The sequence below is a fragment of the Aegilops tauschii genome, chromosome 5, assembly GCF_002575655.3.
Source record: "Aegilops tauschii subsp. strangulata cultivar AL8/78 chromosome 5, Aet v6.0, whole genome shotgun sequence".
Classification (NCBI taxonomy): Eukaryota; Viridiplantae; Streptophyta; class Magnoliopsida; order Poales; family Poaceae; genus Aegilops; species Aegilops tauschii.
In genome coordinates this window covers 468,051,606-468,195,784 of record NC_053039.3, presented here as the reverse complement: position 1 = coordinate 468,195,784, position 144,179 = coordinate 468,051,606, and the positions used below count along the sequence as shown (strand labels likewise).

At 45.1% G+C, this 144,179-nt stretch overlaps 5 protein-coding genes across 5 annotated transcripts; 2 read left to right on the top strand and 3 right to left on the bottom strand.

Annotated features, from left to right (window-relative positions):
- The first annotated feature begins 45,573 nt into the window (after nt 1-45,573).
- Nucleotides 45,574-47,483, top strand: LOC109785356 (uncharacterized). The gene is made up of 2 exons (XM_020343954.4): nt 45,574-46,437; nt 46,543-47,483. The coding sequence occupies exons 1-2, from the start codon at nt 45,820-45,822 to the stop codon at nt 47,293-47,295; spliced, it is 1,371 nt and encodes a 456-aa protein (XP_020199543.1). The 5' UTR covers nt 45,574-45,819; the 3' UTR covers nt 47,296-47,483.
- A 4,945-nt stretch (nt 47,484-52,428) lies between these two features.
- On the top strand, nt 52,429-55,475 carry LOC109785352 (expansin-B12). Its single transcript, XM_020343949.4, has 5 exons — nt 52,429-52,690; nt 54,023-54,236; nt 54,342-54,454; nt 54,542-54,765; nt 54,881-55,475. The coding sequence occupies exons 2-5, from the start codon at nt 54,077-54,079 to the stop codon at nt 55,308-55,310; spliced, it is 927 nt and encodes a 308-aa protein (XP_020199538.1). The 5' UTR covers nt 52,429-52,690; nt 54,023-54,076; the 3' UTR covers nt 55,311-55,475.
- Nucleotides 55,476-55,588: 113 nt separating this feature from the next.
- On the bottom strand, nt 55,589-58,877 carry LOC109785355 (pyruvate dehydrogenase E1 component subunit beta-3, chloroplastic). Its single transcript, XM_020343953.4, has 4 exons — nt 58,540-58,877; nt 58,372-58,451; nt 58,212-58,258; nt 55,589-56,797 (listed from the first exon to the last, which is right to left on the bottom strand). The coding sequence occupies exons 1-4, from the start codon at nt 58,619-58,621 to the stop codon at nt 55,825-55,827; spliced, it is 1,182 nt and encodes a 393-aa protein (XP_020199542.1). The 5' UTR covers nt 58,622-58,877; the 3' UTR covers nt 55,589-55,824.
- A 1,957-nt stretch (nt 58,878-60,834) lies between these two features.
- On the bottom strand, nt 60,835-68,479 carry LOC109785354 (uncharacterized). The gene is made up of 7 exons (XM_020343952.4): nt 67,995-68,479; nt 66,415-66,555; nt 65,784-66,151; nt 64,164-64,908; nt 63,986-64,082; nt 63,847-63,901; nt 60,835-61,091 (listed from the first exon to the last, which is right to left on the bottom strand). The coding sequence occupies exons 1-7, from the start codon at nt 68,365-68,367 to the stop codon at nt 61,029-61,031; spliced, it is 1,842 nt and encodes a 613-aa protein (XP_020199541.1). The 5' UTR covers nt 68,368-68,479; the 3' UTR covers nt 60,835-61,028.
- A 22,853-nt stretch (nt 68,480-91,332) lies between these two features.
- LOC109785353 (DNA-directed RNA polymerase II subunit RPB2) lies at nt 91,333-99,552 on the bottom strand. Its single transcript, XM_020343950.4, has 25 exons — nt 99,067-99,552; nt 97,562-97,783; nt 97,189-97,479; nt 96,838-97,035; nt 96,563-96,627; nt 96,414-96,500; nt 96,186-96,306; nt 96,046-96,090; nt 95,827-95,964; nt 95,645-95,717; nt 95,483-95,559; nt 95,297-95,404; nt 95,055-95,171; nt 94,548-94,703; nt 94,340-94,441; nt 94,024-94,149; nt 93,870-93,947; nt 93,695-93,790; nt 93,472-93,587; nt 93,307-93,376; nt 93,175-93,228; nt 92,941-93,084; nt 92,547-92,846; nt 91,956-92,378; nt 91,333-91,758 (listed from the first exon to the last, which is right to left on the bottom strand). Exons 1-25 carry the CDS (start codon nt 99,412-99,414, stop codon nt 91,648-91,650), a joined length of 3,666 nt encoding a protein of 1,221 aa, XP_020199539.1. The 5' UTR covers nt 99,415-99,552; the 3' UTR covers nt 91,333-91,647.
- Nucleotides 99,553-144,179: the final 44,627 nt, after the last annotated feature.

The following is a 144,179-nucleotide window of genomic DNA, read 5'->3' as shown; positions in this document are numbered from 1 at the left end:
CAATGTTTTGGAAACCCGACATCTTGATCCAAAAGCTTTTAAAATGGAAGGACTTTGGGCGCTTGGAGCAAAACCTCGTTGGCAAGCAAGAGAGGGTAATGGTACGATAGGGAGTACGACAGAGCATGAAGAATGTGGGTGGGAGATTCGATGTCCCAATCCTCGTTGCAAAAGAAGCTATTCGTCGTCGGATTATTTTGCTCATTGCTCCAAATGAATCTTCTATTCTGGATGTGGATCTCTTTTAGCTCGCAAGAATTCAACGCATTCCGAAATCTGACAAGCCTACTTTGGTCAACATTAGCACGATTCTTGTCTCTTGCACTATTGATTTGGTTGAAGTTGCTGGTAACAAGCCATTTGGTGCCCAAGGAGGGCTTTTCAAAGGTCAGTGCGTTGAAGAGGGCATCCTTGAGGTTTCCACGAGTGGGACCATAAACCATTGTAGTGAAGGAGGAATCGTTGTTCTCGCATCTAAGGTCAACATCTGCCGAAAGGGTGGTCTAACATAAGGAACATTGCCATGCATCTTTGGAACATGAGCAAACATCTTTTAAGTGGTTGACATGGTGATACAAAGATAGCACACAGCAAGCAACAACAGAGACCATAATCGAATAGAACATATGCTAAATTCAGGCATCGCCAAGGCTTCAGGAAGCAGCAGCAAACAGGCGTAGGAGTAGCAACAGAGGAACAACTATGGATTTTGTAGCTAACGTGGCAACCAAAGTACTACTGAACTGGACAGCTCAGCACGATCAGGCCATCTCAGCACGATCATGACATAATTAATATGCGTGTGTGTTTGAGATCTAGCACGCCAACAACTACGATTCTCCTAAATACAAACATATATATATTCTCAAGCCCTTAATATTATAATTTTTCCTTGTCGTAATCCATAGTTGTCTTGACATGGTTATGTCAATATGGCAATTTTCACAGTTTGAATTGTCAGAGCTCATAAAAGAAAACCGGTGATGAAAGATAAAAAACGAACAGTCCATCGAGGAAATTTTGCGGGTACGTATGACACAACACAACAAACATATTTTGTCTTTTCATCAGAAAAGATTAGATCTATTATTTGTGTCTCTACGGCGAGGTTGAAAAGTTGATATGGTAATGTATTACTAACTACTACTCCCTTCGTTTCATAATTTTTGTCGTGGTTTTAGTTTAAATTAAAACGAAAACCACAACAAGAGTTGGAAATGAAGGGAATACTAAAACTATGAGTTAAGCGTCGGCTATTGCTTCGTTTCACTTATGCCCTTTTTATTTGGGTTTTTGCTTCTGCTTTTGCAGCTTTTTCACTTTGCCAAAAAAACCACAAAAGCTTGTAAATAGGGCATTTTTGTTTCGGTTTTTGGCTTATGAATCAATATTGTTATATGATGGTACTCCCTCTGTCCCAGAATATAAGAACGTTTTTGACACTATGCTAGTGTTAAAAATGTTCTTATATTTTGGGACGGAGGGAGTACAAGCCAAGAGCCGAAGAAAAAAACACTAATTTAGTAGTTTTTTGTCAAAGTAAAAAAGCTACAAAAGTAGAAGTAAAAGTCCAAACAAACTGGATTAGTCTTCCAAGAAACTGTAAAGAGAATGAACTCATGCTTGTGGCACGTGTATGCAACGGTGTAGGTAGTGTCATGAGATGAGTTTATCCTTGTAACTTTCTCACGGCTAGGTGGCGCTGGAGTTAATTGCATCTGGCCATTCTCTGGTGAAAGCTACCTGCCTACCCAAATTGTGATTGCCAACTCCATCAACCTATCCTAATACTGATCCCTACGCCTTTTACCAAAGCTAGTTTCAACTGGCAAGTCTCCTCACCACAAGTGGAAAACTACCGCACACCTATTTACAGGTCCATGATTAAGGGTTTGACACTCTCGTACAAACAATCAAAGGTTCGACGACCATATTAACACGGGTCGCCACTAAGTAGAGTAGTTACCAAACCTTAAATCTTAAGCATGCATTCGAATCGAAAATGACGGGATGGGAACTTGTAAAAGGGAACTGATGGTGGCATATACAGCAGTACGACTCTGATGCTTTATCATTCTAGAACGGCGACAGAACAAGACGTGCTTAATTAGAGATTGTTGAGGGCATGTGAACGCGATAGAGTTAACCTCCTGCCGCTGTCAGTCTCATCTGAGCGACGTGCTTAATTAGATAAGCACGATTGTTGAGGGTGGAGCTTTGCAAAGTTGATGGATCGATTGGTCCAGGCTATCTAGCTAGCTACGTCAATCCCAGCTGGCAAGGCATGCGCATACGTGGCGTCGACCCTCGGCGGTGGAGCCGCCACCTGGATTTCGCTTGCCCCGCGTACCTAGTGCGTTTGAGAGTGTCGTGATTATGCCGGGGACTAGCAAAATAGCTCAACCGTTGCCCCATGTAAGCGTTTGCGTCAGCATGATTAGTGCAATTTTTAGGCCAACTCCAGCGGAAGACCCCAAACGGACGTTCGGTTTGTCCGGATTCTGTCCGTTTGGGGTGACAATGGGTGGCAAAACGGACATGCATGTCCGGATAGAGTTGGAGGCGTCCAACGCATCAAACGACCCTAAAATGTCCGTCTCGGCCGCACGCCTCACCCGCCCGTGAGCTCGCGCTCTCGCTCCGCCGGTGCAGCCGCCGCTGCCAAGCTCGTCCGCCCTCGCGCCCGCTCGTTGTCGCCACCCCGCTTGCGCCCTGCCTGCGTCGCGCCCGGGCCGAGCCCGCGTCCCAGCCGCTCCGCACTCGCGCCACGCCCGCGCCCGCGCAGCCGGCCGGCGCGCGCCGGCACCGCGCCCGCCCCGCACCTGCACGCCCCGCGCCCGCGGCTCGCGGCCTGCTCCGCGCGCGCCCGCGCCCTCCGCCTAGCATCGCCCGCCATGCTGCGCCTGCGCCCTTCGCGTCGCGCCCTCCGCGCTCGCCCGGCACTCCGCTTGACGCCCGCGCTCCCCCCCCCCCACCCCGCGCGCGCCGCGTCTGCGCTCGCCCGGCGCTCCGCCCCGCGCCCTCCTTTCCCGCGCGCTCCGCCCAGCGCCCTCCGCCCCGCGCCCTCCGCCCCGCGCGCGCCCGCCGCCATGCCCGCAGCAACTCACCGCCGCGCCGCTCGCGCGCCTTGCTGCCCCGCTCCAGCCGCACCTTTGCTGCCCCTGCCTGCGCCTGCTCGCCGGCCGCGGCGGCGGGGCCTCAACGACGGCGAGGCGAGGCCGGCCGGCCGGCTGGAGCGCTGCATGCTCTCGGCGCCCGCGGCTGTCCTGCCTCTTGGTGATGTGGGTGCCTGGTGGGCCAGGGAGAGTAAAGGAGGAGAGAGAGAGGAGTGGGTGGGTGGGTGCGTGGGTCAATGACAGGCGGGCCAGGGTCGCATGCAAAAGGACACTCCCCGGACGAGGACGACGCAGAGAGCGCCCGCTCGTGTCCGTTTCAGACCCAAAGCCAGCCCAACTTTGCTCCCGGGATGGGGCGAAGCGGACACAAAACGGACTTTTTTTAGGACGGGGTCGCGCGCTGGGCCGTCTGATATGTTCGTTTTACCTCAAACGGACACACCCGGACAGGATAGGGGTGGAGTTGGCCTTATGTGTTGTTGTGCTAGCTCAGGCATTTACAATCGGATTTAGCAAGTTTGGCCTCTCAAACGTCCGCGAGCGTGTCATGTGAGTCAGTCTCCGGACATGTGCCTTTTGAGTCCCTGTTTCTCCGTGCGTGTAGTCATGCTTCCTGTTTTCTCCCTTATATGTTCTGTCACATCACATGTATGTGATTGTTGGAGGTGAAAAGAGAGGGGGGAAGATGGTTCGGGTTGGGCCACATCCTACATGACGGACTGACGGGCACGTCCGCGGGTCCTCATATTTTTTCCATATGTGCGTGAATATAAAGGTTTACGGATAATCCGAACGTACTGAGAAGTAATGAGGGGTTCAGTTGATTCAATTTTTCCTTCCATCCAGTCCAGACGCTAACTAGGCGCATCTACAAATATTTGAAGAGGATTTGAGGAGACAGTTTGTAGATGCTCTACATGTTTCGGTCAGACACGAGACTAGAAGTCGCCGCGCGCATTGTCGCGCCGTTTTTGTCAATGGATGCAGCTTTCTTTTCGATGGTTGTATTATGGATCGTTGCTGGATTGTGGGCTTTAGTTATACTTGACTTAAAATTTTCCTTCCGGTACGTTGTTGAAGGCAGGATTTAGAGGAAAAACATATTTGACGCTCTCTACCTCAAACAGTCGGGAGAACGCACATGCACAATTTTTTTTTCGCTTTTGACTGATTTTCTGGTTTCTTCTATTTTTTCGTAGTTCTGTTTTTGTTTTGTTTATTTTTTGTTTATATTTAATTTTAAAGTTTTTATTTTTCAAATATTTTTTATTTTTGAAAATATACAGAAATTTAAAAATAAAATTGTTCTTCAGAAATGTTTAATATTCAAAAAAATTGAGTTCTCACTTTTTGTTCATAAATTCCAAAATTGATTGGATTTTTGGAAACACATTCATGATTTTCAAGAATTTTTTTGGGTTTTTCTAATTTTGGTATTAAACGAAAAAATTGTTCAGGTTTTTCAAAAACAATTCATGTCCTTTCAAAATTTGTTCGGTTTTCCGAAAAAACTGTGTTTCTAAAAAATTGTTAAGAATGTCAAAAAAAATTACCGTTACAAACTTTTCTCACAAGCTCAAAACTGAAAAAAAAAATGAACCGCCAAATATTTTTTTAAAATGTATAACTTTTAGAAAATGGAAACAATTTGAAATTTCAAAATATTTTCCGAAATGTTTTGAACTTTTTTTTAAATCTAAACAATTTTTATTTCCCCAACTTTTTTGAAAATGCAAACAGCCTACTGAGAAAATGAACAAAAAGTGAAAATCCGAACAACCTTTTGAAATTCCTTTTTTAATGCTAATAAATTTTGAAATTTCTGTATCAAAAAATATAGAAGAAAAGGAAAAGGAAAATCAATAAAGAAATAAACAGAAAACATTCGCATTTGAAAATCCAAAACAGTGTTTTTTTATATGTAGTGGCTGATAGTTCTCATGACCCGTATTCCCTTATTATACATCGGAGCTCATAAGCTCGTCTGCGAGCGACGAGCGCCCACTAGTTGGAGGTGCAGGTTTCGTCCCTTCGGACGACACATTCGTTTTTTGGTGATTTTTCACTGTTTCAGGAACGGCCCTGTCGGGGGTTGTTCATGTGCGGCGCGCAACATGCGGCGTATATAAGCTCCTGGATTTAGACTCGAAGGGTAAGATGGTGTTAGTTAGGGTCCGTTTGGATTGTGATTGCAGTCACCTTGCCAACCCATTATATGCTATTATTTTGGCGCCTCGCCATATAATTGGATGCATTATAAGGTACTCGCTCCCGGACAATTGCATGATTTTAGGATTTAGGTCTATCGATTTTTAACCAATTAACTGAACCAAAACATGTTTCAGTCAAATTTACTATTGTAGCACAACTTAAGCCTCTTTTTCCATACAAAACCAACTGAAGCCTGCAACACATCTTCGGCCAACGCAAAACAACATCCCTTTGATGTACAAAGAAAAAAGAAAAAAAATTCTAATTGAGAATGAATTTGTTAGTGCACAAAGTAATGAAAAAATACACACATTTTACACAAAATTGTGCATTTGTACAATATGCAAAACAAGCATATAGGAGTGGAATTTGTGCAAAAAGGAAGTTTTCTAAGAAAGCATGAGTAAGTGGAATTGGTATTTCCCTTTAAGAAGAAATAAAATAAAAAACTAACACAAATAATGACAAAATTTGCACACAATTTATACTTAAAATGTATTATTACAATATGCAAAAGAGCATAAAATAGTGAAGTTTCCGCAAAAAATTCTTTCTTAAAAGTACTGGATTAGTGACATTAGTATTATCCTTACAAAAAAAAGAAAATGAAAACTAAAATAAACCAAAAATAATAAAAATAGAACTTAAATAAAATATGAAGTCTTTTATGAAAGATTCCATGACATTGGTATTATCCTTTCAGAAGAAATAAAATTAAAAACTAAAACAAAATCAAAATAGTGAAGTTTTCTATGAAAGAATGAAACACTTTAAGAAGAAATAAAATAAAATAAATTTAAAAACTTGCTACAACTTTGCACTGAAATCGCATTGTTTGAAATATGTAAATAATAAGCATATAATAGTGCATTTTTTGCATTCTACTACAATTTACGCACAAAACAAAATAAAGAAGTGTGTTTTATAAGAAGGAATGAATTAGTGTCATTTGTATTATCCTTTAAGAAGAAAGAAAACGAAAACAATAAAATAAAATAATGATAATTTTTGCACACAATTTCCATAAAATTGAGTTTTTTAGTTAATATGCCAGAATAAACATATAATTACAAAATTTCGCAAAAAAGATGTTTACTAAGAAGTAACTAATTAGTAACATTGGTATTACCCTTTAACAAGAACAAAATCTAAAAAAACTAAAAAATATTTAAATTTGCTAAGCAAGAATGAATTAGTGAAATTGTATTACCATTTAAGAAGATAGGAAAATGTGTGGGAAATCTAAAACAAAAGGTGACAAAATTCAGACAAAATATACGAAAAAATTGCACTTTTTCGAAAGATGCAAGAGTAAGCATATAAAGGTGGATTTTTCACACAAGAGAAATCTAAGAACAAATAAATTAGTGGCATTGGTATTACCCTTAAAGTAGAATGCAAATGAAATAATAACTAAAACATATCAAAATAATGAAGTATTCTAAAAAAGAATGAATTAGTGCAGTTGGTATTTTCCTTTAAGAAAAAAAATCTTACACACTAGTTTGCACTGAAATTACACTTTTATTAACATGCAAAGAATAATTATATAATAGTGAAATTTTGGCAGATCTTATATAGTATTTGTATATATAGTATTTTGGCACTGAAATTGGCAGTGACCCAACGTTCCAAAACTACCCATAAAAGAAAAAATAATATAGAAAATAAAAAAGAAAGAAGGCATAAAAACAGAAAAATAAAACAAAGAAGAAAGAGGATCGCACTGGAATGGGGCATCCACTCGTTAAAGAATTGACTGGCCCAAATATATGGGCAGTAAAAAAAACAACCCAAAACAACAAATAGACTAGCCCTGAAAAAAGGTACACGAATATAAAAGTAGAAATCAACGGTCCAAAAATTGAATGATTCCAAATAGATTGTCAGACCACTTTTTTGTTTTTTTTCATTATTTTTAATTTTCAAACCATTTACATATAGCTAAAGTGGCATTATAAATGGGAAAGACCAATGGGGCTAGGGTAAGCCAAATAATTGGATCTAAACTAAAGGGGCACCATCCCTCCGATCAACCATCAACGACCAAATATTTAGTCAGCCACGTCAGGACTACGATCTAAACATGCTCTTACATAAACTGTGTGACTTAAAGGAAACTCACACGCATGGGCCATAGAGGCAATTAACCACACCCCCGATAACTCAGGATGTACCAACGTCGGAGGCGAAATTACTATTCAAGGGTTACCCTTTGCAAAGGTCACTCTCACCTTCTAAGGCACTGTCAAATGAGTGAATGACGCACTGCATATGCGCCACTTGTCGCAACCTGAGAGTTTTTTTTATTCATTTATTCAAGACATTTTATCTCTTGAATTATGCGTCTAAATCCAGAACCGTTTCGTTGTTTGTTTCTCGCTTTGAGATCTTCGGAACTAGATCCTGTGTTAATAGGTTAGATGAACTTTTTTTCATAAAAAATCAGAAAAAAACAAGGACCAGAAAACCCAAAAAGATAAAAAAGGGATAAAAGCCAAAAAAAAGACAACCGGAAAAAAAATGGGATGACAAAAAAAAAGAGAAAATGAGCCGGAAGCACGGCCTTTTTTCACATCATTTCCCATTTCGAGGGGCTCAATCGGCTGTCCGACATGGACACGGTCGGAACAATAAGAACGGTCGCCGGCGAAAATTTAGTCTAGTTTTACGTTGCATGTAGTTGTTTGGATTTAAGGTTTCGTCATTGATGTAATCAGTTGTGAAAGAGAAAATTTAAGGTGTGACCGATAGGTGTCCGCGGACGTTACATTGGTTGGGTTTGCCAAGTGGGGCCGCAGACGCTCTTAGCTGTACTAGAGTGTATCACACAGCTTATTTCAGACACACACACAGGGGCAGACGCACGTCCTTTTCCGCGAGGCTCGGGCCGACCGAGGCGCGCGTCGTGTTGCTACTCCAAAGTCGAAGCATGAAATGAAAAGCCTTCCCTTCCGGCCCACCAACGTGTGTCCAGCAGTTCTTCCAGGTCTCGCCGCACGCGCCGGCCAATCCAATTAACTTCGCTTCGCTGCCGCGGCAGCCGCTGGGTAGGGCAGGGCAGGGCAGGCAGCCACCCCGTGCCCCGCCGCTCGCTGATGCACGGGCCACGACGACGGAGGCCGCGCGCCCAGCTCCACCGCCCCTGGCAGCCCGTGGCCGGCGCCTGCGACGGCGCCAGAGTTACTCGCGAGACGCAACCGCGCTCGGCGTAGCACTGTCGGTGTGCCCTGGCTGGAGCCCGCCCTCGCTAGCATGCATGCCTGCTCTGCTACTGCTTGCCACCCACTACCTTTATTTTTATTTTTGAGAGCGAACAGCCACTAGCTGGTGGTTCAGGCGCTGCAGGCTCCTGTGGCGACTGTTGCTGGGCTTCCGTCTTTTCACGCTCACCGATCTTTGACCATCGCGGACAAGACCACGAGAGGGAGGGAGAGAGAGAGAGAGCGCTCGTCCGTGCGTGATTACTGAAGCGCCACAGTTTACGTGGTCTGGAGCCCTGCCCCAGGGCTGCATGCAGCACGCGCCAGGACGACCAGCGCCTCTCCAGTACATGTGCAACCCCCCAATGGGGCCATCGCGCACGAGCAACTGCGTCGCGCCCGTACTTCGCCGCCTGCTCACCGTCATCCACGTCTCGTCATCCAGTAATTAACAACTCAAGCAACCATTAGAGTTATTGTACTATACGTATTGGGTATAGAGTAGTACTCTACACCAAGACGTATCCTCTTTGTATACGCCACCACGAGGGCTTTTCCCGTATATGTAAACACGTAGCCGGCTATTAGAGTTATTGTACAATATGTATTGGGTATAGAGTAGTACTTTACCCCAATACGTATCCTCTTTGTATACGCCACTACAGGGGCTCTTCCCGTATATATAAACACGTAACCGGCTATCCCAAAAGGTACGTCCGTTCACCCCAAAATCAACAGCAACAAGAGGTAAATTGCATGCAACGCGACGTGTCAAGGGCAGTGAGTGAAAGGGGCCCAACTTTTCCTTGCACACAACTGCTCGTCCACACTGTAGTAGTGCTATCAGATTAGTGAGCCTCCACCAAACCCAACTGGTAGCAGCATACACACGCACGTACCCCCTGGCTGGCGCCTTGTGCGGCATCTTTTACCCCGCTACTCGCATTGAATACGACTTAGGTCCTGTTTGGTTCATAAGTCCTAGAATTTTTTTTAGTCCCAACTTATAAGTTATAAGTCCCTAAAAAGTCTCTACCTATTTGGTTCCTGGGACTTAACATGGACTAGAAGACCATATTACAACTATAAGTCCCTCCTTGAGATTCTTATTTCATAAGTCCCAAATGCTCACTTTAAGTCCCTATAAGTCCCTCCTGTTTGGTTTAGATGGGACTTATAGGGACTTTTTAAAGTCCCTACACCAATAAGTCCCTGTAACCAAACACCCTCTTAACCACAGCCGTCTGATGCCCCCCCCCCGATACATGCACTGCTTTTGTCTCTGTACATGTGCTCTACGGCTCTCTTTTTTTTAGAACCGCCCTACTGGCAATTTATTCATTCAAGCGGGTCATATCTGATTGAACAGGCTCAGTCAGAAACTCAGGGATTACATCAAAAGGACACTGATTAACAGCTAAAGGAAGGGAATGTCTAGCACAGCTGTGAGCGACCACATTAGCGTCCCTGCGTGTGTAGTCAAGTTTGAATCCCTGAAAACTCGAGAGATAATACCGAAATCTCTCTAAAGACATGACCTCCTATGGACATGTCATCTCCTTGCATCCACATGTTGCAAAGGTTTTGACAATCAGACTCAATAATTACATGAGAAAATGACTTCTCCAGAGCAAGTCTCGTAGCATCACGGCAAGCCAATAGTTTCGCAGTAAAAGGATCAATGGCCATATGTTTTGAGCATCTGGCAACAAGAAAAGACCCCGTGGAGTCCCGCTCAAGAATACATGTGTGAATAAATAGACAAAACAGAGTGTCCCTAGTATGCCTCTACTTGACTAGCTTGTTTATCAAAGATAGTTATGTTTCCTGACCATAGACATGTGTTGTAATTTGATGAATGGGATCACATCATTAGGAGAATGATGTGATGGACAAGACCCATCGGTTAGCTTAGCATAATGATCGTTTAGTTGTATTGCTATTGCTTTCTTCATGACTTATACATGTTCCTCTGGCTATGAGATTATGCAACTCCCGAATACCGGAGGAACACTTTGTGTGCTATCAAACGTCACAACATAACTGGGTGATTATAAAGATGCTCTACAGGTGTCTCCAAAGGTGTTTGTTGAGTTGGCATAGATCAAGATTAGGATTTGTCACTCCGTGTATCGGAGAGGTATCTCTGGGCCCTCTCGGTAATGCACATCACTATAAGCCTTGCAAGCAATGTGACTAATGAGTTAGTTACGAGATGATGCATTGCGGAACGAGTAAAGAGACTTGCCGGTAACGAGATTGAACTAGGTATGATGATACCGACGATCGAATCTCGGGCAAATAACATACCGATGACAAAGGGAACAACGTATGTTGTTATGCGGTTTGACCGATAAAGATCTTCGTAGAATATGTAGGAGCCAATATGAGCATCCAGGTTTCGCTATTGGTTATTGACCGGAGATATGTATCGGTCATGTCTACATAGTTCTCGAACCCGTAGGGTCCGCACGCTTAACGTTCGATGACAATTTGTATTATGAGTTATGTGATTTGATGACCGAAGTTTGTTCTGAGTCCCGGATGAGATCACGGACATGACGAGGAGCCTCGAAATGGTCGAGAGGTAAAGATTGATACATTGGAAGGTTATATTCGGACACCGAGTGGTTCCGGAGTGATTCAGGTATTTTTCGGAGTACCGGGTGGTTACCGGAACCCCCCGAGGAAGTATTGGGCCTTAGTTGGCTTTAGTGGAGAAGAGGAGGCAGGCCAAGGGGAGGAGGCGCCCCCCCCCATGGAGTCCGAATTGGACTAGGGAAGGGGGCGGCGCCCCCCTTGCCCTTTCCTACTCCCTCTCTCTTTCCCTCTTTCCCTCTCTCCTACTTCAAAAAGGAAAAGGGAATCCTACTAGGACTTGGGAGTCCTAGTAGGACTCCCCACACTTGGCGCGCCCCTAGGGGGCCGGCCTCTCTCCCTCTCTCCTTTATATACGGAGGCGGGGGGCACCCCAAAGCACAACAGACAATCTCTTAGCCGTGTGCGGTGCCCCCCTCCACAGTTTGACACCTCGGTCATATCGTCGTAGTGCTTAGGCGAAGCCCTGCGCCGGTAACTTCATCATCACCGTCACCATGCCGTCATGCTGACGAAACTCTTCCTCGTCCTCAACTGGATCAAGAGCTCGAGGGACGCCATCGTGTTGAACGTGTGCTGAACACGGAGGTGTCGTGCGTTCGGTACTTGGATCGGTTGGATCGTGAAGACGTTCGACTACATCAACCGCGTTACTAAACGCTTCCGCTTTCGGTCTACGAGGGTACGTGGACACACTCTCCCCACTCGTTGCTATACTTCTCCTAGATAGATCTTGCGTGATCGTAAGAAATTTTTTGAATTACTACGTTCCCCAACACATACTTGTTTCCATTACTCCAAATTGCCCACATAACTGAAATAGCAATAGCAGCATGATCCTTCTTAATAAATTCTGGGTCTAGCAAATCCTTCTTCCACGTTACAGGGTGCAACCGAGGAAGCTTCAAATTAAAGAAATACGACGCCGCATTCCAGAACATAACAACATGATCACATTGAATCATAGTATGAAATAATGTCTCATCATCATTACCACACATGGGACATATGGCATCCTCCCTCACATGTCGCCGCAAAAGTCCATTGGATGTGGGAAGGAAAAATTTCATCACTCTCCTCCAAAAGACTCTGATTTTAGGCTGCACTCTTAACTTCCACAGTGATTTCCAACTCGGCTCCCCATGTGAAGAGCTGGTTGCCTCAGAATTTGAGCCAATTTATTTTGCAACAACAGCCGGTAAGCTGATCGGTTGGAGAAAACACCATTTTTCTCTCCATCCCGCACTCAAAAGTCACCAAATGATGCTCATGGTCGTGGCATACCAAGAATAGCATTAGCGTCAGGGGCAATGAAAGTCTGGCAAACCAACTCAACATTCCAATCCCCATATTCCTCATCTAGTAGATCTGCTACTAGGTGTACAGGAGCCTCAGACAAGCATGCAACAGGCCTCCTTGTCATTGTTCCAGAGATCCAACTATCATGCCAAATCTCGGTTGTTCTTCCATCTCCAATACAACAGATAAGTTCCGTCTTTAGGGCATCTCTGCCATGGCATATAGCTCGCCAAGTTGCGGAAGCGTTTGCAGGACAAGTGGCCTGCAAAAGTTCCCATCTGGATAGTAACGTCCCCTCAGGACTCGAGCACAAAGGCTATCTAGATTAATCAGCAGTCGCCATGCTTGCTTTGTTAGCATTGCATCATTGAACATTTGCAAGTCTTGGAAACCCATGCCGCCTCTAAACTTCGAAACTGAAATCTTGTCCCATGCTTGCCAATGCATACCTCGCTTGTCCAACGATCTAGCCCACCAATACTTGGACCATGACAAGGACTAGGAGGCCTGTTGTATGACAAGGTGTACAGGAGCCTCAGACAAGCGTGCACCATTAATGTCGTCACTTTGTGGCCCAAACCTCTTGTGAGCTGGAAACAACTCATAGAATAGGTTGGCAAAGCTTGGATCACTGTCTTAAGGAGGACCTCTTTTGCTGCACATGATAGCAATCTTTCACACCATCCTTGCACTCTACTCCTTGACCTCTCAACTATATGTTGAAATTGTTGCTCCGTAACCCTTCCCGCTGCTGCTGGGAGATCGAGGTATTTCTCTGTAAGGGCTACTCTGTGAATTCGTAACGCATTTTGAACCCCTACACGAACTGACATGCCACACTTGGGGGTGAAGAAAACTGAAATTTTCAACTTATTTGCTCGCTGCCCAGAGCCCGGACTAAAAGCCTCCAAAATCTCATTGAGCCGACTAGAACTCCTTCCGTCGGCCTTCATGAAGATTAGGCCATCGTCTGCAAATAGTATATGTGAGATCAAGGGGGACCTCAATCCCGCTTTAATGCCACGTTTCAATCCATCCGCCATCATAATTTGTTAGCATTGACGAAAATCCTTCCCCACAAAGCAAGAACAGGTAAGGTGATATGGGGTCGCCTTGTCAAATACCTTTTGATGGATGGAATGTTGGTAGAAGTTCTCCATCAAACACAATAAGCATCGCCATAACAGCGGACGTTGGGCTATACAACGTCAATTTTTACTGTGCCGTATAGGAAAAGAAAAAAGGGTGAAAGCGTGTTGAATCATCGATCCTCTGCTCCCTCTGCTCGTCTCCTCAATTTCATCCTCTCTCTTGTTTCCTCCCTCGAGTGGCGGCTAGGGTTACCGCGACCGTCGCCTAATCCCTGCTCGTAGCCTCGGCCCCACACACGTCTCCTACTTCTCTCCCTCGCATGCATAGGGACGCACAGCACAGCGGCACAAGCAACCGCTCAAGAAGAGCAACAACGACTGGATGCGGCAGCCGGAGGAGCAACAGTGGCCGACGGGCTCGTGGCAGCAATGACTGCAAAGAGTTGCGGCGGTAGACTGTGGAGGAGCAGCACCGGCTGATGGCATATCGGCGTGTCACGTGAGCGGATGCGGCGACAGTCACGAGCAGAGCAGAATGAAGCCAGCGCGACGTTTGGGCCCTCCAAGCCCATAGCCACTGCCTCCTCGCCAAGATACGCTAGCCTGCATCTACAAGGTGAGTCCCCAACTGCAATTTTGTGAGTCCTCTACTGCAATTTGATTATAATAAGGAAGACAGCGTATTTGGCTGGTTTTGTGAAATGACCAATTAGTTGTGCCATTTGTTTATCAGATTTTCCTGTTGTGGTGTTATTGCAATCCAGGAACTTGCCCGTATGGTGTTCACTAAAAAGAAGAATCTGCTAAAATGTTGGTCCATGCTTATCTTCACTGGTTAATCTTCCTTGCGATTAACTATGGTCATAATCATTGATTATCACTAAAGAAATTATAACACAAATTGTTTCTTTCTTTGTATGTTTGTGTATAGGGTTGGATGTGGGATGTACATGGACATGAACTTGTTCCTGGGACTCATAAGGGAGCACGTGCCATGGAACTTCGAGAAGACGAAGAACCATGTGTTCCTCCATGTCGTGCAGTGGCAGAAGCCGGATGCCGATGAGTCGGAACACCTGCTGAAGAAGCCACTCTGCTCACCATTGGTATGACAGACTTGTCGCTCCTTAGATCATGTATGTATTGTGTACTTCTGTGGAGAGCCTGTGGCCTATGTCAATAGCATGCTTTGATTGGCATTGCAATATCTTCTGTTTGGCTCTGTTTGTTAATAATGATGGCAAGCAAAAAAGACCCCATCCTACCCACTCAGCATCTAGACTTTGAGGCCATGAAGCGCCATAAGTTCCTTACGGGCGAGATCACTAATTATACTTACAACTTGTTGTTTAGTAAACATTCCGTTGTGCACACCTATTTGCATGCGCCTGCTCTCTTTGATTATCACAGCAAAGGAAGGTATTATGTTCTTGAGAGCGAGGCTCGTGCACACAACGCAGCGGTCGTGGCTGTTCGACGAGCTGAGGAGGCTGCACCAAGAGCCTCCGTGAGCTATCACTCTGATTGTTATGCAAGCCACAGACGGTGATTACCGAGCTAGGCCAAAAGCATATGCTTGGGGGAGTACGTATTTCCACCGACATTACATTCATGTTCACACATTTCATTCCAGTTGTCGGTGTTCACACTTTTTCATTGTATTATCCATGCTAGATTCATTTTCTCGCTTTCTTCTTGTGTGTTTGAAAAACTTTGAGAAAATCCAAACAAAATATTCCTTGCTTCTTTTTTGTTTTTCTTTCTAGTTTAATTAGTTGTAGTATTTAAAAGAAAACCCAAAAGGATTTCCTTGTTCTTCTTTTGCTTGTTGGGAGCTTTCCCGTGTAAATAGTTTTTCTTGTTTTTGTTTCTATCTTTAATTTGCTTTGCTCAAGGAAAACTAAAAACTCCAAAAATATTTCAGTGTGTTTCTCTGAAATTCTTTTCCTTTCATCGAGTCATACCGAGGAGAAGACCACGATGAAAACGTTAAGTGGCTCTCATATGCATTATTGTTGATCTAACAAAGAGCTCAAATTGCCTTGTCTTCTCCTCTTGAATAAAATGTTAGCAGATTCCAGCTTAGTCCATGGCACTCTTGCACTATTATTATTTTCATATCATTCGTTCGTGCAAGTGAAAGGCAATAATGACGATATTTGATGAACTGGCTGTGGCAGAGAGAAACGGGTATGAACTCAACTTGTTTTCTTTTTGTAAATATGTTTAACCTAGTGTCCATGATTCAGCCTATTATGATCAAACATGTTTGTAATGACAATTAGAGATTATAGTTTCTCATGACATGCTTAAGTAGCTAGGAGTGGATAATGATTTATCTTGGATGTCAACATGCATTAAAATGATTGTGATGTGGTATGATGATATGGTATCCTCCTCCGAATGTTTGAGTGGCTTGACTTGGCACATGTTCATGCATGTAGTTGAATCAAAACCAACATAGCCTCTATGATATTTATGTTCATGGTGTTCATATCCTACTCATGCTAGTATCCAATGTCACTTATGCATAATGCATGTTCATGACCGTGTTTGCTCTCTAGCTGGCTACGCTTCTCAACCTATTTGCTAGCCTTCGCCTGTGCTAAGCGGGAATACTACTTGTGCATCAAAATCCTAAAACCCAAGTAATTCCATATGAGTCCATCATACCTACCTATATGCGGTATTACCCTGCCGTTCTAAGTAAATTTGCATGTGCTACCTCTAAAAACTTCAAATAAACATATGTTTTTGTGTGCCTGGATTGTTCATAGAGTGATAGGAGGTAGTCAATATCTTCCATGCTAAGCGGGTTATTCTCATGATGAGTGTTTATTCACTCGTCCTTGCACGAGAGGGGCGGTAATAGGGATTCCCAGTCCCGAATTCAAAAATTGCAAATAATTAAACAAAACTCCCCCAGGACTGATGTTGGTATGGACGGTACCCGTGGATTTGGCTAGCCGTGGAGTGTGTTTGTTGGTGGAGGGGGAGTAAACCTTTACTATTATCGCTTGGGAACTGCCACTAATGTGTTTAGCATGGAAGATATCGATAATCAATGGTCACGAAGTAAACAGGAAGGGTGCATTTCTCAAAATTTCATTTATCTCCGTTTTAAAATATGAGCTCTGGCACCGCTGCAAATCATTGCTTCCCTCTGCGAAGGGACTATCTATTTACTTTTATGTTGTGTCATCACCTTCTCAAATAAGCGCCAGATCTGAGAGCACTATTGTCATCCTCATTCATTGTGTGTAGCTAATGTTGGATGTATCATGACTGGATCTTTTCTACCATGAATTATAATGTTTAGTCGCTGCTTGAACTTTGGAGGTGCTCTGTATTTATGCTTTGCGGTCTCAGAAAGGGCTAGCGAGATAACACGGTTGTCATATTATATCATGATTGCTTTAACAAAGTGTTGTCGTTTGAGATGCTTTATTATTGCTTGCTAGTTGCTTATGCCATTGATATGAGTTAATATAATTTTTAAGAGTTATTGTCGACATGGTTAGTCATAATCTTTGCTGAAAACCTGGGTGCTATCAAGCTTATTTATGTAAACAAGAGCAAAAGAGTTCGTAAAAGTTTTTCTTTTTCACTTTCAGTTTATCAACTGAATTGCTTGAGGACAAGCAAAGGTTTAAGCTTGGGGGAGTTGATACGTCTTCGTCGTATCTACTTTTCCTAACGCTTTTACTCTTGTTTTGGACTCTAATTTGCATGATTTGAATGAAACTAACGAACTAACGCTGTTTTCAGCAGAACTACCATGGTGTTGTTTTTGTGTAGAAATAAAAGTTCTCGGAATGGAACGGAACTTTTTGGAGATTTTTTATGGAATAAAAGAAAAATACTAGAGCCAAGAACCATCGAAGGGGGACCCCTGGGTGAGCACAACCCACCAGGGCGTGCACCCCCCTCCTGGCGCGCCCAGGTGGGTTGTGCCCACCTGGTGGCCCCGCTGACCCTATCTCCGATGCTATAAAATCCTATTTTCAGAGAAAAAATCAATGAGGAAGAATTATCGCGTTTCACAAGACGGAGCCGCCGTCGCCTCCTGTTCTTCATTGGGAGGCTAGATCTGGAGTCCGTTTGGGGCTTCAGAGAGGGGTATCTTTGATCTTCATCATCACAAACCCTTCTCCATCGCCAATTCCATGATGCTCCCCAACCGGAGCGAGTAATTCCTTCGTAGGCTCGCTGGTCGGTGAGAGGGTTGGATGAGATTCATCATGTAATCGAGTTAGTTTTGTTAGGGCCTGATCCCTAGTATCCATTATTGAAAGAACATGCGGTGCCCCCATGTTTGGTTTTGGTAATTGATGACAATCTCTATGGACTAATGGTTGCCTTGAGTTATATTTGAAGGATTTGTCCATAGGCATTTCTTGAAGTTCATGTGTTGGTTTCAAGGAGTTTATGTGGTGACCAAGGTGTTATTAAGGAATTATCCAAAGATTGGTCATGTGAGAGTTGAGCTTATTGCAAGCATGTCTTGTAGAAGAAGATTGTGTGATCATTCATGTATATCTTCAAGACATCATCCAAATGAAGAGAGTTGAAAAGATTCATGGTTGATCAAGACTAAGTCAAGAGTGAATCAACTTGATCAACTCACAAAGCGTAGAAGATGTACCGAGAGGGATCAAGCGATCCCATGGTGTGGTGAGCATTGTCAATTACGCTTTGTGTACTAACCCATGATCTTCGTGAGAGTTCTTTGTGGGGTTAGGTTGCGGTGTGCAAGTTCAAGCGAAGCATCATGAAGAGATCAAATGCTTGAAGCTTGCCGTCCATTGTGGTGACAATGGACTTGTGAAGATGTTGCGGTGTGCAAGTTCAAGTGAAGCATCATGAAGAGATCAAATGCTTGAAGCTTGCCGTCCATTGTGGTGACAATGGACTTGTGAAGATGTGCGGAAGAGTGGCTCACCCATAGTGGAGCATGGGAGAGCAATCAACTAGTCTTCATCAAGCCAACGCAACCAAGAAAGGTGGTCCAACTTGAGGGAGTCAAGATCGTCATCATCTAGCTCAAGTGGACCATGTGCAAGGCAAAGGTTTGCTCTTGATAGGTTTTCTATTTTACCGGTCTCATGATGGTAGGCGGGAGACCGGGTTATAGGATCGATTGCCGTACTATCAAGGGGGGCTCTCGATGAGTAGCTTGATCGTATCATTCGTAGAGAGCTCAAACCATTGCATCCTTGCATCATCTTTATTGGTTCTTGTTTGGTTCTTCTCTTTGTGAGTTTTGGAGCTTATGGTCATCTTGATGACAATCTCGAGTTCATCGAAAACGGAGTTCACTCGCATCTTCTATGATGTTTTCGATGTTGGAGGTTATGCCGGTTCTTCTCGGTTGGAGGTTTCACTCCTCTATTTGTTGGCATACCTCCCCTGCCTCTTCTCGGTTGGAGGTTTCACTCCTCTGTTTTGATGCTACTCGTCTTCCTCAATCCAACAAGCTTGAGTTTGCTCAATTCGGAGCTCATATGCAGAAGTTATGGCAATTTTGGTTTCCTGGCGGTAGTACCGCGGGCCGGAGCGGTAGTACCGCTTGGGTGCTACAAGCGGTAGTACCGCTCTAGAGCGGTAGTACCGCTCCTGAGCGGTAGTACCGCTGGTAGCCCCCAGCTGTAGTACCGCTGCGGTCTCGTGCTAGTACCGCCTCGATTCGAGGGGTCTTTTTCGTGTCGGGTTTTACGGTACTAGCCGCGGCAGTGGGGGCTGTAGTACCGCTCGTTTGCGGTAGGTCCGCCCTGCCACCGCGGTAGTACCGCTCTGGGCCCAGCGGCAGTACCGCGAGGGGGAGCGGTAGTACCGCTTATAGGGCCAAGCGGTAGTACCGCTGGCCGAGCGGTAGTACCGCTCTCTGCGGGGCTGAAGTGGGGGTAACGATTGGATTGTTCCCCCCACTATATAAGGAGGTCTTCTTCCCCAATGAACCTTATCCTTTGAGCTCGTGTTCTTCCCCCATTGTTGACCTTCTTCGAGCTTGCTAACTCTCAATCCCTTCATGGATTCTTGCTAGTTTTTGAGGGAAAAGAGAGAGGAGATCTAGATCCACATTTCCACCAATCACTTTCTCCTCTATGTGAGGGGAACCCATTGGATCTAGATCTTGGAGTTCTTGGTGTTCTCCTTCTTGTTCTTCCTCTCATTTTCCTCCCTAGCATTAGTTGCTTCGGTGGGATTTGAGAGAGAAGGACTTGGGCACTCCGTGTGCCCTTGCCATTGCATTTGGTGCATCGGTTTGAGTTCTCCACGGTGATACGTGGAAGTTACAAGTTGAGAAGCTTATTACTCTTGGGTGCTTGGTGCCCTTGAGCTTGTTCCTCTTGGGTGCTTGGGCGCCCTAGACGGTTAGTGGTGTTCGGAGCTCAATCATTGTGGTGTAAAGCTCCGGGCAAGCGTCGGGGTCTCCAATTAGGTTGTGGAGATCGCCCCGAGCAATTTGACGGGTACTGGTGACCGCCCCCAAGGGTTGCCAAAGTGTACGGGTTCGGTGACCGCCCCCAAGGGTTGCCATTTGTACGGGTTCGGTGACCGCCCTCAAGGGTCCCTTAGTGGAATCACGGCATCTTGCATTGTGCGAGGGCGTGAGGAGATTACGGTGGCCCTAGTGGCTTCTTGGGGAGCATTGTGCCTCCACACCGCTCCAAACGGAGATTAGCATCCGCAAGGGTGTGAGCTTCGGGATACATCATCGTCTCTGCGTGCCTCGGTTATCTCTTACCCGAGCCCTTTACTTATGCACTTTACTTTGTGATAGCCATATTGTTTCTTGTTATATATCTTGCTATCACCTAGTTGTTTATCTTGCTTAGCATAAGTTGTTGGTGCACATAGGTGAGCCTAGTTGTTGTAGGTTTTGTGCTTGACAAATTAACCGCTAGGTTTATTCCGCATTTGTTCAAGCCTAAACCGTAATTATTTTAAAGCGCCTATTCACCCCCCCCCCCTCTAGGCGACATCCACGATCTTTCAATTATGTTCTGAGATTGATGTTGCTATGACTTTGCCATGCTTAATGCTTGTCACTTTGGGCCCGGGTGCCATGATTTCAGATCTGAACCATTTATGTTATCACCATTATATCTATGTTCTAGATCCGATCTTGCAAGTTATGGTCACCTATTACGTGTTATGATCCGCAAACCCTGGAGTGACAATTGTCGGGATACTTTCCGGTGATGACCGTAATTTGAGGAGTTCATGTATTCATTGTGTGCTAATGCTTTGTTCTAGTTCTCTATTAAAAGGAGGCCTTAATATCCCTTAGTTTCCTTGTGTACCCCGCTATCACGGGAGGGTAGGACAAAAGATGTCATGCAAGTTCTTTCCATAAGCACGTATGACTATTTACGGAATATATGCCTGCATTATATTTATGAACTGGAGCTAGTGCCGTATCGCCCTAGGTTACGACTGTTATATGATGAATATCATCCAACGAATTCACCGATCCAATGCCTACGAGTTTTTCATATATTTTTCTTGCTAAGTTACTATTGCTATTTCTATTGTTACACTTGCTACAAAATCATTGCTATCATTGTTACCATTACTGTTACAACTACTATCAAAATTACCATACTACTGTGCCACTAATCATATTGCTGCAGATAATTAATCTTCAGGTGTGTTTGAATTGACAACTCAGCTGCTAATACTTGACAATATTCTTTGGTCCCCCCTTGTGTCGAATCTATAAATTTGGGTTGAATACTCTACCCTCGAAAACTGTTGCGATCCCCTATGCTTGTGGGTTATCAGTCACCGCCGCGTATGTAGCCTCCGGCTCTACTCTGCCGTCGTCTCCTCTTCCTCCTCCTTGTCTACCGCCTCCAACTCATCTTTCTGCCGCTGCAAAATCTTCTTGCGGGCGGCTTGCACGATCATCCTTGCGTCGGCATCCAAAGACTCCAAATAGAAGGATAACATCTTGGCGTCCTCCGCATCGGCTGCGATCATCACCTTCTTTTCTTCGAGCATTGCCTTCTTCTCCTCGAGCATGACCTTTTTCTCTTCGATCATGGCCCTCTTCTCTTCGAGCTCTATCTTCTTCCCCGTCGCCTCCATTAATCATTTGGACCTCTCAGCCTTTTTTCCTTATCGATGTCCGAGCACTTGACGTATGCCTCCTCCTTGGACAAGATGTCCTCGAACCTCACCGTCATCTTGACCGCCGCACCTTCTTGCTTCGCCCTCTCCTCCTCCCACTTCTTTCCCCGAAACTCTCTTCTAACCTTCTTGGTTGTTCTTTTGTTGGATCGGTTGGGTCACCGGTTTCTTTCTCGGTGGCTTGGGCAGCGGTCTTGGCTATGTATACGTTTCATTTTGGTCGCCCATTCAACTCCAACCAACAATGCATCATGGTGAATTTTTTTTCTCCAACTTATTAAACACCGTACACGCACGAGAAGGCTACAAAATAAAACACTGTCAACAAAACTATGCATATCCGGCCACAAAACTATGCATATCCGGCTAGTGATCAACAAAACTATGCATATCCGGCTAGTGATCAACAAAACTATGCATATCCGACCACCAAACGATGCATATCCGGCTAGTGATCAACAAAACTATGCATGTCTATCCAATGATCAACAAAACTATGCATATCCGGCAAAAGATCAACAATACTATTCATATCCGGCTAGTGATCAACAAAACTATGCATATCCATCTAGTTATCAACAAAACTATGCATATCCGGCTAGTGATCAACTGAACTAGGCATATCCGGCTAGTGATCAACTAAACTATGCATATCCGGCCAAATGAACTTACTTGCTCGGTGATTTGCGCACCACTAGGCCACCATGTGATGAGATGCGCCAAGTGGCCGCAATACTTCGACACGACCTATTGGATGGTGTACCATTGATGGTTGAGGCACTTTGATTCACGGCCGCAGGCGACCGCGTCGGAGTAGGGCGCGAAATGCTTGTCCTCATGGAACCATGTGTGAATGTTGGCCCAAGAAGTTGAGCCCTTTTGCTCTGTGCCATGGATCGGGTCGAGGCTAGTGGAAACCATGCATCGCACAAGTAGCTCATCCTCTCGCATGTTGAAGCTTTCTCCTCTACCCTTCTTCTTCGAATCGCCAGCAAAATCATCCGGATCATCGTCCTCGCCATCCTCCTCCTCCGTCGCCTGTCAAGCAACCCAATCCTGTTGTTGTGTACCCATGCTGGTCTGGGTGTAGGACTGCGTATCGGTTTGGGTGTAACCCCGCTCTGTGTGGGTGTAGTTGTTGGGGAACGTAGTAATTTCAAAAAAATCCTACGCACATGCAAGATCATGGTGATGCATAGCAACGAGAGGGGAGAGTGTGTCCACGTACCCTCGTAGACCGAAAGCGGGAGCGTTAGCACAACGCGGTTGACGTAGTCGTACGTCTTCACGATCCGATCGATTAAGTACCGAACGCACGGCACCTCTGAGTTCAGCACACGTTCAACTCGATGACGTCCCTCGAACTCCGATCCAGCCGAGCTTTGAGGGAGAGTTCCATCAGCACGACGGCGTGGTGACGATGATGATGTTCTACCGACGCAGGGCTTCGCCTAAGCACCGCTACGATATGACCGAGGTGGATTATGGTGGAGGGGGGCACCGCACACGGCTAAAAGATCAACAATCGATTGTTGTGTCTATGGGGTTCCCCCCTGCCCCCGTATATAAAGGAGCAAGGGGAGGAGGCGACCGGCCAGGGAGAGGCGTGCCAAGGGGGAGTCCTACTCCCACTAGGAGGGAGTCCTACTCCCACTAGGAGTAGGACTCCTCCTATTCCTAGTAGGAGTAGGAGAGGGGGAAGGAAAGGGAGACGAGGAGAAGGAAAGAGGGGGCCGGCCCCTCTTGCCCTAAACCAATTCGGTTTGGGCCTTGGGGGGGCGCCCCACACTCCCCTTGCTGCCCTCTATTTCCACTAAGGCCCATGTAGGCCCATTAAGCCCTCGGGGGGTTCCGGTAACCCCCGGTACAACGGTATATATCCGATAACCCCCGGAACCATTCCGGTGTCCGAATATAGTCTTCCAATATACCAATCTTCATGTCTCGACCACTTCGAGACTCCTCGCATGTCCGTGATCACATCTGGGACTCCGAACTATCTTCGGTACATCAAAACATATAAACTCATAATATAACTGTCATCGAAACTTTAAGCGTGCGGACCCTACGGGTTCGAGAACTATGTAGACATGAGCGAGACACGTCTCCGGCCAATAACCAATAGCGCAACCTGGATGCTCATATTGGCTCCCACATATTCTACGAAGATCTTTATCGGTCAAACCGCATAACAACATACGTTGTTCCCTTTGTCATCGGTATGTTACTTGCCCGAGATTCGATCGTCGGTATCTCAATGCCTAGTTCAATCTCGTTACCGGCAAGTCTCTTTACTCGTTCCGTAATACATCATCCCGCAACTAACTCATTAGTTGCAATGCTTGCAAGGCTTAAGTGATGTGCATTACCGAGTGGGCCCAGAGATACCTCTCCGACAATCGGAGTGACAAATCCTAATCTCGAAATACGCCAACCCAACAAGTACCTTTGGAGACACGTGTAGAGAACCATTATAATCACCCAGTTACGTTGTGACGTTTGGTAGCACACAAAGTGTTTCTCCGGTAAACGGGAGTTGCATAATCTCATAGTCATAGGAACATGTATAAGTCATGAAGAAAGCAATAGCAGAATACTAAACGATCGTGTGCTAAGCTAACGGAATGGGTCAAGTCAATCACATCATTCTTCTAATGATGTGATCCCGTTAATCAAATGACAAGTCATGTCAATGGCTAGGAAACATAACCATCTTTGATCAACGAGCTAGTCAAGTAGAGGCATACTAGTGACACTCTGTTTGTCTATGTATTCACACAAGTATTATGTTTCCGGTGAATACAATTCTAGCATGAATAATAAACATTTATCATGATATAAGGAAATAAATAATAACTTTATTATTGCCTCTAGGGCATATTTCCTTCAGTCTCCCACTTGCACTAGAGTCAATAATCTAGTTCACATCGCCATGTGATTTAACATCAATAGTTCACATCTTTATGTGGTTAACACCCATAGTTCACATCGATATGTGACCAACACCCAAAGAGTTTACTAGAGTCAGTAATCTAGTTCACGTCGCTATGTGATTAACACCCAAAGAGTACTAAGGTGTGATCCTGTTTTGCTTGTGAGATAATTTTAGTCAATGGGTCTGTCACATTCAGATCCGTAAGTATTTTGCAAATTTCTATGTCTACAATGCTTTGCACGGAGCTACTCTAGCTAATAGCTCCCACTTTCAATATGTATCCAGATTGAGACTTAGAGTCATCTGGATTAGTGTCAAAATTTGCGTCGACGTAACCCTTTACGACGAACCTTTTGTCACTTCCATAATCGAGAAACATACCCTTATTCCACTCAAGATAATTTTGACCGCTGTCCAGTGATCTTACTCCTAGATCACTATTGTACTCCCTTGCCAAAATTAGTGTAGGGTATACAATAGATCTGGTACACAGCATGGCATACTTTATAGAACCTATGGCCAAGGCATAGGGAATGACTTTCATTCTCTTTCTATCTTCTGCCGTGGTCGGGCTTTGAGTCTTACTCAATTTCACACCTTGTAACACAGGCAAGGACTCTTTCTTTGACTGTTCCATTTTGAACTACTTCAAAATCTTGTCAAGGTATGTACTCATTGAAAAACTTACCAAGCGTCTTGATCTATCTCTATAGATCTTGATGCTCAATATGTAAGCAGCTTCACCGAGGTCTTTCTTTAAAACTCCTTTCAAACACTCCTTTATGCTTTGCAGAATAACTCTACATTATTTCCGATTCACATATACTTATCAGAAATGCTGTAGTGCTCCCACTCACTTTCTTGTAAATACAGGCTTCACCGCAAGTCTGTATAAAACTATATCCTTTGATCAACTTATCAAAGCGTATATTCCAACTCCGAGATGCTTGCACCAGTCCATAGATGGATCGCTGGAGCTTGCATATTTTGTTAGCACCTTTAGGATTGACAAAACCTTCTGGTTGCATCATATACAACTCTTCTTTAAAAAATCCATTAAGGAATGCAGTTTTGTTTATCCATTTGCAGATTTCATAAAGTGTGGCAATTGCTAACATGATTCGGACAGACTTAAGCATAAATACGAGTGAGAAACTCTCATCGTAGTCAACACCTTGAACTTGTCGAAAACATTTTGCAACAATTCTAGCTTTGTAGATAGTAACACTACTATCAGCGTCCGTCTTCCTCTTGAAGATCGATTTAATCTCAATGGCTCGCCGACCATTGGGCAAGTCAATCAAAGTCCACACTTTGTTATCATACATGGATCTCATCTCAGATTTCATGGCCTCAAGCCATTTCACGGAATCTGGGCTCATCATCGCTTCCTCATAGTTCGTAGGTTCGTCTTGGTCAAGTAACATGACCTCCAGAACAGGATTACCGTACCACTCTGGTGCGGATCTCACTCTGGTTTACCTACGAGGTTCGGTAGTAACTTGATCTGAAGTTACATGATCATCATCATTAGCTTCCTCACTAATTGGTGTAGTAGTCACAGGAACAAATTTCTGTGATGAACTACTTTCCAATAAGGGAGCAGGTACAGTTACCTCATGAAGTTCTACTTTCCTCCCACTCACTTCTTTCGAGAGAAACTCCTTCTCTAGAAAGGATCCATTCTTAGCAACGAATATCTTGCCTTCGGATCTGTGATAGAAGGTGTACCCAACTGTCTCCTTTGGGTATCCTATGAAGACATATTTCTCCGATTTGGGTTTGAGCTTATCAGGATGAAACTTTTTCTTATAAGCATCGCAACCCCAAACTTTAAGAAACGACAACTTTTGGTCTCTTGCCAAACCAAAGTTCATAAGGTGTCGTCTCAACGGATTTAGATGGTGCCCTATTTAACGTGAATGCAGCTGTCTCTAATGCATAACCCCAAAACGATAGTGGTAAATCGGTAAGAGACATCATAGATCGCACCATATCTAGTAAAGTACGATTACGACGTTCGGACACACCATTACGCTGTGGTGTTCCGGGTGGCGTGAGTTGCGAAACTATTCCGCATTGTTTCAAATGAAGACCAAACTCGTAACTCAAATATTCTCCTCCACGATCAGATCGTAGAAACTTTATTTTCTTGTTATGATGATTTTCAACTTCACTCTGAAATTCTTTAAACTTTTCAAATGTTTCAGACTTATGTTTCATTAAGTAGATATACCCATATCTGCTTAAATCATCTGTGAAGGTGAGAAAATAACGATACCCGCCGCGAGCCTCAATATTCATCGGACCACATACATCTGTATGTATGATTTCCAACAAATCTGTTGCTCGCTCCATAGTTCCGGAGAACGGAGTCTTTAGTCATCTTGCCCATAAGGCATGGTTCGCAAGCATCAAGTGATTCATAATCAAGTGATTCCAAAATCCCATCAGCATGGAGTTTCTTCATGCGCTTTACACCAATATGACCTAAACGGCAGTGCCAAAAATGAGTTGCACTATCATTATTAACTTTGCATCTTTTGGCTTCAATATTATGAATATGTGTATCACTACGATCGAGATCCAACAAACCATTTTCACTGGGTGTATGACCATAGAAGGTTTTATTCATGTAAATAGAACAACAATTATTCTCTAACTTAAATGAATAACCGTATTGCAATAAACATGATCAAATCATATTCATGCTCAACGCAAACACCAAATAACACTTATTTAGGTTCAACACTAATCCCGAAAGTGTAGGGAGCGTGCGATGATGATCATATCAATCTTGGAACCACTTCCAACACACATCGTCACTTCACCCTTAACTAGTCTTTGTTCATTCTGCAACTCCTGTTTCGAGTTACTACTCTTAGCAACTGAACCAGTATCAAATACCGAGGGGTTGCTACGAACACCAGTAAAATACACATCAATAATCTATATATCAAATATACGTTTGTTCACTTTGCCATCCTTCTTATCCGCCAAATACTTGGGGCAGTTCCGCTTCCAGTGACCAGTCCCTTTGCAGTAGAAGCACTTAGTCTCAGGCTTAGGTATAGACTTGGGCTTCTTCACTTGAGTAGCAACTTGCTTGCCGTTCTTCTTGAAGTTCCCCTTTCTTCCCTTTTGCCCTTTTCTTGAAACTAGTGGTCTTGTCAACCATCAACACTTGATGCTTTTCTTGATTTCTACCTTCGTCGATTTCGGCATCGCGAAGAACTCGGGAATTATTTTCGTCATCCCTTGCATATTATAGTTCATCACGAAGTTCTATTAACTTGGTGATAGTGACTAGAGAATTCTGTCAATTACTATCTTATCTGGAACATTAACTCCCACTTGATTCAAGCAATTGTAGTACCCAGACAATCTGAGCACATGCTCACTGGTTGAGCTATTCTCCTCCATCTTGTAGGCAAAGTACTGTCAGATGTCTCATACCTCTCGACACGGGCATGAGTCTGAAATACTAATTTCAACTCTTGGAACATCTTATATGCTCCGTGGCGTTCAAAACATTTTTGAAGTTCCGGTTCTAAGCCATAAAGCATGGTGCACTTAACTATCAAGTAGTCATCATACCGAGCTTTTGTCAAAACGTTCATAACGTCTGCATCTGCTCCTGCAATAGGTCTGTCACCTAGCGGTGCATCAAAGACATAATTCTTCTGTGCAGCAATGAGGATAAACCTCAGATCACGGATCCAATCCGCATCATTGCTACTAACATCTTTCAACTTAGTTTTCTCTAGGAACATATAATAATAAACGGGGAGCAACATCGCGAGCTATTGATCTACAACATAGATATGCTAATACTACCAGAACTAAGTTCATGATAAATTAAGGTTTAGTTAATCAAATTATTAAAGAACTCCCACTTAGATAGATATCCCTCTAATCATCTAAGTGATCACGTGATCCATATCAACTAAACCATGTCCGATCATCACGTGAGATGGAGTAGTTTCAATGGTGAACATCACTATGTTGATCATATCTACTATATGATTCACGCTCGACCTTTCGGTCTCAGTGTTCCGAGGCCATATCTGTTATATGCTAGGCTCGTCAAGTTTAACCTGAGTATTCCGCGCGTGCCACTGTTTTGCACCCGCTGTATTTGAACGTAGAGCCTATCACACCCGATCATCACGTGGTGTCTCAGCACGAAGAACTTTCGCAACGGTGCATACTCAGGGAGAACACTTATACCTTGGTAATTTAGTGAGCGATCATCTTATAATGCTATCGTCAATCAAAGCAAGATAAGATGCATAAAAGATAAACATCACATGCAATCAGTATAAGTGATATGATATGGCCATCATCATCTTGTGCTTGTGATCTCCATCTCCGAAGCACCATCATGATCACCATCGTCACCAGCGCGACACCTTGATCTCCATCGTAGCATCGTTGTCGTCTCGCTAACTTATGCTATGACTATCGCTACCGCTTAGTGATAAAGTAAAGCATTACAGGGCGCTTGCATTGCATACAATAAAGCGACAACCATATGGCTCCTGCCAGTTGCCGATAACTCGGTTACAAAACATGATCATCTCATACAATAAAATTTAGCATCATGCCTTGACCATATCACATCACAACATGCCCTGCAAAAACAAGTTAGACGTCCTCTACTTTGTTGTTGCAAGTTTTACGTGGCTGCTACGGGCTGAGCAAGAACCGTTCTTACCTACGCATCAAAACCACAACGATTGTTTGTAAAGTAGGTGTTGTTTTAACCTTCGCAAGGACCGGGCGTAGCCACACTCGCTTCAACTAAAGTTGGAGAAACTGACACCCGCTAGTCACATGTGTGCATAGCACGACGGTAAAACCAGTCTCGCGTAAGCATACGCATAATATCGGTCCGGGCCGCTTCATCCAACAATGCCGCCGAACCAAAGTATGACATGCTGGTAAGCAGTATGACTTATATCGCCCACAACTCACTTGTGTTCTACTCGTGCATATGACATCTACGCATAAAACCAGGCTCGGATGCCACTGTTGGGGAACGTAGTAATTCCAAAAAAAAAATCCTACGCACACGCAAGATCATGGTGATGCATAGCAACGAGAGGGGAGAGTGTGTCCACGTACCCTCGTAGACCGAAAGCGGAAGCGTTAGCACAAAGCGGTTGATGTAGTCTTACGTCTTCGCAATCCAACCGATTAAGTACCGAACGCACGGCACCTCCGAGTTCAGCACACGTTCAACTCGATGACATCCCTCGAACTCCGATCCAGCCGAGCTTTGAGGGAGAGTTCCGTCAGCACGACGGCGTGGTGACGATGATGATGTTCTACCGACGCAGGGCTTCGCCTAAGCACCGCTACGATATGACCGAGGTGGATTATGGTGGAGGGGGCACCGCACACGGCTAAAAGATCAATGATCAATTGTTGTGTCTATGGGGTGCCCCCTGCCCCCATTTATAAAGGAGCAAGGGAAGGAGGCGGCCGGCCAAGGAGAGGCGCGCCAAGGGGGAGTCCTACTCCCGCTAGGAGTAGGACTCCTCCTATTCCTAGTAGGAGTAGGAGAGGGGGAAGGAAAGGGAGAGGAGGAGAAGGAAAGAGGGTGCCTGCCCCTCTTGCCCTAAACCAATTCGGTTTGGGCCTTGGGGGGCGCGCCCCACACTCCCCTTACTGCCCTCTATTTCCACTAAGGCCCATTAAGCCCCCGGGGGGGTTCCGGTAACCCCCGGTACTCCGGTATATATCCGATAACCGCCGGAACCATTCCGGTGTCCGAATATAGTCGTCCAATATATCAATCTTCATGTCTCGACCATTTCGAGACTCGTCGTCATGTCCGTGATCACATCCGAGACTCCAAACTATCTTCAGTACATCAAAACATATAAACTCATAATATAACTGTCATCGAAACTTTAAGCGTGCGGACCCTACGGGTTCGAGAACTATGTAGACATGACCGAGACACGTCTCCGGCCAATAACCAATAGCGGAACCTGGATGCTCATATTGGCTCCCACATATTCTACGAAGATCTTTATCGGTCAAACCGCATAACAACATACGTTGTTCCCTTTGTCATCGGTATGTTACTTGCCCGAGATTCGATCGTCGGTATCTCAATACCTAGTTCAATCTCGTTACCGGCAAGTCTCCTTACTCGTTCCGTAATACATCATCCCGCAACTAACTGATTAGTTGCAATGCTTGCAAGGCTTAAGTGATGTGCATTACCGAGTGGGCCCAGAGATACCTCTCCGACAATCGGAGTGACAAATCCTAATCTCGAAATACGCCAACCCAACAAGTACCTTTGGAGACACCTGTAGAGCACCTTTATAATCACCCAGTTACGTTGTGACGTTTGGTAGCACACAAAGTGTTCCTCCGGTAAACGGGAGTTGCATAATCTGATAGTCATAGGAACATGTATAAGTCATGAAGAAAGCAATAGCAGAATAATAAACGATCGTGTGCTAAGCTAACGGAATGGGTCAAGTCAATCACATCATTCTTCTAATGATGTGATCCCGTTAATCAAATAACAACTCATGTCAATGGCTAGGAAACATAACCATCTTTGATCAACGAGTTAGTCAAGTAGATGCATACTAGTGACACTCTGTTTGTCTATGTATTCACACAAGTATTATGTTTCCGGTGAATACAATTCTAGCATGAATAATAAACATTTATCATGATATAAGGAAATAAATAATAACTTTATTATTGCCTCTAGGGCATATTTCCTTCAGTAGTTACCAGAATGGGTGGGATCTAAGTCTTTCACCTGCCCGTCCTCATAAGCATCTCCTCCTCCGCCTCCATCATGCATGATGTCGAACATCTTCCTCTCCACGTCGTCGTACGCCTTCTCCCCCGCTTTAGGCATAACAGCGAACATGTGGGCACCCATGTGCTCCCCGCCCACCGTCCGTGCCAGGACGAGCTGTGGCGACAAAGACTCCAACATGAGCAGGGGCGCCGCATTTACGTCGATGATGTAAGGCACTTGCCTAGCGGCGGTTGTCATGGACTGCCTACTGAGCTGCTTGGCGGCGTAGTAGTATGGAGCCTTGTAATGCTCCGGCCATGGCGGTGGCTGGGCGTTGGGAGACACCATCGGGGCTCCGTGATCTCCACCACGTCCGCGACTAGCACGCCCACTGATGACCCACAAGTATAGGGGATCACAACAGTCTTCATGGGTAGTATTTCACCCAAATTTATTGATTCGACACATAGGAGCCAAAGAATATTTATAAGCCTTAGCAATTGAGTTATCAATTCAACCACACCCGAAAATCACTTCCTTGCAGCAATTTATGAGTAGCACAGTAATATGATAGTAGTGATAACAATAGTAACGGGAACAGTAGTAGTGATAGTGGTACAAGTTTGGTAGCAATCAAGCAGCAGCCGTAACAGTAACTTGAGCAAAGACAATAGTATTAAAGAGTAGGCATGGAGTAGCGATGGATATTTAGATGAGATTCAATATGTAACAGTCACAATATGGAGTGACACACAATAGCTCCAATTCATCAATCATATGTATTCTGTATATAGTCATACGTGCTTACGGTAAGAACTTGCATGCCATCTTTTGCCCTACCCTCACATGGTAGTGGGGTCCTAATGTAAACTAAGGGTAATTATGGCGCTCTTTTTAATAAATGATGGCAAAAAGGTGCTCCTTTTAATAGAGAACTGGAATAAAGCATTAACACATAGTGAATACATGAACTCCTCAAGTCAAAGTCATCCTCGTTGATATCCCAATTAATTGTCACCTTAGGGGTCTAGGGTTCAGAACGATTACTGGTGCATACAACTGATGACCCACAAGTATAGGGGATCTATCGTAGTCCTTTCAATAAGTAAGAGTGTCGAACCCAATGAGGAGCAGAAGGAAATGATAAGCGGTTTTCAGCAAGGTATTCTCTGCAAGCACTGAAATAATAGGTAACAGATAGTTTTGTGATAAGATAATTTGTAATGAGCAACAAGTAACAAAAAGTAAATAAAGTGCAGCAAGGTGGCCCAATCCTTTTTGTAGCAAAGGAAAAGCCTGGACAATATCTTATAAGAAGGAAAACGCTCCCGAGGACACATGGGAATTATCGTCAAGCTAGTTTTCATCACGTTCATATGATTCGCGTTCGGTACTTTGATAATTTGATATGTGGGTGGACCGGTGCTTGGGTGCTGTTCTTACTGGAACAAGCATCCCACTTATGATTAACCCCTATTGCAAGCATCCGCAACTACAAAAGAAGTATTAAGGTAAACCTAACCATAGCCTGAAACATATATATCCAAATCAGCCCCTTACGAAGCAACGCATAAACTAGGGTTTAAGCTTCTGTCACTCTAGCAACCCATCATCTACTTATTACTTCCCAATGCCTTCCTCTAGGCCCAAATAATGGTGAAGTGTCATGTAGTCGACGTTCACATAACACCACTAGAGGAGAGACAACACACATCTCATCAAAATATCGAACGAATACCAAATTCACATGACTACTAATAGCAAGACTTCTCCCATGTCCTCAGGAACAAACTTAAGTACTCACAAAGCATATTCATGTTCATAATCAGAGGGGTATTAATATGCATATAGGATCTGAACATATGGTCTTCCACCAATTAAACCAACTAGCATCAACTACAAGGAGTAATCAACGCTACTAGCCACCTACAGGTACCAATCCCAGACTTGGAGACAAGAATTGGATACAAGAGATGAACTAGGGTTTGAGAGGAGATGGTGCTGGTGAAGATGTTGATGGAGATTGGCCCTCTCCCGATGAGAGGAGCATTGGTGATGACGATGGCGATGATTTCCCCCTCCCGGAGGGAAGTGTCCCCGGCAGAACAGCTCCGCCAGAGCCCTAGATTGGTTTCGCCAAGGTTCCGCCTCGTGGCGGCGGAGTCTCGTCCCGAAAGCTTGCTTATGATTTTTCTTCGGACGAAAGACTTCATATAGCAGAAGATGGGCACCGGAGGGCCAACAGGGGGCCCACGAGGCAAGGGGGTAGGGCACGCCCCCCACCCTCGTGGCCAGGGTGTGGGCCCCCTCTGGTATTTCTTCTGCTCAGTATTTTTTATTATTTCCAAAAACAACTTTCGTGGAGTTTCAGGACTTTTGGAGTTGTGCAGAATAGGTCTCTAATATTTGCTCCTTTCCAGCCCAGAATTCCAGCCGCCGGCATTCTCCCTCCTTATGTAAACCTTGTAAAATAAGAGAGAATATGCATAAGTATTGTGACATAATGTGTAATAACAGCCCATAATGCAATAAATATCGATATAAAAGCATGATGCAAAATGGACGTATCAACTCCCCCAAGCTTAGACCTCGCTTGTCCTCAAGCGGAAGCCGATAATGATAAATATGTCCACATGTTTAGAGGTAGAGGTGTCGATAAAATAAAATACGGACATGAGGGCATCATGATTAATCTTATAATAGCAACATATATGGATATTGTCATATGATTTCTTATGCTCAAGTAATAATCTATTCACAATGCAAAGTATGAATCAGAAACTTCATTGAGAACCAACAAACTATAATCTCAGTCATTGAGGCAATTGCAATTTATCATAACATCAGAAATAGTCTATGTCAGAGCTTTTTAGCAAGTCCACACACTCAACTATCATTTAGTCTTTCATAATTGCTAACACTCGCGCAATACTTGTGGTTACGGAGTTTTAATCGGACACAGAGAAAGATAGGGGCTTATAGTTTCGCCTCCCAACCTTTTACCTCAAGGGTAATGTCAACAATAATAGTTCATGCTATCTTACATCCGATTATATATATATATATATATATATATATATATATATATATATATATATATATATATATATATATATATATATCAGGATCTTTCCAACATATTGTGCTTGCCAAAGGATAAAATGTAAAAGGAACGGTGAAGATCACCATGACTCTTGCATAAGGTAGAAGATAATAATAAAAGATAAGCCCTTCGCAGAGGGAAGCAGAGGTTGCCATGCGCTTTTAGGGTTGGATGCACAAAAACTTAATGCGAAAGAACGTCACTTTATATTGCCACTTGTGATATGGACCTTTATTATGCAGTCCGTCGCTTTTATTTCTTCCACATCACAAGATCGTATAAAGCTTATTTCCTCCACACCAATCAATCATACATTTTTATAGAGCAATTTTTATTGCTTGCACCGATGACAACTTACTTGAAGGATCTTACTCAATCCATAGGTAGATATGGTAGACTCTCATGGCAAAACTGGGTTTAAGGGTATTTGGAAGCACAAGTAGTATCTCTACTTGGTGCAAAGAATTTGGCTAACATGAGGGGGAAAGGCAAGCTCAACATGTTGGATGATCCATGACAATATACTTTATCTTAGATATAAGAAAACATAACCCATTAAGTTGTCTTCCTTGTCCAACATCAACTCTTTAGCATGTCATATTTTAATGAGTGCTCCCAATCATAAAAGATGTCCACAATATTATATTTATATGTGAAACCTCCCTTTCTTTATTACTTCCTATTAATTGCAACGATGACCAAAACTATGTTTATCAACTCTCAACAATTTTTAATCATAATACTCTTTCTATGTGAAGTCATTACTTTCCATAAGATCAATATGATCTCTTTGTTTCTTTTTATTCTCTTCTCTTTTCTTTTATTCACTCAAGATCATAGCAAGATAATCAAGCCCTTGACTCAACACTAATCTTTATTCGCTCACGGACTCAATTACATAGAGGGATCATAAAGCAAAACTCAAAACTAGATCATACTAAAAAATTATTCTACTAGATCAAGATATTACTAAAAGGATCGAACTAAGAAAAACGGTAAAGATAGAGATGTGATGGTGATACGATACCGGGGCACCTCCCCCAAGCTTGGCAGTTGCCAAGGGGAGTGCCCATACCCATATGATTATGTCTCCTTCTTCGGAGGTGGTGATGATGGGGTTGTTGATGATGTAAATTGTGCTTTCAGCTTCTTCATATTGTAATTGAGGAGAGCAATTTCCTCCTTTAAATCATCGACCTCTGATTCCAGCTTCAAGATCTTGTCACATAAATCTCCTTTGCTTTTCTGTCAAAAACGAGAAGGAATAGATCGGTTGTTAGATAGTTTAGCCCTCTTAGGGAGACTAGATTTCTTGAACTTCACGTGCATATCCCCAGGTTGAGGTAGAGGGACATCCTCCTCTTCCGAACTTGAGTCATTGATCCTCATCAAATGAGCATCCTCCTCCTCATCCGTAGTTCGACTACAAGGAGATAGATCCCCATAGGTCTTTGGGTCAGCAATGAGGTCTGAGACATAGCTCTCTCCGTCGGAATCCTGAGATGACATCTTGCTCCAAATCTGCTACAGAAACAGCTCGAAACAAATACAGAGGATATTTGCGTGATACAGGAGTCAAAACCTTTAGGAGATTATATAATGAATTTTTACCGACCAAAATACGTATCGTGCAAGAAAACGGAGTCCGGAGAGCACACGAGGTGCCCACGAGGCAGGGGGCGCGCCCAGTAGGGTAGGGCGCGCCCTCCACCCTCGTGGAGCCCTCGTGTCCTTCCCGGACTGCTTCTTATTTTTCTATTTTTCTAAATGTTCCAAAACGGAGAAAAATTGCCATTAGAACTGTTTTGGAGCCGGTTTACTTACCGTACCACATACCTATTCCTTTTCGGAGTCTGAAACGTTCCGGAAAGTGTCCCTTATGTATTCCTCCGGGGTTACGGTTTCAATAACATTGGTTTCAACATTTATAGGATTACCTGAGATATAGTGTTTGATTCTTTGACCGTTTACCACCTTCGGATTTGTGCCCTCGAAGTTGTTGATTTTTATGGCACCGGAACGATAGACCTCCTCGATAACGTAATGACCTTCCTATTTAGAGAGAAGTTTTCCTGCAAAAAATCTTAAACGAGAGTTGTATAATAACACATAATCACCTACATTAAACTCACGCTTTTGTATTCTTTTGTCATGCCATCTTTTAACTTTTTCCTTAAACAACTTGGCATTCTCGTAGGCTTGGGTTCTCCATTCATCAAGTGAGCTAATTTCAAATAACCTCTTCGCACCGGCAAATTTGAAATCATAATTGAGCTCTTTAATGGCCCAATATGCCTTATGTTCTACTTCGAGAGGTAAGTGACATGCTTTTCCGTAAACCATTTTATACGAAGACATACCCATAGGATTTTTATATGCAGTTCTGTAGGACCATAATGCATCATCAAGTTTCTTGGACCAATTCTTTCTAGATCTATTAACAGTCTTTTGCAAAATTAATTTGAGTTCTCTATTACTCAATTTTACTTGACCACTAGACTGCGGGTGATAAGGGGATGCAATTCTATGATTAACATCATACTTAGCAAGCATTTTACGGAAAGCACCATGAATAAAATGTGAACCACCATCAGTCATTAAATATCTAGGGACTCCAAACCTCGGAAAAATAACTTCTTTAAGCATCTTAATAGAGGTGTTATGATCAGCACTACTAGTTGGAATAGCTTCTACCCACTTAGTAACGTAATCAAGAGCAACTAAAATATGTGTATATCCATTAGAGGCAGGAAACGGTCCCATATAATCAAAGCCCCAAACATCAAATGGTTTAATAACAAGTGGATAATTCATAGGCATTTCTTGACGTCTACTAATATTACCAATTCCTTGACATTCATCACAAGATGAGACAACTTACGGGCATCCTTGAAGAGAGTAGGCCAATAAAAACCGGATTGCAATACCTTATGTGCAGTTCTATCTCCAGCGTGGTGTCCCCCATATGCCTCGGAGTGACACTTGCGTAGGATCTGTTCCTGTTCATGCTCAGGTACACAACGTCTAATAACACCATCTACTCCTTGTTTATAAACATGTGGGTCATCCCAAAAGTAATGTCTCAAATCATAGAAAAACTTTTCTTTTGCTGGTATGTGAAACTAGGTGGTATAAATTTAGCAACAATGTAATTGGCATAATCAGCATACCATGGAGTAGTGTGAGAAGCATTTATGACATTTAATTGTTCATCAGGAAAGCTGTCATTGATAGGTAGTGGGTCATCAAGAACATTTTCTAACCTAGACAAGTTGTCTGCAACGGGGTTCTCAGCACCCTTTCTATCAATAATATGCAAATCAAATTCTTGTAGCAAGAGAACCCATCTAATAAATCTAGGTTTAGCATCTTTCTTTTCCATAAGATATTTAATTGCAGCATGATCAGTGTGAATAGTTACTTTAGAATCAACAATATAAGGTCTGAACTTATCACAAGCAAATACAACTGCTAAAAATTCTTTTCAGTAGTACCATAATTTCTCTGAGCATTGTCTAGAGTCTTACTAGCATATTGAATAACATTTAATTTTTTATCAACTCTTTTTCCTAGAACAGCACCTACAACATAATCAGTAGCATCACACATAATTTCAAAGGGTAAATTCCAATCAGGCGGGTGAACGATAGGTGCAGAAATCAATGCTTTCTTAAGTATTTCAAATGCTTCTACACAATCATCATCAAAGACAAATGGTATATCTTTTTGTAATAAATTAGTCAGAGGCCGAGAAATTTTTGAGAAGTCCTTAATGAACCTCCTATAAAATCCGGCGTGACCAAGGAAACTTCTTATACCTTTGATGTCCTTGGGACATGGCATCTTTTCAATAGCATCTACCTTAGCTTTATCAACTTCAATACCTCTTTCAGAAATTTTATGCCCCAAGACAATACCTTCATTAACCATAAAGTGGCACTTTTCCCAATTCAAGACAAGATTAGTTTCTTCACATCTCTGCAAAACTCGATCAAGGTTGCTCAAGCAATCATCAAAAGAGGATCCGTAAATGGAGAAATCGTCCATGAAAACCTCACAAATCTTTTCACAAAAGTCAGAGAATATAGCCATCATGCATCTTTGAAAGGTAGCAGGTGCATTACATAAACCAAAAGGCATACGTCTATAAGAAAAAGTACCGAAAGGGCAAGTGAAAGTGGTCTTAGATTGATCATCAGCTGACACAGGTATTTGAGAGAAACCAGAATAACCATCTAGAAAGCAAAAATGTGTATGTTTGGATAATCTTTCTAGCATTTGATCAATGAAAGGCAAAGGGTAATGATCTTTTTTAGTAGCTTTATTTAATTTGCAGAAATCAATTACCATCCTATAACCTGTAATAATTCTTTGTGGAATCAATTCATCTTTATCATTAGGAACGACAGTAATACCTCCCTTCTTAGGGACACAATGGACAGGCCTTACCCACTGACTATCAGCAATGGGATAGATTATACCTGCCTCAAGGAGCTTTAGTATTTCCTTTCTTGCCACTTCTTTCATTTTAGGATTCAGCCATCGTTGATGATCAATAACTGGTTTGGCATCTTTCTCCAAATTTATTTTGTGTTGGCATAGAGTGGGACTAATGCCCTTAAGATCATCAAGAGTATATCCAATAGCAGCACGGTGCTTCTTCAGAGTTTTCAATATTTTTTCTTCCTCCTTCTCTGAAAGGTTAGCATTAATAATAACAGGATATATCTTCTTTTCATCAAGCTAAGCATATTTAAGAGTATCAGGCAATGGTTTAAGCTCAAACACGGGATCACCCTTGGGTGGAGGAGGATCCCCTAGGATTTCAACAGGCAAGTTGTGTTTCAGAATAGGTCCCTGTTTAAAGAATACTTCATCTATTTCCCTTCTTTCATTCATAAACATATCATTTTCATGGTCTAGCAAATATTGTTCTAAAGGATCACTAGGTGGCACGGCAATAGAAGCAAGACCAATAATTTCATCTTTACTAGGAAATTCCTATTCACGGTGTTGTCTACGAAATTTAGAGAAGTTAAACTCATGAGACATATCACCTAGACCAATGGTAACAACATCCTTTTTGCAATCTATCCTAGCATTAACGGTGTTCAAGAAGGGTCTACCAAATATAATGGGACAAAGGCTATCTTGTGGGGAACCGAGAACAAGAAAATCAGCAGGATACTTAGTTTTCCCACACAAGACTTCGACATCTCTAACAATTCCAATTGGTGATATAGTATCTCTATTGGCAAGCTTAATAGTGACATCAATATCTTCTAACTCAGCAGGTGCAATATCATGCATAATCTCTTTGTATAAGTCATGAGGTATTGCACTAGCACTAGCACCCATATCACATAAGCCATGATAACAATGATCACCTATTTTAATAGAAATAACGGGCATGCCTACCACAGGTCTATGTTTATCTTTAGCACAAGGTTTAGCAATTCTAGCAGTTTCATCACACAAATAAATAAAATGCCCATCAATATTATCAGCCAAGAGATCTTTAACAATAGCAATATCAGGTTCAACTTTAACTTGCTCAGGAGGTGCATAAGTTCTAATATTGCTTTTACGAATCACAGTTGAAGCTTTAGCATGATCTTTTATCCTAACAGGAAAAGGTGGTTTCTCAACATAAGCAGTAGGAACAATAGGATCATTATAAGTGATAGTCTTTTCTTCAACTTTAATAGGTGCAGCTACCTTTACTTCTATGGGAGGACGATATTTAAACCACTTCTCCTTAGGGAGATCAACATGAGTAGCAAAAGATTCACAAAAAGAAGCTACTATCTCAGAGTCAAGTCCATATTTAGTGCTAAATTTACGGAAAACATCGGTATCCATAAAAGATTTAACACAATCAAACTTAGGTGTCATACCTGACTCCTTACCTTCGTCGAGGTCTCAATCTTCAGAGTTGCGTTTAATTCTTTCCAATAAATCCCATTTGAATTCAATAGTCTTCATCATAAGAGAGCCAACACAAGAAGTATCGAGCATGGTGCGATTGTTATCAGAAAGCCGAGCATAAAAATTTTGAATAATCATTTCTCTCGAGAGCTCATGATTGGGGCATGAATATAACATTGATTTAAGCCTCCCCCAAGCTTGAGCAATGCTTTCTCCTTCACGAGCCCAAAAATTATATATATAATTACGATCACGATGAACAAGATGCATAGGATAAAACTTCTGATGAAATTCCAATTTCAATCATTTGTAGTTCCATGATCCCATATCATCACATAGCCTATACCATGTCAATGCATCTCCCTTCAAAGATAAAGGGAAGACCTTCTTCTTGACAACATCATCGGGCATACCTGCAAGCTTAAATAATCCACAAACTTCATCCACATATATTAGGTGCTCATCAGGATGTAATGTTCCATCTCCTGTAAAAGGATTAGCTAGCAGATTTTCCAACATACCCGAAGGAATTTCAAAGTAGACATTTTCATTTTCAGTAGGTTGAGGAGCAACTCTTTGCACTACTGGTCGGGGTGAAGATACCCCGAGCAAGCCCCTCAGAGGATTACTTTCCATAGTAACAAGTGACAATAAATTTCAGCACACTATATAAATTTTTCCTTACCAAATTCCACCTACCAAAGGGGCTTCACTCCCCGGCAACGGCGTCAGAAAAGAGTCTTGATGACCCACAAGTATAGGGGATCTATCGTAGTCCTTTCAATAAGTAAAAGTGTCGAACCCAACGAGGAGCAGAAGGAAATGATAAGCGGTTTTCAGCAAGGTATTCTCTGCAAGCACTGAAATTATAGGTAACAGATAGTTTTGTGATAAGATAATTTGTAACGAGCAACAAGTAACAAAAAGTAAATAAAGTGCAGCAAGGTGGCCCAATCCTTTTTGTAGCAAAGGACAAGCCTGGACAATATCTTATATGAAGGAAAACGCTCCCGAGGACACATGGAAATTATCGTCAAGCTAGTTTTCATCACGTTCATATGATCCGCGTTCGGTACTTTGATAATTTGATATATGGGTGGACCGGTGCTTGGGTGCTGTTCTTACTTGAACAAGCATCCCACTTATGATTAACCCCTATTGCAAGCATCCGCAACTACAAAATAAGTATTAAGGTAAACCTAACCATAGCTTGAAACATATGGATCCAAATCAGCCCCTTACGAAGCAACGCATAAACTAGGGTTTAAGCTTCTGTCACTCTAGCAACCCATCATCTACTTATTACTTCCCAATGCCTTCCTCTAGGCCCAAATAATGGTGAAGTGTCATGTAGTCGACGTTCACATAACACCACTAGAGGAGAGACAACATACATCTCATCAAAATATCGAACGAATACCAAATTCACATGACTACTAATAGCAAGACTTCTCCCATGTCCTCAGGAACAAACTTAACTACTCACAAACCATATTCATGTTCATAATCAGAGGGGTATTAATATGCATATAGGATCTGAACATATGGTCTTCCACCAATTAAACCAACTAGCATCAACTACAAGGAGTAATCAACACTACTAGCAACCTACAGGTACCAATCCCAGACTTGGAGACAAGAATTGGATACAAGAGATGAACTAGGGTTTGAGAGGAGATGGTGCTGGTGAAGATGTTGATGGAGATTGTCCCTCTCCCGATGAGAGGAGCATTGGTGATGACGATGGCGATGATTTCCCCCTCTCGGAGGGAAGTGTCCCCGGCAGAACAGCTCCGCCAGAGCCCTAGATTGGTTCCGCCAAGGTTCCGCCTCGTGGCGGCGGAGTCTCGTCCCGAAAGCTTGTTATGATTTTTCTTCGGACGAAAGACTTCATATAGCAGAAGATGGGCACCGGAGGGCCAACAGGGGGCCCACGAGGCAGGGGGCGCGCCCAGGGGGGTAGGGCACGCCCCCGACCCTCGTGGCCAGGGTGTGGGCCCCCTCTGGTATTTCTTCCGCTCAGTATTTTTTATTATTTCCAAAAACAACTTTGGTGGAGTTTCAGGACTTTTAGAGTTGTGCAGAATAGGTCTCTAATATTTGCTCCTATTCCAGCCCAGAATTCCAGCTGCCGGCATTCTCCCTCCTTATGTAAACCTTGTAAAATAAGAGAGAATAGGCATAAGTATTGTGACATAATGTGTAATAACAGCCCATAATGCAATAAATATTGATATAAAAGCATGATGCAAAATGGACGTATCAACAACTTGCAGGTAAGATCAACATCTCAAATATAGTCATGAAAAGCATAAGTGTTCAGATCTGAAATCATGACACTCGAGCCCTAGTGACAAGCATTAAGCATAGTAAAGTCATATAATGGATATTAGGGATTAAGCCCTAACAAATTGTCTCGATTACATAATAAATCTCATCCATCTCCATCTACGTCCAGTATGACTACAAAGAAATTTCTCACTAATGATGATGAGCATCATGAAATTGTTGATGAAGAAGGGTTGGTGATGACATGGCGATGGATCCCTCTCTCCGGAGCCTCGAACGCACTCTAGATTAAGGCTTATTACCATACGTTATCCATGTTTATTAGCTTGTCTGTTGCTTCTTGGTGTTCATTACCATATGTATTCTTATTCATGCTAACACCCTTTGAGGATAATTTATAAAACAAACATTTGTTAAATATACTGCCCATAGCTTGCTTAACTTCTTGGCTACAATTAGTCTTTGCGCCAATGGCACAACGTATCATCTAGTCTTGAGAATAGCATAGCCCTAGAAGACAGCCATTGCGATGTGCTTACAACACGATGAAATGTGGAATGTGTCCAAAGTACGTCACGACCACTCATGTCCTGCATCAAGAGTCACTTGTCCAACCAATGGCCCTTCTCGTCGCGTAGGGTTACCTTGATTATTAAGAATTACTTCAGACAAGAGCATTGGACGTTTAATGATTACATGTGATTTATCCCCAAGGTGTTTCTTTTCACTATCATACTAATCCTTTCTCCGTTGTTGTTCAGAATAGCGTTCCAAGCATCCTCGCTTCTTATCTCCTCCTTGATCGATCTACGAGATCCTGGGTACCTGCAGGACCATAGAACGAACACTGTTGCAATCGAACACATACAAATAATGTGAAATACACAAAGCATTCCAACGACCCCATACACAAATAGATAGGGTTGCAAGGCCATGCCTCAACCTATTGCCTTACCGAATTACTCACACATGGCAATCGGATCACAAGATGAACTCATTAAAGACAACATAAAGATAAATGATTAATCGATAATATGTCTTACAGCAGTTACCGATTGCTATACACCAATTACAAGTATGAATAACGTGGAGAGAATGGCTGCGGTGATGATGGTGGTAGCGACTATGGAGATGAGATGGGAATTGACGTCAGCTAGGGTTGGAGATAGCTTTTCGTTATGTGTTTCGCGAATGTTGGTTCTTTTGTTGAGATTCTGACGTTGTCTTCATTATAGAAAATTTCCAGGTGGACGCCTTGGTGCCGACATCATGCGGTATGACCGCTCGTATAAGCGTGTGTGCTCGTACCATGCGACGTCTTGGGTTCTGGATTGGTTGTAGTGCCTCCTATTGACTTGTCTTCTTCACCAAACTTCATATTTCTTTCTATGCTGCAATGACATTCTTCCATGTCTGAGCAAATTTTCCTGTGAAAACTCATTAAACAAAGTATTTTGCAACTTCTTCCACTTATTAGTCATTAGTAGCAATATCGGAGTGATCCTCTGAAAAATCCGGGATTACCTGGTTTAAACAATGATGATATGAGCGTAAAAATATCGATGATCACATCATCATGATGAGCGGTGAGGAAAGCTCACTTACATGAGAAAGCTCACAAGAACAAGTGGTTGTCGACCCCCATCGTTGATTGCGATGAATCCTTGCATTTCAGACACTCTCTCACGTTAGTATATTCGAAATAGAAGTGTGCGTACTTGAAGGGAGTAGGTCATCCCGAGGGTCATCATTTTGCAATTAAGCTGACCTCGCTCTTCAAATACGTACGCTTCCATTCAAAATATACTAACGCGAGATAGGGGAATCTTCAACATTCAAATTGGACACCGTATCCGTTTGTGTATCGATCGGACCAATCCACGCGCACTGGTGCAGGACCCAATCATTCAACCATGCCCGCATCCATTTCTAACTGAACTTTAACAAATCAGACGAATTTCATCAAATACGACGGAATTCAGCAAAGTTCAGACATAATTTACATAAACAAACGATATTTCGTCCGCTTAACTAAACCAAGGCTGAATGTAATTATAGGAAATATCACAGTTCATCCATGCAAATATCTCTAGTGCAACAGTAGTTCAAATTCAACAAAATAATCAGATGTTAAACAAGTTTTTCGAAATCATCAATTCCGAATTCAACGATACTAGAGCCCGACACATATTGTCTCATATAAACTGCCCCTTGAGTTTTATCCAACAATGTATGTGTGTGAATGGCCTGCCCTCGATCCCGTAGTACATCATGACAGGGCTTGCAGTCTATACAACGTGTACAATAACAATGAGTGAATAGATGAATTAACCAACATGTAGAGTAACAGGAAGCAACACTTACTATCTCCATGGTTGACGAGCCCAATGGCCACCTTATCTCCACTTGGTAAATCACAACACAAAACTTCATGAAGGAGTTGCAGATGGTGTACCACCTATGCGTTAGCGACTTCACATTGCGTGTATGAATGACGTGCATGTCGTAGGTCAACATAAATGGTCAACCGCGCATCACACAACAACTCATCCTCGATCACCGAGTGCCCCGCCATATCGTGCTTCTCTAGAAAACAATAAAAAGTTCAAGAAAAGAAAGCTCAATGGCATTTGATTGAAAACCTGTCCGGTGTGGTGCCCCTCATGGACGACATCGGCAAGGGTGCGAAGGGTACCTGGTTGCGAAAGGATTCCTAGATGGATAACAACATAGTTCAAGACGGGCGTGGGTTTGCGGACGGCGGAGAATGGCTAGGCGGTGGCAAGGGAGCTTCAGCTGCGGCATCGTCGTTATAGACGCGTGCACTGACTATGTTTTTCTGTGTGGTGAAAGTAGAGAGCGCATTTTTTTTTTTGACGCGAGCATGGTTCTTTGTTGATGACATTGTTGTCTGTCAGATTATGTTCGCAATATTTTCGGCAAGCAGTAAATGAACTTCAGCCCTTTTAATTTTTCACCATGTACTATGTGTGAAAGACTGTCAGAGTGCGTGTGTCTTGTCACAGTCTCAAAGCCCATAAAGCTAGCTAGAGCATCCAGATGCGGTGACCTATTCTATTCTGGAGCATCAGTCTATCTCCTTTGCACTATACCCCACTGCGTACTTGGAAAATGGCTTCTTCCTCTTCGCTCCTCTCGGCCGGCGTCTCCATCCTCCTGATCCAAGCCGTGGCGGTGGGCGTGGCCACCGCAGGAGACGCGCCGGCGCAGCTGCCGCGGTCGGAGCTGGCGGCGATCTTCAGGGTGATGGCCGACCTCCTCGGCGACCCGACGTGGCCGCAGCTCCACCCGCGGCCCTGCACGGACACGCCCTGGCCGGGCCTCCAGTGCGAGCTCGCCCCCGACGACAGCACCCGCCTCCGCGCCACCCGCCTCCATTTCGGCCCCGACGTCTCCACCCCGCCCTGCAGGCCCGGCGCCAGGCTCGCCGCCCCCGCGATCCTTGGCCTGCCCCACCTCAGGACCCTCTCCCTCTTCGGCTGCTTCGTCGACGCCGGCCCCGTCGAGCTGCCGCCGGTGCTCTTCACCAACGCCTCCTCCCTCGAGCAGCTCGTCCTCAAGTCCAACCCGGGCCTGACCGGCCGGATACCGGCAACCTTGACTAACCTGAAGAGCCTGCAAGTGCTTAGCCTGTCCCAGAACGGCTTCCACGGCGAGATCCCCAGGGAGCTCGGCGGCCTCGCCGCGTTGCAGCAGCTCGACCTCAGCTACAACAACATCACCGGCGAGGTACGTGCGTTGACCTCACGTGCGCCCTTAACTTCGTTACGAATGTGCATGCCGTGATTGGTGACACTGACACGTAGCATGAGTTTTTGATTCGGCGCGCGGCAGATACCGGAGGAGCTTGGAGGGATGGCGAGCCTATCCATCCTGGACCTGAGCTGGAACAGCATTGGCGGCGGCGTGCCGGCGGCGTTGGGTGGCCTGAAGATGCTGCAGAAGGCGGACCTGAGCTACAACCGGCTGGCCGGCGTTGTGCCGCCGGAGGTCGGGTCTCTGAAGGAGCTGGTGTTCCTGGACCTGAGCCACAACGGGCTCGCGGGGCCGCTGCCAGCCTCGCTTGCCGGGCTGGCGAAGCTGCAGTACCTGCTCCTGCAGGACAACCCCATCGGCACGGCGGTGCCGGCGGTGGTCGGGTCGCTGCGGCGGCTGCAGGTGCTGGGCCTGTCGGGGTGCAACCTGACGGGCCCGATCCCGCGGGGCGCGTTCGCGGCGCTGGGGAGCCTGATGGCGCTGTCGCTGGACCGGAACCGGCTGGACGGGCCGATCCCGGCGAGCCTCGGCGCGCTGCCGCACCTGGGGCAGCTCAACCTGAGCCAGAACCGGCTCGCCGGGGAGATCGCCCTGCCGGTCGAGTTCGTGGCGCGGCTCGGCAGGCGGCTCGACGTGCGCGGCAACGAGGAGCTGTGCGTCGGCCAGGGCAGGTACGGCGGGCTGCAGGCCAGCTACCTCAGGGCGCCGCCGTGCGTGGGACGGGGGAGCACCAACGGGACGGCCGCGCTGGACGAGGGCGCCGCGGGGGTTTACGGGCCAGTCGTTGGGTTGGTGTGCCACCTTCTTGTGTTGTTGGTACTCAAGCTGTGACGTCTCTGATGAAATATTTGAGCGGGCGATCATTCTTCACGAGATTACCGGGTCCAACGAGATGGATCGTTACGTGTTCTCTTGCAGTTTTATCCGACTGGATGAACGTATCCAAAATGCCAGCACCTGGCTCGATAGCTTTATAGGCACATCCTACAGCAGGGTGCCAATATTTGAGCACTTCTAAATCTTGCGTTTTAGCAACTTTAACATGTACACTAACTATTCTTCCCTTTGTCCCGAATTACTTGTTGCAGAAATGGATAAAAAATGAATATATGTAAAAATTGGAGTTCACAAGTAGTATGGGACGGAAGGGGTATACAGTAAAATAAAATTTGCGTTGACATCCCATGCCGCCACACCATAGGGGGGGAAAATGAATCTTTTTTTTAATAATCACCGGGGGAGGAGTCCCTCCACCTGAATATATTGCTCAAAGTGGTCATAGTGCTAGGAGAGTGATCCAGTTTATAAGAAAAACCGGATCGAAAACCTTAACAACTTGACCCCGTTTAAGAGAAAAACCGAGCCGAAAACCAGACAAGTAACAAGTGTTACAAGAAAAGGAGAGGAACATGACGCCCAACATAAGGCAAGACCTAACTAGCAAACTAACAGGACCAGGTAGATGAGGGGTGCGTCGAGGGATCACAATACCAAGACTCTACAAACAGCCTAACGCATCGCACCGGTGTGCGTATCAAACCCCACGGCACAACAGAGGAGCATCCACAATCAACGGGTGCCAACGCTTAACGCGAACCTTGACTGAGAGCTCCGCCACGGAAGTTCAAGATGATTAGCAAGGCGGGGAGGCGTCATTGCGTCGTCATTGAGCAAAGATGAACCAAGACGAGACCAAGAGCCCGAGGCTCGCCTCAACAGAACAGGGTCATGAGCATGCAAAGAAGCAGGTCGGAGACCACACGTAGGATAGCCGGAGAGAAACACCTGAAGAAGAACACACCACCCTCGGTCCTGAGCAGGCCACACCACCACCACCACGCGAACCACCCTCAACCAGACGCAGCAACTGAAGCCGTCGTAAGACGACGCCTCCAAGGAGGTAGTGTTGTCAAGGACACAACACCGCCATCCGATCCGGCAAGCCCGATCTTAGGTTTTCACCCGGATACCACAAAGCAAAGTATTGTAGGTGCTAGAGCTCCACAACGGCACCTCCTGCAAGGAAAACGATGTCCATAGACGTCGTTGCCGCCGGCATCGACATAGTCGATGCAGGGCTCTCACCCGGAGTTTGAGCACACCCCTACAATAAGACGACAGCCGACCACCACCACCATCGAACCCTTCAAAAGACGAAGAAGCACGACAAGCCGCCGGAGCCAACCGCACCCTGCGGAGACCACCGACAGCGAAACGTCAGCACTAGGCGCCAGATCCATCAACGGCCGCCCGAGCGCAGGCCACCGGACGCAGCGCAGGCCACCATGCCGACAAGGAGCAGAGGAGCACTGCCCAAGGCCAGGAACCACCATGGTCTGGGATGCAGCCATACATCAGGTGTGCTGACACGCTCCACGCACGCCACCGCACACCCGTCAGAGACCAAAACCGAAGCGCCCGCCACGCCAACAGGAAGCAGTGAGATCATCAGCAGCAGCAGCACCGCCATCATCCCCTCCACTTCCACCAGCACCACTCACGACCACCGTCCTTTGCCCCAAGCCGGACGACCACGGGCCGATCCAGACGGATACAGCCAGTCCAGCGAAACGCATCACCAACCAGCCTCCAGATCCACCCCAACACGAGCAGCGGCTGGCCCATAACCATCAGGGGTGGGGCCACAGGGAGGACGCCGTCGCGCGGACCACCATAGCACGCGAGGCCGGTACCGCGCACCCGGCGCTGCCACCTCGCGTGGGGCGATCCAGATCCGCCGACAACGCCCACCACGAGGCTGCCCTCGCCGCGCGACGCGGCCACAGGCGCCGCCGTCCACCCGAGCCACCGCGACGAGAGGCAGCCGGCCCGGATCCAACGCCTGCCGTCCACCGGATCCGCCGCGACGTGAGGCATTCAACCCCAATCCGCGAATACGCCCGCCGCGAGAGCCCCGCCGCCGCCATCCCTGGGGCACACGCGGCTTAGCCCGCGTCCCTCCAGCGGCGGCGAAGCAGGGGAGGGGGATGGGGGGTAGGAGCCGGCGACGGCGCAGAGGGGTTGCCCCCGAGTCGCCAGAGGAGGCGACGCGGGGGGAGGGGCAAAAAATGAATCGTTATCACTACCGGACATGGGGACGAACTCATAAACAACCACCTGTAGCCACTCGAAGCTAGCAAGAATCATCGGAGCTTGAGATCAAACTGAAGACATAGGGACTTCATAATAGCCGATTTTGTAATTCCTCAACTAAACACACCGGGAGAGTTACTCTTCTCAAAACATCCCTCAGGTTTGGACGTGTTTTGCCGTCAACGTGATCCTGTATCCATCCGTCTGATGCTCCGGACGTCCTTTTCCCCGTAAACCGAAAGCAAATCGGGGGACTTTGCGGTCATCTAGAGAGCTGCCACGCAAGCGTCCGACACTCCTGACCCATGCAAAACCCTCTCGCTTGCTCGCGCCTTTTCCCGTCCGAAGTAGTTGCTTCGCATTAACACCGATCTAGAGCGGACGTGACCTTTCACTGGTGCCAGCGTTGAGGTGGCTCGCCGGCCGAGGGCGTCACCCGAGCCGCGTGCCCGGTGTCCGCGTTTGTTCAATGCCGGAGAGACGTTACTGGACGGGACGGGACGGATATCTACTATGCATGTTCAATGCCCGTCTGTTCGTCTGCCGCCATTAAACAGGCACATCAATCGAGAAACCAACTCTGACGTCCACGCATTGACACACCCGTACGCTTGGCTCACTGACATCCGCTATTTAAAGGCAGACACTCCCAGCTCAAACCACACCACACCAAGTTCGTTCCGCATGCTCCTCCCGTGCACCACATCCGCCATGACCGCGAGCGGGAATGCATTGTGGCAGAGCCTCTCTACGGAGCAGAAGCTCCAGGTGGCCGCCCATGCCAGGTGAATAGAGGCCGGCATGCCGGCCAGCTCCCTGGAGGTCTTCGACGACGACCCCATGACGGAGACGGGCTACGACGACGACTCGGCACTAGCGCCCGCGCCCGTCCATGCTGGCTTCACCATGGAGCAAGCGTTGTTGCGCAGACGCACTTCAACGCCGCCATGGGGGAGGAGCAGCCGACGCCTATGTCGGTATTCCAGCAGGCACATGAGGAGTAGAAGTACAAACTCTTCCTCCTCGAGCAGCATCAGCTGGCGAAGGGCCAAATCTACAGCGAGGGAGGAAGCCATGGCAGTCATGGTCGCGGCGAACCCCAACTTCGTCACCGAGCAGCTATCGTTCTACGAGGCCGTGCACGCTCAGGTCCCCGCACGCAACGCTGTCCCGGCACAGTCGGACGTGATTGTGGTGTAGTCCGACGCGGAGGTGGCGCTGGCAGCGCAGGCGATCGCGGACGAGAATGCCGCCAACTGTGCATCCTACGCGCGGCCAACTAACTTTCGAGCACGTTAGTGGCACGACGAGCATGTCGTCCCGTCCACGTCCATCGTTGACCTCACGTCCACCACGACGGACAGGTCACGGACTCCGACAAGGAGTAGTGCATGGGAGGTGGCGGAGCCTCTAGTCCCAAGTGGGTCGGCCCGTCTCACATGTCCTACTCTTCCTCGTCGGCGACCGCGCCTTCACTTCACGGGTCTCATTCCCGCCGCTCATAAAGACAGTGAGATGTACCCGGCGAACACCTGAAGGGAACAAACAAGGACGTGGAGGACGGACGCCACCGTAGGCTAAGTTTAGGTCTGATCGCCTTTTTAATGAAAATATCAAAAATGTAATGAATGTGCTCCGATTTATATGAAAATCGTCCGGTTTGTTGAAATCCCCTTTGAAATGTATGCGCGCGTGAGTTGGATGGCCGGCTCCTGCATCAGTGTCTGTAGACTGGTCCTTACCGGTCCACGGATGGATAAGGTGTCCGATTTGGGGTCAGTGTTGGAGATGCCCTTAACAACCTTTCTTCAATATCTTTGGACTCACTCTCCTTTTTTTAAAGCATGAACTTTATTTCTCAGATGATTGATAGATCATTTACAAGAATTTGAGGAAAAAAAACAAGGATCACAGAGTCCCAGAACGTAGAATATTTTCTGCTAAAAGAATTCTTCGCTAACACATTAGCAACTTCATTTGCTTCTCGGAGACGGTGAGCATATGATATCTTTGCAAAATCTATGGGCTAGCTCCTTGCATTCGAGCACTATAGCCACAACAGAACCCATATGGTCGCCTCCCTGTCGAACTGCCTCCACTGCAAAACTGATGTCAGATTATATCATCAACTTATGACACCCGATTCGTCCTGCTAAGCATAATCCGTTCCTGATTGTTGTTATCTCAGCCGCATTGACACTACTGATATGTGAAGGAGCCAATTAGCTACAACTATAAAGGTACCGTTTTTGTCGCGAGCAATCGCGCCTGTTGCACCTGAAAGTGTTTCATACTGGAACGCCACATCTACATTAATTTTAATAACATCACTGCCCGGCTTCTTTCACATTTGATCTTGCGTCCTCATAGGCTGATTTGTGGTATGTACTCTGGTCTTTGATATAAACTGTTGTTCTGTCAGGTGTCTGAATTGTTTCACCTTGCATATGTTGACGGTGTTGCCATCAAATATACCAAGAAGCTACCATGATCAATTCTGCTATAGATAATCCGTCCAGGAACGAAAGACCATCTCCCCTGCTCTCCTCTTCAACTAGCCGATGAAGGGCTCTCGAGGGGGTTATGTTGGGCAATATGTTTGTTTATTTTTCCACAACAAATTTCCCTGCATCCTTTCAGTTCCTCCCATGTCGGTCCTCTTTTTTAAAAAGAAAAACTTCTAATTTGGCTGACAATAGTGCAGGATTTGTTTGATTATTCATATAGTGGAATGTCTTTATTTGAAAATAACAAAGCTTTTACCAGCTTGTCGTGGGCCAGGAAGACGCCAGGGACAGTGCCCCGTCCGGCCGGGCGTGCAACCAAAACAGGCATGTCACTCACTCGCCACCCCTCTCTCCATCCCGCTCCCTTTGACCGTGAGGGTGTGAGACACTCCACTCCCCCCACCTCCTCTCTTCCCCGCCCCGCCGCCGCCTCCGTTCCTCCACCGCCGCCCGCATTTCAACAAACCCTACCTTTTCCTTGCAAACACAGCAGCAACTGGACGGACCCCTCGACCCGCCTTCGCTTGGTTTCTCTTCCGAATCTGCGCCGCCGCATTTGCTCCTCTTCCCCGTGCGTGCAGGGAAAAGGTGGCCGGACCGGACTCGAAGAGCACGGCGGTCGCCGGGTAAGACTCCTTGTTATCCTTCTTACACACGGTGCCGTTCTGACGCGACTGGTGACTGCGGCTGCTTGTTGGCATGGCGCTTCTTCAGGCCTTGAGGGTTCGTGCAAATTTGGTTGGTTATCGTTTCCAGGCAGCGAGTCAAATCGACTTAGGGTTGATTCGTGTTGGCGTTTTTCTAGTGTGTGTGTATATATGTATGGTGCACTTCAGTTTGGATTTGTTTAGGAGGCTGCGCGTTTCTGTCCCTTGGCACACATTTGCCTCAGATATGAGCAGATTGCAAGCACTGCCAGAGGCAGGAAATTGCTCGATTCTGCTGATTGCTTGGATTGGAACAAGCTCAGGGGCTCGAGGCTCGCTTAAACAGTTTGTCTTCAGCAGTTTGTTCCGGAAACTCCACTTAAATATGATTATAGCTGTCACTACACACATTTCATTTTGCATTTCAGATTAGTGGGATTCAGGATTTGTTGTGGTGCTCTTCTTCTAGAAAAGTTTACTAATCTTGAAGTAGAGTAGCTTATATTCTTTTTCTCTCCAAAAGAGTATGGTAGCACAAGCTGTGGAATACTTCTGTTTACATACTAGAAGCTGATGATCAGGCAATGGTTTTCTACAAGCCCCAACATTCTTTCGTTATTCAGATTTTGCATTTTTTTTCTTCAAATCTCTAATTCGTTATTAAAATCTGCTCTCGTTTCATTTTAAGTGTATCAGATATTCATATTAAGATCTTTGGGATTGTTAGACAGGATCAAGTGAGTTCATGATGCCTTTCCATATATGTCAGTATCGTACTCATAAGATATCTTTGAATATTAGTCTAAGAAAATCCAGGAGCATTTGCACATTGATTTGACAATTATAGAATTTTCGCCTCATGCCAATTTTTTCAGTTTTTCTCTTCTAAAAGGAGGGTGAAACCCCTGACCTCTGCATCATTGCGATGCACACAGCCATTCTTTGTTAGAATGTGTGCATCTGTCCCAAGGAGAGGATCTCTCCAAAATTTATTCTCCTCTCTCTCAGTCACTTGTCAACTGATCATCAGTTTCCTGTGTGGTAGTGAATTAGTGATTGATACCATTTTTGTTACTCCCTCTGATCCATACTCATTGTCGCTGATTTAGTACAATTTTGATATGGATCGGAGCGGAGGGAGTACAAGAAAATGACAAAATTGCACTGCAAAATCCTGCTACTCTTGCTTCAGTGTGTCCTCTCTCCAAAGAACCTGTGTACTATGGCCTGTCCTTTATCAAACAAATTGTCTATTGAATGTGCGCATTGCAAAACTAACACTGTTCCTCTATTTGTCTTCCCTCCTTGCAGGCCAACACTATCTCAATTCTTACCAAACATAGCTAAATTGTCAGAGTGCTGTGAATGGCTTCCAAGCTTCAGCTCCTGTCCTCCATTGCCACTAGAGTTGTTATTGCTTCACTCTTCCACCCTTGTGCATCCATTGAGATCCACCGTGAGCTCTCCGGCTGGTCCGATGGCATCGCTACGTGGTATGGTGACGCCAATGGCGCGGGAAGTGAAGGTAATAGATATATGATTTAATGGTACTAGCCCTGCCCAAACTGGGGTTTGAACTTTGAAGCTAATGTCTGATGCCTGCATGCCTGAATCACATATGCTGTTGTAGGTGGCGCGTGCGGATACCAGTATGCTGTCGACCAGCCGCCGTTCTCATCCATGATTGCCGCTGGCGGCCCTGTCATATACGACTCCGGCGATGGCTGTGGCGCGTGCTACCGGGTGCGTGTCTAGCTCTATGCAGCTGAGGCTACGAGCATGACTGCAAATTGTGTGACATTTGACATTCAGTAATCTTGATTTCATCAGGTGGTTTGCAGTGGCAATCAAGCTTGCTCTGGCATCCCGGTGACCGTCGTCATCACGGACCAGGGCCCCGGTGGCGGCCCATGCCTGAGCGGGCTAGTCGATGGACAGTGCCAGAATGAGGCAGCGCACTTCGACATGAGCGGGACAGCATTCGGCGCCATGGCAAAACCTGGCCAAGCTGACCAACTCCGCGGTGCTGGCCTCATTCAAATCCAGTACACTCGGTATGCATAAGTTGATGGAACATATATAGATCATGGTTACTCTTCACGGCCTCTTGCAATGGCCGTCTTTTATAGCCGCCATTAATCCGTCGTGTTAGCATTTGTGTCTGTACAGCGTGACCTGTGACTGGACTGGAGTAGGCCTGACCTTCAAAGTGGACAGCGGCTCGAACCCGAACTACCTCGCCATCCTGGTCGAGTACGAGGACGGCGACAGCGACCTCTACGCCGTCGACATCATGCAGAGCGGTGCCGGGGCAACCGGAGTGTGGATCCCGATGCAGCAGTCCTGGGGTGCGGTGTGGAAGCTTTCTGGGTCCACCCTCCAGGGCCCCTTCTCCATCCGCCTGACGTTCAGGTCCGGCAAGATGCTCGTCGCCGGCAACGCCATACCCACCGGGTGGAACCCCGGCGTGGCGTACCAGCCAGGCGGCGTGGCGGTGAGGGAAAGAGCGAGCGGCGGCCGTCGGCGCCACGTGTTTGAAGGGGGGTTGGGCTGGCTGCATCACCTCCTCCTGTTGCTGATGGTGTTGTTCCAGCTGTGATGCCATGTGTTGTGAGAATGTAAGCCGCGACCATCTAGCTAGTGTAGCTTAGCCTGGAGTCTTACAATCTCTGAAGTAGTATGGTTTATTAAACCTTATAAGTAGCTTGGCTGATCAAACAAGCGGCTCGTCCCCTGGAGAAGCGATGTTGTGATCTTCCTTTCACCATTGCAATTGGTGGTGAGGCCATGGCTTCTGACATGATCTAAGCTTTCTTGAGACTTGAACCATGTGACAAAGATGACCAAAATGCAAACAAAGATAACCAAAACACATAGTTATACCTTGCCCAGGATATTCAAAGATTTCTTCCAATAAACCCGAGTTCAGACCCTAGTAGCATTCAGCATAATACAGTACAGTTATGTAGCTCAAGTGTTAACTCAAGCAGGAATAAAAAATGGATACAAGCCTATACCACAATGAACACCTCGCTACAAGGCAAAAATGACAAATTAAAGGTTCTTCCAAGCCAGGGCAGATACAAATTAACGATGCTGAAACAGACGACGCCCTATTGGCATATTTGCTCAACGGCCGCAACAATCTGGGCAGGCTGCACGACGGTCGCATCCTCCAAAGTTGCGGCGTAGGGTGTCGGCACGTCCTGAGATGACAGGCACATGATGGGGGCGTCAAGGTAGTCCCAGAAGTTGTCGATGATGGCCGATCTCAGACTGGCGCCAATCCCGCCAGTGCGCATGCACTCCTCCACAATCAGCACGCGGTGGGTCTTCTTGATGGAGTTGCCTATTGTGTGCAGATCGAATGGCTTCAACGACCTAATGTCAATCACCTCAGGATCGTACCCTTTGTTCACCAGCGTCTTTGCAGCCTGCATCACATGGTACCTCATACGCGAGTATGTGAGGATGGTCACATGCTCACCAGGCCGTACCATCTCAGCCTCCTCCAGGCATAGAGTGTACTCCTCATCCGGAATTTTCTCCTTCAGGTTGTACAGAAGGACGTGCTCAAATAGCACGACAGGGTTCTCGCTCCTTATGGCAGCCTTCATTAAACCCTTGGCATTGTAAGGAGTGGAGCAAGCAACCATCTGGAGACCAGGGATTGACTGGAAGTATGACTCCAGGCGCTGCGAATGCTCTGCACCAAGCTGACGACCAACACCACCAGGACCTCGGATCACAAGTGGTATCTTGAACTGGCCGCCAGAGGTGTAATGAAGCATACCGCAGTTGTTTGAGATTTGGTTGTAAGCAAGGAGAAGGAAGCCCATGTTCATGCCTTCAACAACAGGCCTCAGCCCCTTCATTCCTGCTCCAACTCCCATGCCGGTGAACGAGTTCTCAGCAATTGGTGTGTCAAGAACACGAAGGTCTCCAAACATATCAGCCAAACCCTTGGTCACCTTGTAAGAACCCCCATAGTGACCGACATCTTCACCAAAGACACACACCGTTGGATCCGCTTGCATCTCTTCCATCAAACCCTCACGAAGAGCCTCAAACAGCAATACCTCATGACTACACAAAGGTAATTACACAATCAGGGACTTGCACTTAAGCATACAAAAAGTCATATTCATGATAATAAAATGAAGTGAAATCTTTGTTTATTGGGTAATATAAAATAGAAGAATGGAGAGTGTGGCATAGTTGAATTTTAAAGACCAAACCCCAGTTTAGAGGAGAGAGTTGAAACGCCAAAGCCAGCAAACGTGGCCAATAGTCAGCTGGTTCCACCCAACCCATTCATATCTTACACGGGGTAACTCAGGTAAGTCCAAGAGGCATCCTATCTCCTCTTGGTTCATCCTGAATTTTGGAAAATAAATCCAGTTTACTTAGCCGGACGTACATACGACAGATCCCACCAACTGAAGTTCACACAGGAGTTTGCATGATACTCCCTAGCTACGGGTTTGTGTTGACTTGATACTCTCTACCCACCAACAAATAGTAAAATATTGTGCCAAACCCAGGCCTTAAAAGATCTACTAATCAAAGGTTAAGTGCTTAACAAATCACAATCATGTCAGTTTTTATTGAAACATGGAAATAGAGTAACAGACTCACAGTAGAATACAACTTAAATTTTGTTAATAAGTAGGCAAAGAAGCAACAAGTCAACATGCATTGACTTTGTCAATTTTAACGAAAATAATATTAATTAGTGCCAAATCTAAGCTTGCAATTCACTGAAGCAGCCTGCTTACTCCCTAGATATACTGCAATATGTGCTCCTAGCCACTTGGCAACTACTTAATGGCTTGCTATTAGGATTATTAACGGGTACCAGTATGGTGTCTACCAGAAGATCGGGTGCATATCATCTATTAGGAAATTGGTCCTATGATCTTCTCCATCAATAAAAAGAAACTTAACTGACTGCAAAATCATGTGATTTCAAGTCACATCCACTCAAGCCCTCAAGCACAAACAGAACTGGCTTATTTAAGAACCTTATGAGACCCTTTTCTCCTGAATTTTATAAAGAAAATTATTTCTGATATGATCCTAATCAAAGGTAGAGAAGCTTCACCGCATGCTTTCCAAAACCCCATGTGTTTCCGAAAGGGGTCATATCAAAGTTTAAACAGCCCGCCCCTTCGGCAACCAAGGGAAGTTTGCAACTTAGCAGACAACTATAGTGACACCTAACACTAAAAACTACACAAGCCGTAACAAAATTGGAAGTCTGAACTGGAGTGTAGCCCAACACAGGCTAAGATCGCGAATCCAATCAAATCTAAGCTAAGTTGAGTCCAATACTCAAATTGTTAGCTCATGAGAGATGAAGAATCAATTGAATCGTTGGTATTGCACGAATCCGTTTTCCCCAAGATAGTTTTGCGTGGATCCCAATTCATCATGAGCACTCAGGAACACAGTTGAGCATATATCAGGCAGGCGAGGAAGTGTGTTGTTACAGTCTTACCCTTCAGACTTGGACGCCGCCTCGCTCGCCGGCGCATCAGCCTTGGTCTGCACACGAAACCACAGAGAAGATTAAGCGAACAGTCCAGCGCACCAGCAGATGCCAACAGGCAACGAAGTTACGAAGGAAAAGATTCTCAGAGCAGAACAGAGCACGCAACTGCAACGGCGGCGCAAGCCACCAGCCTGCCTCCAGGGCGCACCGCCGCGCCCGATCTGGCCACGCGCACGCTCCTCGCCGCTGCAGCAGAGAAAAACGCACGCAAAATCAGCGAAGAAGATCCAGCTAGCCACGCGCGAAGAACCACGGACGGGGCGGCGGGCACTACCTGACGCGGATTTGGGGCCGGCAGATCCCACCCGCGGGGTGGCGGCCGGGGCGGCGACGTGGAGCGACGAAGCGGCCGCCATTGCAGATGGGAGGGGTGGAGATCTGGGGGCTGGGGAGGGCGGCGGCGGCGGTGGTAGTGGCGTGTATGCGTGCGCGTGTTTATTTATAGAGGAGGGCGGGGAGGGGTTGGGCGTTGGTGGAATGCAGGTGGGCTGGCGGTGGCGGAGGAATGGAGGGGACGGCGGCGGAGTGAACGAGGCGCGGGGTGGACTATGGAGGGAGGGAGAGGAGACACCGAGAGAGGTTGATGATGGGGTCTAGGCCCTATGGGCCGATGGAGATGGATGAATGGATGGACGGATTTGATCTCAGCCGCTTGATTTCGTTTCTGACTCTTTGAACGAGAGTCCAATGCTTGGAATTATTTAGCGTGTTTTGCATAATCTAGAGATTCTTAACTTGAAACTGCAGTTTTTCTTTTGCAAAGATAGATATTTTTTTAGTAAAAACCTCAGCATTATGAGGCAGCCCAAGCAGAATAGGAAACTGCAAGCCCGTCCTTCTTTGGGAGCCTCACGACCTCCACGTCCAGGACGTGCCCGTGGCGCACCGCCACCGCCGCTCCTCAACCTTGTTTATGAGCCGGCCTCCCACAGTCAGGAAGCCACCCTGCTCGTCCAGAAGAACCGCCTTGGATTGAACGGCATCGCCAAGGTTGGCGCCTGAGCCTGAGAAGAGCGACCGCTATCCAATGCCATCGGAAACACTTTTGCAACCAAACCACAGGCCATCAGACGACCCCGTCCAACGCCCCACCTTACCAGGCCCACACCCGCGGCTAGAGGAATCGTCAGCGCATCGACGTCTGGCCGAAGGACAAAATCCCCACATAGCATGGTCGTCGTCGTCGCATCGTCGACCAGGTGGAGGAATGAAAGACTCACAAGATATGTGGACCCACGAGCACCAAAAGCCGCCAAATCGACGACGAAGCCCTAGAAGACGTTGTCGCGGAGGGGATGGCAAGGCGGCACGCTTATTCTCCCCGATAGCATCTCCGCCTCCACATCACCGCCATATTGGCGATGAAGCCCCAGAAGACACCGTCGCGGAGGGGATGGCGAGGTGGCGCACATCTTCTCCCCGACATCATCTCCGCCTCCACATCGCCGTCGACCAAAAACCTAACTACACCCACGTCAAAGCAGAGATCCGGGGTTTTCCCACCCTATAACTGCCGGAGGAGGGGAAGGGAACCCACGATCACCGGGAGGAGGTGTGAATGTACAAAAACAAGCGATATTTTAGACCTCTTTCCTCCTTTAAGAGGGTCTACTAGATCACGGGCCTATTGATGCCCACTCTTGCTCTGGATCTCAACCATGCAAAATCTGCTATGATTCACATAAATTTATAAATGTTCACACACAAATAGTTCAGTTCATGTAAGAATCATGAATTTTACCTGCGAATTAGAGACTCCTGATGGATCAACTCGTGTATTACATCTGTTTTCAATTTCTATGAAAGAAGATAAATGTAGAGTACACATTAGATTAGTGTTTGGAAGGTGGACAATTCTTGATGCAATTTTGTGTGGGTAACTCAAATTAGGTAAAAAGCTTGCAAGTATTAAAGTTAGCTAGATGAAGGGGGGAAGGGGATGAGAATTTTATTGCTCACGACTCACGAGAGTAAACAAGCATTTCCCATCGTGAACAAGTCTCGGACCCTCTCGCTGTCAAAAAAAAGAATACAAGTCTCACACTCTCGGTAGTCGGTCACAAATTGTATCTACTCTTTTTGCGAGAAGAATTTTTTCCAGCTGATTTGATATCTACAGGTTGATTTCTTGGGTTCAACCTTAACAGATTTGGAAGGCATTAGTTGAGACAACATCTCTTTGCCAGGTGATTCCTTCACGACGAGGAACACATGAGACTGTGAAATCACAACTGATTTGGAAAGCCAAGGCTGAACCAAATCGCGGGTTCTAGCTGAGACAAAATGAGAGCTCTTTACTTGTGTTTCACTTTGGTAACAATCCAAACAAAGATTAACAGCGACAAATACCATAAACTTTGGTAACAAGCCAAACAAAGATTTGGAAGGCTGCAGCAGAGCCAAACCACAAGCACTTGCCTGGATTTCCCTTCACGGGAAACATATTCGGCTTCGCAAGGTCAGCCTCCCGATGACACTGGGAATGGAGTTGGCAAAGTATTTCTACCATGAAAGTTGGCATCCCATTGTTGGGTAAAGCAACTGCTCTGTGTAACCACAGGGCTCAAAAGAAACTTCAAATCAAATGCATTTCCATGAAATCACAGGTGACAAAACTAGACGACCATTTTGAGTAGACAAAACGGTAAGTCGGCAAAGAGGTTTGACAGCCCACATCTCAAAAACATACAAGTTGTATATGTCCACTCATGCTGCACCTAGGCAGCAACAGTTGCCAAAACTGCGATCACACTGCAAGTAGATCTATACCCACAGCTGCTCCTTGCGGTACTCTCTCACGATGACCGGCACACTTGTAGGTGGAAGCTGCAACAATGAGACAACCACATCAATTAGATGGACGAAACAATAGACACCACATTTTAATGCGTATCATGGAGACCTAAACAAACACAAGCATAAGGCATGCATATGTCTGACTGCAGAGAAAATAGTTAGTTCAAGATATCGGAAGCATATTAAAGACCTGCACCTAAATCAATGTGATTTGCAAGAATTGGTTTCACATAAGTACAACATTACTATCTATACCTACTACTACTAATAATTTTTGTGTTTTAGCCCCACAAAAATCTACATATCAACCCGCAGTCTTAGCAATTGAGAGTCAATCCATAGTCCTAATAAAAGCCAAAAACGGTTTGTATGGTTTAGCAAGCATGACTTTAGGCCGTTGCCTCCTTTAGCTAGGTACGTCACTGGGCCTACTCCTGGGCTTCCAAGGATCAACGAAAAATAATTGCTTTGGTTGGAGATCGAACTCACGTCCTCCCCTCTCCTCGATAAAACTACAACCAACTGACCTAGCTTATGCTTGTGCTATTATAAACGTTTTGTTTCACAATTAAATAGTCCCACATTGCTCCTTTATAACAAATTTCATCAGTTTATATACGCCATGAGTTGTCTGGAGAATCAATGAACCACCTCAAGAATTGACACACGAAGGTGAGGTGCGGACCATAGTTGCTAGAAATCCGGGTCGTGTGGGTCGAGGAACGGGGTCGTGGGTCGCTACCCCGCCGGAACGAGGTGCGACGAGTATATGGGACGTTGATTTGGAACATGGATCGCGATCCAAACAAATCCAGGTCGACGGACCCGGGTCGTGGTGATCTTTCCAGGGAAGGGAAAGGAAGATCCCGCCATTCCCCCGGAAAAGAATATGATCTGCGCCATGATTTATTTCCCTTCCCTCTTTGTCAGAAAAAATGGGGCTGCAAGTCAGATATTTACGGCGTGATTTTTTCATCAGCAAAGCTCTAGTCCCCGATTCAGTTCCAACTTCCAACCCTCGAGCCGTCCAGCACTCTCCTATTTTCCCATCCAGCCATTCCTTCTTCCTTGTGCAGTCTTTGTTCCCTCCCTAGTCAGCATCGGATTCTCAAGCGGCGAGCAAGGCGCGCATCCTTCAATGGCGGGACGAGCGGTACAGGAGAGGGCGCGTACACAGTAGCTCGACGACCGGCAGGCGAGTGGCGGATCGTGGGAGGGCAGACATCGGCAGTCCGACGGAGTTCAGAACTTTGGAGCGCAATTGCCAGGTACCTCGAATCACCATGAAATCCCGCCCGATTCCCCATACATGTTCTTGGCTGGCTTCTTGCAATCTTCGATACTGGGGTATCATGGGGCGATTGGGGTCGCGATCCACCCAACGACCCACCTCGACCCCACGTCGTTCCCGAACCTCGATTGGGGTCGATCGACCCCGGGTCACGGGACGCACCCTCGACCCGCAAACCTGGCTACTATGGTGCAGACCATGTTTTCCTATGGGAAGGAAGGAATTTAATGCCGTGAATTGTGCCCGATTACTGCACCTGCCAATAGGAAAGATTGAGGCCCAATAATAAATGAAAGACATGCACTGCACGCAGGTTGACTCTGCCTGGCTTGTTGGCTCGTGGGATATTGTGATGCATCGCTGCTGGTTGGTTTACTCCTGGAGTATGGCTGGTGATGGTATCTGTAGCCCCCTGAAAGAGAATGCACGTGCATGTGTGACCCCCACTAGCGTATTAGGATGTGGCAAGGCAATGTACGCTGAGAATGATGACGCGATTACATGGGAGGATGAGAGAGATTTGCCATTCCTCTTCTCAAACCTTGTAGTTATGTGGTGCAACTGAGACCGACTTTTTTATATATATAAAAGAATCGAGAAACACCGTTGAAATATTTTCTTTATGAAATAACACGGTGAAAGTATCTCAGAGTCTGGCATTTACTCAGTAGTGAAGCAAAATGACAAGTGCCGTGCGGTGATCGAGCTCATCGCCTTGGGATTGAGCATGTCCGGGGCGTTGTGATTAGGTGAACAATCATGGCCACCGTCAGCAAGTGCGGGAAGTTGGATAAGCGAACACCACCGACGAGGACGGGAAAGAGGATAAACATAAACTGGTGGGACGCCGTATTGAAATAGTGGACGGAGGAGAGTCTTAAGCCATGCTTACCAGACTAGAAGTGTGTGATTCTTTTTCTCCCGTTGCAACACATGGGCTCGTTTGCTAGTAAAAACTAACAAAAACAGATGCTAATAATGTATATTTTTTAATCGAACCATAAATGAAACAAAAGGTGTGGATGTTCAGAGCTGAACCGTGGCATGCCTAAATAACTTCTCGTCAGATTAATTGGATGTTACAAAAAGGAATTCAGTTGACTTGGGTCAAAGCTCAAATGTTAACTGCAAAGTTACCAGTTGGTTCTATAAAATCTGTAACACAAGTACATCGAGTTTACAACACTGATACTGTTTCTGTTTCTTAACAGAATCCTAAGCAGACAGCTGTTAGACAGCTTATAATAATGGTTAATTTGATCACTTAACAGCACAATGGAGTGCATCCGTAGTAAAAGCATCAAAGCGAAATAAACGGTATCCTAGAGCTAGTAAAATTTGGTAATAGAATGAACATTTGCCATACTGCTAATAGCCAAATTCAATAACTGTGTTTATGTGAGGACAACAAATTGAAAAGATACCATATATGAATAGTTTTTTTTTAGATATACAACTGCATTGACTACGACCAGAAGCTTAAGAGTATCTTACCATTCCATAATCCGTTATGATCATCGACACATAATCAGAAGGGGTTGCATCATACCTATCAGATGTGCAAAATTATTTTCATGCAAAGTAAATTAATGGATCTAAGAAACTATACCATAGATGGTATTCAGGTACATACGTGAGATTTAACAGTTGGAGATTCTCGTTGTCAGCCCAGTTCTTAAGATCGCCCAAGTCTGCCCTCCCAGGAATTTTCGAAATCACATCTGGATCACCTGAGCAAAAAAATTGTGTAAGAAACTTGTTACGCATGACCTGGATGTATACTTACAATGCATACACGAACATATGCTTACCAAGCTCATTAGCGCATATAGAATCAAGTTGCACCCTCTCATGAAATTTGTATGCCTCGCAGCAAACCAAAACAGGAATTCCAAATGCATGTGCCACCATAGCCACGGATGCTGTGCCAACTCGGGAATAAACTGTTCCATTTGATAATATTGAGGATGCACCCAAGAAGACTCTTGTAACTTCATGCATGATGTATGAAACTGCATTTATATGAGTATATGTGCAGTTAATGCCCTTTGCCACTAATCTACGCAGTAATCCTTGCCCCTCGAGCTTGGGACGAGAATCCACCACTATAACACGGAACTTCCTACCAAGTTCATGAGCATGCTCCAAAATCATTTCAACAACTGATGATGACCCATATGTTAGCAAGACATCATCGTCTCTGACTTTTGTGATGGCATGACTGACAATAACCTGATCTGCAACAACTATCTTCTCATTAATAAAACGATCAATATCAGACTGAAGACTGGCCTTGGCTTCTGACTCCGACAATGTAATTGGTAGCTTGGCAATCCTGTTTTTCAGGAACCTGATAGCATTGCCCATGCTAATTGAGAGTGGACGGCACTCGATAAAAAATGACACATAACTACTGACTTTTGCAGTAAGGTCTCTGCTGAGAGTTTTATTTGGCGGTGTGGAGTAATCTTTTATTGCCTCTCTGAACGCAAGAAGCATTGCTATGCAACGACCATTGCCACCAGATACCTCACCAGACAAATATTGGAGACCGACCTGAAAGATAGCGAAGAAGAGACGGGTCATTTAACGTAACAGAAATTAACATTCAGTCAAGCAAAATAAAAAAAACTTTGATAACTAGTTTTACCTGGCCTTCTTGGTATATTTAAGGACCAAGTTGAGCCAGTAAGTAATTACCAGATCAGCAAACTTATTAGCAACACATGTGGTGAGAGATATTGTTGATAGGACATCATCTTTTAATTAAAAGAAGGCAAGTTTTTTTTTTCTGATTTCTCTCTTCTCCACCACAGCATATAGCCTACGTGACACTTCTAAGATAACACCATTCACATCATATGATCCATTTGATGTTGTAGTTGGTGACTGTAAAGTGCTTCAGCGATCTCACAAACAAATTTACAATAATTAGGCATTATACACAAAAGGTAAACATGAGTTGTTTTGTTCTTGGCCAAAATGGTTGTTTACTAAAAATAGCTCCAAAACACTCAAGTTGTTCCTGGAGGAGCATGATACTTGACATTTGTAATAAAAGGGGCAGAGAAGGAAAATGATTGTTTCATAAACGTTCTAGCATCACACATTCTCCCATACATAAAATATTCTGTGCTTGAAATTAAACTAAGGGTAACACAAGGACAGAAGCATTTAGTTTCAGAACACAATGGAGAGAGAGGAACCAAAGATAGCTGCAGCTTATTGTTTTCATCTATGTCACGAAACTGCCACTAGTATTTATTAATTCTTGATAAATGGAATGTTGCATACTTAGTTTCCTATACCATAATCCGCCTAAATGCATGAAGAGTTAATGTGTGATGAACAAAAAATCATTATCACATGACCATACTTGAGATTGAAGAACAAAGATAACATTTTGGGTAAAGTAGATGAACAGCAATTACCTTGTACACAGAAGGATGAATTGGTTCCAGCTGAAAGAATTTTGACTCGAGGTCAGGAAGTTGAGTGCCATGGACGTACTGTGGCAGATGCCTAAACAATTCAACTCTGTTTCGAGCCTCTGATTGGTTGACAATTGCACGTTTTTTTGCTTTCTCCACCCGATGCACATCATCAAACTGCATTCTCGGATGAGGAACATCTTTTTTTCTATCTCTCTCTGGTTGGCGTTCAGTAACCTTCTTCTCAGAAGCAACTGTACTTGGAGCATGGGGCACATCTTTCTTCTGAGAAATTTTAGCTGGCTTGGCTTGCTTGGATGTTGCAGGATTAGCCCCAGAAGCAGCGCCTGTTGACTTTCCTGATAAACCTACAGTCCAAATTAATAAGACCGTCATGCTAGGAAGTTGTGACTACAATATAGATGTTTCAGATCATCATAAATAAATGTGAATCCATTAGAAAGTGAGCACTATTTACAATTAATTGCCTAAACCTATTTGGAAGTTAAAATTTTCACTTTGCAAAGCAGCACATCTGTCCCCAAGCCAAAATATGCCCAAAAACAGTGGGGGTGGATGAGAAGGTTTTATTATTACAGTACTATATATAAGGCTGAAAACAAGGTATTACCTGCCTCCTTCGCAGCAGCTTTCGCAGCACGCTGAGCCTCCTGAATAGCACGCCTCTCTGCTTTAGAAGGTTTCTGCTTTTGCGGAATGGACGCTGGAGCATCTTCATTCCTTATTTCAGCCAAATCTCCCTTGTTTGTTTCTGAAAGAAACAAACAACAAATCATGTGAAAATTAAAGAAAATCAAAATGTTTTTCAAGAACTTCCACAAATGTTAAGGCAAAACAGGTGTAATAAAAAGACACAGTATGTAGATACTATATCCACCTGATCTTGTTTTAGCAAGTGCAAGGTAAACAAAGTGACCTTCATTCCTCCAGACTAAAAGCTCAGTAAAACTAGTAAGATGAAGAAAAAATGTAGTCTATTAAAATTACTCACACTAGAGGCCACGCAAAATGCTAAAAGCAAGCTTGAGAAGCAACAACTATTTAGACCACTTAGTGCACCATTAAGAAGTGACAACCTGATGCCATGGCTCAGGAATGAAGTAAACTCGACTTTGCTACTTCTACAAGCAGCTCACAACTGGAAACAATTTACTTATACACTTACAACATGACATCTTAACCCCACCAAGCAGGATCACAACAAGCTAATACCCAACCTTATTAGTCCACACCAAAAGAAAGGCTTCACAGCTTCACTGCTTGCGGTTGCGGCTATGAAGTGTCCCATAATCATCAAACGTGATTCACCCTCAACCTCAGCGGCATGAACTTTACAGCTCAAGCACAAGCATGAACTCACAGCTGCATTTTGAACTGTAGTGTTTCTGTAGTTTCTAGGATTTCGGGATGGGATGATAATACCTTACTAAGTGGGCTCACATGGGCCTCTTTTCTCCATGAAATCATCTAATTCAATGTCTTAGTGATGAAGCATGAACTGAGTTCAGTACTTTTATTCTAGTCATCTTTACTTATTTAAAATCAAAGTGTTAAGGTTTTAAAACCATGGGACGTTTGGATCACAGGATAGAATTCTTCTAGCCTCCTTTTTCCAGGCTATACATTTAGAAGTGCTAAAAAATCATAGCATTTCATGGCAAGGCAGGGCTAGAAAATACTGCAAGGAGACAAGGAGAGCCAATTTGACCCGCTCTTATCAGCAGGACTCTTGTGATGTGTCGCCGAGTCCACGTGTGTCTGCATGGACGGAAATACACTAATCGCTGCTGCTATAATAACCGCGCCAATACAGAAACGAACAACAACACGGATGGATGCGGGCTTTGCGGACACGCCCGCATGCATCCCTACTCGTGATGCACATGACAACTGCCAACTTAACTAGTGTTTGGTTCTGTCAACAGATGACAGCAAAGTCTTGTAATTAAACCAAGTACGGGGCTGGGGCAAGTGCGGCTTAGCTGAAATGAGGTAGTTTGCCCACCTAGGGCCCCTTATACGCTTAGCCAAATGAAATTATCGTCCAGAGAATTTCTCACTCACAAGGCCACAATCCCCCAAAAGGCTATAAGTCAGAACCATTCCTCTACTTCATAGCGATGGCAACCGAATTAGCTAACTGATGAGGATGTGGGGTGATATTACTCCAATCGGACAGGGGCCGCGTACCTAGCTCCCCCGCGGAAGGGGCCAGGGACCTCGAATCCTCCTCTCCGAACTCGGATGCAGCGGCGAAGCGCATGGAGGAAGGCTGAGGCGCCGAGGACGCGAGGAGGAGGACGTCGGACGCCGGGGGAGAGGGGGAGTCGGGGGAGAGGTGATCCACGTGCCGCGGAGGAGGGATCATGACGGGGGAGAGCGAGCCCGGGGAGAGGTCCGACGCCGGAGGCGACCCGGCGGCCGCGCCAGGCAGTGATACCGCCGCGGCGGCGGCGGCGGGCGGCTCGGACGGGGCCGAAACGCCAGGGGTGACGAAGCCGACCTGGCGGATCTTGGGCTCGACGCCGCCGGACGTCGAGCGCGGCGGGCGGCGGAGATCCATCGCCGTCGCCGGGGGTGCGTGACTTCGCGTGAGGGTTTGGGGTTTGGACACGACGCACGAGACGAGGGAGGGTAGGAGGAATCTTCCGGGCTAAGCAGCGGTGGTGGTGAACCAGGCAGGGTGGGACGAGCCTGGTTTCGGTGGACATGGATGCGGTCTACCGAGCTCAGGCCCATCGGTTACTCAAAAAAAAAAAAGCTCAGGCCCATCTATGTTTCGGTTTCTTTTAGACAGGCCCATCTATGTTTCAGTGAACGTCCGATTTTGCCCTAAAAATATCATGTCCATTGTTTTTCTTTTGCGGGGATCATACCGATTGAATTTAAATGAAAAGAAGGGAGAAATTCTACTTATCATAGTGTGCACTTTTGCTTTCCCATGTCAAGTTCCTATGCTGCATGTCCATATATTGATATACAGATTCAGTTTAGACTACTAATACGTATGCAAAATGTGTACAAGTTTCATCAATAAACACACAAGATTTGCATCCACAAGCTATCTTCGGGAAGAGTAGGGATGGAGCGGGAGCGCCTAACCGCTAGGAGCCGGCGAGGTCGACGACGTGCTCGCTGGGCGTGCGCATGGGAGGTTGGGAGGAGGCCATGCCAGTCGTGCTCCCGTGTCCACGGTGTCCTCTCGGTGCTTCCACGACGTGCTCCTCCGGCAATGGCCACGACCAACCTGAATCTAGGCCACAACATGCTCTGGGTGCAACCCACGGCAATTACCGTGGAAGAGCATGGCCATGATACGTCCATTTTGCATCATGCTTTTATATCGATATTTATTGCATTATGGGCTGTTATTACACATTATGTCACAATACTTATGCCTATTCTTTCTTATTTTACAAGGTTTACATAAGGAGGGAGAATGCCAGCAGCTGGAATTCTGGGCTGGAAAAGGAGCAAATATTAGAGGCCTATTCTGCACAACTCCAAAAGTCCTGAAACTCCATGAAAGTTATTTTTGGAAATAATAAAAAATACTGAGCGGAAGAAATACCAGAGGGGGCCCACACCCTGGCCTCGTGGGCCCCCTGTTGGCCCTCCGGTGGCCATCTTCTGCTATATGAAGTCTTTCGTCCGAAGAAAAATCATAAGCAAGCTTTCGGGACGAGACTCCGCCGCCACGAGGCGGAACCTTGGCGGAACCAATCTAGGGCTCCGGCAGAGCTGTTCTGCCGGGGACACTTCCCTCCGGGAGGGGGAAATCATCGCCATCGCCATCACCAACGCTCCTCTCATCGGGAGAGGGCAATCTCCATCAACATCTTCACCAGCACCATCTCCTCTCAAACCCTAGTTCATCTCTTGTATCCAATTCTTGTCTCTAAGTCTGGGATTGGTACCTGTAGGTTGCTAGTAGTGTTGATTACTCCTTGTAGTTGATGCTAGTTGGTTTATTTGGTGGAAGATCATATGTTCAGATCCTATATGCATATTAATACTCCTCTGATTATGAACATGAATATGCTTTGTGAGTAGTTACGTTTGTTCCTGAGGACATGGGATAAGTCTTGTTATTAGTAGTCATGTGAATTTGGTATTCGTTCGATATTTTGATGAGATGTATGTTGTCTCTCCTCTAGTGGTGTTATGTGAACGTCGACTACATGACACTTCACCATTATTTGGGCCTAGAGGAAGGCATTGGGAAGTAATAAGTAGATGATGGGTTGCTAGAGTGACAGAAGCTTAAACCCTAGTTTATGCGTTGCTTCGTAAGGGGCTGATTTGGATCCATATGTTTCATGCTATGGTTAGGTTTACCTTAATACTTATTTTGTAGTTGTGGATGCTTGCAATAGGGGTTAATCATAAGTGGGATGCTTGTCCAAGTAAGGACAGCACCCAAGCACCGGTCCACCCACATATCAAATTATCAAAGTACCGAACGCGAATCATATGAACGTGATGAAAACTAGCTTGACGATAATTCCCATGTGTCCTCGGGGGCGCTTTTCTCTATATAAGAGCTTGTCCAGGCTTGTCCTTTGCTACAAAAAGGATTGGTCCACCTTGCTGCAATTTATTTACTTTTGTTACTTGTTGCTCGTTACCAATTATCTTATCACAAAACTATCTGTTACCTATAATTTCAGTGCTTGCAGAGAATACCTTGCTGAAAACCGCTTATCATTTCCTTCTGCTCCTCGTTGGGTTCGACACTCTTACTTATCGAAAGGACTATGATAGATCCCCTATACTTGTGGGTCATCAAGACTCTTTTCTGGCGCCGTTGCCGGGGAGTGAAGCGCCTTTGGTAGGTGGAATTTGGTAAGGAAAAATTTATATAGTGTGCTGAAATTTACTGTCACTTGTTACTATGGAAAGTAATCCTCTGAGGGGCTTGTTCGGGGTATCTTCACCCCAACCAGTAGAGCAAAGAATTGCTCCTCAACCTACTGAACCTACTGAAAATGAAAATGTCTACTTTGAGATTCCTTCGGGTATGATAGAAAAACTGCTAGCTAATCCTTTTGTAGGAGACGGAACAATGCATCCTGATGAGCACCTAATATATGTCGATGAAGTTTGTGGATTATTTAAGCTTGCAGGTGTGCCCGATGATGTTATTAAGAAGAAGGTATTCCCTTTATCTTTGAATGGAGATGCATTGACATGGTATAGGCTATGTGATGATATGGGATCATGGAACTACAAACGATTGAAATTGGAATTTCATCAGAAGTTTTATCCTATGCATCTTGTTCATCGTGATCGCAATTATATATATAATTTTTGGCCTCGCGAAGGAGAAAGCATCGCTCAAGCTTGGGGGAGGCTTAAATCAATGTTATATTCATGCCCCAATCATGAGCTCCCAAGAGAAATGATTATTCAAAAAATTTATGCTCGGCTTTCTGATAACAATCGCACCATGCTCGATACTTCTTGTGCTGGCTCTTTTATGATGAAGACTATTGAATTCAAATGGGATTTATTGGAAAGAATTAAACGCAACTCTGAAGATTGGGATCTCGACGAAGGTAAGGAGCCAGGTATGACACCTAAGTTTGATTGTGTTAAATCTTTTACGGATATCGATGTTTTCCGTAAATTTAGCACTAAATATGGACTTGACTCTGAGATAGTAGTTTCTTTCTGTGAATCTTTTGCTACTCATGTTGATCTCCCTAAGGATAAGTGGTTTAAATATCATCCTCCCATAGAAGTAAAAGTAGTTGTACCTATTAAAGTTGAAGAAAATACTATCACTTATAATGATCCTATTGTTCCTACTGCTTATGTTGAGAAACCACCTTTTCCTGTTAGGATAAAAGATCATGCTAAAGCTTCAACTGTGGTTCGTAAAAGCAATATTAGAACTTATACACCTCCTGAGCAGGTTAAAGTTGAACCTAATATTGCTATTGTTAAAGATCTCTTGGCTGATAATATTGATGGGCATGTTATTTATTTCTGTGATGAAGCTGCTAGAATTGCTAAACCTTGTACTAAAGATAAACATAGACCTGTGGTAGGCATGCCTGTTATTTCTGTTAAAATAGGAGATCATTGTTATCATGGCTTGTGTGATATGGGTGCTAGTGCTAGTGCAATACCTATTGACTTATACAAAGAAATTATGCATGATATTGCACCGGCCGAGTTAGAAGATATTGATGTCACGATTAAACTTGCCAATAGAGATACTATTTCACCAATGGGAATTGTTAGAGACGTTGAAGTCTTGTGTGGGAAAACTAAATATCCTGCTGATTTTCTTGTTCTCGGTTCCCCACAAGATAGCTTTTGCCCCATTATATTTGGTAGACCCTTCTTGAACACTGTTAATGCTAAGATAGGCTGCAAAAAGGATGTCGTTACTATTGGTTTGGGTGATATGTCTCATGAGTTTAATTCCTCTAAATTTCGTAGACAACACCGTGAAGAGGAATTGCCTAGTAAAGATGAAATTATTGGTCTTGCTTCTATTGCCGTACCTCCTAGTGATCCTTTAGAACAATATTTGCTAGACCATGAAAATGATATGTTTATGAATGAAAGAAGGGAAATGGATGAAGTATTCTTTAAATAGGAACCCATCCTGAAAAACAATTTGCTTGTTGAAACCCTAGGGGATCCTCCTCCACCCAAGGGTGGTCCCGTGTTTGAGCTTAAACCATTGCCTGATACTCTTAAATATGCTTATCTTGATGAAAAGAAGATATATCCTGTTATTATTAGTGCTAACCTTTCAGAAAAGGAGGAAGAAAAATTATTAAAAACTCTGAAGAAGCACCGTGCTGCTATTGGATATACTCTTGATGATCTTAAGGGCATTAGTCCCACTCTATGTCAACACAAAATAAATTTGGAGAAAGATGCCAAACCAGTTCGTGATCACCAACGACGGCTAAATCCTAAGATGAAAGAAGTCGTCAGAAAGGAAATACTAAAGCTCCTCGAGGCAGGTATAATTTATCCTGTTGCTGATTGTCAGTGGGTAAGTCCTGTCCATTGTGTCCCTAAGAAGGGAGGTATTACTGTCGTTCCTAATGATAAAGATGAATTGATTCCGCAAAGAATTATTACAGGTTATAGGATGGTAATTGATTTCCGCAAACTAAATAAAGCTACTAAAAAGGATCATTACCCCCTTACCTTTTATCGATCAAATGCTAGAAAGATTATCCAAACATACACATTTTTGCTTTCTAGGTGGTTATTCTGGTTTCTCTCAAATACCTGTGTCAGCCGATGATCAATCAAAGGCCACTTTTACTTGCCCTTTCGGTACTTTTGCTTATAGACGTATGCCTTTTGGTTTATGTAATGCACCTGCTACCTTCCAAAGATGCATGATGGCTATATTCTCTGAGTTTTGTGAAAAGATTTGTGAGGTTTTCATGGACGATTTCTCCGTCTATGGATCCGCTTTTGATGATTGCTTAAGCAACCTTGATCGAGTTTTGCAGAGATGTGAAGAAATTAACCTTGTCTTGAATTGGGAGAAGTGCCACTTTATGGTTAATGAAGGTATTGTCTTGGGGCATAAAGTTTCTGAAAGAGGTATTGAGGTTGATAAAGCCAAGGTTTATGCTATTGAAAAGATGCCATGTCCCAAGGACATCAAAGGTATAAGAAGTTTCCTTGGTCACGCCGGTTTTTATAGGAGGTTCATTAAGGACTTCTCAAAAAATTCCCGGCCTATGACTAATTTATTACAAAAAGATATATCATTTGTCTTCGATGATGATTGTGTAGAAGCATTTGAAATACTTAAGAAAGCATTGATCTCTGCACCTATTGTTTAGCCACCTGATTGGAATTTACCCTTTGAAATTATGTGTGATGCTAGTGATTATGCTGTAGGTGCTGTTCTAGGGCAAAGAGTTGATAAGAAATTAAATGTTATTCAATATGCTAGTAAAACTCTAGACAATGCGCAGAGAAATTATGCTACTACTGAAAAAGAATTCTTACCAGTTGTATTTGCTTGTGATAAGTTCAGACCTTATATTGTTGATTCTAAAGTAACTATTCACACTGATCATGCTGCTATTAAACATCTTATGGAAAAGAAAGATGCTAAACCTAGACTTATTAGATGGGTTCTCTTGCTACAAGAATTTGATTTGCATATTATTGATAGAAAGGGAGCTGAGAACCCCATTGCAGACAACTTGTCTAGGTTAGAAAATGTGCTTGATGACCCACTACCTATTGATGATAGCTTTCCTGATGAACAATTAAATGTCATAAATGCTTCTCATACTGCTCCATGGTATGCTAATTATGCTAATTACATTGTTGCTAAATTTATACTACCTAGTTTCACATACCAGCAAAAGAAAAAGTTCTTCTATGATTTGAGACATTACTTTTGGGATGACCCACATCTTTATAAAGAAGGAGTAGATGGTGTTATTAGACGTTGTGTACCTGAGCATGAACAGGAACAGATCCTACGCAAATGTCACTCCGAAGCTTATGGAGGACACCATGCTGGAGATAGAACTGCACATAAGGTATTGCAATCAAGTTTTTATTGGCCTACTCTCTTCAAGGATGCCCGTAAGTTTGTCTTATCTTGTGATGAATGTCAAAGAATTGGTAATATTAGTAGACGTCAAGAAATGCCTATGAATTATTCACTTGTTATTAAACCATTCGATGTTTGGGGCTTTGATTATATGGGACCGTTTCCTGCCTCTAATGGATACACACATATTTTAGTTGTTGTGATTACGTTACTAAGTGGGTAGAAGCTATTCCAACTAGTAGCGCTGATCATAACACCTCTATTAAGATGCTTAAAGAAGTTATTTTTCTGAGGTTTGGAGTCCCTAGATATTTAATGACTGATGGTGGTTCACATTTTATTCATGGTGCTTTCCGTGAAATGCTTGCTAAGTATGATGTTAATCATAGAATTGCATCTCCATATCACCCACAGTCTAGTGGTCAAGTATAATTGAGTAATAGAGAACTCAAATTAATTTTGCAAAAGACTGTTAATAGATCTAGAAAGAATTGGTCCAAGAAACTTGATGATGCATTATGGGCCTATAGAACTGCATATAAAAATCCTATGGGTATGTCTCCGTATAAAATGGTTTATGGAAAAGCATGTCACTTACCTCTCGAACTAGAACATAAGGCATATTGGGCTATTGAAGAGCTCAACTATGATTTCAAACTTGCCGGTGAGAAGAGGTTATTTGACATTAGCTCACTCGATGAATGGAGAACCCAAGCCTATGAGAATGCCAAGTTGTTTAAAGAAAAAGTTAAAAGGTGGCATGATAAAAGAATACAAAAGCGTGAGTTTAATGTAGGTGATTATGTATTGCTATACAACTCTTGTTTAAGATTTTTTGCAGGAAAACTTCTCTCTAAATGGGAAGGCCCTTACGTTATCGAGGAGGTCTATCGTTCCGGTGCCATAAAAATCAATAACTTCGAAGGCACAAATCCGAAGGTGGTGAACGGTCAAAGAATTAAACATTATATCTCAGGTAATCCTATAAATGTTGAAACCAATGTTATTGAAACCGTAACCCCGAAGGAATACATAAGGGACACTTTCCGGAATGTTTCAGACTCCGAAAAGGAATAGGTATGTGGTACGGTAATTAAACCGACTCCAAAACAGTTCTAATGGCATTTTTTCTCCGTTTTGGAATATCTAGAAAAATAGAAAAATAAGAAGCAGTCCGGGAAGGACACGAGGGTGGAGGGCGCGCCCTACCCCCCTGGGCGCGCCTCCCTGCCTCGTGGGCACCTTGTGTGCTCTCCGGACTCCGTTTTCTTGCACGATACGTATTTTGGTCGGTGAAAATTCATTATATAATCTCCCGAAGGTTTTGACTCCTGTATCACGCAAATATCCTTTGTTTTTGTTTCGAGCTGTTTCTGTAGCAGGTTTGGAGCAAGATGTCATCTCAGGATTCCGACGGAGAGAGCTATGTCTCACACCTCATTGCTGACCCAAAGACCTATGGGGATCTATCTCCTTGTGGTCGAACTAAGGATGAGGAGGAGGATGCTCATTTGATGAGGATCAATGATTCAAGTTCGGAGGAGGAGGATATCCCTCTACCTCAACCTGGGGATATGCACGTGAAGTTCAAGAAATCTAGTCTCCCTAAGAGGGCTAAACTATCTAACAACCGATCTATTCCTTCTCGTTTTCGGCAGAAAAGCAAACGAGATTTATGTGACAAGATCTTGAAGCTGGAGTCAGAGGTCGATGATTTAAAGGAGGAAATTGCTCTCCACAATTACAATATGAAGAAGCAGAAAGCACAATTTACATCATCACCTCCGAAGAAGGAAACATAATCACATGGGTATGGGCACTCCCCTTGGCAACTGCCAAGCTTGGGGGAGGTGCCCGGTATCGTATCACCATCACACTCCTATCTTTACCGTTTTTCTTAGTTCGATCCTTTTAGTAATATCTTGATCTAGTAGAATAAAGTTTTGGTTAGATCTAGTTTTGAGTTTTGCTTTATGATCTTTCTATGTAATCGAGTCCGTGAGCTATATATAATAAAGATTAGTGTTGAGTCAAGGGCTTGATTATTTTGCTATGATCTTGAGTGAATAAAAGAGAAAAGAATAAAAAGAAACAAAGAGATCATATTGATTTTATGGAGAGTAATGACTTCACATAGAAAGAGTATGATGATTAAAAATTGTTGAGAGTTGACAAACATAGCTTTGGTCATCGTTGCAATTAATAGGAAGTAATAAAGAAAGAGAGGTTTCACATATAAATATACTATCTTGGACATCTTTTATGATTGGGAGCACTCATTAAAATATGACATGCTAAAGAGTTGATGTTGGACAAGGAAGACAACGTAATGGGTTATGTTTTCTTATATCTGAGATAAAGTATATTGTCATGAATCATCCAACATGTTGAGCTTGCCTGTCCCCCTCATTCTAGCCAAATTCTTTGCACCAAGTAGAGACACTACTTGTGCTTCCAAATACCCTTAAACCCAGTTTTGCCATGAGAGTCCACCATATCTACCTATGGATTGAGTAAGATCCTTCAAGTAAGTTGTCATCGGTGCAAGCAATAAAAATTGCCCTCTAAATATGTATGATTGATTGGTGTGGAGGAAATAAGCTTTATACGATCTTGTGATGTGGAAGAAATAAAAGCGACGGACTGCATAATAAAGGTCTATATCACAAGTGGCAATATAAAGTGACGTTCTTTCGCATTAAGATTTTGTGCATCCAACCCTGAAAGCGCATGGCAACCTCTGCTTCCTCTGCGAAGGGCCTATCTTTTATTATTATCTTCTACCTTATGCAAGAGTCATGGTGATCTTCACCTTTCCTTTTTACGTTTTATCCTTTGGCAAGAACAATGTGTTGGAAAGATCCTGATACATATATCTAATTGGATGTAAGTTAGCATGAACTATTATTGATGACATTACCCTTGAGGTAAAAGGTTGGGAGTGTTGGAAATATGCCCTAGAGGCAATAATAAATGGTTATTATTATATTTCTTTGTTCATGGTAATTGTCTATTGTTCATGCTATAATTGTATTGTCCGGAAATCGTAATACATGTGTGAATACATAGACCACAACGTGTCCCTAGTGAGCCTCTAGTTGACTAGCTCGTTGATCAACAGATAGTCATGGTTTCCTGACTATGGACATTGGATGTCATTGATAACGGGATCACATCATTAGGAGAATGATGTGATGGACAAGACCCAATCCTAAGCATAGCATAAAAGATCGTGTAGTTTCGTTTGCTAGAGCTTTTCCAATGTCAAGTATCTTTTCCTTAGACCATGAGATCGTGCAACTCCCGGATACCGTAGGAGTGCTTTGGGTGTGCCAAACGTCACAACGTAACTGGGTGACTATAAAGGTGCACTACGGGTATCTCCGAAAGTGTCTGTTGGGTTGGCACGGATCGAGACTGGGATTTGTCACTCCGTGTGACGGAGAGGTATCTCTGGGCCCACTCGGTAATGCATCATCATAATGAGCTCAATGTGACTAAGGCGTTAGTCACGGGATCATGCATTGCGGTACGAGTAAAGAGACTTGCCGGTAACGAGATTGAACAAGGTATTGGGATACCGACGATCGAATCTCGGGCAAGTAACATACCGATTGACAAAGGGAATTGTATACGGGATTGATTGAATCCTCGACATTGTGGTTCATCCGATGAGATCATCGTGGAACATGTGGGAGCCAACATGGGTATCCAGATCCCGCTGTTGGTTATTGACCGGAGAGGCGTCTCGGTCATGTCTGCATGTCTCCCAAACCCGTAGGGTCTACACACTTAAGGTTCGGTGACGCTAGGGTTGTAGAGATATGTGTATGCGGAAACCCGAAAGTTGTTCGGAGTCCCGGATGAGATCCCGGACGTCACGAGGAGTTCCGGAATGGTCCGGAGGTGAAGAATTAGATATAGGAAGTCAAGTTTCGGCCACCGGGAAAGTTTCGGAGGTTACCGGTATTGTACCGGGACCACTGGAAGGGTCCCGGGGGTCCACCGGGTGGGGCCACCTATCCCGGAGGGCCCCATGGGCTGAAGTGGGAGGGTAACCAGCCCCTAGTGGGCTGGGGCGCCCCCCATGGGCCTCCCCCCTGCGCCTAGGGTTGGAAACCCTAGGGTGGGGGGGCGCCCCACTTGCCTTGGGGGGCAAGTCCCCCCCTTGGCCGCCGCCCCTTGCCCTAGATGGGTTGTGGCCGGCGCCCCCCCCTCCCAGAGGCCTATATAAAGGGGGGAGGGAGGGCAGTAGGAACACAGCCTTGGGCGCCTCCCTCCTCCCCTGCAACACCTCTCTCTCTCTCTCGTATAAGCTCGGCGAAGCCGTGCCGACATCCCGCTGCATCCACCACCACGTCGTCGTGCTGCTGGATCTCCATCAACCTCTCCTTCCCCCTTGCTGGATCAAGAAGGAGGAGACGTCGCTGCACCGTACGTGTGTTGAACGCGGAGGTGCCGTCCGTTCGGCACTCGGTCATCGGTGATTTGGATCACGGCGAGTACGACTCCGTCATCCACGTTCATTGGAACGCTTCCGCTCGCGATCTACAAGGGTATGTAGATGCACTCCTTTCCCTCGTTGCTAGTATACTCCATAGATGCATCTTGGTGAGCGTAGGAAAATTTTTAAAATTATGCTACGATTCCCAACAGTGGCATCATGAGCCAGGCCTATGCGTAGTTACTATGCACGAGTAGAACACAAAGCAGTTGTGGGCGTTGATGTTGCCAATTCTTCTTGCCGCTACTAGTCGTTTCTTGTTTCGACAGCATTGTAGGATGAAGCGGCCCGGACCGACCTTACACGTACGCTTACATGAGACAGGTTCCACCGACTGACATGCACTAGTTGCATAAGGTGGCTAGCGGGTGTCTGTCTCTCCTACTTTAATCGGAACGGATTCGATGAAAAGGGTCCTTATGAAGGGTAAATAGAAATTGGCAAATCACGTTTTGGTCATACGTAGGTAAGAAAACGTTCTTGCTAGAAACCTACAAACCACGTAAAAACTTGCAACAACAATTAGAGGACGTCTAACTTGTTTTTGCAGCAAGTGCTATGTGATGTGATATGGCCAGAAGATGTGATGAATGATATATGTGATGTATGAGATTGATCATATTCTTGTAATAGGAATCACGACTTGCATGTCGATGAGTATGACAACCGGCAGGAGCCATAGGAGTTGTCTTTATTATTTTGTATGACCTGCGTGTCATTGAATAACGCCATGTAATTTACTTTACTCTGTTGTTAAACGCGTTAGCCATAGAAGTAGAAGTAATCGTTGGTGTGACGACTTCATGAAGACACAATGATGGAGATCATGATGATGGAGATCATGGTGTCATGCCAGTGACGAAGATGATCATGGTGCCCCGAAGATGGAGATCAAAGGAGCATAATGATATTGGCCATATCATGTCACTATTTGATTGCATGTGATGTTTATCATGTTTTTGCATCTTATTTTCTTAGAACGACGGTAGTAAGTAAGATGATCCCTTATAATAATTTCAAGAAAGTGTTCACCCTAACTGTGCACCGTTCCGAAGGTTCGTTGTTTCGAAGCACCACGTGATGATCGGGTGTGATAGATTCTAACATTCGAATACAACGGGTGTTGACGAGCCTAGCATGTACAGACATGGCCTCGGAACACACGCAATACACTTAGGTTGACTTGACGAGCCTAGCATGTACAGACATGGCCTCGGAACACGGAGGACCAAAAGGTCGAGCATGAGTCGTATAGAAGATACGATCAACATGGAGATGTTCACCGATCTTGACTAGTCCGTCTCACGTGATGATCGGACACGGCCTAGTTAAACTCGGATCATGTTTTACACTTAGATGACTAGAGGGATGTCTATCTGAGTGGGAGTTCATTAAATAATTTGATTAGATGAACTTAATTATCATGAACTTAGTCTAAAATCTTTACACTATGTCTTGTAGATCAAATGGCCCACGTTGTCCTCAATTTCAACGCGTTCCTAGAGAAAACCAAGCTGAAAGATGATGGCAGCAACTATACGGACTGGGTCCGGAACCTGAGGATCATCCTCATAGCAGCCAAGAAAGATTATGTCTTAGAAGCATCGCTAGGTGAAGCACCAATCCCTGAGAACCAAGACGTTATGAACGCTTGGCAGCAGCGTGCTGATGATTACTCCCTCGTTCAGTGCAGCATGCTTTACAGCTTAGAACCGGGTCTCCAAAAGCGTTTTGAGAAACATGGAGCATATGAGATGTTCGAGGAGCTGAAAATGGTTTTCCAAGCTCATGCCCGGGTCGAGAGATATGAAGTCTCCGACAAGTTCTTCAGCTGTAAAATGGAGGAGAATAGTTCTGTTAGTGAGCACATACTCAGAATGTCTGGGTTACACAACCGCTTATCCCAGCTGGGAGTTAATCTCCCGGATGACGCGGTCATTGACAGAATCCTCCAGTCGCTTCCACCAAGCTACAAGAGCTTTGTGATGAACTTCAATTTGCAGGGGATGGAAAAGACCATTCCTGAGGTATATTCAATGCTGAAATCAGCGGAGGTGGAAATCAGAAAAGAACATCAAGTGTTGATGGTGAATAAAACCACTAAGTTCAAGAAGGGCAAGGGTAAGAAGAACTTCAAGAAGGACGGCAAGGGAGTTGCCGCGCCCGGTAAGCCAGTTGCCGGGAAGAAGTCAAAGAATGGACCCAAGCCTGAAACTGAGTGCTTTTATTGTAAGGGAAGTGGTCACTGGAAGCGGAACTGCCCTAAATACTTAGCGGACAAGAAGGCCGGCAACACCAAAGGTATATGTGATATACATGTAATTGATGTGTACCTTACCAGTACTCGTAGTAGCTCTTGGGTATTTGATACCGGTGCGGTTGCTCATATTTGTAACTCAAAACAGGAACTACGGAATAAACGGAGACTGGCAAAGGACGAGGTGACGATGCGCGTCGGGAATGGTTCCAAGGTCGATGTGATCGCCGTCGGCACGCTACCTCTGCATCTACCTACGGGATTAGTTTTAAACCTCAATAATTGTTATTTAGTGCCAGCTTTGAGCATGAACATTGTATCTGGATCTCGTTTAATTCGAGATGGCTACTCATTTAAATCCGAGAATAATGGTTGTTCTATTTATTTGAGAGATATGTTTTATGGTCATGCCCCGCTGGTCAATAGTTTATTTTTGATGAATCTCGAACGTGATGTTACACATGTTCATAGTGTGAATACCAAAAGATGTAAAGTTGATAACGATAGTCCCACATACTTGTGGCACTGCCGCCTTGGTCACATTGGTGTCAAGCGCATGAAGAAGCTCCATGCAGATGGACTTTTGGAGTCTCTTGATTACGAATCATTTGACACGTGCGAACCATGCCTCATGGGTAAGATGACCAAGACTCCGTTCTCCGGAACAATGGAGCGAGCAACCAACTTATTGGAAATCATACATACCGATGTGTGCGGTCCAATGAGTGTTGAGGCTCGCGGAGGATATCGTTATGTTCTCACTCTCACTGATGATTTAAGTAGATATGGGTATGTCTACCTAATGAAACACAAGTCTGAAACCTTTGAAAAGTTCAAGGAATTTCAGAGTGAGGTTGAGAATCAACGTGACAGGAGAATAAAATTCTTACGATCAGATCGTGGTGGAGAATATTTAAGTCACGAATTTGGTGCACACTTAAGGAAATGTGGAATAGTTTCACAACTCACGCCGCCTGGAACACCTCAGAGAAACGGTGTGTCCGAACGTAGTAATCGCACTCTATTGGATATGGTACGATCTATGATGTCTCTTACCGATTTACCGCTCTCATTTTGGGGTTATGCTTTAGAGACTGCCGCATTCACTTTAAATAGGGCTCCGTCGAAATCCGTTGAGACGACACCGTATGAATTATGGTTTGGGAAGAAACCTAAGCTGTCGTTTCTAAAAGTTTGGTGATGCGATGCTTATGTCAAGAAACTTCAACCTGAAAAGCTCGAACCCAAATCAGAAAAATGCGTCTTCATAGGATACCCTAAGGAAACCATTGGGTATACCTTCTACCTCAGATCCGAAGGCAAGATCTTCGTTGCCAAGAACGGGTCCTTTCTGGAGAAGGAGTTTCTCTCGAAAGAATTGAGTGGGAGGAAAGTGGAACTTGATGAGGTGATAGTCACCCCTTCCGAACCGGAAAGTAGCACAGCGCGGGAAAATGTTCTTGTGGTGCCTACACCGACTGGGGAGGAAGTTAATGATGATGATCATGAAGCTTCGGATCAAGTTACTACTGAACTTCGTAGGTCCACAAGGACACGTTCCGCACCAGAGTGGTACGGCAACCCTGTCCTGGAAATCATGTTGTTAGACAACGGTGAACCTTCAAACTATGAAGAAGCGATGGCGGGCCCGGATTCCGACAAATGGCTAGAAGCCATGAAATCCGAGATAGGATCCATGTATGAAAACGAAGTATGGACTTTGACTGACTTGCCCGATGATCGGCGAGCCATAGAAAATAAATGGATCTTTAAGAAGAAGACGGACGCGGATGGTAATGTGACCATCTACAAAGCTCGACTTGTCGCTAAGGGTTATCGACAAGTTCAAGGGGTTGACTACGATGAGACTTTCTCACCCGTAGCGAAGCTGAAGTCTGTCCGAATCTTGTTAGCAATTGCCGCATACTATGATTATGAGATATGGCAGATGGACGTCAAAACGGCATTCCTTAATGGCTTCCTTAAGGAAGAGTTGTATATGATGCAGCCGGAAGGTTTTGTCGATCCTAAGAATGCTAACAAAGTATGCAAGCTCCAGTGCTCAATCTATGGGCTGGTGCAAGCATCTCGGAGTTGGAACATTCGCTTTGATGAGATGATCAAAGCGTTTGGGTTTACACAGACTTATGGAGAAGCCTGTGTTTACAAGAAAGTGAGTGGGAGCTCTGTAGCATTTCTCATATTATATGTGGATGACATATTATTGATGGGAAATGATATAGAATTCTTGGAAAGTATAAAGGCCTATTTGAATAAGTGTTTTTCAATGAAGGACCTTGGAGAAGCTGCTTATATATTAGGCATCAAGATCTATAGAGATAGATCAAGACGCCTCATTGGTCTTTCACAAAGTACATACCTTGACAAGATATTGAAGAAGTTCAATATGGATCAGTCCAAGAAGGGGTTCTTGCCTGTATTGCAAGGTGTGCAATTGAGCACGGCTCAATGCCCAACCATGGCAGAAGATAGAGAAAAGATGAGTGTCATCCCCTATGCCTCGGCCATAGGGTCTATTATGTATGCCATGCTGTGTACCAGACCTGATGTAAACCTTGCCGTGAGTTTGGTAGGAAGGTACCAAAGTAATCCCGGCATGAAACACTGGACAGCGGTCAAGAATATCTTGAAGTACCTGAAAAGGACTAAGAATATGTTTCTCGTTTATGGAGGTGACGAAGAGCTCGTCGTAAAGGGTTACGTCGACGCTAGCTTCGACACAGATCTGGATGACTCGAAGTCACAAACCGGATACGTGTATATTTTGAATGGAGGAGCAGTAAGCTGGTGCAGTTGCAAGCAAAGCGTCGTGGCGGGATCTACATGTGAAGCGGAGTACATGGCAGCCTCGGAGGCAGCACAGGAAGCAGTCTGGATGAAGGAATTCATTGCCAACCTAGGGGTGATTCCCAATGCGTCGGGCCCGATGACTCTCTTCTGTGACAACACTGGAGCTATTGCCCTTGCGAAGGAGCCCAGGTTTCACAGGAAGACCAGGCATATCAAGCGTCGCTTCAACTCCATTCGTGAAAGTGTTCAAAATGGAGACATAGATATTTGTAAAGTACATACGGACCTGAATGTAGCAGATCCGTTGACTAAACCTCTCCCTAGAGCAAAACATGATCAACACCAGGACGCAATGGGTGTTCGATTCATCACAATGTAACTAGATTATTGACTCTAGTGCAAGTGGGAGACTGTTGGAAATATGCCCTAGAGGCAATAATAAATGGTTATTATTATATTTCTTTGTTCATGGTAATTGTCTATTGTTCATGCTATAATTGTATTGTCCGGAAATCGTAATACATGTGTGAATACATAGACCACAACGTGTCCCTAGTGAGCCTCTAGTTGACTAGCTCGTTGATCAACAGATAGTCATGGTTTCCTGACTATGGACATTGGATGTCATTGATAACGGGATCACATCATTAGGAGAATGATGTGATGGACAAGACCCAATCCTAAGCATAGCATAAAAGATCGTGTAGTTTCGTTTGCTAGAGCTTTTCCAATGTCAAGTATCTTTTCCTTAGACCATGAGATCGTGCAACTCCCGGATACCGTAGGAGTGCTTTGGGTGTGCCAAACGTCACAACGTAACTGGGTGACTATAAAGGTGCACTACGGGTATCTCCGAAAGTGTCTGTTGGGTTGGCACGGATCGAGACTGGGATTTGTCACTCCGTGTGACGGAGAGGTATCTCTGGGCCCACTCGGTAATGCATCATCATAATGAGCTCAATGTGACTAAGGCGTTAGTCACGGGATCATGCATTGCGGTACGAGTAAAGAGACTTGCCGGTAACGAGATTGAACAAGGTATTGGGATACCGACGAACGAATCTCGGGCAAGTAACATACCGATTGACAAAGGGAATTGTATACGGGATTGATTGAATCCTCGACATCGTGGTTCATCCGATGAGATCATCGTGGAACATGTGGGAGCCAACATGGGTATCCAGATCCCGCTGTTGGTTATTGACCGGAGAGGCGTCTCGGTCATGTCTGCATGTCTCCCGAACCCGTAGGGTCTACACACTTAAGGTTTGGTGATGCTAGGGTTGTAGAGATATGTGTATGCGGAAACCCAAAAGTTGTTCGGAGTCCCGGATGAGATCCCGGACGTCACGAGGAGTTCCGGAATGGTCCGGAGGTGAAGAATTATATATAGGAAGTCAAGTTTCGGCCACCGGGAAAGTTTCAAAGGTTACCGGTATTGTACCGGGACCACCGGAAGGGTCCCGGGGGTCCATCGGGTGGGGCCACCTATCTCGGAGGGCCCCATGGGCTGAAGTGGGAGGGTAACCAGCCCCTAGTGGGCTGGGGCGCCCCCCATGGGCCTCCCCCCTGCGCCTAGGGTTGGAAACCCTAGGGTGGGGGGGCGCCCCACTTGCCTTGGGGGGCAAGTCCCCCCCTTGGCCGCCGCCCCTTGCCCTAGATGGGTTGTGGCCGGCGCCCCCCCCCCTCCCAGGGGGCCTATGTAAAGGGGGGGAGGGAGGGCAGTAGGAACACAGCCTTGGGCGCCTCCCTCCTCCCTGCAACACCTCTCTCTCTTGTATAAGCTCGGCGAAGCCGTGCCGACATCCCGCTGCATCCACCACCACGCCGTCGTGCTGCTGGATCTCCATCAACCTCTCCTTCCCCCTTGCTAGATCAAGAAGGAGGAGACGTCGCTGCACCGTACGTGTGTTGAACGCGGAGGTGTCGTCCGTTCGGCACTCGGTCATCGGTGATTTGGATCACGGCGAGTACGACTCCGTCATCCACGTTCATTGGAACGCTTCCGCTCGCGATCTACAAGGGTATGTAGATGCACTCCTTTCCCTCGTTGCTAGTATACTCCATAGATGCATATTGGTGTCCGTAGGAATTTTTTTAAAATTATGCTACGATTCCCAACAGGGAGGTGAAACTATAAGCCACTATCTTTCTCTGTGTCCGATTAAAACTCCGTAACCACAAGTATTGCGTGAGTGTTAGCAATTGTGAAAGACTAAGTGATAGTTGAGTATGTGGACTTGCTGAAAAGCTCTGACATAGACTCTTTCTGATGTTATGATAAATTGCAATTGCTTCAATGACTAAGATTATAGTTTGTTGGTTCTCAATAAAGTTTCTAATTCATACTTTGCTTTGTGAATAGATTATTACTTGAGCATAAGAAATCATATGACATTATCCTTATATGTTGCTGTTATGAGAATAATCATGATGCCCTCATGTCCGTGTTTTATTTTATCGACACCTCTACCTCTAAACATGTGGACATATTTATCGTTATCGGCTTCCGCTTGAGGACAAGCGAGGTCTAAGCTTGGGGGAGTTGATACGTCCATTTTGCATCATGCTTTTATATCGATATTTATTGCATTATGGGCTGTTATTACACATTATGTCACAATACTTATGCCTATTCTCTCTTATTTTACAAGGTTTACATAAGGAGGGAGAATGCCAGCAGCTGGAATTCTGGGCTGGAAAAGGAGCAAATGTTAGAGACCTATTTTGCACAAATCCAAAAGTCCTGAAACTCCATGAAAGTTATTTTTGGAAATAATAAAAAATACTGAGCGGAAGAAATACCAGAGGGGGCCCACACCCTGGCCACGAGGATAGGGGGCGCGCCCTACCCCCCTGGGCGCGCCCCCCTGCCTCGTGGGCCCCCTATTGGCCCTCCGGTGGCCATCTTCTGCTATATGAAGTCTTTCGCCCGAAGAAAAATCATAAGCAAGCTTTCGGGACGAGACTCCGCCGCCACGAGGCGGAACCTTGGCGGAACCAATCTAGGGCTCCCGCAGAGCTGTTCTGCCGGGGACACTTCCCTCCGGGAGGGGGAAATCATCGCCATCGCCATCACCAACGCTCCTCTCATCGGGAGAGGGCAATCTCCATCAACATATTCACCAGCACCATGTCCTCTCAAACCCTAGTTCATCTCTTGTATCCAATTCTTGTCTCTAAGTCTGGGATTGGTACCTGTAGGTTGCTAGTAGTGTTGATTACTCCTTGTAGTTGATGCTAGTTGGTTTATTTGGTGGAAGATCATATGTTCAGATCCTATATGCATATTAATACTCCTCTGATTATGAACATGAATATGCTTTGTGAGTAGTTACGTTTGTTCCTGAGGACATGGGATAAGTCTTGCTATTAGTAGTCATGTGAATTTGGTATTCGTTCGATATTTTGATGAGATGTATGTTGTCTCTCCTCTAGTGGTGTTATGTGAACGTCGACTACATGACACTTCACCATTATTTGGGCCTAAAGAAAGGCATTGGAAAGTAATAAGTAGATGCTGGGTTGCTAGAGTGACAGAAGCTTAAACCCTAGTTTATGCGTTGCTTCGTAAGGGGCTGATTTGGATCCATATGTTCCATGCTATGGTTAGGTTTACCTTAATACTTATTTTGTAGTTGCGGATGCTTGCAATAGGGGTTAATCATAAGTGGGATGCTTGTCCAAGTAAGGACAGCACCCAAGCACCGGTCCACCCACATATCAAATTATCAAAGTACCGAACGCGAATCATATGAACGTGATGAAAACTAGCTTGATGATAATTCCCATGTGTCCTCGGGGGCGCTTTTCTCTATATAAGAGCTTGTCCAGGCTTGTCCTTTGCTACAAAAAGGATTGGTCCACCTTGCTGCACTTTATTTACTTTTGTTACTTGTTGCTCGTTACCAATTATCTTATCACAAAACTATATGTTACCTATAATTTCAGTGCTTGCAGAGAATACCTTGCTGAAAACCGCTTATCATTTCCTTCCGCTCCTCGTTGGGTTCGACACTCTTACTTATCGAAAGGACTACGATAGATCCCCTATACTTGTGGGTCATCAGACCACCATGGGAACTCTGGTGGTCGTCGATGATGCACGTGTGGTGGTGAGGTAGAGGCGTCGCCAGGCGAGGAGGAGGTGAGGGATCTTGGCCTCCCCTGGCCGTTGTTTGTTGCTCCATTTGGCCGCATCACAGGGTCCGGATCCAGTGGTTATTGTAGGATGGTGATAACTCACTAGAGTAGGGGATCAATTCTAAATCTTTTAAGTAGAGTGTCGAACACAATGAGGAGCAGAAGAAATTGGTTGATGAAAATAGCAAGGAATCAGTGTAAAAGCTACAAAATTTGTTTTGTTGTTTGTTTGATCAAGGGAATAATTTCAAGAATGAATTTTGTAGTTTGTAGTTGTTTTCACCTAGTTCAATTATTTTAACTTTCATTGATTTGATAAGTGTTGTGTGGTGGAGCCTAAACTTATGTATAGTTCTTACTTCAACAAACTACACACTTATGATTGTACTTTTCAGGCAAGCAGCCGCAAAAACAAAACAATGATTAAGATAACGTCTAATCATAACATTAAACTTTGGAGTCCCCACTTACTCCTCATGCAAAAAAAATCAAACTCAGTGCATGGTAATATATGTCACCCCGACCACCCATTCTAAACACACTTATCACATAATGCTCTTCTATAGGCCCATAAAGATAAAGTGATATGCAGCCGATGTTCGCACATCACCACTAGAGAATTACAACTCAACATAATATCAAAAATATTAATCTTTACTTAATTTCACTGAAGCCCACACAAATTATTGTTTTTATTTGAAAATGACTGGTAGTTGTTCATTGAATATACCTAGATGCCTAGATATAAGGATATTCAATTTGGATGAGCTTCCTAAGCTTTATCAGGCACTGATATTTACTGCAAGCGTTTCTTCTAAAGCCCACACAAAGTATTGTTTATGTAAAGGATGGACTAGCATTCTCGCCCAAGGCTTAATAGTCCAAAGTTCAGAATGCATTTCCGATAATTAGATATTTGTGGCTTGTGCTACATTCAAGATCCGGCTTTTTCTACAACTAATCATCTGGTTGCCACCAGGCATTTATACATTTCATCTATTGCGGCGCGAGAGAGGGATCATGGGGGAGGAAGCAGAGTAGCGTCAGGCGTCAGCAGTGGGTGCCACTGAAGGGAGGGGAACAATGGAAGGCGCAGAGGAAGGGGAGAAATGGGAGGCCCATAGGAAGGCGGAGTAGTGGCAGGTGGCGTGGAGGTTGGGGAGCTTGGTGATGACGGTGTGGCGCAAGGTCATGGCGGTTTGCACCGGTGCTGATAATGCGACTTGAGAAAGGTGTGGTAGATCACGGGTGTCGCTACACCCTCATGAATAGTAAATTAAAAAAACTAGAATACAAAATAAAAAAATTGAAAACTTTGCGACATCAAATATGCTCAAACGTTTTAGGTGCTTGCAAATTTTTGTCACGAAATATCATGAAGAGAAAGGTGTACCCATGAGACACAAAAATCAGTGCCAAAAGTGCTCAAAACTTTGAACACTGGAATCTCTTTCTTGTGTAGAGCTCCTTGAATGTTTTTTTGCATGAAATCTTGCAAGCGCCTACAAAGTTTGAGCATATTTGATGTCACAAAGTTTCAGATTTTTTTTTCTGTTTTATTTGAATTTATTGTTCATTGAGGGTGTAGGGATGCCCGGGAGATGAGAGTTGGAGAAGATACGGCAAGATGGAAGGGAGTGAATGGTGGGTCTGTGGGCAATGGTTTGCATGTGAGTAGAATAGTTTTTTCTTTCGTAAAAATAGACTTTCAGCTAGTTTCACATTAAGACCATTTGACAATTATATTTTTAGTGAACCATTTGTTCTCATTTATAGAAATTTGTTTGTTTGAAAGAAGTATGTTGCATGTAATTATTTGTCAATACTTCACGGGAAAATACGGGCGTACCTCCAAACCATACCTACTAAGTTTCCTTGGTCAAACAAAGCTTAGGTGTATACACTATGGCATGAATTGGTTCCTTGGTAAAATGTTTGTGGCTCGAAATTGGTGGGGTTATTTAGTTGAGTTTAGAGAACATTTGTGAATTATAGCACTTGTTTGATTACTGTATATGACGGACAAGATTGATGTTGAACCACTAGAATATGCAAACCCTCATTGCAACGCATATTGTTTTTTGCTATTGTAACACTAAAAGGAATACATTGGTTTTCTTTTTTTCTTTCGGTTTTTCTTTCGGTTTTCCTTTGGTTTTTTATTTTTCTTTTTCATTTATTTTTTATTTTTTACTATTTCCTTTTTAAAATGCGTGAATTTTTCTCAAGTTTCTGATTTTCTTAAATGAATGAACATTTTTCTTTTTTTTGTCTCATCAGTTTCTTCAAATGCATGAACTTTTTAAAATTTTGTGAACTTTTTCCAAATTCGCAACCTTTTACAAATCCCACAAGCTTTTTTTGAACTCATGAACTTCTCCAAGTTCATGAACTTTTTCCAATTTTCTTGTACTTTCAGGGTTTAACTTTTTTAAAAACTTTATGAACTTTTTCCTCTTTTTTATTTTTTTAAAATCTTTGAACCTTTTCAAATCCACAGACTTCTTAAAATTCAGAAACTTCTTCTCAAATTAGTGAACTCTTTGCAATGTCATGAACCTTTTTAAAATCTGCAAACAAAAAAATCAGAAAACTTGCTCCAAAACTTTCAGCTCGCTTTGTGAATCGAACGAACGAGTCCACGTGAATGAATCAAACAGTAAACGTGAACGAATATAACATGTGCGAAAGAGTGGGGTTTGTGAAGCAGCCCGCTTAGGCGCGTAGTGGGCACCAGATCGACTAATCGGCGCTGGTTGAAGGAGTCCGTGTTTGGGTCGGTCTATTTCATTGTCAGTAGGCAGTAGCTGGGGTGATCGTTTCAGTGTTCGTGGAGTGCACAAAAGTCTATGTTAGTAGCCGGCCAATTTGTTTTTCCACTGTAATTACTGCCGATGTTTTCTTCACAATGGTGTGGAGTCTATGTTAGTAATCGGCCAATTTGTTTTTACATTGCTCAACGCTATCTTCTCATATTTTTGCACATTTTCTTTGCCAAGTACAAAAGACCCCCTTGGTAACTCCTTCATATGACAAAAATATCCTTTGGCGCACAAAACTGAGGAACGGTCAGCTACAGTGAACTCGTTTTATACGACTTACAAACAACAGAAGGCAGATTCTTCAATCTGCTCGGTAGACTCAAACTCGATCTCTCTTAACATTGGCTATTAAGTTGACAATTTGACCATGAGTTTCTACTCAATATGACCCAACACCGAAGGCTACTCATGCCTCGACCCAGAAATTCATGCAATTGTCTTCACACAAACATCGTTTGAGTTGAACTCTTAAAAGCCAAGACTGTCAAAAGATGATGTTACCATCGATCAGTCAGAGAAAAGGTACACATTATTAGTCTTGTCAGTAAATGAATACTAATGTAAAGAACCTAAGTAACTTCATGTCTGGCGTCTGACATATCCAGAACACAATCAGAAGGATAGCTCTTCAAAATGCCTAGCCGTCAGAACCAAAATCCATATCAGAAGAGCTATACTCATTCTTAAGTTCCACAACAAGACACCCGGAAAACAGCTCCAAGTCAGGCACCCGAATACAACACTCAAGCTCAACGATGCTTATCCCTCGCACCCTTGACCTCATGGGTGAGCATCCTGGGAGCAATCGCCATCGCCATGAGCTCCTGGAAGAGGAGCTTACATGCGTACGGTATATGAACCTGTGCAAGAGAACATAGACAATACGATTACTTACTCTGGCAAAGCGAGCCAAGGAAGATAGCTCAAGGGGCCATTTGGAAGTATAGTATTTCTTGATGAGGTTTTGGCATTCAAGTCAAATCTGAAATAAAGATGGCCTAGGATCGGAGCAAAATAAAGAGGGCCTAGGATCGGAGCAAAATAAAGTTCTACTTACCTGGACAATGTCAGTTTTGTTCTTGCAGCCTCTGCATTCGAAGGAATTCTTCTTGAGATTGGCAATGGCAATGAGTCCACACTTCTCACAAACATGCACTCTGTAAGCATCGCTCTGGTCAAATAACCTTTCCTTCAAGAAAAAAGCAGCTCCATGAGCAATCATGCAATCCCTCTCCATTTCTCCAAAACGGAGACCACCATCACGTGAGCGCCCCTCTGCTGGCTGTCTGGTCAGTATCTGGACAGGACCACGACCTCTAGAGTGAATTTTGTCATCCACCATATGCTTAAGTCTCTGGTAGTAAGTTGGACCTAAGAAAATCATTGCAGTCAATTTTCTCCCAGTATGACCATTGTACATGGTCTCAAATCCACGCATCTGATAGCCACACTTGTGCAGTGCTTTACTGATGTTATCCACCTGAAATGTAAGTTAAAAATTAATGAGTACAGACACATTAAAAGTTAAGTTTAAATGAGTTAGACAAGAGGTTACAAACGCTATTAAAAGATCACATGAGGAGATTGATATATTTTTCTTGAGAACAATTAGAGTAGAAGATCAATGAGTCCCCAAAAGATTACTCACCGTAACATCAGTGAAAGGAGTTGCATCTCCTTCCTTTCCCATGTGAGCCGCGACTTTACCCATAATACACTCAATCAGCTGGCCAATAGTCATACGGGATGGAATAGCATGTGGATTCACAATGATATCCGGTGTGATGCCTTCGATTGTCCATGGCATGTCCTCTTGTGTGTAAGTCATTCCAACAGTTCCCTTCTGACCATGCCTACTGCTGAACTTATCTCCTATTTGTGGTATGCGCACTGATCGCATTCTAACCTTGACAAATCTTAAACCATCAGCATTCGTTGTCAACAGAACCTGCAAACAAACTTACTTAGGAGCTGTTTGTTTGAAACTGAAAACACCACATAGAAACATAAAAGTGGTGGCAGAAAGCCAAAAATAAACAAACCTGATCCACCATCCCACTTTCACTGTGACGCAGAGAAGTACTATGATCACGCTTTGAATATCTAGTAGCTTGCCCTTGAGCATCATCTTGTGGAATTGGAGATGTCTTCCCAATAATGACATCTTCCCCAGAGACCCTTGTTCCCTGATACATGAATTATTTATACATTATAGGCAATCAGCAGCACAGTTGAGTGATAAAGATAAGCCTAGAGTAACAAAGGCCTCTACTTACCGGTGGTGCAAGGCCATCATCATCTAATTTATCGTAAGACCCATGGCGCATTCCCTACAAGGAAAAATACAAGAATGTTAGTTCATCAGATCTGCTTAGAGAAAATGCATGATGAATTATACAAAAAATCACCATAGTGTTCTCCCTATTTGGTCGACCAAATTCCTCTTTGACAAGAGTTCCCATCTTCTTTTCCTCATCTCTGCATATGGAGTTTGAATTATTAGATTGGGCATTTGGGTAAATGAGTGAGTGGCAGCATGCTTACACTAGAATATGCTGAAATGCTAGCTGTACCTGTAAGAGCGGAAAAATAGTGATCTGAAGAACCCACGATCTATTGAAGATTGGTTCATAATAACCGAATCTTCTTGGTTATATCCAGAGTAGCATGCAATAGCAACAATTGCATTCTTCACAGAACACCAAAGCAAGATATTAATAATTACATAAAATGCAAAGATCCAGAATATGATTAAAAAAGCAAACAGAGTGCCCCGAGTTAAGATTGTTTACTTACAATGCCAGCTGGTAACTGCCTGAAGTGCAAATGTTCCATAGCACGAGTAGTAACAAGAGGCTTTTGTGGGTAGTACAGAACGTAGGCCAATGTGTCCTGAATCCAAATGGTGGGTGATGAAGGTTCAAACCAAGACCGACCATCAAACCAAGATACCAAGACAAATGGCACTCACCATTCTTAACTGATAGTTGGTAACATAGATTCCCATGGCTTGCTTTCCCATAGCAGACTGATATGTATTACGAGGTGACTGTAATCAAAGAAATGAATTAGACATGTTTAAAAACATATGCAGTGGATTAGCATTGTGTAAGGGGATGAGTCACCTGGTTGTGATCAGGAAAAGGAATAATTGACGCACACACACCAAGTATCAATGAAGGGTGGATCTCACAGTGTGTATAAGTCTCAGAATATGCCTCCCCTGGATTATGCCTCGAAGTTTCAAGGTCCTGAAATTTTAATGTGTTGGCATTACTAGCAGAGCATGAATCGAGGATGAAGGAAAAGCCTCAGCATAAAGAAATGCGAATAGAACGAAGAAACAAAGATGTTTCATGTAAAGGAATGCCAATAGAATGGAGAACTTGGTCAGCCCACAACTATTCAATCAGGTATACTTCAAATGCAAACAGAACTTACACGTATAGTCATAGAGATCATAGTAGTTTCTTCCTCTTCAGTGTCTATGTACTCTATAAATCCTTTGGCAACCAAGTCATGCCAACCTTCATCAGGAGTCTCCTGGATGACCATACAGTAGGATAATATACGAGCATATGAGAAAAAACATACATGCATGCCAATTCAAATTTGAATAAAAACTAGCATAAATTAAAGAATATCAGACCCTTTGCTGCAATGCTCGGATATGTTTCTTCTTAATTAGAAGCCTCTGGTTTTCAACGATAAACAGTGGGCGACTGCAACGCCCATAATCAGTATAGAGTCGAAGTTCTTTCAGACGAATATCACGAACGACACCAACTTCAGTGTTGACATCAATCTGAAAATTAACAACATTCAGCATGTAATTTTGAGACCTGGATCTCATTAAAAATCACATACCAGCAATTAATGGCTTTCTTCTTAACATGTTCTATGCTAAAGAAATTCAAGATGTATATGTTTACAATACATCTTGAAAATGATCTTTACTTTGGATAGCAAGCAGATATCAAACAAAGTTAGGGTTGCATATGGAAGGGCAACAAAATCACATCAGTTTTATTAATGGAGTGCTCCAATCTATTAAATATACAAATTATGCAGATAATATATGTTTTTCAATACTCATATCCATTCTGCTACGATGCCAGCAGCTTTTAGCATGAAACAGGAGAAGCAGGGTACAAACCTGTCTTCTTAAACGACGAAGGGTCTTCACCAATAGGTCAGGATTCCTATGAATTCCAACCCAACAACCATTGACAAATATTTTAGCAGCTTGAGGAATGACTGCCGGTGATATCTCCTGTTAAAAAAGAATCAAGAACGAAATCAGTGACTGTTGTAACTGGTAAATGACACAAAACTTTAACCTTGGGTAAGATAGGCAAATGAAAATGCATGCGCACACATTGAGAAGGGGAAACAAACCTCAAAATTTTCTGTGCCCCACTCTTCCAAAAATTCCAAAATAGGATTTGCGGCAGAACCAACAGTGATATAAACCATCAAGGCAAGATTTTTAACCAAGCCACAAGCCTGAATAAAGGTGTATAGAATATAAACCATTGACCAACTCCTTTGACAAAAGAGAATTTTAGAATGCGAATAACTTACCTGTCCTTCAGGTGTTTCAGCAGGGCACATCATTCCCCAATGAGAATTATGCAATTGGCGAGGTTTTGCCAGTTTCCCTGTTAATAAGATATTAAGATCAATAACCTAAGGCGAGGTTTTCAATGGGAAGTAATGTATGACAACAATTTGAGCAATATCAACCTTCACGCCCAATGGGAGAGTTCAACCTCCGAAGATGTGATAATGTAGAAGCATACGTAAGGCGATTAAGCACCTTGGTGTCAAAAGAAGAAGAAATATTAAGAATACATACGGGAACGTTCGTTCGCTAAACCAAATTGTATTAAAGCATACACGTGAATGTGACATGCAAATGTACACACCTGAGACACACCGGCTCTTGTACCAGCTTGGTTAGCCTGTCCCCAGTTTCCAGTAGCAAGGGAATACTTCAAGCCACTAGTAATGGTTTTAGCTTTAATAGCAAATTGCAAATTAACTTCCTTCCCATTATCGACACACTGGGTTCAACAGAAACAGCAGTTAGCAATTAACAGGACTGAGAAATAGACAGAGGATGGTCATTGAAACAAGGGAGAAACCTTCTGAACATATGACCTCACATCCCTCGTCAATTTCCTGAAAAGCTGATTTTGAAAGGAAGAACAACATAATTAAGCTCCCAGCTGAAGAAAAAAGAAGATATAAACACACTCAAATTTGCTAGCATATTGTAACAAACCATTCTGAACAGTCCTCCAAGCAATGGACCTGCAAGGTCGAGCCTTTTGTTGCCGTAATGATCTCTGTCATCTTCAGCTCTTCGACCAAGAGCACACATCAACAGGCGGTGAATAATATACCTGCATAATGAGGTAGGAAATTAGCCTATCTGCTTTGTAACAAGCTGCATCATAGAATGCAAACTTTTTGATTGACAACAGACTAATGTGCAGAATGGAACACATACCCAAAGTAGTATGCCTTTTTAGTTTCACAGAATTCGCCTACACCAACATGGGGCAGCATTTCCTTTTGAAGTATCTCTTTCGCATACCTAAGTTAAGGAGGTGAGTACTAAATTTTTTTACTCTTCTAGCAAAAAATGTAGAGACATACTTTATTCTTTTTTCTCGAGTTACACCAACTGTAGCACCACGCTTTCCAATGTAGTCCAGAGCAACCTACAGATAAGGCTTGTCAAAGCTTTACCCATGAAATAATATCAATGTAGCAACTTATATAACTACTTAAGTTCCAACCAAAGCTCAATTTAAGATGTGCCCCAGCAAGCAAGAACAATTTAGTTTCATGACATAAATTCAAGTAGATGTGATATCAATGCAAGTAATAAAGAACAATTTAGTTTCACTTATCAATAGCTCAAGGAATACCTGCTGATTTTGAATGACAAAAGCTTCCTCCAAAGATGGGCGCAGCAATTCCATCATTTGTGTATCGGAGAAATCGTAGCATATGTGCTCCAGTATATCTTTGTCAGCAACAAATCCTAGTGCTCTAAACACAATGATGATGGGAATATCTGCACGAATGTAGGGCAGAGTAGCACGGATATATTGACCAGATGAACCCTGCAACATAGGAAACACTTAATAGCGTTAACATCCTAACATTAGTTCAACTCACTGCATTCCCACATATATATGCCATGTAAGAAGGCAACCCTAGACTGATACGCATGCATCTGTGACGAACTATTTGCAAGGCTTCAGTAAGTTACTGACCCCTTTCGCGCCTGCTCGGGAAAGCATCCGAACAAACATGCTACTAGCAGGTCTGTTCTGGTTCTCTGCCATTGAACGGACTTCACCCACATATGCAAACTTATTTGGTTGCCTCTTCTTAAACACATAGACATGGTTAGTGCTCATCTTCTCCTGGGCAATGAGAACCTTTTCACTACCGTTGATTACAAAATATCCTCCTTGGTCATAAGGGCACTCTCCAAGTTCTGTGAGATCCTTTTCAGATTGTTGAAACAGTGTGCAGTAACTAGAACGCAGCATGATTGGAACCTGCAGCAGGAAAAACAGTTAGAAATCAAAGAATACAAACAGCGCATACTACAAGCATGTGTCAAGTTGTTAGCCACAACACCTTTCCAATGAAGACTTTCGGATACTCCGCAGTTTCTGTAACTTCTTCACAGTCATGTCCTTTCTTTACAACTCTGTATGATACATCTACATAAAGTGGTGCTGAGTATGTCAGATTCCTGAGCCTTGCTGATTTGGGGAACAAGGTAGCAGTCTCTCCATCAGCTTCAGTCATCATTGGTTTGCTCAGATAGATTTGACCAAAGCTGATCTTGTGGAGTGTCTAGAGAAGAATCAATACCATCGTAAGTGATAGATCAAGGAAAATGGTGAAAATAATAATTAGAAAGCATGGTTTAAACTGAAAGGGCATTAGCAAGTGTGCACATGGTAGCATTAGCAACATTCAGAATTTGCCATGAACTCACAGAGGGTCTATGTGTGCATTTTCTTTGTTAAGTAACAGAAATACGTCTACACCATTGTTGGCATGCACTTCTATCCTAGAGATGTGAACTGTGCTCATGTAAGGCTTATAGCTCATGAAAAAAAAAAGTTGGACTCTGATCATGCCAGCCAGAAACAACATTCATCTTCAGAACTTGTGGGGCAGTTCATTCCCTATTACCATAGTGGATATATTCACTTATACTGATTAAAGCTTAACAGCACCCACATTAACGCTGTAGTTCTTGTTCGCATAGGCAGGGCATTTTGTTAAGAAAACAGCCAGTGAGAACACTTGAAATATACATTGTTCAGTGGACTATAAGACACCAAGGCATAGTCTGGCAACACAATGACTAGAACAACAATGACCAGCCAGTTCTTCACATTTTTAAGGAAAAGGGAATTTGCCCCAGCTCCATTTCAGTTTCTAACCTTTAGCATAAATATATCTTTATTTCACTTGTAACATTTATTCTATGGAGTATAGAAGAACTGATGTGCCTTCTCACACCAGTGTTAAAAAGGTCCTCATAGTTTGTGATTACATAATTAATTAATTAATTAATTGGCTTCAACTCTATTATAACAACACAATAGTTACATATTTCTGGATTTCCCAGTACAATTTCATCAGTTTACACTGATGAAAACAGGCAAAATAACAGAAACCGTCTTGACAGTCAAAACCCTGAGACAAATACCCATGAGAAATAACTGAAACTAGCCAACAAGCATGTCTGCAAAACTCATTCTAAGCATTCCTAGTGCCACACTCTGAAATTCAAGCTCTAGCTGCTATCCGAAAGGGAGCTTGCAAAGGAGCTCTCATCCGAACACAGCCAAGCAATTCCACCCTTCAGAATCAAAATTCAATCCAACCACCACCAACACAGTTATTTGTTGCTTATCATTGTCAAAATTCTCAGACCCCCACCATAAAACACCAGCAAGCAGCCGAATACTCCCGCAAAACCCTAGCCGGTCATCTATTTTAGCAGCGCCCCATCTAATCTGAGACCCGCCCGTCACCAGCTAGTCGTACCAAGGCCGCCAAACCCTAACCGACCAAGCTAAGAGCAAAAATTAAGCCATATTTGGTATGGTCGGGAGGGCAACCTCGGCGAACTCGGCCTGGCGGCCGGGGTTGTGCTGCGACTCGGGGCGGATCTCGATGTCGGCCGACTCGTCGACGATCTCCTGCATGGTGTTCTGGATGAACTCGTCGAAGGAGTCGAGCTGCTGGCGCACGAGGCCCTTCTCCTCGAAGTAGGCGGAGATGACGGCCCAGGCGTCCTCCTGGGTAATCTCCTCCTCGTCCCGCGCCTCCTCCTCCTCATCCTCCCCGTCCCCGCCGCCGGCGTATCCCCCCTCAACCTCCTCCTCAGCTCCGTACCCCCGGTGCTGGAGGTGCTGGTGCCCTCCCATATCCATCTCCATCCCCTCCTCGTATTCGTCGTCCTCCATCGCCGGAGCGAGCCGCAACCCTAGCGGCGCTCGGGGATGGGGTGGGTGTGTCGGCTCTCCGCCTCTCGCGAGGGGGAGAGGGGAGATGGGGGGAGGGGCGGAAGCAGGAAGTGAGGAATTGGGGGCGCTCCGCCGATCTGGTTCAGTCTATATTGGGGGCGCAGGGGAGGTCGGTTTCCACTTTCCAGTGCGGGTGTTTGTGCGCTGGGCCTGTTTAGGCCTCGTTTGGTGACGACGGAAAGTGGGCCTGATGCGTATTAGTAACAGTCCAGTACCATGTAAAAGGGCCGGGTATAGCCTAAAAAATGTTAAAGGGCCGGAAACAATAAAAATAATATATATATTATATATAAAGAAACTAATAAAATGATATAAAACGGTACCGCCTCTGTAAACTTATATAAGGCATTTTTGCAGTTCTACATTATACTACTAGTTTATAGAGGGAGTAAAAAGCATATGCTGACAATATATACTTAGTTCTTAGTTTCAGTCAATTGTTAATGTGTTATTAGTCAATGGAGTCAGTTTGTTTGCTAAAAGGAAAAGGATAATTTCATGTTCCCAAAATGAAAACTCTCATGCTACAACTATAATCGTATATGAGCTTTCCATGTAAAAGATGTGTACTAATTAAACTTGCTACTTAACTTTTTTTTTTTTGCAAATACACTTGCTACGTAACTTGGATGCACTATATCTTATTTGATGTGGACACCCAGAGAAGTTACAGTGCCACAAGTCTTTGTGATGTTATGGTGCTATGGTAGCACTATCAGAAAGTTGAAAAAATATGAATATTTGTGAAGATGAAGATACTACAAAAGTGCTCTTTTGATCCTGAGCTCACATGCTCTCTAATGAACAGTGAAATTCAAAAAATAGTAAAATGATGAATGGTTTAACTTCCTATAAATTTTTGTGACGAAATGACATTCGTAGAGGTCTGATGAAAAAATCAATGCTTCCAACAATAGTCTTGTCAAAGCATCATTTTTTTTGCCCGGACATCCACGAATGTTATTTTGCCACAAAAGTTTGCAGACAGTTAAAAGTTAAAATATTCATCAATGTTATAAAAAATGGAATTTTTTTACTGTTCCGGATTTAGTGTTCATCAGAAAGGATGTGAGCTCGGGTTTGAAAACTCCATATACAAGATACTACTCCCTTCGTTCCAAACTATAAGATGTTCTAACCTTTTTCCAAAATGGATGTATATAGACGCATTCTAGTGTGTGTTTGGTAGCATTTCCAACCTAGCATGGTTGTTCTCCACTCATACATGCTCAGTGTAGACATGTTGAATACATGTATTTGTTGTTGTTTGTTAGTGGTGTATGTGCTGAGATATGCTAACCTGAGACTCTGTATGGCAGCTTGCATCTGTTTATACATGTCGGTCGGCGCTGTAGCAACCGGTATTTTCAAATAAGCGAACAAAACATTTAAAAAATGTGATCAATTTTTTGGAAGATGGGAAAAAATAAAAAAATTGATAATTTAAACATTTTTAAAAATTCTAAAGTTTTATTAAAAATTTAAATTTGAAATTTTGTTCTTTTTAAAATTTTAAACAAAATTTGAAAATCTGAATTATTTTGAAAATTTCAAAAATCCGTTTGTTAAATTGTAAGAAAATTTAAAATTTCTGAACATTCTTTGAAAATCTTAACAAATTTTGAAAATTTGGACATTTTTCAAAAAAAAAAAATTTAAAATCTGGACATTTTTCGAAATTTTGAACAATTTTTGGTATTCTCAACATTTTCTAAAAATTAAATTATTATTTACAAATTCTGAACATCTTTTAAACACATTGTCGCTCGCTTCGCTCATGCATGCTGACCAGTGAACGACTGTTGGGGTGTTCTCCCTTCGTGCATGCTAAGAGGTTATTTGAGCTGAGCCCGTGCATGCTGAGGAGGCACCGTGCAGACTACCAAACACCCAAAAGTGGGTCAGGAAGGAAACTCTTGAGCTCATGCACCCTCCATAAACTTTTGAACAATTTTTGGTATTCTCAACGTTTTAGTGTATTTGTTCACCCATTTCAGTTTGTACGCAATCCATATTGAAATATTCAAAACGTCTTATAATTCAGAATAGAGGTCGTAGATGATAATACAATCTTGCATACCACAAAAAATCCATTGAAACCACGACACATATTAAGAGAACCAAAAGCACAAATTCTATGGTAAATAGTAGCTTCACATTTTCTCTCTTTCTCTATTAGAGCTAAAATTCATAGCAATTTTTGTATTTCTCTATTACACAACTCAAATTTAGACATAGATTTGTTTGACAATATAAATACACATTGTGTCAATGTCATCCGAAAGTTTTGGTTCTCTTCATAACCACCCTCGTAGACACTTGTCACGACAGCTAACGTTCACTCACACCACTAGGTGGCTGATACGTCTTCAACGTATCTATATTTTTTATTGTTTCATGCTATTATATTATCTATCTTGGTTGTCTTATATACATTTATATGCTATTTTATATTATTTTTGCGACTAACCTATTAACCTAGTGCCTAGTGCCAGTTTCTGTTTTTTTCTTGTTTTTGACTTTTACAGAAAAGGAATACCAAACGAAGTCCAAACGAAATACAACTTTACGGTGATTTTTCTTGGACCAGAAGAAACCCATGAGACTTGGAGAGGAGGCCAGAAGACCTACGAGGCGGCCACAAGCCGTAGGGGCGGGGCGCGCCCCCAGGGCTTGTGGGCCCCTCGGAGACCTTCCAACCCTAGAGCATAATTGGTTTGCTGCCAAAAATTGGCCTGCCAATGTTTGGCATTGTGTCAATATATTGGCAACTACTTGGTTGGCTACGAGTTATTTTGCCTATTTCACATAAAGTTGCTAATAGTTGGCAAGTCTTGGTATTGCCAATATTTGGCAAGCCAAATATTGGTAGCAAACCAATTATGCTCCTAATCTCAGCACTATAAATCCTCAAATATTCCCCCCTATGTCAGAGGGCACACCAAAAATACTTTTCCACAGCCGCAATCTTCTGTTCCAGTGAGATCCTATCTTGGGGCCTTTTCCGACATTCCGCCGGAGGGGGATTCGATCACGGAGGGCCTCTACACCAACCTTGTTGCCCTTCCGATGATGTGTGAGTAGTTTACCATAGACCTACGGGTCCATAACTAGTAGATAGATGGCTTCTTCTCTCTCTTTAATCTTCAATACAATATTCTCCTCGATGTTCTTGGAGATCTATTCGATGTAATCTTCTTTTACGGTGCGTTTGTTGAGATCCGATAAATTGTGGACTTATGATCAGATTATCTATGAATATTATTTGAGTCTTCTCTGAACTCTTTTATGCATGATTGAGACAACTTTGTATTTCTCTCTGATCTATCGATTTGGTTTGGCCAACTAGATTGGTTTTTCTTACAATGGGAGAGGTGCTTTGTGATAGGTTCAATCTTGTGGTGTCCTCACCCAGTGACAGTAGGGGTAGCGAGGCACGCATTGTATTGTTGCCATTAAGGATAAAAGATGGGGTTTAATTATATCATATTGCTTGAGTTTATCCCTCTATATCATGTCATCTTGCTTAAGGCGTTACTCTGTTCTTTTGAACTTAATACTCTAGATGTTGGGGAACGTAGTAATTTCAAAAATTTCCTACGCACACGCAAGATCCATCTAGGTGATGCATAGCAACGAGAGGGGAGAGTGTTGTCCACGTACCCTCATAGACCAAAGCGGAAGCGTTATGACAACGCGGTTGATGTAGTCGTACGTCTTCATGATCCGACCGATCCTAGCACCGAAGGTACGGCACCTCCGCGACCTGCACACGTTCAGCTTGGTGACGTCCCACGAACTCTATATCCAGCTGAGGTCGAGGGAGATTTTCGTCAGCACGACGGCGTGGTGACGGTGATGATGAAGTTACCGGCGTAGGGCTTCGCCTAAGCACTGCAACGATATGACCGAGGTGGAAATCTGTGGAGGGGGGCACCGCACACGGCTAAGACAACTGTCAACTTGTGTGTTCTAGGGGTGCCCCCTTCCCCGTATATAAAGGAGCAAGGGGAGGGGGCCGGCGGCCTTGTTGAGGATATAAGCCTTAGAGTCACCCGCCCGGAGGGGCCGGGTTATTCATAATGGTCATCGCCTGAAGCCCGGCGCCAAGCTTGAAGACGGCGGGCCAAAGATGGGCTTAAGACCCGGACGTGGCTTAAGGCCCGTAGTTACAACCGCTATTATGGTAGAACTTGTAGTGTAAGGCAAGAATAGTTGAGAGTCCGAGCCGGACACTCTTATGAGCCGGCCGGGACTCTGAGAGCTGCTGGGCGTCAACCTCTCTATATAAAGGGACGACCCGGCGGCGGTTTGGGGACAAGCAAGATAAAACCGATAACCAGGCAGGGCGGTTTAACTCCTGGTCGTCGAAACCCTAAGCAATTCAACCTCAACTGGACGTAGGCTTTTACCTTCACCGTAAGGGGCCGAACCAGTATAACCCTCGTGTTCCTTGTCCCGTTTAACCCCTTTAAGCTTCCTAGCTGCGATGGCTCCACGACTAAGTCCTAGCATGAGGACATCTGCCGTGAAAATTCCACGACAGTTGGCGCCCACCGTGGGGCCAGCGCACGGTGGATTTGAGTTCTTGAAGGGCAGCTTCAAAGGGCTCAAGGGATACGCTGTGGGCCGGATGACCAAGAGTCGTCGCGGCAAGCTCTACATCGACGATGCAACCTGGGGCCCCGACGCCGGCTCAATTGAGTACGGGTACCGGGTCCCCTTCGGCGGAATTCATGTCTTCATTGGCAAGATTGGTGAGCCGGGCCCCGAGCCGGATCTCTGCGTCGGTCTCATCGAGACGGCTCAGCGTGCACGACCCGCCCGGGCCCTACCTGCCTTGAAGCATGCTTTTGTGGGATGTGTTCATGAAGGACTCTCTGTAGGGTCTGGATCTGGTGATGAGACGGCCGCCTGCCCTGACGGCGAATCGTCCACAGATGAGTCAAACTCGTTGTATCAAATTCAAGATGGCAGGCTCAGGGGTTGTTCCGATGGTGACAGTATTCCGGACCCTTTTGAGCCGCCAGCCGGGTTGGAATCTTCATGGCCGGTGCACAGCCTGTTCAAAACCCTGCCGCTGGGTCAGGAAACCCGGTACCCTCGCCGGCTCAGGTGCTGATGGATCTCACGGACAAGATGACGGCCTTGTTGACCGCCGCGGTTGACCCGGCGGATCAAGCTCAGCATGACGCGGAGGTGGCACAGTTAAAGTTAGATCTAGTGAAAGCCAAGGAGGATCTGGCGGCGGAAGGGATCAGGATGGCTGCGGAGAGGGCGGCTCTCGACGCCCAGACTCAGTTGATTCAGGCGCGGTCCTTCCGGCTCACGATGGATCAGAACGCGTCCAATGAGGTCATGAGAAGGAGGCATCAAAAGGCCCAATCTCGACTCCCTCCGGTTTACGATCCTCGAAACCTCTTCAACACACCAGGAGCAGGGTCTAGTAACCCGCCGGAGGTCATAGTGCCTGGGTTTGGGACACCTATTCAGCCACAAGTGATGGGGCCTCCTCGAGTGAACCCTGCCCCGCCTCAGTATGTGCCAATACCACCGGGTCACTATGCTAACCCGCTGGAAAACATGGTCGCCGCGGCAGCACGGCTGGCGGCTCTCCCAATTGACAGCGACTCTCCAACGGCTGTTGAAACCCGCCGGGTCAGAGAGCTCCTGCAGACAGTGCTGGCGCAGCAAGAGGCGTACTCTTACAGCCGGGACAGGATCCATTCAACCCCTCGTCCAGGCCGGAGCCCGAGTTATAGCAGACACATGGCTTCAGCAACCGGCTCAAGTAATGTCCGACGCCATGACTTGCCACCTGGCCATGGCCCGGCTCATAACGGAGCCTTTCATGCAACAGGCCAAGAAAGAGCGCAGCAAGAGGCGGAGCAGGTGCCTCAGTTGACGGCTTACCAGACACCCCCGGCTTATCCGACGACTTCCGTCGACGTGGGTATCCCTACGAGGACTGGAGGTGTCCCTTGTTTAGTGCCGGCTCTCCGCAATGAACGTCTACCTAAGGACTTCAAAGGGCCTAGGAAGGTGCCTAATTACACGGCTGATTTACAACCCGGAGCCTGGATCGAGAGTTACGAGATGGCCATGGAATTGCTGGAGGTCAGTGAAGCGGCGATGGCCAAGTACTTCACCATGATGTTAGATGGGACTGCCCGGACTTGGTTGAAGGGGCTGCCACCGAATTCCATCGGGTCTTGGGCTGAGCTGAAAGCCCGGTTCATCCAAAACTTCAAAGATACCTGTAGGTAGTCTATGTCAATTGTGGATTTGACTAACTGTAAACAGCAGGAGGGTGAGTCTACGACACATTGGGTTCGCCGGGTCAAAGAGATAATACATTCATCTGATAAGTTGGACGCCGGCTCTGCAGTCTTAATGCTGGAACAGAATTGTCGCTTCCTGCCCCTGAAAATGAAACTCGGGCGGCTCAAGCGTGATTGTAATGATATGGGTACGCTGATGGCGGCTCTCGTCAAATATGCCGACTCTGATAGTACCAAGGACCCCGCGTCGGATGATGAAAGGACAGGGAAGGGAAAGAAGAACGACAACGGCAAGGGTCCTCAGCATAACTCGGTGAACCAAAGAGGTGGCAAGCGTAAGGCCGACGGCAGTCTAGAGTTCGTGGCTAACGCCAGCTCACAAGGTAATAACCAGCGACGCAAGGGGAGGCCACCTCCCCGAGCCGGCGGGTCAGGCCCGACGCTGGAGCAGCTTTTGAATGAGCCTTGTCCAAGGCATGGCTCTAGGGAGAAGCCAGGTACTCATCTATGGAAGGATTGTGCAATCATGAAGGCCTTTAAAAATTCCAATGCCTTTAATGGCAACAATGGCCCGGGCGGCGGCTCAAATCCTAACCCTCAGAACGGTCAAGGGGGCTTTAACCAGCAGTATGGCCAGGGTCATCAACAGCAGCAGGGGGGTTATCAGACCAATCCAAAGCAGCTTAACGGTGGACAGTACCATGTATTTACCACCAGTCTGTGTAAGCGAGATCAGAAGCTTCATAAGAGGGCTGTGAATGCTGTTGAGCCGGCAGTTCCACGCTATTTAAGATGGTCTGAGCAGCCTATTGTGTGGAGTAGGGAGGATCACCCTCCCCGGATTGATAACCCGGGTCACTTGGCCCTGGTGGTGGCTCCTCAGGTGGGAGGATATAAGTTCACTAAGGTGCTCATGGACGGAGGCAGCAGCATCAACATCCTCTATTATGAGACTTTCCGTCGTATGGGATTGATTGATAAGAACCTCAGCCAGTCCAATACTGTTTTCCATGGCGTAGTGCCTGGTAAGTCGGCTTATCCAGTTGGTAAGATTGAATTGGAAGTGGCCTTTGGAGACGAGTACAACTACAGGGTGGAAAAATTGACCTTTGAGGTGGTCAAGATAAGAAGTCCGTATCATGCCATATTCGGGCGGCCGGCTTACGCCAAGTTCATGGCACGGCCGTGTTACGTGTATTTGCAGCTCAAGATGCCGTGTCACAATGGGACCATTACGGTTCATGGCAGCCGGAAGGTGGCCTTGGAGTGTGAGGAAGGCGATGCGGCTTATGCAGAATCTGTTTGCGCAACAGAGGAGTTGAAATTTTACAAAGACAATGTTGATCCAACAGATATGACCTCTCTGAAAAAGCCGACTACGGAGCATGAGCCGGCAATGAAATTTAAGTCGGCTGATGATACTAAGCTTGTTGATTTCGTTCCAGGTGATTCATCTCAGCAGTTCAGCATCAGTGCCAATCTGGATCCAAAATAGGAAAGCGCGCTCATCGAGTTCATCCGTGAGAATAGGGACATTTTTGCATGGAAACCTTCTGACATGCCAGGTGTACCTAGAGAACTCGCTGAGCACACCCTCAATGTTGATCTGAAATTTAAGCCGGTCAGGCAGTTCCTTCGGCGGTTTAATGAGGAGAGGCGGAAAGCCATTGGTGAAGAGGTGGTCCGGCTCTTGGCGGCCGATTTTATTGTTGAAGTCTTCCACCCAGAGTGGTTAGCTAACCCGGTGCTCGTGCTCAAGAAGAATGGCACCTGGCGGATGTGTGTGGACTACACGGACTTAAACAAGGCATGTCCAGCTGATCCTTTTGCTCTTCCCCGTATTGAGCAAATCATTGATGCTACGGCGGGTTGCGAGCGCTTAAGTTTCTTGGACGCTTATTCTGGATACCATCAGATTAAAATGGCAGTTAAGGACCAGGAGAAGACGGCGTTCATCACTCCCTTTGGAGCCTTCTGCTATGTGTCTATACCTTTTGGACTCAAGAGTGCACAGGCGACTTATCAGCGTTGTGTGCAGAACTGTCTTCATAACCAGATTGGGCGCAATGTTCATGTCTATGTAGATGATATTGTGGTTAAGTCCAGGGAGAAGGAAACTTTGATAGATGATCTGAGGGAAACCTTTGATAATCTCCAGGTCTACAAGATGATGCTTAACCCGGCCAAGTGTGTTTTTGGTGTTCCTGCAGGCAAGCTCTTGGGTTTCTTGGTTTCTAACAGAGGCATTGAAGCTACCCCGGAGAAGATCAAGGCAATCACCTCTCTGGCTAAGCCGGCGTGTATAAACGACGTCCAGCGCCTGGCGGGTCGTATTGCTGCTTTAAGCCGGTTTATAAGCCGTTTGGGTGAGAAGGCCATGCCATTGTACCAGTTGATGAAGAAAACTGATGACTTTGTCTGGAATGATGCTGCTAATACTGCTTTTGAGGATTTGAAGAGACAGCTGGCAGAGCCCCCAGTCCTTGCTGCTCCGGTTGACAAGGAGCCTTTATTGCTGTATGTAGCTGCTAACACACGGGCCGTCAGTGTGGCTGTGGTGGTGGAGCGCAAGGAAGAGGGCAAGGAGCATCCGGTTCAGCGGCCGGTTTATTACGTCAGTGAAGTGCTCATCGAGTCCAAACAGCGGTATCCACATTGGCAGAAGCTTGTTTATGGTGTGTTCATGGCAAGCCGGAAGCTTAAGCATTACTTCCAGGGTCACCCTATCACTGTGGTTAGTTCTGCCCCCCTTGGAGATATCATCCAAAACAGAGAAGCTACAGGGAGAGTGGCTAAGTGGGCTATAGAGCTTGGGCCTCATGGCCTAAAATACGTACCACACACTGCTGTTAAATCTCAAGCTTTGGTGGATTTCATTAACGATTGGACAGAGCTACAAGTGCCCGAGGAAAAGCCGGATAACACATATTGGACTATTCACTTCGATGGGTCCAGGCAGTTGGAGGGCTCGGGGGCTGGAGTTGTGTTGGCTTCCCCTAAAGGTGACAAGTTTCATTATGTGTTACGGTTGATGTTTCCTTGCACTAACAATGCGGCTGAGTACGAGGCCTTGCTCCATGGTCTTCGGATGGCTAAGGAGATGAGCTTGAGCCGGGTAAGGTGTTTTGGCGATTCAGACTTAGTGGCTCAACAAGTATCAGGCAAGTGGGACTCCAAGGACCCTCTCATGGCGGCTTATCGCCGTGAAGTTGATGCCATTGCTGGCCACTTTCAGGGTTACCAAGTAGAGCACATCGATCACAGGAAGAACGAGGCGGCTGATGCATTAAGCCGGCTGGGCTCTCAGCGAAAAACGGTGCCGCCTAATACTTTCCTAGACGTCTTGCATAACCCTTCTGTTAAGGTACCTACAGAGGAAGATTTGGCTATCCCTGACCCGGAGGCACAGTTGGTGGCAGCTCTCCATATCACCCCGGACTGGACGGTGCCATACTTGGCTTACATGACCCGGGGAGATTTGCCCGAGGATGAAACTTTGGCCAGACAAATAACCCGGCGGTCTAAGTCAATGGTTGTTATCAATGGTGAGCTGCATCGCCGCAGTGTTACGGGAGCGTTTCAGCGTTGTGTCTCCCCCGAGGAAGGTCAAGAAATCTTGCGTGAGATTCATGAAGGGGATTGTGGCCATCATGCCGGCTCAAAATCCCTTGTGGCCAAAGCTTTTCGTCATGGTTTTTATTGGCTGACGGCTCATGCTGATGCGGAGGACTTGGTCAGTAAATGTGACGGTTGCCAGAGGTTCTCACGACGGGCTCATGTGCCGGCTCAAGAGCTGCGGATGATACCAATCACTTGGCCATTTGCGGTCTGGGGGCTCGATATGGTTGGACCTTTTAAAAGGTCCAAGGACAAGAAGATCCACCTCTTGGTGGCAGTTGACAAATTCACAAAGTGGGTTGAAGCAGAGCCAGTTAGCAAGTGTGACGCAGCCACGGCGGTTCAGTTCATGAAAAGGGTGATCTTTCGCTTTGGCTTTTCACACAGCATTATAACTGACAATGGTACCAATCTGTCCAAGGGTGCCATGGAGGAGTTTTGTCAACGAGAGCATATTCGACTTGATGTTTCATCAGTGGCTCATCCTCAATCCAATGGTCAAGCTGAGAGAGCTAATCAGGAGATTCTGAAAGGCATCAAGCCCCGGCTTTTGGTCCCTTTGCAACGGACGCCGGGTTGTTGGGTGGAGGAGTTACCCTCCGTGTTATGGAGCATCAATACTACTCCTAACAGGTCTACGGGTTACACGCCATTCTTCATGGTTTATGGAGCGGAAGCAGTCCTCCCCAGTGACATCCGTCATGACTCGCCTCGAGTGGTGGCTTATGTTGAGGCGGATAATGAACAGGCGCGCCAAGATGCTCTTGACTTGTTGGACGAACAACGTGATGTGGCAGCAGCTCGATCAGCGATTTACCAACAAGACCTGCGCCGTTATCACAGTCGCCGAGTTAAGTCCCGGGTCTTCCAGGAAGGTGATCTAGTGCTCCGGCTTATCCAAGATCAAACAGATGCGCACAAGCTATCCCCGCCTTGGGAAGGACCCTTTGTGGTCAGCAAGAACTTGCACAACGGGTCATATTACCTCATTGACATTCGGGAGCACAAAGATTCACGCAAGTCGGAGGAGGAGACCCGTCGGCCGTGGAACATAGCTCAGCTTCGGCCTTATTACACTTGAGCCACCGGCTCTCGTGATGTACATATTTTTATAAGTCATGTATATATTATGATAAGCAATAAAGCAGGACCTCTGTCCTTTCTCCTCCAAAGGTGCATGTGTTATTTCCATTGCAGCATTACATGGTCACTTGGAGGTGGATCCGGCTTACGATCGTATTCGAATCCAGCCGTTAACAGTATGATCACCTGGGGGCTTCCTGTTCAAACATGGGTCGTATTCGAACCAAAGAGAACATAGCTGTCGATACCCACTTGATTGGCACACTGCCGAGCTCATCGGGGAGTTTTCTTGATCATATTTGAATCATAACTTAACCCCCTTTGGGAACCGATGTGGATCGTATTCGAATCAGCGTCGTTAAACAACTTTTAAGATCATTTGGGGGCTTCCTGTTCAAACATGGGTCGTATTCGAACCAAAGAGAACATAGCTGTCGGTACCCTCTTGATTGGCATCGCCAAACCCACTGGGGGCTATATGATCGCATTCGAATCTTAGCATAACCCCTTTGGGACGGGCCTCTGGTCGTATTCGAACCGGAAGCCCCTAAGTTGTTTCTGATTTACAACGAGTTCTTCTGATTGTCTCAATGGTGTGCACGGCGGTTCTCACTCCGCCGGCTTAACTTGGATTCACAGTGTTAGTCACACACAATCAGCATTATCAAAACTGGTACACCGGAGTTGAGGTACCAACCTTATTATCCGGGTTACATGAACCGGATGCATACTTGAAGGCTTGTAAGTATGCTATTATGGTTACATCAAGGACACAATTGAGGACCAGTCTTTGGTGACTTAGATTCATATTCCGGGTTATGTATATGAGACTATAATTCTCAGTGCGATAAGCCGCCTAGAGACCGGTGACTTGTTTTTCTATGCAGGATGGTTAAAGACAAGCTATTCGAGCTTAAGGAAAATAAAAGATCAATTATGACCCGGAGGAATATAAGGAAGCCACTTCAATGGAGTTAAGCATTCAACAGGTGCACGATGGCACGACAAGGTTAAAATGTTGATCCTACCCTATTACAAGACTCCCCGAGTCCAAAAGATGAGGCATTGTTTTCAGATGTAGTCATGAGCCGCCTACAAGTTAAGATGCTTGTCGAGCTGAAGCTTCCGGCTCATCCCTCTCCGCTCCTCCGGCTGTTCCCATGACCTGGAAGGTTGACGATTTCCAGTCAATGCCGCTCAAAGCTTCGAATTGAGCCTCCTCGTCAATTAACCCGGCCGGGTTAATGTCTGGGGCAAAAGTGTGCTTACGAGTCGGCGGGACCAAGCTGACGGCTTCGTAACGCGGAGTAGGGATCCTCTGATTCTCTGCATCGTAGCCCGGCTGGTACTTGGTTAGATCAGTGTCATTCCCAATCAGGGTGGCCATTGGGCGCACGATCTTTACACAGGCAGCAAAGTCCTTTTGGTCGAAAGGGGTGCCGTCTTCCTTCAAACTGGGGTAACCAAGTGCAATGTCCGCCGGGTCTAGCTCTGGAAGGAAAGCCTTGGCCCGGCTCAGAGCAGCTATGGCTCCGGCTCTTGCAGAGGCCCGTCGCAGTTCTTGGACACGCTGAGGAAGAACGGCCAGCCGGCGAAGTACTTCCGCCAGGTGAGTCGGAACCTCATTGGATAAGGCCACCACGGCCAAAGCGCGCTGTGACCCAGTGTAGAGTTGCTCCACCAGGGTGTACACGGCCTTCAGCTTGGTCAGCACGTTATGATTAAGGTTGGCGGTTCTGGGACCTGTTTAAACAAAGTAAGATCAGCCGTTATCAATGATGGAGTTATGAGACATAAAGACTGTAAACTTGCTCAAAGCCGGCAGAAGGACTTACCGAAGATTGCGGCGACCATTTGTGACACATGGCGTTTTAAGCCGGAGAGTTCGGCGGTTTTCTCCGACAGAGCCTTCTCCGCCTGTTTGGCCCGGCTTACAAGAGCAGCCTTCTCTTCGGCCCAAGTCTTCCTTTCAGCTTCAAACTTTTTCTTCAGCGTCTCTTGAGCAGCAATGCTGGATTCAAATTTGGCGTTGGCCTTCCGGGTCTCAGTTTCCTGAGTCTTCAGGCGGCTTTTCAGATTAGAGATATCAGCCTCAAACTTCTTGCAAGCAGCCTGTACAATTTCCGAGTTATAGTATGAATGATTATTATGCAATTTTAAAGTCCCAAGCGCTTTCCAAGCAAAGACACTTGGCACTTGGGGGCTAATGCATGTTGAAAGTTTCTATCTACAAATTACCGGTTCATAGAAATTAAGTTTACAACATATTCTATCATAAGTCGTAGACTTGGGGGCTAGTATAGTAAAGATGATTATGCAGTAAGCAATAGAGTGGTACCTCAGACTTCTGCTGTATCTGCTTCACCATGTCAATCCCCAAGTCCCGGCTGCTGTGCACTTGACTGACATAGCCGGAGATGATCTCTCCAATGCTCAGGTTGGCGTAGTTGGTGATGTCCAGCTTGGCCCGGTGGCGCTGTAGCAACTCTTCCTTCGCAGAGCACTTAGCCAGCGCAGTGGGTCTCCCCGGCTCGACAAACTCCGTCCGGGTGATTACCACGTCCGGGTCATCGGCCGGCTGAGCAGGGCTGGAGAGATCCGGGTTGGTGGAAGTCTCCATGGCCGGCTCATCAGTTGGAGTGGTGGCATCAGGAGCAGAGGTAGCTGGCGGCTCTTGAGCTGGAACCTCCGGCTCAGGCAAGACCGATTCTTCGACCGTCTTATTCTTCTTTGCTCTTTTACTGAGCTTTTCTTGAGCACTGAAAGGACAAAGAGTTAGTACAAAGGTATGGGTAAAGATAAGCACGACAAGAGATGATCATCATTACCCGGGTACGGTCTTGAAAGCCGGCAGGTTCGATTGCATAGAGTCGCCAGAGGAGGGTGAAGTTTCCTGATAATTCGAGTCAGAAGAATTGAGCGGTTGACGTATAACACCCGCCAAAGGATGAAAAGGATATAAGTTGGAGATAACCTCGGTCCGGCGCTTCCTTGATGCCTCCGGTAAGCCGGAGGAGAGGTCAGCGTCCTTGTTGGTCCGGGTGTGCCGCCGGCTCTCATGAATCTGTTGCTTCAAAAGAAATTGAGGATCTTGATAAGCCAAAGGATGTGAAAATCTTACTTTCCGGGTTACTCTTTGGACTTTCAGCCTTGGCAAAAGCTCCGAGTCGGAGGAAAGTGTCATTACCTCTTCAATCACCGGGTTACTTACTCCGGTGTCATCCTGCTGATGAACAGTATTGATAAGGTGGACAGAAATAAACGAGAAACAAAACAAGAGCTTACAGATTCAGGGATTACCTCTGACTCGGAGCTGTCGCTTAGCTGAAGCAGCTCTGAAGCAGTGGGCTTGCTTCCCTTCTTGCGGGGAGCGGCTCTCCTGGCGGCTTTCTTGGCTTTTCTGGCTTTTTTAGCCGCCTCATGGTCATACTTGACCTTCCAGAATTTATCATCAGCCTGAAAAATACAATGAGAACTTCTTAAGGTTCAGATGAAAACTATCTAAGGAGAAGATAAGATGTTCAGATCAGCGGCTTACCGTTGGGGCCGGGTTGGTCTTGCAGAAGGGGCTTAAGCCGGTCCTCCCGCAGTGTGCCAAGCTCTCGTTCAAGAGGGCCTTAGTCATGTCCTCAACAACGTCTTCAGGAAGATCGTTGCGGCTGTGTCGCAGGGGGTCATCTTTCCGGCCCGTGTAAGCACACATTAAGCCGGGCGGCGGCTCAAAGGGATTACCCGCCAGGAGATCCAAACCCGGACCAGATCAATGTCGTTGAGACTGTTTCCCAGGAGAGCCTTGATCTTATTGATGGTGGGGATCAGAGGTTGGCGCTCCGCCTGAGATAGCTTGTCTGGCAGAAGGTGAGTTGGTTCCAGACACGAGGGATGAAAGCCGGGCAGCGGGCTTTCGTCAGCCGGCGAAGTGTCCTGGCAGTAGAACCACGTCTGGTTCCAGTCTTTTGGGTGACTTGGCGGCTCAGTGTAAGGAAAGAGGCAGTCTCTCCGGCGTTGAATGGAGATTCCGCCAAGTTCCAGGCTCGGTCCGTTGGCGCACTCATTCTGGCGGTTCAAATAGAATAGCTCTCTAAAGAGCAGAAGGCTGGGCGCTCTCCAAGGTAGACTTCGCAGAATACTTGGAAGTTGCATATGTTCGACACGGAATTGGGTCCTATGTCTTATGGCCGCAGATCAAAGAAATTCAGCACATCTCTAAAGAACTTTGAGCCGGGCGGTGCGAAGCCCCGGCTCATGTGATCCGCAAATATTACCACTTCACCATCCTTTGGTTGCGGTCTCTCCTCTGACGGGTCAGGGGCACGGTAAGACATGACATCCTTTTTGGGCAGGTAGCCCGTCTTCACAAAGTCTGCTAAGGTTTCATCAGTGATGTTGGACCTCAGCCAGTTGCATGTGATGGGTGCTTTGGGAGCTTTGGGAGGCATGGTGAAAGTCGGAAGCCTATGATAAAAGGAAATGTCCGGTTCAATTATAAGCCGGAGGAAGTTTACAGTTCAATGTTTAAAATGGCGGCTTATGAAGGGGCCTAATGGCATATGGCTAGGTGCATCGGGTTATCTAAGCCGCTGAAGGTAGCGAGAGTAATTCAAATTGTCTACAGCTTTATCATAAATGAGCCGGCAAATTTTACGGCGCGTGGCTTCTTTGAGCCGGAAATGTAAGCCGCCATAGTTCAGCAGATGCAGTTTTTTACTAAGTGTGGTGAAAACAAGTTTCACAGATCGCAGTGAATATTTTGGATCAAAATGGTCGACTAAAAGGAAAAGTTTCTAGACCTAAAACAGACGCAGAAGAAGCTCATAAGTTCGAATGGAGCCTTTATGCAATGAGAAGGGGTCTATGTACATTGGAAACGGGCGTGAAACAACTACCGCAACAGTTCTATGCAGTCTAAAGATCAAGAAAGGTGGTAAAAATGAAATCTACTGAGAACTCGTGATGAATGGCGATGAACACGGGAAGAACAGGAAGGAACCCTAATGCAGATCTGTTCTACGGGGTAGCAAGGACTTACGGGTGCTGGAAAGTGGCGGAGGTCGCCGCAGTTTCTCTGGTCACGTCAGGTTGATGCAGCGGCCGGAGGTGGGGAAGACTCGGAGACCCGCGGCGGCAGCGGCAGGGAGCTCGAGCGGCAACGTAGTGGCGACAGGAGGAAGAAGACGGAGGCAACGAGTGACCAGAGGCTGGTGGGCCGGGCTATTTATAAAGCGAGGCTCATAAGTGGGCGCGAGAAACGAGGAGGCCACGGCGTGGTTATCTCACCATAAAAACGCCTCGATTTTCAGGACGGCAGTTAAAGATAAGATCCGTTGCGGATATGGTGGAGTAAAAAATGGATTTAATGGAAGATGATGTCATGACGGGTTACCCGGAATCCAGAAGATGACGTCACGACGGGTTATAGCCTTCACACAATTATAAGCCGGAGATTTTCTGTTGAAAGGATTGAAGATTGACATGAGCCGGCTCAAATCAATCTGGGGCCTAATGTTGAGGATATAAGCCTTAGAGTCACCCGCCCGGAGGGGCCGGGTTATTCATAATGGTCATCGCCTGAAGCCCGGCGCCAAGCTTGAAGACGGCGGGCCAAAGATGGGCTTAAGACCCGGACGTGGCTTAAGGCCCGTAGTTACAACCGCTATTATGGTAGAACTTGTAGTGTAAGGCAAGAATAGTTGAGAGTCCGAGCCAGACACTCTTATGAGCCGGCCGGGACTCTGAGAGCTGCTGGGCGTCAACCTCTCTATATAAAGGGACGACCCGACGGCGGTTTGGGGACAAGCAAGATAAAACCGATAACCAGGCAGGGCGGTTTAACTCCTGGTCGTCGAAACCCTAAGCAATTCAACCTCAACTGGACGTAGGCTTTTACCTTCACCGTAAGGGGCCGAACCAGTATAACCCTCGTGTACCTTGTCCCGTTTAACCCCTTTAAGCTTCCTAGCTGCGATGGCTCCACGACTAAGTCCTAGCATGAGCACATCTACCGTGAAAATTCCACGACAGGCCTCATAGGGTGCGCTCCAAGGGGGGAATCCTACTCCTACTAGGAGTAGGTTCCCCTTTTCCTAGTCCAACTAGGAGGGGAAGGAAAGAGGAGGAGGAAAGTAGGAAAGAGGGGGCCGCCCCCCCAAGCCCTAAACCAATTCGGTCTGGGCCTAGGGGGCACGCCCCACAGCTCCCTTGCTGCCCTCTATTTCCACTAAGGCCCATTGACCCCCCGGGGTGTTCCGGTAACTCCTCGGTACTCTGGTATTTATCCGGTGACCCCCAGAACCTTTCCGGTGCCCGAATATAACCTTCCAATATATCAATCTTTATGTCTCGACCATTTTGAGACTCCTTGTCATGTCCGTGATCTTATCCGGGACTCCGAACAACCTTCGGTACATCAAAACACATAAACTCATAATACCGATCGTCATCGAACGTTAAGCGTGCGGACCCTACTGGTTCGAGAACTATGTAGACATGACCGAGACACATCTCCGGTCAATAACCAATACCGAAACCTGGATGCTCATATTGGCTCCTACATATTCTACGAAGATCTTTATCTCAAACCGCATAACAACATGCGTTGTTCCCTTTGTCATCGGTATGTTACTTGCCCGAGATTCGATCGTCGGTATCACCATACCTAGTTCAATCTCGTTACCGGCAAGTCTCTTTACTCGTTCCGTAATGCATCATCTTACAACTAACTCATTAGTCACATTGCTTGCAAGGCTTATAGTGATGTGCATTACCGAGAGGGCCTAGAGATACCTCTCCGATACACGGAGTGACAAATCCTAATCTTGATCTATGCCAACCCAACAAACACCTTCGGAGACACCTGTACAGCATCTTTATAATCACCCAGTTACGTTGTGACGTTTGATAGCACACAAGGTGTTCCTCCAGTATTCGGGAGTTGCATAATCTCATAGTCAGAGGAACATGTATAAGTCATGAAGAAAGCAATAACAATAAAACTTAACGATCATTATGCTAAGCTAACGGATGGGTCTTGTCCATCACATCATTCTCCTAATGATGTGATCCCGTTCATCAAATGACAACACATGTCTATGGTCAGGAAACTTAACCATCTTTGATTAACGAGCTAGTCTAGTAGAGGCATACTAGGGACACTTTGTTTTCTCTATGTATTCACACATGTATCAAGTTTCCGGTTAATACAACTCTAGCATGAATAATAAACATTTATCATGATATAAGGAAATAAATAATAACTTTATTATTGCCTCTAGGGCATATTTCCTTCAGTCTCCCACTTGCACTAGAGTCAATAATCTAGTTCACATCGCCATGTGATTTAACACCAATAGTTCACATCACCATGTGATTAACACCCGTAGTTCACATCGCCATGTGACCAACACTCAAAGGGTTTACTAGAGTCAATAATCTAGTTCACATTGCTCTGCGGATAATACCCAAGAGCACTAAGGTGTGATCATGTTTTGCTTGTGAGAGAAATTTTTAGTCTACGGGTCTGCAACATTTAGATTCCTATGTATTCTGCAAATTTCTATGTCTACAATACTCTACACGGAGCTACTCTAGCCATTTGCTCCCACTTTCAATATGTATCTAGATCGAGACTTAGAGTCATCCAGATCGGTGTCAAAGCTTGCATCGATGTAACTCTTTACGACGTACTCTTTGTCAACTCCATAACCGAGAAACATTTCCTTATTCCAATAAGGATAATTTTGACCACTGTCCTGTGATCCACTCCTGGATCACTATTGTACCCTCTTGCCAAACTCATGGCAAGGTACACGATAGGTCTGGTACACAGCATAGCATACTTTATAGAACCTGTGACTGAGGCATAGGGAATGATTTTTCATTCTCTTTCTATTTTCTGCCGTGGTCGGGTTTTGAGTCTTACTCAACTTCACACCTTGCAACACAGGCAAGAACTCCTTCTTTGACTGTTCCATTTTGAACTACTTCAAAATCTTGTCAAGGTATGTACTCATTGAAAAATCTTATCAAGCGTCTTGACCTATCTCTATAGATCTTGATGCTTAATAAGCAGCTTCACCGAGGTCTTTCTTTGAAAAACTCCTTTCAAACACTCCTTTATGCTTTCCAGAAATTTCTACATCATTTCCGATCAACAATATGTCATTCACATATACTTATCAAAAAGGCTGTAGTGCTCCCACTCACTTTCTTGTAAATACAGGCTTCACCGCAAGTCTGTATAAAACTATATGCTTTGATCAACTCATCAAAGCGTATATTCCAACTCCGAGATGCTTGCACCCATCCAAAAATGGATCGCTGGAGCTTTGCACACTTTGTTAGCACCTTTAGGATCGACAAAACCTTCTGGTTGCATCATATACAACTCTTCTTTAAGAAATCCATTAAGGAATGCAGTTTTGTTTATCCATTTGCCAGATTTCATAAAATGCATCAATTGCTAACATGATTCGTACAGACTTAAGCATCGCTACGAGTGAGAAAAACTCATCGTAGTCAACACCTTGAACTTGTCGAAAACCTTTTGCGACAATTCGAGCTTTGTAGATAGTAACACTACTATCAGCGTCCGTCTTCCTCTTGAAGATACATTTATTCTCAATGGCTCACCGATCATTGGGCAAGTCAATCAAAGTCCACACTTTGTTCTCATACATGGATCCCATCTCAGATTTCATGGCCTCAAGCCATTTTGCGGAATCTGGGCTCATCATCGCTTCCTCATAGTTCGTAGGTTCGTCATGGTCAAGTAACATGACCTCCAGAACAGGATTACCGTACCACTCTGGTGCGGATCTTACTCTGGTTGACCTACGAGGTTCAGTAGTAACTTGATCTGAAGTTATATGATCATCATCATTAGCTTCCTCACTAATTGGTGTAGGAGTCATAGGAACTGATTTCTGTGATGAACTACTTTCCAATAAGGGAGCAGGTACAGTTACCTCATCAAGTTCTACTTTCCTCCCACTCACTTCTTTCGAGAGAAACTCCTTCTCTAGAAAGGATCCATTCTTAGCAACGAATGTCTTGCCTTCGGATCTGTGATAGAAGGTTTACCCAACAGTCTCTTTTGGGTATCATATGAAGACACATTTCTCCGATTTGGGTTCGAGCTTATCAGGCTGAAACTTTTTCACATAAGCATCGCAACCCCAAACTTTAAGAAACGACAGCTTAGGTTTCTTGCTAAACCACAGTTCATATGGTGTCGTATCAACGGATTTTTAGACGGTGCCCAATTTAACGTGAATGCATCTGTCTCCGATGCATAACTCCAAAACGATAGTGGTAAATCAGTAAGAGCCATCATAGATCGCACCATATCCAATAAAGTACGGCTACGACGTTCGGACACACCATTATGTTGTGGTGTTCCAGGTGGCATGAGTTTGTGAAACTATTCCACATTGTTTTAATTGAAGGCCAAACTCGTTACTCAAATATTCGCCTCTGCGATCAAATCGTAGAAACTTTATTTTCTTGTTATGATGATTCTCCACTTCACTCAGAAATTCTTTGAACTTTTCAAATGTTTCAGACTTATGTTTCATCAAGTAGATATACCCATATCTGCTCAAATCATCTGTGAAGGTCAGAAAATAACGATACCCACCGCGAGCCTTAACACTCATCGGATCGCATACATCAGTATGTATTATTTCCAATAAGTCAGTTGCTCGCTCCATTGTTCCGAAGAACGGAGTCTTAGTCATCTTGCCCATGAGGCATGGTTCGTAAGCATCAAGTGATTCCAAAAGCCCATCAGCATGGAGTTTCTTCATGCGCTTTACACCAATATGACCTAAACGGCAGTGCCACACATAAGTTGCACTATCATTATTAACTTTGCATCTTTTAGCTTCAATATTATGAATATGTGTATCACTATGATCGAGATCCATCAAACCATTTTGATTGGGTGTATGACCATGGAAGATTTTATTCATGTAAACAGAACAACAATTATTCTCTACTTAAATGAATAACCGTATTGCAATAAACATGATCAAATCATATTCATGCTCAACGCAAACACCAAATAACATTTATTTAGGTTCAACACTAATCCTGAAAGTATAGGGAGTGTGCGATGATGATCATATCAATCTTGGAACTACTTCCAACACACATCATCACTTCACCCTTAACTAGTTTCTGTTCATTCTGCAACTCCCGTTTCGAGTTACTACTCTTAGCAACTGAATCAGTTTCAAATGCTGAGGGGTTGCTATAAACACTAGTAAAGTACACATAAATAACATGTATATCAAATATACCTTTGTTCACTTTGCCATCCTTCTTATCCGCTAAGTATTTAGGGTAGTTCCACTTCCAGTGACCATTTCCATTGCAGTAGAAGCACTCAGTCTCAGGCTTAGGTCCAGACTTGGGCTTCTTCACTTGAGCAGCAACTTGCTTGCCGTTCTTCTTGAAGTTACCCTTCTATCCCTTTGCCCTTTTCTTGAAACTAGTGGTCTTGTTAACCATCAACACTTGACGCTCTTTCTTGATTTCTACCTTCGTTGATTTCAGCATCGCGAAGAGCTCGGGAATTACTTTCGTCATCCCTTGCATATTATAGTTCATCACGAAGTTCTAGTAACTTGGAGATAGTGACTAGAGAACTTTGTCAATTACTATCTTATCTGGAAGATTAACTCCCACTTGATTCAAGCAATTGTAGTACCCAGACAATTTGAGTACATGCTCACTGGTTGAGCTATTCTCCTCCATCTTGTAGGCAAAGTACTGTCAGAGGCCTCATACCTCTCGACACGGGCATGAGTCTGAAATACTAATTTCAACTCTTGGAACATCTTATATGCTCCATGACGTTCAAAACATTTTTGAAGTCCCGGTTTTAAGCCGTAAAGCATGGTGCACTAAACTATCAAGTAGTCATCATACCGAGCTTTTGTCAAAACGTTCATATCTGCATCTGCTCCTGCAATAGGTCTGTCACCTAGCGGTGCATCAAGGACATAATTCTTCTGTGCAGCAATGAGGAAAATCCTCAGATCACGGACCAAGTCCGCATCATTGCTACTATCATCTTTCAACTTATATTTCTCTAGGAACATATAAAAATAAACGGGGAGCTACATCGCGAGCTATTGATCTACAACATAGATATGCTAATACTACCAAGACTAAGTTCATGATAAATTAAAGTTCAATTAATCATATTACTTAAGAACTCCCACTTAGATATACATCCCTCTAGTCATCTAAATGATCACGTGATCCAGAACAACTAAACCATGTCCGATCATCACGTGAGATGGAGTAGTTTTCAATGGTGAACATCACTATGTTGATCATATCTACTATATGATTCACGCTCGACCTTTCGGTCTCCAGTGTTCCGAGGCCATATATGCATATGCTAGGCTCGTCAAGTTTAACCCGAGTATTCTGCGTGTGCAAAACTGGCTTGCACCCGTTGTATGTGAACGTAGAGCTTATCACACCCGATCATCACCTGGTGTCAAGGCACGACGAACTGTCGCAATGGTGCATACTCAGGGAGAACACTTATACCTTGAAATTTAGTGAGAGATCATCTTATAATGCTACCGCGAACTAAGCAAAATAAGATGCATAAAGGATAAACATCACATGCAATCAATATAAGTGATATGATATGGCCATCATCATCTTGTGCCTTTGATCTCCATCTCCAAAGGACCGTCATGATCACCATCGTCACCAGCTTGACACCTTGATCTCCATCGAAGCATCGTTGTCGTCTCGCCAACTATTGCTTCTACGACTATCGCTACCGCTTAGTGATAAAGTAAAGCAATTACATGGCGATTGCATTTCATGCAATAAAGCGACAACCATATGGCTCCTGCCCGTTGCCGATAACTGTTACAAAACATGATCATCTCATACAACAATTTATATATCATCACGTCTTGACCATATCACATAACAACATGCCCTGCAAAAACAAGTTAGACGTCCTCTACCTTGTTGTTGCAAGTTTTCTGTGGCTGCTACGGGCTCAGCAAGAACCATTCTTACCTACGCATCAAAAACCACAACAATTTTTCGTCAAGTGTGTTGTTTTAACCTTCAACAAGGACCGGGTGTAGCCACACTCGATTCAACTAAAGTTGGATAAATAGACACCCACTAGCCACCTGTGTGCGAAGCACGTCGGTAGAACCAGTCTCGCGTAAGCGTACGCGTAATGTCGGTCTGGGCCGCTTCATCCAACAATACCGCCGAATCAAAGTATGACATGCTGGTAAGCAGTATGACTATTATCGCCCACAACTCTTTGTGTTCTACTCGTGCATATAACATCTACGCGTAGACCTGGCTCGGATACCACTGTTGGGGTAATTTCAAAAATTTCCTACGCACACGCAAGATCCATCTAGGTGATGCATAGCAACGAGAGGGGAGAGTGTTGTCCACGTACCCTCGTAGACCGAAAGCGGAAGCGTTATGACAACGTGGTTGATGTAGTCGTACGTCTTCACGATCCGACCGATCCTAGCACCGAAGGTACGACACCTCCGCGATCTGCACACGTTCAACTCGGTAAAGTCCCACGAACTCTAGATCTAGCTGAGTGAGGGAGTCCTGGACTAAGGGGTCCTCGGGCGTCCGGCCTGTTAGCCATGGGTCGGACTGATGAGCCGTGAAGATACAAAGACCGAAGACTCTACCCGTGTCCGGATGGGACTCTCCTTGGCGTGGAAGGCAAGCTTGGCGATCAATTATGTAGATTCCTTTCTCTGTAACCGACCTTGTGTAACCCTGGATCCTCCCGGTGTCTATATAAACCGGAGGACTTAGTCCGGAGAGGAGAGACTCATGACCATAGTCATACAGGCTAGACTTTTAGGGTTTAGCCATTACGATCTCGTGGTAGATCAACTCTTGTAATACTCATATTCATCAAGATCAATCAAGCAGGAAGTCGGGTATTACCTCCATAGAGAGGGACCAAACCTGGGTAAACATTGTGTCCCCTGTCTCCTGTTACCATCGACCTTAGACGCACAGTTCGAGGCCCCTACACGAGATCCGCCAGTTTTGACACCGACATTGGTGCTTTCATTGAGAGTTCCACTGTGCCATCCCCAAAAGGTTTGATGGCCCCTTCAATCGTCAATGACGATGCTGTCCAAGGAGAAACCTTCCTCCCCGGACAGATCTTCGTGTTCGGCGGCTTCGCACTGCGGGCCAACTCGCTTGGCCATCTGGAGCAGATCGATAGCTACGCCCCAGGCCATCAGGTCAGATTCGGAAGCTTGAACTACGTCACGGACATCCGTGGGGACTTGATCTTCGACGGATTTGAGACCGCGGCGACCGCTCCTTGTCACCCCGATGAACATGACTTAAATCTATCATCGGACCGCATCCAGGAGATAGCCTCCGTTACTGCTCTGGCTTTAGATCCGGAGCAGACCGCGCCATCCGAGGACGGGAAGCTCAGCCCCGCCATGGAGGTTACAGATTCCGCGGCGTTGGAGCCGCACATAGCCTTAACCTCACTATCCGTGTCACCGGAACTCCGGACTCGTGTCCGGCTATAAGTTCCGAACCATGTGAGTCCGCGGACGCCGAGTTTGATCGATTATCGATCTTCAAATTCAGTGTCGCAGACATCTTCCAGCATTCGCCCTTGGGCGATGTGCTAAACTCATTAAAGAACCTGTCCTTGGCGGGGGACTCACAGCCGAACTATGTCCGGTTCGAACTAGGGGCTGATGATAGAGAATTTTGCTTCCCACCCGCCACCCACTACATAGCCACTGTCGAGGACTTAACCGACATGCTTGAGTATGGCTCCGAAGACAACGATGGTATGACGACGATGCCGATGAGGAGCAGGGCCAAAACCCGCCGTTTACCGGACGCTGGACGACCACTTCTTCGCACGACGTATACATGGTGGATACACCTAAAGAAACTAACAACGATGACAAAGAGGATCCAGTTGAGGATAAACCTCCGGAGACACAGCCAGACGCCGGCGTCAACAGCGCCGCTCTAAGTCACGTCGTAACACCGGTACCAGAGAAAACAATACTCCGGACGATGCCGAAGATAATGAAGACCCTGTTGGGGCAATCTCCGAACAGGACGAACGAGAAGACGGGCATGTTAGCCCTGATGAACAGGCCATACACGAAGACTCAGAGGACAGTAATTATCTTCCGCTCTCCGAGGAAGAGGAGAGCCTCGGCAACAAGGATTTCATCGTGCCTGAGGAACCTCTTGAGCAGGAGCGCTTTAAACGCCGGCTAATAGCCACTGCAAGGAGCCTGAAAAAGAAGCAGCTGCAGCTTCAAGCTGACCAAGATCTGCTTAATGATAGATGGACCAGAGTCCTGGCCGCCGAGGAATACGGCCTTAGTGGCCCAGCCAAAAATTATGCGAAGCACAAATTGCTACCTCAGTTCGATGACGAGGCGCTGGAGCCCGTACCATCATCGTGCAACACGGCCGACCGACCGCCACGCGGTCGGGATAAAGCGGCAACTCAAGCCGAACACCAGACCGCCCCACCTCGCCGTAAAGGCAGGAATAAAACAGCTTGAGGTTATACATACGACCTTCAGCAGGACCTGGACAGTAGAGCAGGACATACAAGATCGATCTACGGGTCGCGAGACGTGCCTCGACACGCGATGACGGCTACCTATTCAGACGTGACAAACCTAGCCACGCCCGGGCCGAAAACCGAAAACGGACTCCATCGGAGGTACGTCGCAGTGCGGCCCAATATAGAGGCGCCGCACACCCTCTTTGCTTCACAGACTAAGTAATGGAGCATGAATTCCCAGACGGGTTTAAACCCATGAATATTGAATCATACGACGGAACAACGGATCCCGCGGTATGGATCGAGGACTTCCTCCTCCATATCCACATGGCCCACGGAGATGACCTTCATGCCATCAAATACCTACCACTAAAACTCAAAGGACCAGCTGGGTACTGGTTAAACAGTCTGCCGGAAAACTCTATTGGCAGCTGGGAAGATTTGGAAGACGCCTTCCGCGACAATTTCCAAGGAACATATGTCCGGCCACCGGACGCCGATGACTTAAGTCACATTGTCCAGCTACCCGGAGAGTCAGCCAGGAAGCTCTGGACTAGGTTCTTAGTTAAAAAGAACCAAATCGTCGACTGTTCGGACGCGGAAGCCCTTGCGGCCTTCAAACACAGTGTCCGGGATGAATGGCTCGCCCGCCACCTCGGTCAAGAAAAACCAAAATCCATGACAGCCCTCACCACTCTAATGACCCGCTTTTGCGCGGGAGAAGACAGCTGGCTCGCTCGTAGAAGCAATAGCGCTAGCGACCCGAGCACTTCCGAAATCCGAGACGAGAATGGCAAGCCACAACGCAGCGAGCACAAACATCGCGATATGAAAGAACGCGCGACACAGCGGTCAATGCCGGATTCTGCGGTCCCAAGCCCGGTCAACGGAAAAAGCCATTCAAGGCGAACAAAGATGGACCATCCAATTTAGACAGGATATTGGATCGACCCTGCCAGATTCAGGGCCACCCCGACAAACCAGCTAATCATACCAACAGAAGATATTGGGTCTTCAAGCAGGCCGACAAGCTCAACGCCGAACACAAGGGGAGAAGGCCGCCCAGTGATAGCGACGACGAAAAGACTCACCAACCAAATACCGGGGGTCAGAAGCAATTTCCCCCCGAGGTAAAAACAATGAACATGGTATACACGATACACAATTCTACAAGGGAGCAGGAGAAGCACTCCCTCCGGACTGAAGATCATACTGCGACAACTTCAATACAAAGCGGTCTTATTAAACCGCATACCTTGTCGGCCATTAAGCCACCGGTCTCCATTCAACAGGATCGACCAATTCCGCAGTGAAAATAGCAGCTCGGCTTCCGCCGCCCCCTCATATATCTGCGAAATCTGTACCGCGCATACATAACTATGCACTTAAGATACCCTGGGCATCGGCGGAAGCACAATACGGACGAGCCGGCAAGCACTCTCGTAACCTTTTTCTAATTACTCTTTTTTTTTCATTATCCTTTACTACAGGTGACGCAAGGGCCAAACATCTCACTGACTCTATCGGAGTTCGGATCCGTACACTCACCTAGGGGGCTACTTTCGTCAAGGAATCCCCTCGCCGAGGACAGGCGGCGCAGACGTGCAACAGGAGGTCCAAAATAACTTTTTGTAGACCGCACTCTTTATTTCAAGCCTGTAATATGCCTTTTTCCTCCGCCTTCGACCCCGGGCATGTCAAATAGCCGGGGTTGTGGTCTTTTTATCTATAAAGTAAGCATTGGCATATCACTCAGGTCCCAGTAAACATAATCCGCATTCAGCATTCATTTCTTTTTCAAAAAATGAATTTGGCTCCTATGGTTGTTTCACACACATACCTCGGCATAACTTGCCAGGGGCTCGGTATGGGAACAAATGAGTTGCCGACAAAGTCCGAACAGCTTTATAGCGTACTTCGGCGTCACGAGTTTGGCCTTATATGCATCAGCTCCGAATCATGTCTTGGGTCAATAGTTGGGTTGCCCGGCTCCTGTGCTTGCTACCTTATGTTCCGCTCTATTGGCTAGGGTAGTAAAGGGAGAACTACTGCGATTGTGCTTCCGGTTCATCTGGTCAAGCACCTCAGTAGAGAAAGCCGAAAACTGACTGTCATGATGCTGCGAGAGCTGGTCAACCACTCGATGACTTATCGTAATCTTTCGCGATTCCCTCCGTATTATACGAAGGACCTTTTTCTTCAGGTCATATATGTAACACACCATATTGGAATAAGCCGTACACATACCAGGGGCTATATCGTAGTCCCCCCCTATAAAACTCCTATGGCTAAGTGAAGTGTTAACGCCCTATAGTCCGATTGCCTCGTTCAACGCATTGTCACCTCCTTCACGGGCCAAGACGTTGGGTCAAGAGTGATCAGATGCTTTTCCGAACAGCCCCGTATTTCCTACGAGGGGGCTGAAGCCGACGACTGGAAAACTTTCAGATCATATACAAACGGCCGCACAGGAGGAACAAAAGCCTTTAGGCAAAACTAAAATATAGACCGATTATAAAAATTGTCTTTTACAATTCACACACACTTCACTCGAATATTATGCCTTTCGAACATTGACCCTCTATCAAGCTGGCAACCTCTAAGACGTCCTCAAAATAATGCTCTGGTGCGTGATGGTCCTTGCCCTTGGGTGGACCCTTCGCTGCAACATCGATGGCCTTCATCTTCCCCCAGTATGTCTTGACACGGGCAAAGGCCATCCGTGCACCTTCAATGCACGCCGACCGCTTAACGGCGTCGATACGTGGCACCGCATCAGCAAGCCGCTGCACCAAGCCGAAGTTGCTATTCGGAATAGGCTCAGTCGGCCACAACTGGGTTATGACATTCTTCATGGCAGCGCCGGATATCCTATGAAGCTCGGCCCATTGGGACATCTGCTCATTCAGCAGCAGAGGGCGTTTGGATGCACCGAACTGTGACCAGAAAAGCTTCTCCATTGCATATCCCTCTTGCACTTGGTAAAACTGCGCCGCATCAGAAGAGCTCTTCGGCAAGTCCAAAAACACGTCTGGAGAGCTCCACACTTGGTTAAGCTAAGCATAATTCGGATCACCGAACTTAGTCTGTAATAAAAAGGGCTTACCAGCCGCAATCTCCCCAGCTTGCCGGATCTCCTCACGGGCCGCTCTAGATTCGGACCACGCTTCTTTCGCCTCTCGCAAGGCCTTGTCAAGATCGACCGTTTTGGCTTTATTCTCCTTCTCGAGGAATTCACAGCGGCTAGCAGCATTTTTTAGTTCGAGCGCCATCGTGGGTATTTTCTCCTTGTTTTGGCGCCGAGCAGCCTGTTCGGCCTTTAACTCGGCCGATGCCTTTTCAGCAGCCGCATTACTAAACTGGGCCTGCTCCTTGGCCCGGGCTAGCTCCGCCCGAAGAATCTCAACTGCGGCGGCACCATCTGCAGCCATGCATATCCCAGTATACAATTTTCAGCGTCATGCTTATATTACAAACACGTATTTGTAATGACTGCTCCAAATACATACCTTGCGACTCATCAAGACGCCTATGGATTAACGCAATCATCCCCTGCCACATCAAGCTTCCGCTGCAGCTCGGCAACTTCTGTAGTCCGGGCAGTCGTTAGGGGAGAAACAACATGTGTTCCAATTAACCAGATTATTCCCTGAGCATATCTTTTTGATCCTCTAATCGCCTCCCATGGGAAGCCAACCCGAGTCTCAGGGGCTACTATCTATACACAGGTGCATTTTGCGAATAAAATATAGTTGAGAATATTACATCACAAACCTCGAAGCCTCTTAGCAGCCTCACGAAGGCTTCATTCAATCCGCTCTTTGCGGACAGAATCCTCTCTACCACCATACCCATCAAGGTACGCTGTTCCTCTGAGACGGATGATTGTTGCAGCATACCCCTCAACATATCCGGCGCTGCCGGATCTTCGGAAGCCGCTGTAGGAGCACGGCCTTCCTTTGAAGGAATCTGTTTACTTGTCTCCAGAATCATCTCCTGCTGTAAATCGGATAGTCCGGGGCCTTCATTGTCGGCCCCCGAACCCCGGGCGATCGGGGGTCCACCTTCGGGTAATGTCTTCTTCATCTCTCGCGCTGCTTGTTGATCGGGAGAAACCCTCCGGGATGACACTTTGAAGTCGTCCACCTTATTGGGCGAGGAGGCCAGGGGAGGCATCTCGCTTTCCATCATCTCCGGGAGAAGATCTCCCAAGGAATAGGATTGTTGAGGAAAACTGTGCGCCGAACTGCGAAGATATATATATATATATATATATATATATATATATATATATATATATATATATATATATATATATTACATGTTACTTCGGTAACAGGAAAGGAACGGGATGTGCTTAAAGCCCCCTGTTCACTTACGATTTGGTCGAAGGCTTGTCCTCACGGCGGAGCTGTGCGACGATGTCGCCTTCCAATCCTGAGCCGCCCAACGATGGCATTCTGCCTCTCTTGGGGGCCTTTTCCTCCCAACCTTCGGAGGCGGCCCTTTTCTTGCTATGGGGAGAAGGGATGCTTGCTTCTCCTTCACCCTTGTCTTCGGGCAAGGAAACTTCGATTTTCTCCGGATTTGGTGTCTAATTTACCTTCGGAATGAAGGCCACTTCTGGTCTTCCCGCTCTCCGCCTTGCCCTCCTTCACAGGCACCTGGTATGGTGCTGGGGCCAGCATCCTTGTTAGCACAGGGTCCGCTGAGTCTTCGGGAAGGGGGGCCGGACACCTAATTCTTTCTACTTTCTTTATCCAGCCCTGGAAAAAGACAGTTTACTCAGTATCTTATCACAGGATACCTGACTAAAAGGTGTTCGGAGGTCGAGTTCTTACCGCGGTATCCGGATGGTTGTAGTCAAGGCCGATTTCTTCGGTGGTATACGGCCACTGTTTCCGTGTCCCAAAAAATAACTTCCACATTCCTTTGTGCGTAGTGCCGAAGAAGTGTTGAAGAGTCCGTGGCCCTTCTGGATTAAACTCCCACATACGGAGAGGCCGTCTCTGGCACGACAAGGCCCGACGGACCAGCATCACTTGAATAACGTTGATGAGATCAATGTCCCTCTCGAGGAGGCTTCGGATGCGGCTCTGCAGAGTCTGCACCTCATCAACTGATCCCCAGTCCAATCCCTTATTAATCCATGATGCGAGCTGAATCGGAGGGCTGGATCGAAACACAGGCGTAGCCGCCCACTTGGAACCACGGGGCTCGGTGATATAGAACCACTCCCGCTGCCATAAGTCAAAAGATTCTGTGAAGGATCCTTTTAGCCAAAGAGCACTATTAAGCTTGCTCACTGTGGCACCACCGCACTCCGCCTGCTTCCCCTCTATCACCTGTGGCTTCACATTGAAGGTCTTGAGCCACAAGCCGAAGTGTGGAGGGATCCGGAGGAAGGCCTCACACGTGACGATGAACGCCGAGATGAGAAGAACAGAGTTCGGGGGCAGATCATGAAAATCCAGCCCGTAATAGAACATGAGCCCACGGACAAAGGGATTAAGGGCGAATCCTAACCCTCGAACGAAGTGGGAGACAAACACGACCCTCTCGCCGGATCTGGGGGTAGGGATAACCTGCCCTTCAGCGGGGAGCCGATGGAGGATTTCTGCGGTCAGATATCTTGCCGCCCTAAGCTTTGCAATATCCTCCTCTGTAATAGAAGAAGCCACCCACCGGCCTTGAAGGCTGGATCCGGACATGACTGAGGCTTGTGGCGATCGAAACTTGGGTGTCAGAGCTCGAGGTAGCGAAGGCTAAGGAGGAAGCAAGCGTGGAAGAGAGAGACGGGTTTGCACCCCTTTATAAAGGCTATGAGTATCGAACGCCTCCTCCCGGGCCTTAAAACTTGCTTATTCCCAAGGAGTTGTACCCAAGAGACGGTTGGGTTATCCACGTCCATGTTGATAAGAATCCCTTAATAAGGCGACACGATCTCATCTTGGATAAGACGTGACTATAAAGCCGCGCCTCAAAACACGGGGCGGCAGGCCAACAAACGGTTCAAAATAATGACCAGGTGGTGACGTGGCGTCACGCTATGAACAGTGGCCAGTGGATTGGACTTATAAATTATTATGCCTTCTGTGGAAATATACGAAACTCATGTTGCAGAGCCAGACACGTCCGTTATGTCCGAATACCATTGTGGAGTATTCGAAAAGGGGACCCCGCCTTGCAATGCCGAAGACAAAACTGCGCGCCGGACTCCTCGTCATTGAAGCCAGGTTCAGGGGCTACTAAGGGAGTCCTGGACTAAGGGGTCCTCGGGCATCCGGCCTGTTAGCCATTGGCCGGACTGATGGGCCGTGAAGATACAAAGACTGAAGACTGTACCCGTGTCCAGATGGGACTCTCCTTGGCGTGGAAGGCAAGCTTGGCGATCAATTATGTAGATTCCTTTCTCTGTAACCGACCTTGTGTAACCCTGGATCCTCCCGGTGTCTATATAAACTGGAGGACTTAGTCCGGAGAGGAGAGACTCATGACCATAGTCATACAGGCTAGACTTTTAGGGTTTAGCCATTACAATCTCGTGGTAGATCAACTCTTGTAATACTCATATTCATCAAGATCAATCAAGCAGGAAGTAGGGTATTACCTCCATAGAAGGGCCCGAACCTGGGTAAACATTGTGTCCCCTGTCTCCTGTTACCATCGACCTTAGACGCACAGTTCAGGACCCCCTACCCGAGATCCGCCGGTTTTGACACCGACACTGAGGTCGAGGGAGAGTTTCGTCAGCATGACAGCATGGTGACGGTGATGATGAAGCTACCGGCGCAGGGCTTCGCCTAAGCGCTGCGACGATATGACCGAGGTGGAAATCTGTGCAGGGGCACCGCACACGGCTAAGACAACTGTCAACTTATGTGTTCTAGGGGTGCCCCCCTCCCCCGTATATAAAGGAGCAAGGGGAGGGGGTCGGCGGCCTCATAGGGTGTGCCCCAAGGGGGGAATCCTACTCCTACTAGGAGTAGGTTCCCCTTTTCCAAGTCCAACTAGGAGGGGAAGGAAAGAGGAGGAGGAGAGTAGGAAAGAGGGGGCTGCCCCCCAAGCCCTAAACCAATTCGGTTTGGGCCTAGGGGGGCGTGCCCCACAGCTCCCTTGCTGCCCTCTATTTCCACTAAGGCCCATGAAGGCCCATGACCCCCCGGGGTGTTCCGGTAACTCCCCGGTACTCCGGTATTTATCCGGTGATCCCCGGAACCTTTCCGGTGTCCGAATATAACCTTCCAATATATCAATCTTTATGTCTCGACCATTTCAAGACTCCTCGTCATGTCCGTGATCTTATCCGAGACTCCGAACAACCTTCGGTACATCAAAACACATAAACTCATAATACCGATCGTCATCGAACGTTAAGCGTGCGGACCCTATGCGTTCGAGAACTATGTAGACATGATCGAGACACATCTCCGGTCAATAGCCAATAGCGGAACCTGGATGCTCATATTGGCTCCTACATATTCTACGAAGATCTTTATCGATCAAACCGCATAACAACATACGTTGTTCCCTTTGTCATCGGTATGTTACTTGCCCGAGATTCGATCGTCGGTATCACCATACCTAGTTCAATCTCGTTACCGACAAGTCTCTTTACTCATTCCATAATGCATCATCCCGCAACTAACTCATTAGTCACATTGCTTGCAAGGCTTATAGTGATGTGCATTACCGAGAGGGCCTAGAGATACCTCTCTGATACACGGAGTGACAAATCCTAATCTTGATCTATGCCAACCCAACAAACACCTTCGGAGACACCTGTAGAGCATCTTTATAATCACCCAGTTACGTTGTGATGTTTGATAGCACACAAGGTGTTCCTCCGGTATTCGGGAGTTGCATAATCTCATAGTTAGAGGAACATGTATAAGTCATGAAGAAAGCAATAGCAATAAAACTTAATGATCATTATGCTAAGCTAACGGATGGGTCTTGTCCATCACATCATTCTCCTAATGATGTGATCCCGTTCATCAAATGACAACACATATCTATGGCCAGGAAACTTAACCATCTTTGATTAACGAGCTAGTCTAGTAGAGGCATACTAGGGACACTTTGTTTTGTCTATGTATTCACACATGTATCAAGTTTCCGGTTAATACAATTCTAGCATGAATAATAAACATTTATCATGATATAAGGAAATAAATAATAACTTTATTATTGCCTCTAGGGCATATTTCCTTCACTAGATGCAGGCAGGAGTCAGTCGATGTATGGAGTAATAGTAGTAGATGTAGGCAGGAGTCGGTCTACTTGTCACGGATGTGATGCCTATATTCATGATCATTGCCTTATATATCATCGTAACTATGCGCTTTTCTATCAATTGTTCAATAGTAATTTGTTTACCCACCGTATGCTTTCTTCAAGAAAGAAGCCTCTAGTGAAACCTATGGCCCGAGGGTCTATTTTCCATCATATATTTTCATATCTATAAAACCAAAAACCAAAAATACCTTACTGCAATTTATTTGTGTTTACTTTAGTTTGCCTTTCATTTATCTTTTATATCTATCTTTATTAGATCTCACTCTTGCAAGTGACCGTGAAGGGATTGACAACCCCTTTTCGCATTGTGTGCAAGTGTTTGTTAGTTTGTGCAGGTGCGTATATTGGAGACTTGCTTGTGCCTCCTACTGGATTGATACCTTGGTTCTTAACTGAGGGAAATACTTATCTCTACTTTGCTGCATCACCCTTTCCTCTTTAAGGAAAAAATCAATGCAAGCTCAAGAACTAGCAGTGGCAGCTCACCAATTATGACATAGTTCCCCCAAAAGAGTGTTAGAAAAAATTGTAATCACATGGAACGATTATTTCCTCGGACAACAAAGGAGAAAAAAGGTAGATACCGGTGGGTGGTTGTTCTGGGACTAGTTTTTTTACGGTGATGTTAACTGGTGGACATTCCCTGTGAAGGAGGTCCAAGGGATTGACCATTGGATTGTGATCGATCGATGGAAGAAAATGCCATCCCCACATAAGTAAAGCTGCCATGCAAAAAATTCAAAAATATCAACCTCTCCCAGTGAATGTTCTCCAGTCATTGGGGTCCTTTTTTAGGGGAAAAGTTGCCTCTTATTACTCAATTCACGGTTAGCTCCACGCAATAACCTCCCAGATATAAAACAGGGAAATTGAACCAAGTCTTATGCAAATAATTAATGCAACCTTCCCTAGCAAGAATATGAGCATCAACATTTGTTGACCGTCTAGACTAGACCACTTGGTGCTTCTCCACCCCAACCAGCAATTCTTTTTTTTTTCTGAATCAGATGATCAAATATGGCGATATCAATGCCGCGAGAGTTCAGAGCTTGCACTTCCGCCTAATTATTCGTCTCAAGAAATACCTTGTTCGCACCAACTTCGATAGCCAGCTGGACTCCTCGCCTGCACGCCAAGAGCTCGACATGCTTGGGATGGTGACGTTCGGGAAAAAAGTGGCAAGCCCTAGCCTGGAACATGCCAAGGTGATTGTGCACGACCGCTTCTCCCCCTCCCCCTCCCTTGTTTTGTGATGGCCACGCTAACCTTTAGCCAGTCATCGTGAAAGGAACGATATGGTTGACTAGAGGGGGGTGAATAGGCAACTACCAATTTTCAGCTCTTTTAACAAATTAGGGTTAGCAACAAGATAGGTTGTCTAGATATGCAACTAGGTGGACAACCTATATGATGAGCTCAACAAGAACAACACTAGCAAGCAAATGATACAACACAATATTAGCTTGCACAAAGTAAAGGTAAGATATAACCACAAGTGGAGTCGGTGAAGATGAGGATGTGTTATCGACGTTCCTTCCCTTTAGAGAGAAAGTACGTCTTCGTTGGAGCGGTGTGGAGGCACAATGCTCCCCAAGAAGCCACTAGGGCCACCGTATTCTTCTCACACCCTGGCACAATGCAAGATGTCGTGATTCCACTAGTGGTGCCCTCGCCTTTACAAACAAGGTTGGGGGTCTCTCCACAACTTAATTGGAGGTCTCGCAACACCACCATGAAGCTTCACCACAATGGATAGTGGCTCCGAGGTGACCTCTTCCGTCTAGGGTGCCCAAACACCTAAGAGCAACAAAATCCACACAATAAAGTATGGGGGAATCAAGTTTCCGTTGGTGGAAGTGTATATCTAGATGTCCTACTTCTATACCTAGCAAATCATTAAGTTTGAGCGGCTAGAAAGAGACCGGGCAAGAAATCTTGAAGGGCGTAAATGGAGGATAGAGAGAGTAAAGAGGTAAATGGGAGGTAGAAGAACCACCTCCTTATATAGGGCCCCTCGATATCCAACCGTTACAACAGTTTTTACACTCCACCGGTACATTCGGTTTTCATGGGGTACCCAAAGGTAGGGCACCGAGCAGTATAACCGGGGGTTGCACAGGTAGCACCTGAAGGAAATGTGCCCTAGAGGCAATAATAAAGTTGTTATTTACATTTCCTTATATCATGATAAATGTTTATTATTCATGCTATAATTGTATTAACCGGAAACTTAGTACATGTGTGAATACATAGACAAACAGAGTCTCCCTAGTATGCCTCTACTTGACTAGCTTGTTTATCAAAGATGGTTATGTTTCCTAGCCATAGACATGTGTTGTCATTTGATGAATGGGATCACATCATTAGAGAATGATGTGATGGACAAGACCCATCCGTTAGCTTAGCATAATGATTGTTAAGTTTTATTGCTATTGCTTTCTTCATGACTTATACATGTTCCTCTAACTATGAGATTATGCAACTCCCGAATACCGGAGGAACACCTTGTGTGCTATCAAACGTCACAACGTAACTGGGTGATTATAAAGATGCTCTACAGGTGTCTCCGAAGGTGTTTGTTGGGTTGGCATAGATCGAGATTAGGATTTGTCGCTCTGATTGTCAGAGAGGTATCTTTGGGCCCTCTCGGTAATGCACATCACAATATGCCTTGCAAGTAATGTGACTAATGAGTTAGTTGCGGGATGATGCATTACGGAACGAGTAAAGAGACTTGCCGATAACGAGATTGAACTAGGTATGGTGATACCGACGATCGAATCTCGGGCAAGTAACATATCGATGACAAAGGGAACAACGTATGTTGTTATGCGGTTTGACCGATAAAGATCTTCGAAGAATATGTAGGAACCAATATGAGCATCCAGGTTCCGCTATTGGTTATTGACCGGAGATGTGTCTCGGTCATGTCTACATAGTTCTCGAACCCGTAGGGTCCGCACGCTTAACGTTCGATGACGATTGGTATTATGAGTTTATGTGATTTGATGTACCGAAGGTTGTTTAGAGTCCCGGATGAGATCACGGACATGACGAGGAGTCTCGAAATGGTTGAGACATAAAGATTCATATATTGGAAGGCTACATTCGGACACCAGAATGGTTCAGGTCGTTTCGGATAAGTTTTAGAGTACCGGGGGTTACCGGAACCCCCCCGGGAAGTTATTGGGCCTCATGGGCCTAGTGGTGGAAGAGAGGAGGCAGGCCAAGGTGTGGTGCGCCCCCCTAGCCCAAACCGAATTGGACTAGGGCTAGGGGGCCAGCCCCCCTTTCCTTCTGTTCTTCCTCTCCTTCCTTCTTCTCCTACTTGGACTAGGAAAAGGGGAAACCTACTCCTACTAGGAGTAGGAATCCCCCCTTGGGCGCGCCCCTTGTGGCCGGCCCTCCTCCTCCTCCTCCTCCTCCCCTCCTTTATATACAGGGGAGGGGGCACCCCATAGACACACAAGTTGATCTTTAGCCGTGTGCGGTGCCCCCTCCACAGTTTTACACCTCGGTCATATAGTCGTAGTGCTTAGGCGAAGCCGTGCGCCGGTAACTTCATCATCACCGTCACCATGGTGTCATGCTGACGGAACTCTCCCTCGGCCTCAGCTAGATCTAGAGTTCGAGGGACGTCACCGATATGAACGTGTGCAGACCGCGGAGGTGCCGTGCGTTCGGTACTTGATCGGTTGGATCGCGAAGACGTTCGACTACATCAACTACGTTACTTAACGCTTTTGCTTTCGGTCAACGAGGGTACATGGACACACTCTCCCCGCTCATTGCTATGCTTCTCCTAGATAGATCTTGCGTGATCGTAGGAATTTTTTTGAAATACTACATTCCCCAACAGTGGTATCAGAGCCAGGTCTATGCGTAGATGTTATATGCACGAGTAGAACACAAAGAGTTGTGGGCGATAATAGTCATACTGATTACCAGCATGTCATACTTTGATTCGGCGGCATTGTTGGATGAAGCGGCCCAGACTGACATTACATGACCGCGTTCATGAGACTGGTTCTACCGCCGTGCTTTGCACATAGGTGGCTAGTGGGTGTCTGTTTCTCCAACTTTAGATGAATCGAGTGTGACTACGCCCAGTCCTTGTTGAAGGTTAAAACAGCAAACTTGACGAAAAATTGTTTTGGTTTCGATGGGTAGGTAAGAACAGTTCTTGCTAAGCTCGTAGCAGCCACGTAAAACTTGCAACTACAAAGTAGAGGACGTCTAACTTGTTTTTGCAGGGCTTGCTGTGATGTGATATGGTCAAGACGTGATGATATATAATTTGTTGTATGAGATGATCATGTTTTGTAACAGTTATCGGCAACTGGCAGGAGCCATATGGTTGTCGCTTTATTGTATGAAATGCAATCGCCATGTAATTGCTTTACTTTATCACTAAGCGGTAGCGATAATCGAAGAAGCAATAATTGGTGAGACGACAATGATGCTTCGATGGAGATCAAGGTGTCAAGCCGGTGATGATGGTGATCATGATGGTGCTTTGGAGATGGAGATCAAAGGCACAAGATAATGATGGCCATATCATATCACTTATATTGATTGCATGTGATGTTTTTCCTTTATGCATCTTATTTTGCTTAGTATGGCGGTAGCATTATAAGATGATCTCTCACTAAATTTCAAGGTACAAGTGTTCTCCCTGAGTATGCACCGTTGCGATAGTTCGTCATGCCGAGACACCACGTGATGATCGGGTGTGATAAGCTCTATGTTCACATACAACGGGTGCAAGCCAGTTTTGCACACGCAGAATACTTGGGTTAAACTTGACGAGCCTAGCATATGTAGATATATATGGCCTCGGAACACTGAGACTGAAAGTTCGAGCATGAATCATATAGTAGATATGATCAACATAGTGATGTTCACCATTGAAAACTACTCCATCTCACGTGATGATCGGACATGGTTTAGTTGATATGGATCACGTGATCACTTAGATGATAAGAGGGATGTCTATCTAAGTGGGAGTTCTTAAGTAATATGATTAATTGAACTTTAATTTATCATGAACTTTGTACCTGATAGTATTTTGCATGTCTATGTTGTTGTAGATAAATGGCCTGTGCTACTGTTCCGTTGAATTTTAATGCGTTCCTAGAGAAAGCTAAGTTGAAAGATGATGGTAGCAACTACACGGACTGGGTCCGTAACTTGAGGATTATCCTCATTGCTGCACAGAAGAATTACGTCCTGGAAGACCCGCTAGGTGCAAGACCCGCTGCAGGAGCAACACCAGACGTTGTGAACGCCTGGCAGAGCAAAGCTGATGACTACTCGATAGTTCAGTGTGCCATGCTTTACAGCTTAGAACCGGGACTTCAACGAGTTTTTGAACATCATGGAGCATATGAGATGTTCCAGGAGTTGAAGTTAATATTTCAAGCAAATGCCCGGATTGAGAGATATGAAGTCTCCTATAAGTTCTACAGCTGCAAAATGGAGGAGAATAGTTCTGTCAGTGAACATATACTCAAAATGTCTGGGTATCATAATCACTTGACTCAACTGGGAGTTAATCTTCCGGTTGATAGTGTCATTGACAGAGTTCTTCAATCTCTGCCACCAAGCTACAAAAGCTTCATGATGAACTATAATATGCAAGGGATGGATAAGACAATTCCCGAGCTCTTCGTAATGCTAAAGGCTGCGGAGATAGAAATCAAGAAGGAGCATCAAGTGTTGATGGTCAACAAGACCACTAGTTTCAAGAAAAAGGGTAAAGGGAAGAAGGGGAACTTCAAGAAGAACACCAAGCAAGTTGCTGCTCAAGTGAAGAAACCCAAGTCTAGACCTAAGTCTGAGACTGAGTGCTTCTACTGCAAAGGGACTGGTCACTGGAAGCAGAACTGCCCCAAGTATTTGGCGGATAAGAAGGATGGCAAAGTGAAAGGTATATTTGATATACATGTTATTGATGTGTACCTTACTAATGCTCATAGTAGCGCCTGGGTATTTGATACTGGTTCTGTTGCTCATATTTGCAACTCGAAACAGGGGCTACGGATTAAGCGAAGATTGGCTAAGGATGAGGTGACGATGCGCGTGGGAAATGGTTCCAAAGTCGATGTGATCGCCGTCGGCGCGCTACCTCTACATCTACCTTCGGGATTAGTTTTAGACCTGAATAATTGTTATTTGGTGCCAGCGTTAAGAATGAACATTATATCTGGATCTTGTTTGATGCGAGATGGTTATTCATTTAAATCCGAGAATAGTGGTTGTTCTATTTATATGAGTAATATCTTTTATGGTCATGCACCCTTGATGAGTGGTCTATTTTTGTTGAATCTCGATAGTAGTGATGCACATATTCATAGTATTGAAGCCAAAAGATATAAGTTTAATAATGATAGTGCAACTTATTTGTGGCACTGCCGTTTAGGTCTTGTTGGTGTAAAGCGCATGAAGAAACTCCATGCTGACTTTTGGAATCACTTGATGCTTGCGAACCATGCCTCATGGGCAAGATGACTAAGACTCCGTTCTCCGAAACAATGGACCGAGCAACAGACTTGTTGGAAATCATACATACTAATGTATGCGGTCCGATGAGTGTCGAGGCTCGCGGCGGGTATCGTTATTTTCTGACCTTCATAGATGATTTGAGCAGATATGGGTATATCTACTTGATGAAACATAAGTCTGAAACATTTGAAAAGTTCAAAGAATTTCAGAGTGAAGTGGAAAATCTTTGTAACAAGAAAATAAAGTTTCTACGATCTGATCGTGGAGGTGAATATTTGAGTTACGAGTTTGGTCTTCATTTGAAACAATGTGGAATAGTTTCGCAACTCACACCACCCGGAACACCACAGCGTAATGGTGTGTCCGAACGTCGTAACCGCACTTTATTAGATATGGTGCGATCTATGATGTCTCTTACTGATTTACGACTATCATTTTGGGGTTATGCTTTAGAGACGGTTGCATTCACGTTAAATAGGGCACCATCTAAACCCGTTGAGACGACACCATATGAACTGTGGTTTGGCAAGAAACCCAAGTTGTCGTTTCTTAAAGTTTGGGGCTGCAATGCTTATGTGAAAAAGCTTCAACCTGATAAGCTCGAACCCGAATCGGAGAAATGTGTCTTCATAGGATACCCAAAGGAAACTGTTGTGTACACCTTCTATCACAGATCCGAAGGCAAGATTTTCATTGCTAAGAATGTATCCTTTCTAGAGAAGGAGTTTCTCTCGAAAGAAGTGAGTAGGAGGAAAGTAGAACTTGATGAGGTAATTGTACCTGCTCCCTCATTGGAAAGTAGTTCATCACAGAAATCAGTTTCAGTGATTCCTACACCAATTAGTGAGGAAGCTAATGATGATGATCATGAAGCTTCTGATCAAGTTACTACCGAACCTCGTAGGTCAACCAGAGTAAGATCCGCACCAGAGTGGTATGGCAATCCGGTTCTGGACGTCATGTTACTGAAGGAAATATGCCCTAGAGGCAATAATATAGTTGTTATTTATATTTCCTTATATCATGATAAATGTTTATTATTCATGCTAGAATTGTATTAACAGGAAACTTAGTACATGTGTGAATACATAGACAAACAGAGTGTCACTAGTATGCCTCTACTTGACTAGCTCATTGAATCAAAGATGGTTAAGTTTCCTAGCCATAGACATGAGTTGTCATTTCATTAATGGGATCACATCATTAGAGAATGATGTGATTGACTTGACCCATCAGTTAGCTTAGCACGATGATCGTTTAGTTTGTTGCTATTGCTTTCTTCATGACTTATACATGTTCCTATGACTATGAGATTATGCAACTCCCGAATCCCGGAGGAACACTTAGTGTGTTATCAAACGTCACAACATAACTGGGTGACTATAAAGATGCTCTATAGGTGTCTCCGATGGTGCACTACAAAAAATACACTTCCGTGATGATACGTGTTTGTCACAGTAGGTCACATTTTCTGTCATGCATGTAAATCTATGACGATTTTGTGACAGAATCAAGATAGTCATACCTGTGCTGTCGTAGAAGTGTTCCATGATGAAAGGACATGCGGTGCCCCCATGTGTGGTTTTGGTAATTGATGACACTCTCTATGGACTAATGGTTGCATTGAGTTATATTTGAAGGATTTGTCCATAGACAGATTGAAAGGACATGCGGTGCCCCCATGTGTGGTTTTGGTAGTTGATGACACTCTCTATGGACTAATGGTTGCATTGAGTTATATTTGAAGGATTTGTCCATAGGCTCTTCTTGAAGTCCATGCGTTGGTTTCAAGGAGTTTACGAGTTGATCAAGGTGCTATTAAGGAATTATCCAAAGATTGGTTATGTGAGTGTTGAGCTATTGCAAGCATGTCTTGAAGAAGAAGATTGTGTGATCATTCATGTTTACCTTCAAGACATCACCCAAATGAAGAGAGTTCGAAAGATTCAAGGTTGATCAAGACTAAGTCAAGAGTGAATCAAGTTGATCAACTCACAAAGCGTAGAAGATGTACCGAGAGGGATCAAGTGATCCCATGGTATGGCAAGCATTGTCCATTGTGCTTTGTGTACTAACCCATGGTCTATGTGAGAGTTCTATGTGGGGTTAGGTACGTGTTCATGGGCTTGTGTCAAGAGGAAGATATCACTCAACCCATGGAGGATGACATCAAATCAAGGTTGTGTTGTGCAAGTTCAAGTGGAGCATGACGAAGAAATCATGCTTGTAGCTTGCCGTCCATTATGGTATCAATGGACTTGTGAAGATGTGCATGTGTTGGTTTCAAGGAGTTTATGAGTTGATCAAGGTGCTATTAAGGAATTATCCAAAGATTGGTTATGTGAGTGTTGAGCTTATTGCAAGCATGTTTTCAAGAAGAAGATTGTGTGATCATTCATGTTTACCTTCAAGACATCACCAAAATGAAGAGAGTTCGAAAGATTCAAGGTTGATCAAGACTAAGTCAAGAGTGAATCAAGTTGATCAACTCACAAAGCGTAGAAGATGTACCGAGAGGGATCAAGTGATCCCATGGTATGGTAAGCATTGTCCATTGTGCTTTTTGTACTAACCCATGGTCTATGTGAGAGTTCTATGTGGGGTTAGGTACGTGTTCATGGGCTTGCGTCAAGAGGAAGATATCACTCAACCCATGGAGGATGACATCAAATCAAGGTTGTGTTGTGCAAGTTCAAGTGGAGCATCACGAAGAAATCATGCTTGTAGCTTGCCGTCCATTATGGTATCAATGGACTTGTGAAGATGTTGCAAAGAGTGGCTCACCCATAATGGAGTATGGGGGAGCAATCAACTAGTCTTCATCGAGCGAATGCAATCAAGAAAGGTGGTCCAACTTGAGGGGGTCAAGATCGTCATCATCTAGCTCAAGTGGACTTCGTGCAAGGCAAAGGTTTGCCCTTGATAGGTTTTATATTTTACCAGTCTCATGGTGATAGTTTGGAGACCGGGTTATAGGATCGATAGCCGTACTATCAAGGGGGGCTCTCAAGTGAGTAGCTTGATCGTATCGTTCGTCGAGAGCTCAAACCATTGCATCCTTGCATCATGTTTCTTGGTTCTTGTTTGGTTCTCTTTGTGAGTCTTAGAGCTTATGGTCATCTTGATGACAAGCTTGAGTTCATCGAAAATGGAGTTTGCATGCGTCTTCTATGATGTTTTCGGTGTTGGAGGTTTTACCGGTCTTATCCGAGGAAGGGTTCTCACCATTTTCTTTTGGGCCTTTTCTCATTTGCTTCTTATTGGTATTTCTATCAAGATTGTGTTAGCCCTTGTCGCTAGCTTTCCAACAAACTTGGTTTTGTCGAATTCGGAGTCCGTTTGCAGAAGTTGTGTCAGTTTTGGTGTCCTTAAAAGGGGCTGCTGCAGATGTAATTTTTTAGTACCGCTCTTGGGAGCGGTACTACCGCTTGGAGCAGTACTACCGTGACTATTTCCGTGGCTACTTCCGCTTGGGACCAAAAACTCGTCACAAGTCCAGCGGTGGTAGGCACGGATGTAATTTTTTAGTACCGCTCGCAAGCAGTAGTACCGGTACCCTTAGCAGTAGTACCGATACCCCTAGCGGTAGTACCGTGAGGTCAAGCGGTACTACCGCTCCGATGGTTCTTCTGGCTTTTTTGCCTCCTCGCTGTTGTGTTTCAAAGGGCTACTACCGCCCTAGCGGTAGTACCGCTCCTTGGAGCGGTAGTACCGCTCTGTGCGGGCTGTGAGCATAACGGTTGGATTTTCCCCACCTATAAAAGGGGGTCTTCTTCCCCAATGAACCTTATCCTTTGAGCTCGTGTTCTTCCCCCATTGTTGACCTTCTTCGAGCTTGCTAACTCTCAATCCCTCCATGGATTCTTGCTAGTTTTTGAGGGAAAAGAGAGAGGCGATCTAGATCCACATTTCCACCAATCACTTTCTCCTCTATGTGAGGGGAACCCTTTGGATCTAGTTCGTGGAGTTCTTGGTGTTCTCCTTCTTGTTCTTCCTCCCATCTTCCTCCCTAGCACTAGTTGCTTCGGTGGGATTTGAGAGAGAAGGATTTGGGCACTCCGTGTACCCTTTCCATTGCATTTGGTGCATCGGTTTGAGTTCTCCACGTGATACGTGGAAGTTACAAGTTTAGAAGCTTATTACTCTTGGGTGCTTGGTACCCTTGAGCTTGTTACTCTTGGGTGTTTGGACACCCTTGAGCTTGTTCCTCTTGGGTGCCTTGGCGCCCTAGACGGTTGGTGTTGTTCGGAGCTCAATCATTGTGGTGTAAAGCTCCGGGCAAGCGTCGGGGTCTCCAATTAGGTTGTGGAGATCGCCCCGAGCAATTT

What these genes read in the sequence shown, in the direction of transcription:
- LOC109785356 (XM_020343954.4), top strand. Translation starts at nt 45,820, where the DNA reads ATGGCTTCTTCCTCTTCGCTCCTCTCGGCCGGCGTCTCCATCCTCCTG. An exon ending in ACAACAACATCACCGGCGAG is followed by an intron (nt 46,438 to 46,542) that starts GTACGTGCGTTG and finishes GGCGCGCGGCAG; the next exon opens with ATACCGGAGGAGCTTGGAGG.
- LOC109785353 (XM_020343950.4), bottom strand. Translation starts at nt 99,414, where the DNA reads ATGGAGGACGACGAATACGAGGAGGGGATGGAGATGGATATGGGAGGG. An exon ending in AAAAAGGCATACTACTTTGG is followed by an intron (nt 96,307 to 96,413) that starts GTATGTGTTCCA and finishes CTCATTATGCAG; the next exon opens with GTATATTATTCACCGCCTGT. An exon ending in CTTTTCCTGATCACAACCAG is followed by an intron (nt 93,948 to 94,023) that starts GTGACTCATCCC and finishes CTTTGATTACAG; the next exon opens with TCACCTCGTAATACATATCA.
- LOC109785354 (XM_020343952.4), bottom strand. Translation starts at nt 68,367, where the DNA reads ATGGATCTCCGCCGCCCGCCGCGCTCGACGTCCGGCGGCGTCGAGCCC. An exon ending in CCCTTCCGCGGGGGAGCTAG is followed by an intron (nt 66,556 to 67,994) that starts GTACGCGGCCCC and finishes TGTTTCTTTCAG; the next exon opens with AAACAAACAAGGGAGATTTG. An exon ending in TCATAACGGATTATGGAATG is followed by an intron (nt 61,092 to 63,846) that starts GTAAGATACTCT and finishes TCATTGTTGCAG; the next exon opens with CTTCCACCTACAAGTGTGCC.
- LOC109785352 (XM_020343949.4), top strand. Translation starts at nt 54,077, where the DNA reads ATGGCTTCCAAGCTTCAGCTCCTGTCCTCCATTGCCACTAGAGTTGTT. An exon ending in CAATGGCGCGGGAAGTGAAG is followed by an intron (nt 54,237 to 54,341) that starts GTAATAGATATA and finishes ATGCTGTTGTAG; the next exon opens with GTGGCGCGTGCGGATACCAG. An exon ending in GCTGTGGCGCGTGCTACCGG is followed by an intron (nt 54,455 to 54,541) that starts GTGCGTGTCTAG and finishes TGATTTCATCAG; the next exon opens with GTGGTTTGCAGTGGCAATCA.
- LOC109785355 (XM_020343953.4), bottom strand. Translation starts at nt 58,621, where the DNA reads ATGGCGGCCGCTTCGTCGCTCCACGTCGCCGCCCCGGCCGCCACCCCG. An exon ending in TGGCTTGCGCCGCCGTTGCA is followed by an intron (nt 58,259 to 58,371) that starts GTTGCGTGCTCT and finishes TTTCGTGTGCAG; the next exon opens with ACCAAGGCTGATGCGCCGGC. An exon ending in GCGGCGTCCAAGTCTGAAGG is followed by an intron (nt 56,798 to 58,211) that starts GTAAGACTGTAA and finishes ACCTTTGTGTAG; the next exon opens with TCATGAGGTATTGCTGTTTG.